Genomic DNA, 144,179 nt, shown 5'->3' with positions numbered 1-144,179 from the left:
CTTCCTTCTTCCTTGGATGAGACACTGCTCAAAAGAACTTCTGCCTTGAAATAGGTGATAGACATACTGGTCTGTATGGAACAGATCTGTACTGCCTGAAAAGCAAATGTATCAATTGCTTTCTGAGTCAGAAAAACCTCAGGTGTGGATATCTGAATGCTTCAGTTATGGAGGTTGAGATTTTCACATTTTTGTATAACAGTCAATGTGTTTTTCCCAAAAGCCAGAGGAGAGGGAAATTCTTACTTTCTCTCTTCCCATCCTCCCTTATTCTTCTGAGTTACAGCTCCAACTTCTGCTCTTTGCTTATTGCTTATTGCTTAGGATATAGCTATGTGTTCGGGAGTGCTTCATCCCAGAGGCACGCCCTGTTTGGCATCCCGAGCGGGCGATGTTCAGCCCCGCAGCAAGCTCACACTGAAAGCCTGCCTGGCAATTTTAATAGTGCTCTACTGAGGGCTGTAGTATTCAGCATTCAAGCCTGTGTGAGTCTTGTGTTGGTCTCGTGCATTAGGGTAAATTTCCCCTGAGAAAAGTAAGAAAGCCAAGTACAAGAAAATTCAGTTACCTGGTAATATTAGCTGATAGTTGGTGTATGAATTTTTTCCCCCTTGGAATTTTGTTCCTGAGCACTTATATGAATCTTCCTTCTAGGATTATAGCAGTAATTCAGTGAAATGAGGTGATAGCTCTCTAATCATATTGACTTAACTAAATATTGTCACCCTGGAGTATTCCAGAGTGGTTTCTAAACGTGTGCAGGAAATTGCTTCACCCACTGCAACATGGCACTCGTGAGAGCCAGCACAGCCCAGAGAGCTTCAGTGAGGAAATGCATCGCATCGCATTCCCTCAGGAGAGAGTCAACATCTTGTTTGATTTAATTCCAAAATATAGTGGCAGAGCCCCCACTACTTTTAAATGCATTTCTGCCAGTACTGGTCCCAGTTACATTTAAGCCAAATACCTCCTAGGGATTGCAGCCTGGCACCCACCTTTGCTGGGCTGCTTGTATTTGAGGCAGCTCTGTGTGACAGACAAGGCTGTTGGCTCAACATCCACCTTGGGGCTGCCTCAAGATATTTAGGTACTTAAACAAGTAGACCTACAGTCTTGTAAATAGGCCATGATAGGTATGCATAATTTACTCAAAGTATTAACAGCTTGAATTTCTTAAAACTGCAAAACATTTTGTTCTAGATTTTATATATGGCTCAGAAAAACTCTCAGCCAAATCAGTTTGGTGTTTTTTCCCCCACAAGTTGCAGTGAGAGGCATTCCTGTAAAAATAAGATAGGCCAAACTAAAGGTTCTGGTGACAGCCATAAAATTTGTGAAATTGATGCCTGATCTTTAGAAGTGATGGTTTCATTTTTTCTCAGCTTGATTCTTTCTCAGAAAAGTTATTGTCTGCTGTGGTACTCTAAATTTGCACTTTGCAAATGTTTCCTCTGTATTTTTCATAAATATGGACTGCACCTGTCACACAAGATAGAAATTATGTTTATTCCTCAAAAAAAAATTTGATTTCTATATCTATGACTTCTCAGTAAATAAAGCCTGATGAGCTGACACACTCCTCTGCAGAATGCAGTGAAGTATTTTATCCCTTAGTGATTTTTATCATAAATTGATCTTCTTTTTGAAAAGATAAAGTCCAAACTAGTAAACACTAACTAATTAATGAGATACTAATAACCTAAAAAGTCATTCATTGAGCATCAAATAGCAATTTAGATAAGTGTGTAACACACCAGCTTTAGTGTTGGGTACCATGCAAGCTGGAAGCCAGGAAGTACCATTTCCCTCTCCAGTATTTCTGCATCTGCAGCAGATACTGAATATTCATTCTTAAGCCAGATGGTCTGTGCTTGTGATACAATTAAAATGCCTTAGAGCCAAACAAAAAGTTGACTCTCATTAATGTCCGATAACAGGGATTGTTATGCTTCATATAACTTCATTATGGCATCAAAGTAGAGACATTTGACAGATAGCAGTGTTGTAAAGTTCCCCAAAACCTTGTTTATGACAAGCTTGGTGAACGTGACATTATCAGCTATTGAGTATTTGGTCCTTTCAGCTGCCCCAGATTGGTGTTTAGGAAGGTATTGTGGAAAGAGGGCTTTGCATCAGATCCTGTCTCAGCTGTCATTTCCAAAGACATAGTGCCACATAAGTGATTATTGGCTGACAAACTGAAAATGAGTAGGATTAGTGACCCTGCCAGCCTGTAAAAAAGGAAGGGAAAGGCTTCAGGAACATGGGTTAGATAGACATCAGCCAATAAAAACTAATTCACTTCCTTCACCTTGTCAAAATAAGCTTCACTTTAGTGTAATTTTCCTATAACATTTTTTTAAAAATGCTTCCAGTCTGTAAGCACATCTAGAAAACAAGATCTAAAGGACTTGGATTCATCATTCATGCCAGAGGACAAAGTCATACAGGTCTTATTGCAGCATTTCTTATTCAAACTGTCCCTTTGGCACTGTGAATGTAGTAAATTTAATTCATCCTTCCCCCCAGGTGTCAGAAGACAAACACACCACCACACAATAACACCAGCTGTAGAGAATGAGAGTAATTAAATCCCACAGCTGAAAGCAGCAATTCATCTGCATCAACATCTTCTGTGCATAGGAGTGTGTGGTCCTCCCATAAAGCTAATCTGGGCCTTTCTCACAAAATGAAAACTTGCAGAAATGTGTAATTTGCAGTTAATTTTTACAAAAGGTTTTTCCGGTCAAAAACATAGAGAAGAAAACAGTCTACTTAAATCCAGTAGCACTGGTCTTTCAGCAGGTACCATTTTTGTACATATTGTACAGGGATTTAAGCTTTCCGAGCCATAGGTGTCTTTTTTTCCATCTATTAAATATTTTATTATTTGTACAGCCATAGAACAATTCTAGGGGAAAGAGGGGGACCAGCCTGAGAAGGCTAGTGATCAATCTACTATTAAGTCCCCAAATCCTGGTGATCTGGGTTTTTTTCTTGCATATGAACCCCTGGAATTGCTTCAGTATCTGGGTCCTGTTTGTTACTGGTTACATGGACGGAGGTTGGCTGCTTTATTTATTGTAACTGCTGAGCACAAAGCCTTTTGAACACAGAGCCCTTTGTTTCTGTTTGAAGTTGGGTCAGACCCCTCTAAAGTAGGCTGGCCCTCAGTGCACACATAATAGCACTGGACCCTGGTCTCCACTGAACCTGTGGCTCCCCTGCATCCCAAGATATCACTATTATTCTACATGTTTTCTAAAGCCTAGTGGTTAAAATATCTATTTTAAGAGACACGTTGAGAGTTGTCACAGGGTGTTTTGATGGCTGGAAAACGAAGGATTTGTGTTGCTTGCTTCATCTTATGGCACACAGAGGATTGTACAGTTGCTGTGCAGGACAGCACAAAATGGGTGGGATTATGTCACAGTGCATCACAGGGAGTCAACGATGTTAAAGTTCTTGTTTATAACTTATTTGGAGCAACTGCTGGTGTGATTTATCCCCCCCCAAATCACACCCAAGCTTCCTCTTGGAGGGTGCCAGCTGGAACAGGCTGAAACACAGCCATGGAGCAAGCAAAAAACGAGGCAGGGTGCACAGAGATCCATCTCATGTCCTGTCCTGCAGTTTTAGTTGTTTGATTAAAAGAAAAGAACCATCCCTTCTTTTTCCTTCTGACAGTATGAAATGGGAAGATTGTCTTCCATCTTTCAAAATTGTTCACAGGACAGGAAAACTGTCTCCATGTCTAATATTGCCTGTAGGATTCACTCTTTTTAGCCCAGGAAATGGTCTAAAGAAAAACAGATTAAAGCTACACTTTGAACTGTGTGAAAACCCATGTGAAATTGTTTTGGACTGTAAGCAACTGAAATGTCAGAAGCTGTGTGTCTTACTGTGTAAGAAAGGATTTATCCTTAACTCTGGTGTAGTAGAGGATTGCTGATTTAACCTGACAGCCCAGGAAGATTATTTCATTTTATGTGAAAGCATTTAAATTTGTATCCAAAACAGTGAGAAAAATAGTCCCTCCATTGCTGTAGCTGGGGAGAGAGTAAGTAAACAGTTAAGAAATTGTGAAAATACATGAGCCTAACCAGTGTTAGCACATCAGCACCTATCATCCTGTAATCTGTAACTGGTTTCATATTCAGAAACCACAGAGTTAGTTAGGAAAGACATTTTCCATCAATCAATCTATTCCGTGCAGTACTTTCCTAAGAATTTGATTAATACCTTTGTGTGGTAATCTATTCCCAGTCACACTTGCTGAAAATGGAGAAAACACAAAAAAGGAGGATAATTTTGCTGTGGATCAAACACATAGCAGGGACTCTGGACTGATTCCTCTCAGTTTAAAAGAAGGTCTCCTTGATGCCTTTAATGTAAAGGTCTCAAAAAAGAGCTGAAAGATTAGGGAATTAGAGAATCTTGAAATTTCAACTAGACCATCAGCACAATCTTTTAAATTATGGGTTATAGCCTCACACTATTTTAATTCTTCCTCATGCATCAGAGAAGTTCTAAGTCAATCACCATGTGCTTAAAATTCTGTTTTCTTATGGTCAGTAGTATAACACTACTTGGAAACTTGAACCCACTGGCAGCAGAATACAGAGCAGCCCCTAATCTTTCTCATCAGCATATCTCTTAGAGAAAGAACAAAAGAGAGAGGAAACAACCCCAGCCCCAGTGAAATTACCCATTCAGCAAGGGTAAGAACAGGAGATGCAGGCAGTTTCTGTCTTCCATGTGAATGAGTTGTAAAACAGAGTTAAGGAGAAAGACCACTGGCTTCTCTTGGAAAATCCTCCAATGATCTTATGGGTGAGCAGCAGTTTGGAATTCAAATAAGAAGATGCAGAGGAGTAGGTTGTGGGGAGTGCATATTCAGGTATATTTATATATATTAATGTATTTGCATAATCATATATATATATATGTTCTATCTAAATTCCTCATTGTTTTGCTATTTGTGAGTTATGTGTCCCTAACAAACAAAAGCTGATGAAATTTGTATTGCAGAGCCCCACCACCTAAAGACCCTACTCACTAAAGAAAAAAATAATTTTAGGAAATTTTGGAGATCTACAGGCTCTCCTTTCCTCCTCTCTGAATATGACAGTCTGTAACTTATAGTAGTTGAAGGAGACTTAAAACCTTTCAGTGTGAAGTAAGGAAATTCTTCCATGAACAACACAGACACAATTTTTGATGGTTATCCTGAGTTTTCAAAGGTTGACATAAAACATCAGGTTCTACCAAGAAACTGAAAACATCCCCTTTTCTAGAGGTCTGAGGCATCTATGCCTGGAAGGCACCTCTGACATGTCTCCTGGTTCATAAATGTCTGCAATATGAATGCCAGCATCAGACGTGTGATTTCCTCATGGTCACGGCTACTACTGGACCTGTCTTATCCTAAGATAAGTATCTGCAGTTGGACAGCTGAATTAAGTCCTTCAAGTGCCAGTTTATCCCTGTGAATGACAAAGAAGTCTTCTGGTGACTAGCTCAGCTGTAGATGCCTGCACTGTATAAAGGTGTAAAGTTTGTTAAGATGAATCCTTTCCAAAGGTACACAATGTTAATTTTCCAGGTTTCTAAAAAAAAATGAACTGAAGATGGTAGGATTTTGGATGTGCACAGGAGAGAATAGGAACTGTAAAGGTGTGTTCTTAGATCTGGGGCACAAGTAATCTGCTATCAAGCTGGTTTTGCAAATGGCAGCTCTAAGGTATTAGACCATTTCCCATATAAGTGGGAAATGTGCTCGTGGGCAGCTGCAGATGGGGAAATCCTAGTTACTTATGAAATGTATTTCTCATGTATGTTTATAATCCATTGTGTGCCTTCACCACAGCAGCCATGGGTGAGGAAATCCCAGTTACTTATGAAATGTATTTCTTGTATATGTTTACAATTCATGGTGTGTCTCCACAGTTTATCATGCAGATATCTCCATGCATTTACATGGGTAGTTGTGTGTACTCCCTGTATGTATTTATAATGGCCTAATGTTTGTAACTAGAGAGAACCATGGGAAGCAAGCCCCAGCCGCTTATTCGAGGATGAACTAGAAACAGTAAACACATTTTTAATATAACAGGATCATTCACCACCCAATTTGTGAGTTATGAAAAGTTTCAATTCAGAAGTCACGAGTGGCTCTGGCTTTAGTAATGACTATAATGATTATGATTGCAAGCGACAAACTTCTGTATTGCATTTTAGAAAGACTACTGAGATACTACAAGATGTAGTTCACATGGTTCTTTTTGTTCTCATTATGTTCTGAGCTAAACACTTGGGATTTGGTGGATTTTAATAGTTAAACACAAAAAGGGAATTTGGTTTAGTGCCTCTAGTCCTCATCTTTTCAAGAAGGAACCTGATCCTAGATGTGGCACAAACAGATTATATCATTAATACAATCTGTCAAGAACTAGTGGTTTGTGTACATTATTACATATTTAATCATTCTGTTTAAATTGTGTCTGTGAGTCTCTTCAGGGCAAATGACTACATCAGTGTGGTGCCATCTCAGTGCTGGGGAAAGGGGAAGTAACCACAGGGGTTACATTACCACAGACCAGGCACGCTGTGGGAAATATAGAGCATATGCAGAAGAGGATTTGGATGAAACCAGAGCAATGTGCAATAAAACAAGAATGAACTTGGACAGCTTATCAGAGATGGGATTTATAGTGGTATTTATTTGGCCCCATGATGCTGACCTACTTTTCTGTCACTGGAATAGGAAGGAGGTGCTGCTGCTGGTCCTAGGCTCAGGCATGGTTTGAAAAAAATGAGTTGCTTCCCATGTCTCTTAATTGCTCATCAAAGTCTTGGAGCTAGCCACCACCAACTTACAAGCTTAACTTTCTGTCTTATCTTACCCAAGTATATCTGTTACTTTTTGAATGAATAGCAGGGGCCAGAGTTGGTTCCCTGTGCCTGGCAGGCCTGTTTTCCCAGGACTTTGCTGTGGGAGGCCCTGTGTACCAGAGCCATGTCACATCCCTGCAACCAGCAGCAGTATGCTGAAGCTGACTGTCTCAGGAAGAGATTTATTCAATGTTGTTTCCTGCCAAGCTGAAGATGCAAAATTCAGTCTTCCACAGTCTGCCACTTGTCATATATGATCCTAAGATGATTGAAAATGTAGAAAGAGAAAAGCTGTCTTGTTGTTTTTAGAGCTAGGAGTGTTGAAAATAAACTTATACAGACTGTGAGTATATTTGGGTGCCGCCCACCTGGAGTGCTGCATCCAGCTCCAGGCTCCCCAGCACAGGAAGCGCATTGAGCTGTTGGAGCGAGTTCAGAGGAGGGACACGGAGATGATTAAATGTCTCCTACAAGGAAAGGCAAAGAGAATTAGGATAGTTCAGCCTGGAAAAGAGAAGACTTCGTGATGACCTAATTGTGGCCTTCCAGTATCTGAAGGGAGCCTACAAGAAAGACAGAGACGTTTTTTTTACAAGGACACGTAGTGACAGGACAAGGAGAAATGGCTTCAAACTGAATGAATACATTTAGATCAGACATTTGGAAAAAATTCTTTACTTTGAGGGTGGTGAAGTGCTGGAACAGGCTGCCCAGAGAATCTGTGGATGTCCCATCCCTGGAAGTGTTCAAGGCCAGGCTGAACTGGGCTCTGAGCAGCCTAGTCTAGTGGAAGGTATCCCTGCCCATGAAATTTGTGTTGGAACTAGGTGATCTTTAAGATCCCTTCCAACCCAAACTGTTCTGTGATGCTAAAAAATATGTAGGAAGGACACTATGAGGCAGCATACTTGTTTTTTTCTGTCAGGACTGTACACTGTCTAGTTTTTATGACTGCCCAAGCTCTGAATGTACCTCAGTGATTTTTCAGAGCGGAGTTCAGTTATCACAACTCTCATGCATCACAGCCAATAACAGCTTAGGTCCCTATTTTCCTTTGCACATGAAATGATGACTTCCATCATCATGAAGTTTGTGGTACTTCATCAGTGGCTTTATACAAGTGTAGCTGATCGGAACTTGCTAAAGAAGTAAATATGATATGAACATAAAAGCATCCAGGTCCAAATCTTACTGCATCTTCTTCTACCAAGGATTATCTGATTTGATTTCATATCCTCTGTGTGGAGTACTGTTCTTTTGTAAGGCATGTAAAACATGTCTGATCCTGCTCCTTAGAGGTTCTCCTTGATCTGGGGCTGGCCTTTTATTTTTCTTGCCTGGTTTAGGTTTGTGGCACATGTGTCCTATTTTATATGCCTGTTATCTCGGGAAGTGGATTAAGGCTGGCACAGATACACTGAACCCTAATCGCTTTAGAGGGCCTGCAAATCTCCAGAGGTAGTAAGTACTTCAAATGTTTATAATACTAGGTTCAGCTGATGTTGCTTGAAATCCATTCAAGAAGATCTGGGAGACAGGAAGCAGAGCATTTTGCATACGGTTTTTCTTTTAAAATATAATTACCCTGTTAATATTATTTTATATACACTTGGTGCTCAGTTTTCATTTTGGTGGGGTTTTTTCTCCTCATTGTGAGGCAAGCTTCAGGCACTATTTTTGGTGCAAAATATATCCATCACCCAATATCTTGGCTGTGCAAGTTCTCCCATGAGAGTTTCAACCCACTTGTTGTAGTTCTAGGTTAAAGGCAGATTGCTGGCGTCATTATTTCCAGCTTTTTGAAAAGTGATAAAATATGAAATATATTTGAGCTTGGGTACCTGGATCTGTCATCTCCAGGTCACTACACAGTGGTTTGCTCAGAGGAGCCAAGGGGATTATAAAGTACCTCCAGTGCTCAGAAGCAGCACTTGTACATTTGATGTACAATCTGTCACATGCTCTCCTGGCTGGAAAGAAAGAATTTGCAGTGTTAGAGTCATTAGGCTTTGCAGATGTGAGCAGGTACCATCCTGCTCAAGGTTGGAACCAGTGCTGTCACTGTTACCATAAAGACAATACACATTTCGTGAGCTGGTTTCAGTTTGACCCTGTAGAAGCTCTTGACAATTTTTTTTCTTTTTATTGTCAATTTATATCATGATATCTAGCAATAGTCTCTAATCAAACAGGAGTGAGAATGCTTTTAGGGAAACAATTTACTCAAGACAAGAATAAATTAAAGTGAAGTGACTGGAAATGTATTTACTTTGAGAAACTGAGAAAGACATAAGAAAAAAGAATAAGCTTGTTTCTAATCTTTGGAATCCTACTCTGGGAAAGGCTTCCACAGAGCAGTAGCTATAAAAAAGTGTTGTTTTTATGATGGAATTTAAATGGGTTTTGGAGAAGAAGATCAGCTGATAGGCTATCTACAAAATTAGATCAGAGATGTCCCAAGAGGGAGTGTTGCTTCTGAATTCTTTTTGTATTTAGATTCCTTTTTTTATGCCTCAGGTTTACCTGGTTTTCTCCCATGCTGAAAAGAGCAAAGAAATGCAGTATAAGGGTGCAAAAGTGAGATTTTCCAAGAAATGTCCATTTTGATTTTGAACTTGTGGAGTACCTAGCAAATCCTTCTTTAGGAAAACCTGAAGATGTGCTGTTTCTTGCAGTTGCTTCCATCCCTGCCTTTCTTGACAGTAGTTCTTCCAGTGTGCTGATGACCTGTGTTGAACTGTCCAATAGTCTAGTCCTTGCTTTTGGTTAAAGGAGAAAAAGCAAAGATAACAGCTATGGATCAGCCTGAAGAGCCTTCAAAGAAAATGAGATCCCCTGGTCAAGAAATCTGTGCATGCTCTTGAAAAATTAAGTAGCCAAGATAAATTGCAAATGGAGCTGTAGAGATAATTGACATAGCCATGCAGTTGGTCTCTAACCTGGGTTGCAGCAGTGCTCTTCACAATTTGGTAAATGCTCTAGAGACCCCTCCCAGCAGAGAGGCTGGACAGCCACGGGCCTCAGTGTGACCCTTGAACGAGAGACCACGGCCTCCCCCGTTTCCACAGACAGCTCAAGGCCGTTGTCTGAGGTCTTCCCAAATGCCTGGTTTGCACCCAAAGTACCTTCAAGATGACTAGTGCTGGGGAGCCTTGTAGTCCTGCTGGAAGTCAGCTAAGTAGCTGAATCCAACTGAGTGTCCAGTGTAGACTAGCAGGGGTTAGAAAGGCAAAGATTTCCATTTCTAAAATGTCAAGAACAGAGTTTGGTTCAGGATTTTTTCTAAGGGAAGGAAAGTTATTCTGACATTCCTGTTTGCCAGCTCTCCTTGACCTGAATTGGTGTTTTCACTGCTACTTGCCATGTTCTTCTTGTGAAGAAATTATAATACATGTTTTAAAATTAAAAAAAAATTCCTTTTTTTTTAGTTTGTTTTCTGATTTTGTGGTCTTTTTAATTTAAACCATGGTGTGATATTATAGGGAGGTCAAAACTGAGTGCTTGATCTTTCTTGGGTGGGTCTTTCAAATCAGAGCAATAGACTTGCTGCAAACTACTGGTCATGGATCTATTATGAGAGCAAAAATGTGTCAGTGCTCCAAATGACTGAGAATAAGTTTGCCCCCTGATATGAATGACTGTCTAGATTTCAAAATAAATCCTTTGGATTGTACAGAAAATTTGAAGTGTCAAGAAATAAATGGTGTGGTGAACTGAAACATAAGTCTCAAGATGCCCTCAATTTAGCTCTATTTCAGTAATCTCTCATTCACATTTCATTGCTGTCAGCAACCTGTAGGTTTCTCTTATATTTATGATGGAAATACCTGTCAATGAATCATGTTGCTGAGATGCATGTGGTTTTGCCACTTCGAGGAATTATTAAACACTGCATAGTTCCTGTGGTAAACACCACATTGCTGGGTCATTTGTAGTACCATGTATTTCTTCATGTAAACATCTTTCTTGCATAAAAAATTATTGATTTTTATGTGTGGTAGGTGGAAGGTATTTTTGTTAAGCAAGTGCATATAATTTTATTTCATGTTTTTCCATGTTTTCACTATCAACTTGTATTCTGTAAAACTTTGAATGACAGTAGGTGTTTATTAACAGAATTTTGCAAGTATTACTACGGTTATTTAGTGCCTTTATCACAGAAAAATAGATGTACCTAAAATTCAGGAGTCTGACATACCTCTCATGTTTTGGAGTCCCTTTCCTTAAATTTGTGAAGACTAGATAATTTTCATGTTAAAATGTTACTTACTTTCAAGTACAGAACTTTTTAATATACAAAATTATATTAATAAAATGCAATTTCCTTTTTAATAATATACTAACCAAAAAAGTAAACTCTTTAGGTTTACAAGTTAAACAGATATTACTAAGTAGTTTTCACTAATATTCTTCTACTCTTAACTTTACTCATCTGCAATACCTAATAACTTTTAGGAAGGATAGATAAATAACCCTAGCAAAATGCAAAGCGCTGAATATTTTGGAAGACTGCAAGATCCTTTCAATTTGATCTGCTGTTTGTTATTGTCACTGTAGATTATGGATGAGAACATCTGCAATTGTCCTCCAGTTAATATACTTTTGAATTAGAAGAAAGGGCAGAGCTACAGAGCAGCTGGCAAGTGGTCAGTTAACCTCCATTCCAAGTGTTTAAAACACCTCTTCAGTGGGGCTTCTTAATGATGAAATACATAGGGCTGGCTTTTCTGACAACTCATGGAATGAGATCAATGATTGTAACCTTTTCTCTAAATTAAACTGGAAAACCAGGAGCCAGCAGGGCTGTATGCTCAGAGCTTTGGAAGAGCAGCTCCTTTCCTGCTCATCACCCCATACATACATTTTTAATATTTATTTTTAAATTATGTGAATATATTCTGGGCTATGCTCTCATCTCCCTTTCATTGAGCCTACTTCATCATTTATAGTTTTGAAATACTTATATTTGTACTTATTTAATGTAGCAGCAGTTAACTCCAGCCAGAGTACTGTCTAGATTTTATTTCCTCTTCAACACAAAAGTAAGCTTTACAAGATTGAGCAGCTCTCTACTACTTGCAAATGAGCTGTATGCAGAGAAAATTTTCAATCTTATTTTATAATTTCTCATACTTGCCTAAAGAAAAGGAAAAAAATACCCTGAGTGAGTTCTTTGGAAATGAGTTTATATTTTCAGAGAAGGAGTTAAAGAGCATACTTGGCTCGGGTATCTATTTTCACTTAGAGAAACATGTTGTGTAACGACATGCAACTTAGTGCTATTTTCTCTTCAGATTTCTCTTTGTGGTTATGTTTGTTGTTTGGCGTTCTTTTTCTCTGCTGTGGTCATCTGGAAAAAATTTAGTTGAGAAGAGGAATCTCTCTGATTTTTCAAGAGCCAAACCACTTTCCCTCATTTTATTACATTAGTAATTTAAAAATACTGCTGTTTTCTTATGCAGAACTGTAGCAAGATACCCATATATGTTTCTAGTCACAGATGGTAATTTATTCTTCTGAAAATCTGTCCTTCCTATCAGGTGCTGCTGGTAACTGTTGTCAGATGTTCGAGTAGCTGTGCTCTTATGGCAGGCACGATGTTGTTTCAATTCACTTTCTAAGCAAGGACCAGATGTTTGTTCTGGGCTAAGCAGAACTGATTTGCAGTTAAAACCTCAAGTAAAGGAGTATCATATGAGGCTGTAAACCAGCCATGTCTCAAGCCACATGTGATCCAAAAGAAAAATGTGAGAGCCGCTGGTAATCATCTTCTTCACTGCCCTGTACGTCTTGGATATTTGTTTAGGCAAGTGAAGAACAGATGGGTTGTTCTGTCCCCTGTGTTAACAGATGAGAGTTCAGATTTGTACCTTGGACTGTTTCATGCTTTTCCCTTGCTCTACACAGAGATAACAATAAAAACAAGGCAAAGGGCTATATTTAGAGAATTAGGCTGATAGGAATTCATTGGTTCCCTGGAGGAGCCAGTGATAAATCTGTCTCCTTGGGACATTTCACTGAGCCCTGAGGCACACCACCTCCAGCTCTGGCCACCTCATGTACTTCCAGCTGCTCTCAGCAGTAAACTGTTGCAGGCAGAAAAAGCAACTGGGAAGACTTAAAAAATTTGAAGTCCAGCAGAGTTACAGCGGACCTTTAAAAGGTGAGGTCTTAATCATTTTGTGACAAAAAATCTCTTACGCAAGAAAAAGCTTTGCATGGAATCCCATGGCTCCAGCTCTCCGGTAATAGTCATGCCTCTGCTATTAGCTAGACTTATCCATCAGAAGTCTAGCTTTTACATTTTATTCTAGTTGTCATCAATATATTCACATTAACATTTAATATATTCACAGTATAACAGGCAGGAAAAATTACACTGGGGCTAAGGAACAAAGACAAATATTGCTGAAGAAATTTTAAATAACGTGCAGATCTCTAGTGGGCATTGATTCATGTGCTTCATGGTGTCAATAATTGTTTGTGAATTGCAGTAATTTTTTTTCCTCTGAACAGAGCATTACTCCTGAAATACAGTCATTACATATTGATTAGCTCTGTAGTTATTTTCATGCATCAGTAGTGCCAGTAAAAAAATGGGTAACACTTGTTTTACACCAATGTGTAAGAGCTGTACATTGTTCATCAACAAGTGAAAGGAGTCTTTAAAATATATATTTTTTTTTTATTGCAGAGACCATATTGACATTCTCAGTAGTCATAAGTTTCAGGATAAATGGGAAAAGGTGAAAGAGCTCATTTGGGATTTTAAGTTTTTTTTGGTTAGGGCATTGTAAATGTTCTGCTGTGTCAGGACAAGAGTGCAATAAGAAGGATATATTTGTCACTGTTTAGTGCTAATGTGATTTCCTATTTTCCCTACTGTATGACCCTCCATTTAATCTCAATTGTTGGTAATGTGCTACTTTTTGATTAAACGATGAGAGCTGAAATTCACCAAGGAGAAAATAAATAAAACTATTTGTTTCACAGACTGTCAGCAGCTATTAGGGAAATTAAGTGTATTTTTCCCTGAACCATGTTACAGACTTTGCAAAGTTCACAGTCAGTTAAAATCCTCTTTTATTGAACACAGATTTAAAAGCAAAATTCAGTTATATTTTGGACACTAAGGAGTTTATGCAATTGATAAAACTCAAACATTTAGATTATTTTTATATAAAAACTGCACTGCCTGGAAACTCTTGCTTTTTGACTGTGGCACCCTTATAGCCACAGCTCAGAAGATTTGCAGAGTAAAGGGGGATTTGCAGCTTTTCCCCCCAGCTGCAGGAGTGTCTCATGCCCTGGCAAGGGCCAAGCAGCAGTAGGGATTGTGGCGGATGCTGGTGGCTGGGGACCAGCCTCACTCGCAATCCTTTATTGCAGCCCCACATGTCCAGAAATGGAGCATCCTGTCACACCACTCTCTTGCTTCAAAGAGGAGCCTTGTTGTCTGACCTGCTCTAGGGGCTTGTGGACCCACCATTTCTCCTGAATTGTCAGATTTGGCTGGGTCAATGTATTGGCAAGGTTTCACCTAGTATTTTCCTCTCCTTTTTCTACCATGATAAGGCTTGGGCTCACTCCTTTGTTTGCACCACAGATTGTAAATAGCATCTACCCCAAGAGATCATGCTGTGAAGTCTGTTTTTTACCCCTTTTGGTTTCTGAAGGGGCTCGATGACATGGATGGGTGATCTGAGGAGGGGGAGTGCTGGTGCTGCACTGGGAAACCCTCCTACCCTGAGCCCCTTCCTCCTCCACGTGGTATATAGGCTGCAGAAAGGGATCTGAGCCAGTGGGGCAAGTAGCACACTGATGTAGCAGCCACACTCAGTGAGGTTGCAGTGAGAGCCTGGCAAGAGGCATTTAGGAATTCATTAAGAAAAGGGAAGGAAAAAGCACTGGGACTATCAGTGGGATTGTTGTGGGGCACGATGAAAAGGCAGGTGGAGAAATGGATGAAAGTTTTGTCTGTGGACATGCTTTGCATACCACGTAGAGAAACAGAACCTAATCTTGATTGGAACAATTCAATTCCATTGTGAAGTACATGTTAAATAACAATGGGCGGCTGCAGAGCTGTGCAGACTTGCAGGTGAAGAGCAGAATTTCAAGCAAGTGGCTGTGCAGGCAGGAGAGGCAGAGGGGAGGGCTGGGATAGCAGCTGGCACTGGTGTTTGAGCTCTGCTCAGACCTCAGCCTGTGCTTTTACCAGTTAAAAGCAGTTGCTTAAACCTTAGCACAGTTTGCACTAATTCAGCTGGAATTTTTCCTGGGAAGCAGAAGTTTAATCATCTGGGGCTTTGCTGCCTGCAGTGTGTCACCTAGAGTGAGCAAGCATGTGGGGGGGGCTCATTGGTTGAACTCTCAAGGCCAAAGGACATGTGTAGCAAAATGACACTACCAAAGAGCATAGTTCAATATTGAGCTTCCTAAAGTGAATTATTTCAGCACCAGATAAATCAGTAAAATGTATTCATCAAACCACAAAACCTCACAGTATTTGTTTTCCGTTCTAAACAATTTCTCTAACCTTTATATCAAAAAGCTCTATGAGTTCCAGTGCAACAGGAATTCTCCTGGGGAGCTTCAGGAAAAGAAAAGGTTAATTTTCACTGTTTTATTTTGTCTATCAATAGTTCTGCAAGAGCAGGTCTCTGGGCCACGGCTACTTAAGTCCTGAATTAATCCAGTATCAAAACCCCCAGTCAGAAACTCTGCAGAGACAGAAGCTACCTGAGAATCAAATAAAAGGAATAAGAAAACTTGCAGGAAGATTGTTGGGATTTTTAACATTCGAGACCCACACCTCCTTTTTTTGTTGTTTTGTTGTTTGGTTTTTTTTTAAACAGCTTATTGGGGAAAGACTTTGGGTGTGAAAGGGATTAAAGGTTTTCTCCTTTGCAGTTCTGTATTGTCGTGTTTCAGTTAATGAGATTTGACCATTCACTATGGGTCTCATTTTTGGAATTTGAACCAACTCTTCCTTCAACAAAAGCCAGGCCAGTGAGTGTAGTCATTCACACAGGAATGGGGTACACTGTGTCACCTGTACAGCAGTGTGACCCCTCTGCTGCGACTTCTGTCATCTGGAAAGGAAACAAGAACATGGCAAGGACCACATCTGTCACCAAATCCAATCCTGGCCTTTGCAATGAATGCACAAATTTTTTTGACTCCATCTGTTACCTTAATGAAGGTTTACAAAACCCCCTTAGAAATAAGCCTAGATATTAAATTTAACAACTTCAGTGAATAGTAGATCTGGGTCTTTCTACTTAGCAGCAGTTAACAATTTTAACTACATGCCATTTCATGGTTTCCTTTATCTGTTCCACTGGGAAGAACTGACACTTGTTTTTCCTTTAGTGCCCCTGCAAATGAATGGCTTTATTACCCCTCCCTCCCCCCCCATTATGAGTACCAGCCTGCCCTTCTTTCAGACCATTTAGCTGATTAAATGTGATAAGCTTAAACTCTTGAGTAATTGTTTTCAAGACGGAAGTTTTTTGCTTCCATTTCAAATCTTGGGAAACATTTGTGTGGCTGAGGGTCTGCGTGTTTTCTGTCTCTATAATGAGCTCTGCAGTTAAAGATATGATGGCTCAAATCTTGTCTGACATAGTTTTAGAGACTAGTCTCATTGAAATCAATGGTACTCTTTGCCTGTCTAAAGTTATACATGTTCTTTGGGTCTCTTCTGAATTTAAGCCATCAATAGATTCCTTTGCAGATGGTAAAGAGCCCTGGGGTTGATTGATTTAAACAAAAGGATTTAGGTTACAGAGCTTAAATTCTCTTTCAGTCTACACAACAAAAAAACTTGATTTGAATAATCAGATTCATTCCTCCTTTGCATTTGCATTTTTAGTTATTTTGTTAAAAACAAGTTGATTCTGGTGGGTTAATAAGCATTCAGATATGTCAATTTGCAACTGAATGTAGCCTTTGCCTTTAAATTTAGAACTTTTCTTGGGTAACAGAGGACAAGCTATATAGACAGCTCCATAATTGTATGGTTTCAGAATCTATCTGTTATTTCATGACTCTAGCAATCTGATAGCATTGTGATAGAAAATGGGAAATGGTAGTTCTCTTTACAAGATGACTTTTTTTTTTACTTGTTTTTACAAGTTGCTTCCTGATAAAATAGAGTTTAATTAAAATGAAGAGAACTGTAATTTTTCAAGGGTTTTATTACCAAAACAGAAAAGCCCTGAACTTATTGGGCAAAACTGAGGATGTAAAATTTGTAATTAATTACTTGAACTACCTATCTGTTAAAAAGATATGATTAAAAAATCTGAGCCACCCTCATGTAATTCTAGTCTTCCACTTAAATGACTATAGTAAATAAGTCTAGCCTTCTCATTTTCCATCTTTATGGTATGTTATTAGGGACAGATGTAAATTAACCCTTTCATTTATATCTTTTTGGTTTATCATTCAAGATTAAATGATGAAATTTCCAGCAACTGGAATTATGTGAAACAAATTTCCAGAATAAGATTCCTTCCCTCCCCACCACTTTTATCTGTCTTCCAGTTTGGGCTTTCTCCTCTTAGTCTGGGGAATATTGTGAAACTATAATTTAAGCACAATAGCTCTGTAAAAACCAGAAACTCAGAGCAGCTCGGACATGGACAGTGCTAAATGGTTGTTCTGGTTTGGGCTGAGATAGAATTAATTTTCTTCTTAGCAGCTGGTACAGTTTTGGATTCACTATGAGAATAATGTTGATGACACACTGATGTAGCTGTCATTAAGTGGTGCTTACGCTAAGCCAAGGACCTTTATCAGTTTCCTATGCTCTGCCAGTGAGAAGATGCAAAAGGAGCTGTGAGGCAGCATGACCAGGGCAGCTGACCCAAAGTGGCCTAAGAGATATTCCATACCACAGAACATCATGCTCAGTGTATAAACTGAGGAGAGTGTGCCAGGAGCCATTGGTTGCTGCTCAGGGGGCCTCAGTCAGTGGGTAGTGAGCAATTGTGGATTTTATCTCTTTCTGACTCTCTTCCCCATCCCACTGGGGAGTGGGAGGGGAGTAAGTGGCTTACTTGCCAGCTGGGATTGAACTGCAATGATGGTATTTGGTGACCTGCTTTAAACGCCTTTCTTCCAGGCAGCTCAGGGACAAGGAGACAAAGGCTGAGGATAAGCACTGTAAGGTGAAGGTATTTTCCCATGCAGGAGCTTTGTGTGGGGCAGACCCATCAGCAGGATGTATTACAGCCCAGCTAGCATGCCACCGCAACAGAGACCTAAGAAATTTGGAGAAAAGTGTACTTTTGCTTTCATCTCTCCCATATTCCCAGACATATTTTCATCTCGCATGCTATTAATGAATACATGTAGCACCCTGTAGTCACTTTGAGTTAGTTTGTGCACTTCACAGGTTCTGGTCCTCATCTTTGGCAGTGCAGGCATATGGCCTGCCTGAGTCCTGGGGAAGTGTTCTCTGCTGACTTTACCTGGTGATCCAGGAAAGGATTTGCACTTTCACACCTTCGCCGTCTGTTTTCAGCAGGTGCCTCCAGCAGGAAAGGTGTGAAACCAAGACTAGCAGCCACCCTCTCCCAGCCCTCCTCCACCTAGCTGAGCCCACAGATGGAATAATCCTGCTGCTGTTTGGGGTGCAAAACGGGGGTTGTAGCAATTTAAAACAGAAGAAGCTGTGAAATAGCTGCTGGCTTATGTAATTTTGGGTTATTTAATTTTGTCTGTGTTCTGTACAGTCTTTATGCTTTTTGATCTCATCATAGTTCATAAAGGCTTTCTATATTGTGGTTTCCTTTTAAATATTTAGGAGTTCCATGTCCATCCTGAGTTCTTACAATAATTTAAAAAAATAAGTAACAGTCATTATAAGAAAGTTGTGAAGTGGCAGATGTGTCAGTTTCTATTTTCTATCAAGGGAAAACAAGATACATGACTTGGCAAATATTAAACAGTAAGTAAAAAAGTAGAGATGATGGTAGGGGGCTACCAGTCAGAAGTTGCCATATATCTTATTCTTGAAGTCTTGGGTTTTCACCAAAAGCCAGCAAAGATATTTTACTTTGCATGAGCAGGCAGGTAGTAAATTGTTCAGAGATGTATGCACTCAGGAGCATCGTCTTCAGCACCTCAAGCATTGCTATGTCTCTTTTTCTCTGGGGCTGCTAAAAATGCCGCTACCACTTCAAACACAAATACTTCTGTGTGATTTGCTGTGTTGCTTTGATTGCCAAAATCTATCTTTTTTGAAAGAATTCAAGAAACTAAAGATGACCCATGTACTGTTGTAAGATAATGCATTGAAAATTTAAGCTGGAAGTAAACAAACGAGTTGTGTATTTTCCTTTACAAACACAAGAAAAGGAGTTACAGCCTAGTGTGCGAGGCATCAGAATTAGGATTTAGGAGACTCATTCTTTCCTTGTCTTTTCTGACCTGCACATTTGCTTCAATAAATATCTCGTGGGTCTCTGAATAGAGGAGTTTTAGAAAATTCCAGATTGTGGGAGGATGTCCAGGAAAATTCTCAGTGATTTAACTCAGGCATCCTCAGCAATAGGTACATGCAGGACATCAACTGGTTTCTAGAGAGCTCATTAACCAGACAGAGTGTCACGCTCCCAGAAGAGGCTTCAGTATTTTCTGAAATACATGTACTTTCTCAGCTCTCTCTGCCTGTTGTTGCCTGTCTTATTTCCTAGAGACTGGATGTTCCAGCAACTGAGCATCTCTCTGGTTGGATGTTTATGCAATGTCTGGGGCAGCAGGCTCTTATCTGTCAAGTTTTGCATGCTGTTATGGAGCTGAGCGAGGTAACAAGTGTAATGTGATTTCAGTGGCTGCAGCGATATCTCAGCTCTGACTTTGAAGACATTGTTGTCTACTGCAGAACAAGCTTAGGGATCAACCTCCAGGCAAAGTAATATTCCTCAATGCACTTGACAAAATGAATAAAGGACTCAGTTATGATTAATGACTTTGACCCAAAGTTTCAAGTCCCTGCTCATATTCAGTCATGTAAAATTGGGTTCTTATTTAAGCTATTTCAAAATTGCTTAAAAGTGAACATAGTTCTTTTAGTTTTCTATTCAATATCTTAGAAAATGCAAAGTGTGGATCCACAAACACTCCTGCTCACATCACCAACGTTATATCGCACCTCTAACCTGAGAGAGATTCAGTTTGAAATTGACACACAAATATAATTTTATTATTTTTATGAATATTATTATTATTTATAATATTAATACATATTATAATAATTTATAATACCTACAGTTGAGTTCACTGTTGGGAGTTTCTCCTTGAAATCAATGGAGTTTTCTTCAGTGTAGCCCAGGAAGCTGGCCAAACAAGGAATTGATTCTCTGCTTCCATGGGCAGGCAGGTGTTCAGCCATCTCCAGGAGAGCATGGCCCCATCACACATGACCGTGACTTGGGAAGACAAACACCTTCACTGCAAATATCTGCCCTTCTTTTTCCCCCCACTTTATATACTGAGCATGATGTCATATGGTCTGGAATATCCCTTTGGTCACCTGTCCCACCTGTGACTCCTCCCAACCTCCCATGCACCCCCAAGTTCCTTGTCAGCATGGCAGTAAAAAAGGCAGAAAAGTCCCCAGCTCTTTGTAAGCCTTGCTCAGCAATAACAGAAACATCTCTATATTATCAATCCTGTGTTCAGCACAAATCCAAAACACAGCCCCATACCAGCCCCTGTGAAGAAAGTTAACTCTACCCCAGCCAAAAGCATCTGCTTAGCCTGAAGTAGCTGCTTTAGAAGAGGGTTCTGAGTCATGGCTGCTGCCTTCCTCAGTAAACTTTGCTCATGTTTTGAATCTGCAACAAGACTCATCCAATGGTTTCAGAGTAGAGCTGCTTGGCAATTTTTCAGCAAAACAGATTTCTCAGAAGGCATTACTCTGACACAAAACCAATTCAAACCTTTGACCACCAACTCCATCAAAAGATTCATCAGAAATGAGGTGTTCAGACCTGGGTACATGCCTGCTTCCTGGATCCCCTGGGCAACAGGCAACCCCGACAATCTTTTGAGGACAGTTCTTTTCTTCCATAGTGTACCTTATCTACAGGCATTCCAGCCACCTACGCAGGGGATGATGTTAAGATAAGATGGGACTTCCCAGCCGTTCTGTGTACCTGAATATTTTTTAGGATCTTTCCAAAAAATTTGCTTTCAAAAGAAAAGGAGATTCAGGATTTGATACTCTCTGTGTCTGTTTGCCAGCTATCTTGGCTTCTGTTCTTTCAGTATCTTGTGCTCAGGGAAAACTTCTCTTTTTCCCCAAACAGTCATGAATTATTCAGATTATAAAAGCTCCTGTCCTTCCAAATTTTGATACATTTTTAGTGTGAAAATTGCTTTGTGTTCTTAATCATCAAAATTTCATGTTTTATTATATATTTATATCTTTGATTAAGAAGTTATTTCTCTGTGGCCACAACATTCTCAGGAGAAAGGCTTCACTTTTTAACTGAGCCATTTCTACAATTTCTTTCAAAGACAAAATATGAAGAATTTTATTATGGAGTGAATTTATTAAAGAATTCTTACTGCCACAAGTTGGGGATTGAAGAGAAATTAATTTGATGGTGCTGACTGGGTACCTAGGGAGAACTATATTCAATAAAATACCTCTTTCTAGTCTATTATCAAGGCAGAAATTGGATAGAAATAGAATAATAGCAAGCTACATATGAAAGAATAGAAGGAAAGAGAGAATGCAGATAGCAACCAAGGCTTTTGAGTGAAGGCAGAGATTGCTGAAAAGATGTGCTGCCACACTTCTCTGGCAGCTTTGGCTTCCTGGGGACCTGCCAGTTGGTCCTGGCCACTGGTCTCACCAGGACATAAAGTCAGTGCTACAGCCTTATTGATCAAAGGTTGCTGAACACGTCCATACACCTGCGTCATGGTTTCCTTTCTAGCCTTTGTCTTCATACTCAGTATTTCAATGGATTACTTTTTGTCTGGAATTTCCAAAGCAACAATCACGTTAGGAGGTCTAGACAGTGCAAGTTACACAACACACATAGTCCCTGTCTTCACCTGGAGGCTGTGACACTACAGCAGCTGTTATTTCAACTTGGACTCCTGCACTAGAAAGTAACCTGGTGTCTTCTCAAGACACCTGGCTTTGAAATGATTCAGTGGTTCACAGATCATAGTAATCAGTGCACCCTACAACACAGGTAATTGGTTTCTCACAAGCTTGTTTGCTTTAATATTCATGGGAACACTATCCCAGCTACTCTGTTTCTGAAATTTTTTCAAACTATTCCATGTTCTGTGTTTTCCTTTGTTCTTGAGAGTAAGGCAGTGCATTGAGGGTGACTGGGTGTCACCCCTCCACTAGCTGCCACCAAGTAGATGAAAGACTTTGCTGTACTGAGTAACAGTAATTTCATGTTCCCTTTGTTGTTGCTAATCCCTACAGTGTATATGCATAGTACTCTTCAGGGATCCCAGATGATCGTTGTCTTTCCTGAAGGAAGACACAAAAGGAAAAAAACTCTGCCTATACAGAATTTTTCAGTACAGAAGCAAGTCAGTAATATACCAGCATTTAAAAAATATTACCAGAATAATTATCACTGAGAAAAGTGAAGGAACACAGGCAAAAGTACCTGAGTACGGAAGCCCAGAAGATGGCCCGTTCAGTGCTTTCTGCGTCTTCCTATCTGGAACCAGGGAATTTGTTACTCGCTCCACGAACGGCCTGATGGAAACTCTCTCATTTAAAAAAGTGAAGCCACAGAACAAACACCATGAACACCTGTGGCAAAAAGAAAACCAAACCAAAACACATCTGCAAGCTCCTTTAACTCCTCAGCTCATGAGTAGATTTCCGACATGAACTGAAAAGTGCGTGATATAATGGATGGTACGTGAGGTAGGACCAGTTGTATACGCCCACTTTTGATGAGAGTTCCTACAGCAGTCTACCTATGTTGGCGATGAGGGTTATTCCACCCATACTTGATGTATTCTGCAGCACAAATTATAGGGATAAAGGTGTTTTAACATGTTTTTCCTCAGCATTAAGTGATCTTAATCACAGGCAGTTCTGTGTGCACATCTCTCTGTTTGACCCCTTGTTCATGTCCCTCAAAACTCAACAGTGATTCTCTCAGCTGCTTCCTGCTCTCCGTCCTCTGTGCCCAACCTTCTCTCCTATAATCTCTCCAGATGGCAGAATCCTGAAGTCATTAAATACAAATCAAGTACAATTTTCTGATTGAGTGGGATGAGGGGAAGCTATTCCAAAGTTGTAAGTCCCCTGGCCTTAACAGGCTAATTTCACTGCTGCTCTTTCAATTATATGGCCAACTCTGTTAGGCAGTACAATCTGAAGTATATGTATCCTGTCCACTCCAGCTGTTTGTCACAATGTTTAAGACACATAGAACAGTTGTCACTGTTGGCTGGTAGTTGCTGCAATTGGTACTGAGAAAATGGATGGATTACAGAGGAGGAGTTATAGACGCTTATTAAATTTTTTTCCTGTGCAGTTTTCTGTGGTTTCTGATAAACATAACACACTGTCTAACCCAGGACTCTGAGCTATGAATTCAGGTGAAGGTGGAAGTGGACGAGTACGTGGATTATCATGGAAAGCGCCACAAAGCCATCATGTCTAACTGATGCAGACACATGATTTCTAAAGAGTTAAGCTGTTGCTCCTGTTTTAGACAAATGAAAAGGATGTAACATTGCATGGCAACATGGCTGTAGGAACTGGCTGTTGTCAGCTAACACATTTTCCCAGCATTAGCACCCAGAATGGACAAAATTATATGTCCCTTAAAATTGCCTTAATCAAAATGCATGAACTAGCAAGTCCTAAAAAATCAATATTAAAATACAAACCCTCCTAGCACTTGTCCCAGTTTCCCTAGAACAGAATATTCCATTTCATACTGAGGGAAAATTATTCTTTGTCGATGAGTTATAATTGATGAATATTAAAAACCAAAGAAATAGCAGAGCTTCCATAAAAAGGAAAGAGTTTTTACTCTGGGAATAGATGGTGCCAAAATAATGTAATTTTTTGTATGTAGGCTACATTTTGCTTAAATGAGCTGATCACATGCTATCTTTTCTCTCCTTCTTCCACAGCCTCCACAGGTAAAAAGATGTGTAATTTCAATCAGACCTTTATCTACTGTTGAAGGCAAACATATAGTTAATTGAAAAAGAAAGTAAAAGATGTGATCAATACTATAACAAGCAAAAGGAATAACAGGTTCAGAATTTCATTAGGAAGGAGTTAAGCAGAAATCGTTTTTGCTTGGATTTTACAAAGGCATTAATTACAGTTCCTTGGATACTAATAATATAACAGTTTGTAAACAAAAATCCAATTTAAAAAAAAAGTTCAGCACCAATAAGTTGGTAACTGAAGAGTGAAGAAGTATTGTGCAATTTATAGGCAGCCGTTTTCTCTTTAGGACAAGTCCAGCCAATTAATGAACAAGATGTTACTGATTCTATATATACAAATATGATTCTTTTACTGGTTTTTAAGGCTTTTTTACACTGGCAACGTGTAGAGAATTCTTCCCTGTGATTTGAATAATACTGGGGTGCCAATTTGGACAAATTAGGAGGAAAATATCCTCTGAGAGAAGGCAGGTCACAACCACCCCTCCCCCACCAGGTTCGGGAAAAAAAGAAATTTTCCTTGGAGGAAAGTGAAAGAGATAAAAACTATTTATTTAATAAACACACAGGAAAAGGATAATAATGCTAAATTATAAAACCTCTCACTGTGGAGAGAAACCTGGGAAGATTTCAAAGTCCCTCTGTAGGTGTAGTCTCTCTCCTCCTCCTCGGAGCTGAGTCAGTGTGGGCCCACCTCCAGGGCCTCGGTGGAAAATTCTCCCGATATGTTCTGATGTTGAAACAGTCCAGAAGAGAAGAAGGGAAAAACCGAAGTCCCAGGAAAACAAAGTTCAATTCTCCGTCTCCCTCTGTAGAAAAGGAGCCGAAAGCTGGCTGAAAAGCAAGCAGGGTGCTTCCTCTGCTCTTGCTGGCACAGGAGCAGAGGAGTATCTGTGTCCTTGAACAACTGCTTTGAGAAATTTGCTCGGTTTTTTTCCTCTCCCCCCTCTCAAGCTCAGTTTAAGGGCACAGAAAGGCACAAATTAATTTCTGGGCATAGAGCAGCGATAGGGGATACACATCATAAAGTCACCCCAAGACAACTGGTTATTGCTTCCTGTCTATCTGGAACTCTTGATATAATTCTTCAGGGTCCCAAAGATGGAAGAGACTTTAAAGACCATCTAGTTCCAACCCCCTTGCCATGGAAAGAGACATCTTCCACTAGACCAGGTTGCTCAAAACCTCATCCAACCTGGCCTTGAACACTCCAAGTGATGGTTAATTCCTTAATGTAGTATGGTTGGTTTTTTTCCTTGTAAGTTTAGATAATTGCTTCTAGCAACAGGAGATAGAAACTAAACAGGAATTTTGCACAGAACTTTTAGCGTAGCATATTAGATATGGTGGATGGGAGGAGCAAAGTAAATCTTAGGAAAAGTTACACAAGCTGACTTTAATGGATGGTCACAGTGTTACTGTGCTTATAAATCACAGTGTGGGCATGTAAGCACTTTCAACTAGTACATAACCCTATTTAAAATATTTGATATTATTTTGAATAGAAGAGAGTAGAATAGACTGTTTCAGTTGGAAGGGACTTACAACAAAAGTGACCAGTTCATGACTGACCAAATGATAAAGCAAATTTTTAAAGGCATTGCTCAAATGCCTGTTAAACACTGACAGGCTTGGGACATCAAACACTTCTCTAGAAAGGCAGCTCCAGTGTTTGACCATCCTCTTGATACAAGTCTCCACTGGTGGGGAACTTATCTGACATACCATCAAAAGTAAAAATCTTGGTAAATCCTGTATATCCTGGGAGAACCTTACCACTGAATCAGCAGAGACAACGTGGTATTTCTGATGCTGTAACAATATCCATACAGACCAGGCTCTGAGGCTGCAGAGAGCCCTGCTCATAAGAACATAATCACATGAATTCCACCCACAGACAATTTTTTGAAAGCATTTTAATGTTGAGCTGTTGTCATTAAGATTTGGGCATCATGATATTGACATTTATGCCTGTTTGTGCTGGAGAGCTGTTAAACTCAGGAACATAACGTCCAGTGAACCATCACATGAAGTAATGGTTTATCCATGTCAGTAATTTTTTTAAGTAGAGCACAAGAGTATGTAAGAAAACTTTTGGTTTTTCTCTGTCATCCAGAATAAGTTGTATAAAATATGAATGCTCATATTCATCATTGTTCTGCTACTTTAAAATATCAAGATACTTCATATTGCTGATCACAGCTGATCATTATGTTAGCCACTCTGTGAGCAAAGAATTTACATAACGTACTGGGTACGAACAGCACTATTTTCCTTAGGATAAAGAAGGGTGAAGTAGTAGTAGTAGAGTACTAAACCAAGGTAAATGAGCATTTTTAAAGTGATTTTAGACAGAATCTCGTAGTACAGTCACTTTCTAAAAAAAACCAAACATAACAAAAAGCTTCCAATTACTTAGATTTATTAGTTTTTATAAGGCACCGTGTAACCGATTCACTACTGTCTCATTCATCAGGTGAGTTCTTCAGGAAAAGACATCCTGTCAGGTGCTGCAGACAAAGCTCTGAGCAGCATCAGTACTGTTAATGCCTCAGATAATGACTGCAAGGATTGAAAAATGATACATTATTATCTAGCAGGCATTGATCATAATTATATCACTGATAAAGGCAAAGCATATAGAATGTTGTGTTTTAAATATGTCCTTCAGTTAGAATAAAAATGCCATGGAAATAATTTCAGTGGTAGCTGTGTGATCCTTCCAAATGCAAAATGTAAATGTTTTGCATATACTGAGGATGAAAGGAATTATCACTCTAAGCTATTCACTTATTAATTTTCATTTAATACTCATGATATATCAAACATTATAGATCATTCACCATTTTGCTTTACGACAGAGCAGAACCCTGATAACTATGCTCTGTTTAAAATGTAAATCCCTCATTTACCTGCCTGCTTGGACTGAACTGCAGAGTCATAATTTGCTGTCACCATTTCCATGTTCCTTTGCTCATGTCACATTGTTGTTAAAATGAACACATTGCATGTACAGCATAGCCTTCTTCTTCCTAAGGCAGAGCACAGACCCTTTCATCCTTGCAAAATGAATAATTAAACTAGGATTTTAATATTTGTGCTTGCTTTTGGGTTTATTAGCTCTAACTGTGAAAACTAAATCAATTATTTTGTATGCTCCATCTGACTAACTCTTGAAAAAATGGACTGCGGTTTTCCATATATCTGCTCTGGCTTTAAGCTATCTTAAAATAGCACTGTTGAAGAAATGGACTCTGCCAATTGAATAAGTGGCTTTCTTATTATAACAAGACCACAAGTGTAAAGCAAAATTAGGGAAGATGTTTGTCACTGATAAGGTCCTATGGTGGTAATGTCATTCTTCTGCTGTACCTGCCTCACTTGAATTTGGGTTTTTCTGTTTCTACAGACCCCAGAGGAAGGAGCCTCTACAACCATCTATGCAGCGGTTTCACCCGAGATGGAAGGAGCTGGTGGCTGCTACCTTTACAATGAGGAAAGGACAAAATCGGCTGACGTAGCATATGATGAGGAGCTGCAGAGAAGGCTCTGGACAGAAAGCTGCAAGATGGTTGGGATTTCTGATGAAGCCAGCAGGCTTCCCTAGAAGAAGCCACTTTCAGCTGGGTAAACGAAATGCATTGAAAAGCATCTTAGGTGAATTCTTGCACCATCAGTCATCATCCTGGAAATCACTGTTCAGTCCCAAAGGCAAATGTGAACAGCTGCTCTTCACTTGAATCCCTAATCTGCTAGGGTGTGGGGGGAATATTCCCACAGAAAGGTGTAGTGGTTGGTTTTAAATCTAACCATCAGTTTTGTAAATCATGATGTTTCAGTCCGTGATTAAAATACAATCTTTAAACATGTGCAGAGATGAGTTTTCATTGCTTTGTTCAACAAAAATAACACTTGAGCATGTTGTGCTGGGAGGTTTTGAACTTAAACCACCTTTGTACATATAAGTTACTCTTATAAATCAGTTTTAAAAGTTGCAGCTTTATTTCCTTAAGCTTCATTAATCTTCAAGACACTTTCATCAGCTCATTCTAATGCAGAAATTTGGCATTCATGATCATGATGTTGTTTCTGTCTTAAGGTTAGTTTTATTTGTCAGCTTTTATCCAGAGGTGTTAACTGAAGGTCAGAACAACAACAAAAAAGTAAATAAATAGTTTCTTCTTCAAAAAGGATATTGAATTCACTTGTTTCCAGTTTAAGTTCATCTCTCCTATAAAGGTGAGGAAGGGGCCAAGCATCATAATGGCAAAACTGGCTTTGGCAGAGGATGCAGTCAGCCTATTGTTTTGACAGTGGGCTAAGATAACTTGTCCCCTTTTCTCCTGAACCCCTGTAATGTTGCACCCACAGCTTCTTTCATTTTCTCTGACAAGGAGAGTCACACGTACTGTTGCATGAAGAATCATCTCCTTTTACTGGTTTTGATCCTAGTTCATATTTGTTTCAGAGCTAGAGTTCATGGTTTGGAAGAGACAGCAATCAATACCAGCCCACTTTTTCCTTTTTCTGGAGATGTACAATGCATCCTCCCTAAACTGTGTCTTTGCCATTTTTCAGAGTAGCCCCTGCCTACTCAGACAACTTACATAGGAGCAAGAGGGTATTTTCCTTTTAGTTGTGTATGTCTTTCCTTAAATTTCCTAGCAGCTGTTTTATTTGACTGTCTCAGAGTGTGGAGCTGATATTTTTTTATGAAGTTATTTTCAACAAACACTAGGATTTCTCCCCTCAGTGGGATACAGTTGGTTCAGATGCTATCAGTTTTGAACACACTTCAGTTGTGTACAGTTTGGGGAACTCTACCTATGTCTAGCAAAGTGAATCTTTAGGCATGATGTTCACATTGGAGTAAAAGGCAAAAAACACATGGGGCAATATAAAGATAGCCTGAATTTATACAAGTGCAAATATCTAGAAGAAAAAAACTGTATTGAAGATAGAAATATTTTAAAGGGAATGGTGGAACACCATGAGAATAATTTGCAGAGAAACTTCCCCGGATTTAAAGATTATAAATCTCATAAAAACACCTGGAAGTGTCTGGGAAGACCTCACAGCAGCTTTAGTGTGGGTACTAATAGGGGCCTACGGGAAAGATGGGGAGGTGCTTGTGCAGTGTAGTGATAGAATGAGGGGTAATGGTTCTAAACTGAAGAAGAAAGATTTAGATTAGACATTAGGAAGAAATACTTCACTGTCAGGGTGCTGAAGTGGAACAGATTGTCCACACTAACTTTGGATGTCCCATCCCTGGAAGGGTTGAAGGTCAGGTTGGACAGGGCTTAGTCTAGTGGAAGGTGTCCCTCCTTGCCCATGGCAGGGGAGTTGGAAACAGATGGTCTTTAAGGTCCATTCTGATCCAAACCATTCTGTCATTCTTTGATCTCTTCTCAGTGAGTCTTTCCAAGCATGGAGTCTGCATCTAGGGAGCCTGAGATCTTATTGTTGATGGAGTAAGGTCTACCCTACTCCCATCTTGGTGATTTTAGGTGCCATCTAAAAAAGCCACATAATCCTATAAATGTCCTTGAGTTTCCTTTTTTAAGATATACACAGGGAAAGAGACTAATAGGTGGGCATAAAGCTTGTATTCATGTTGATGAGCTGGAAATCACTGCATGGCAGAACCAAGTGCAAACAGAGTGTTGTGCTCTCCTTTGCAGCAGACTAGAAACAATCCGAACGTGTTCCTATGCTCTGAACCCTGGACTAATATCCCTTTTGGGCTTTTTAGCTCAAACTTGGTACTTCATTCCAAGTGACCTTATCTCCAGCCTTTGGTTCAGAGGAAGATAACATCTTAGTGAAAGTAAGCATACTCGCATGTCCAGAGACTAGGAAGGAGATGCACAGAAAAAAAAAAAAAAGTATGAAAAAAGAAAATCATCTGGGAACAAAAATAATAAACAAATGGGGGGAGAGCATATTTCCTCTCTGAATTAAGCCATGCATGATCTACTCCTAGCTCTTCGTATATACAACGGCTGGCAGCAGGAAATTTATCACTCAGTCACTATAGCACTTTTTCTGACTGGCTGACTTTTTTTTGGTAAGTGAATGTAGTGCTTGTGAAATGTGCCAGACTGACACTATGGGAACTAAAATCCTCTGTTTATTCACGGATCATGCACAGGATGCAGTAAGCCTGCTAGACAGCCAACATTTTGATGTTGCCATAGCATTCCCATGGAACATCACTGCTGCTAAAAGTGTGTCCAGGATTACTCAAACTAGATGGGATGAGATTGCCATCAGTTTTAACTCTCTCGAAGCTCCACAATATTTGCACAACCAGTTTCAAGTGGCATAGGGATTAGTGAATTAGCAAACAGTAAAGAGAGCTAGTCACACTTTCAGTGTAATCTGAACCAATTTATTAACAGTCTCAGTCCAATGAAATCTGTTTTAAACACTGAAAACATGGTTTGTGAGAACCAAGAACACAGATGTGCCTGAGTGAGGGGAAAAAATAAGCGTCCTAAAGCCTGGGATTTCTAGAGTGTTGCAGTTCATGAAGATACGGTTGAGCTAGTTGCAAAACTGTTATCTAAAAGCAGAAAACTGTGTCAGCTTTGCAATGTCACATAAGCAGGTGAGTTTATCTGGAGCAAAACCCAGTATTGTTATAAAGTGCTCCCAGTGTGAATGAGAACAATCACTTTTGATACTGCTGCAAAAATCCAAAATAATTCTTAACATATCTATCTGGGGGAAAAAAAATGAAACAGGTAAAAAGATGACCATGATTTTACTTTTGCACAGATAAATGATTAGAGTTGATTTAATTTCACATTTTAAGGTCATGGGATTTCCAGAGATCTGAGAAAGGTTGCATTTCACTTCACTGAATACGTGGCTGAGAGGTAGCTTTGTAGTAGGTGCATAGGTATAGAAAAAATACCTGGAAGTTCTTTAACCTTGCAAAGAAAGGCTAAACAAGCCCCAATAATGGTAAATTGAAGGTAAACAAATTAACCTTGCAACAAGAAAACAGATCCTCTCTGAGAGTAATTTCGTATTGGAACACACAGATCTGATATCTGAAGACAATTAAAAGATGCCTCTGAAATGACACCTGGCAAAGAAGCCAGGTAGGCTCCTAAGAAAAGTGGGTCAGTCACAGTGAAGTCATGCTTAGATCCTCCCTCATGTACACAATGACAGCGCTTATTTTGATTAGTATGAGAGCACTTAATTTGATTATTGCTCACAACTTCTAAAATGGATATTTCCCTACCAGTACTCCACCAAGGCTAATGTTTAGTTCAGAAATCTAACTGTCTCTACCTTGTCACAAAAAGGCACACAAAATCTATAGTCCAGTTCAAGGCTGAGATAAACAGAAGCATTCACTAAGTACCAAAGTGATCTGAGCCTATTGCCTTTGGCAGCAGAGCGAAACCCTGTACAACCATTTTTTTTTCCTTAAAAAGGGATTACAAATTTAAAAGTAAAACAAAAAAGGAAAAGGAAAAAAAATATTCTCTAAAAAAGGACCAAAAAATATGTGTCCTCTTATGAAGGATGGTTCAAATAAATATAGATCTTATGGGAATAAAGGAAATTATCTAGGAATTTGATAAGGCAATGTTATTTAAACAATGAACTTGTACAGGAAATAAATAACTTGCTGACAAAAGAGCTCTAAGGTTCTTAGGAAAAAAAAAAGATAATTTCCTCAATAATTAACTTCTTTATTTGTAAACTGCAGGGAAATTATTTATAAACTGAAAAAATAAGTGCTGTAATTTGTGTGTGAATACATTGTTATTTGCACATCATGAAGTAGCTGCATTCTTGCTTCCAGTTCAATACTGATTTTAAGCGCTAGATGTGGAGCTGCTGGCCATACTTCCACAATGATATTTTATAAGTATTTAGACTCCATAGTTCACTTTTTGCACATCAATTACTTTAGTACACAGTGCGAAGTGATATTGTAGAGACAAAGGACTTTGTTATTTTACATCAGGCTTGCTACCGCCTCCTCCAAATGCACAGTAGTGTTAACTCTAAATATGTCAATACATGGCAGATATTTAAATGTTCATCCTAAATAAATTTTCTACGTACAGGCTCTTGTTCAGTTTCGGTGTTAGGCTGACCTTGCCTGTTTTTTGACATGGTTTCTGCTTCAGCTGCCTCCATGGAAAGACAAAAATCAGATTCCAGTGAAGTTAACATGAAACCTGTCACAGATAAGACAAAATTCCCATGATTTTAAGAGGGTGAAGGCTGAGGATACTGACCCATCTGCAGTAACTGAGGAAGTCAGTGCAAAACGTATATTGTACAACATCAGACCAGGCAAGGTGGATAAACCACAAACAATTCCTTGAAGGTAATTTTATTCCTTTTTAAAACAAATCTATTGTGCTTTGGCAATCTTCTGTGGCAACACTGAAGGATGGCAACATTGAAGGAAGGTAACAGGAAGAAAACAGACCAGTGGCCAAGAGTGCTGTTTCCAAATACATATAGTTATTGGCTTCCATACTGTACCCATCAACACTTGGCTTCTCTCCCTCTGGAAATGGACCTTAGCCAAGAATCCCTTTCACACGGGCAATCCAGAAGAGTCAAAATGTAGCACTGACTCATTTATTTAGACAAACTGTCTAGATTAAACCAATCACTTTAAAGTACAAGACTTTCTAATCTCAGAAAAGAAAAAGAAAAAACAAAATTTATTTCAGCTTGCCCACATATATGGAACTGATTATTTAGTCCACATTCATCTGCACATACTGACGATGTGTGCTGTATCTCAGGCTTTTTTAACAATACAGAAGGAAAACAATAAATTCCATTTAAGATGCACGGGATAGCTAAGGGGCAAATCCTGCACTTTTTTTCTCAGGGAAAGACATTGAAGACAATGTCAGTTCTTTACAAGGAAAGTAAGACCATGCTCAAGAAAGTTAATGTAAAACATCTGCACAGAACTTTTCTCTTAACTACATGGCACAGCTCTGCTGAAGTTAATGAGACATCCCAGAATCACTGTACAAAGACACGTAACTTAATAGCAGAGGAAGCTATAAAAACCTTGTATCATTTAAATTTGATAATGCCTCAGAACATTATCTCTGGAGTGAAAGAGACTTCATGCTTCTCCTGATATATTAGAACCCTCTCTTTGTCTCAAAGAAATTAGTCTAAAAAAAAGTGCAACCTAAAAATTCCACTGATATGGTATATTGAGGAGAGAGAGTAACATTTACCTCACTTAAAATCATCTAAAACCAGGATAGATGGTCTAAGCCTATGAGTTAGGCCCCATCTGTGGTCAGTGAGTATAACGCTACTATGGGACAATTCCTCTCACCGCTATTTGAGTGGGAAATGAGTCATGACACCATCTCTGGCTGTCCAGAGAGGGAAAACGGAGTAGTAGCCTAAGGTAAATGTCAAGTACCTGTACATTGTTGAATCACAGAATTACAGAATCAATTAGGTTGGAAAAGACCTTTGAGATCATCAAATGCAACCTATGACCTAGCATCACCATGTCGGGTAGACCATGACAGTGAGCGCCACATCTGGTCTTTTCTTAAACACCTCCAGGGATGGTGATTCCACCCCTTCCCTAGGCAGCCCATTCCAATAGCTAATCTCCCTTTCTGTGGAGAATTTCTTCCTAATGTCCAACCTAAACCTCCCCTGGCACGGCTTAGGACTATGCCCTCTTGTCGTGTCTCTGGTTGCCAACTCCCCTCTGGCTACAGCCTCCTTTCAGGTGGTTGTAGAGAGCTATGGAGTCTCCTGTGAGTAACTTTTTTTCCAGGTTAAACACCCGCAGCTCCCTCAGCCGCTTCTCATAGGACTTGTATGAGCTCTTGTTGACTCAGCGGGCTCTCCCTGTACTTAAACTGCCTGAGGACAAAGATTTTCTTTTCTGGTCTTTTTTTTTTGTTTGTCTCCCCCCCCCCCCCCCCCCCCCCCCCAACAGTTTCTTAGCTCAAAAGGCACAATAGCTAATTTACAGTAATTTTGATGTTCTGCACAACAAAGATCATCTAACCCTGATTTGAACTGGCTGGATCATCTCTTCTAGATGGTTGTCAGCCCTAGTTTAAAATTTTCCAGTGAAACAGAGCACCTTAAATACAATCTTTCCAGCCACAAATTGTTTTCAGCTTTAAAAAATGAACTTTATTTCCCTTTTGAATTAGAGTAGCTTTTCAGCTCCCAGCTATTTGATGTAGTTACACTTTCATCTGCTGGGCTGAAGAACCCATGTTCTGATCCCGGTGGAGATGGACAGGCAAGGAAGAAGGCATCTCTTGGCATATTTTTGATAAACAAGCTTGATCAAGCTCTTTGAGTCGTTCATTGGAAGTCATGTTTTACATCTTGCAACTGTCTTCTTATGTCTTTGTGAATATCATCTGATTTTTCAACTTGCCTTCCTGCTCTTGAGATTTTAAGAGCTCATTTTGATATCCACAGGTAATAGAGCCTCACTAGTCAGCTTATTTTGTCTGTTCCTACACCCCAAGGCCATATGGACCTTCCTCCCTGAAGCATCATAGAGGAACTCAGATTTGGAGATTCTATAATCCTTTTTTCAGACACACAAAGTTTTATCCTGTAAATACAGCCCACCTGATTTGTTTCAAGATGTATGATCTAATAGAACTCTAAATACTTCTTTTACTGTGATTTATTTCCACCATTAAAGCCCTAAATCTCAAGCTAAAGAGTGCTTGAGAAAATTCTGGAGCTGTTGAGTCAGGAGATGCAATAGGGACTGAGAGTCAGAGCACTGACATCATGAAAACATGCCCTGGTTCAGCAGCTGAAGTCATAGATAAAATAGTGTGCAGTGACTTGCTTTATCTGGAACATAACAAATTTCACCAAATCAGTAATTTCCTTTGTTTTAGAAATTATTTCTCTTATTTATCACTCTGACAGAATCTCCCAGAAGACGTTTCTCTCTCAACCCAGACAGGACTAGCAGGATAAATGCACTTTGCTCTGCACCTCTGAAGCAAAGAGATCCCCCAGCAATTACACAGTACTTCAGCACAGTGCTGGAGCTTCGGCAGCCTGGCTACAAACCTTGGCTCTAACAGTGATTTAGAAAAGCAGATTAGGCTCTCAGAGATTTTTTTTTTATTTCATATTAATCTTTTTTTCCCAACCTCTGTTTTCCTCTCATATGTGACTTCTCTTTATAGCCCTCTGTACAGGTGGGGGGCTTCTCCCGAGGCGGATGGAAACAAGGTTTTTTCTACGCACTCACTTGGCAGAACAGTTGTGATTGCAGTATTGTAACTCCCTCTTGCCCTGCTGGGTCTTATTCCTGGACACTGAATTCAAGCTGAAAATTCACAGCTTCTCTGCTTATTATGACGAGAAGCATTACCATCTGTTTTACAGAACTCTAAACCACATTTCATACCACATTTACTTGATACACAATTGCTGCTGCATTTATTACCTGTCTTCTTGTAGAGCAGAAACCATTTTCACCACCAGCTCATTCTCTGAAATACTGAAAAGTACAATTCTCATCCTGGGCCTGAACAAAAACCCAAGATGCAGGTATTTCCTGCAGAACACAGGTTCTGAATGATTTCTTTTGGCAAACTGAAAGGCAGTGGTATTATTAAAATCTTAAAATACTCCATCTTCCAAATTTTACTCAAGTTTGAAGTGATCTGGATCAATATGACTGTGTTCCTCATGTTTTGTTTTGGTGGTGCAGCATTTTGCAATGAAGTTGTTTTTTAAACAAGCTCAGGGAAGAGGCCTTTAGTGAAAGGCATGTCTTTCATTCGGCTCTGAAAGTTAAATTCTGTGTCTTTAGCAATTTTATTTTGAAGAGATCTTCCTTTTGACAATGACGACTTGATGACTTAAACTATAGGAGAGGATTCGCTGCATAGAAATTTTCCTCCCAAATCACACTGCTGGGGTCCATGAAGATCCAGAAAGGAAGATACAATACATAAGCTGGATTTTTCATCTCCTTTCCCTCTGCTTGTTTCATGTCTGAAGGCTGCATGAAAACAGGAGAAGGAAATTAGTAGCAATTTGCCTCCATTGGAAAACAGCAAAAATAAAAGAGCAGTTATCCAAATCTTAATCAGACTAAGTACTTCATATATCTGATGTGTTCACTGGGATTTTTCTAGGTTGGATATTAGAAAAAACTTCCTCATGGAAAGGATTGTCAAGCATTGGAACAGACTGCCCAGGCTGTGTTGTCATCCCTGGAGATATTTAAAAGACTCATAGATGTGGCACACATGAACATGGTTTAGTGGTGGACTTGGAAGTGTTAGGTTTGTGGTTGGACTTGATAAACTTGGAGGTCTTATCCAACCTAAATGATTCTGTGATTCTGTATCTCAGTTTTGATTATGTTCTTGAAGAGTAGCTCTCAGGGTCACAGGACTTGGGAAATTTGGTCCCATCTGTTAAGGGTATGACTTATCTTCTCTTAAAATGAAAGAGTTTTAGCTTCTGTGCTTTTTCACCTTTGTTTCAACATAGCTGGTAATGGGAAGTGGCTGCTGTTTTCAGTACAGCTGAAAAGGTCAAATGCTGGGTGTTGCTCTTTTTGAAATATCAACCTCTTAATTCAGTGACAAATTCATGTGGAATCATTCAATTTTTTTTTCAAAGGCTTTGAGATCTGGACACAGCACCACAGTTATCTGAACAACAACATTTGAACTTGAATATCTGCAAAGTACTTTTATGAGTGTTTTGATCCTACAAATACCTTTCTATCCTGCATTCTTCTAAAGCCAATGAAAAGATCTGGGGAATAGGTTAGACTGAATTTGTAATTTTTTTCCTTTCTGTGAAGTTCCATAAACCTATATGAACTAATTGCCCTGAGAGTAGATGTTTTGGGACACTGCACTTAGTCTATTCTTCACATCCATTCAGTAAAGCACATAAGTATAAAAGCATGTGCTTGTTCATATTCTAATAAGTAAATTCCTTTAAAGCATATGCTCAAATTTCAGCATGTGCTTTACTGACTTGGTGCTACATTGTGTTGAGCTATGGATGTGGGACAGGTGACAAAAAGGGTTTGAAATCTCACCTCAGTAGGTATAATACACAGTATGAGTTGGAGGGCTAATTTTTCTCTGGAACAAAGACCAAAACAAATGGTCTCCATGTTTGAAAGTTTTTCATAAACACCAATGCTAACCTAAAGATAAGTTTAAATTTTCAGCCTTATAGTTCAACCCATTTCAATCAGAAAATCATGGTCTGCATAATCTCCAGAGAAAAATAACACAGACATTAAAGTACATTTTAAAAATGGAAAACCAAAACTAGTGCTCTATTGCTGAACAAGTAGGCACATACCATAAGTTCAAACCATACATCAAAGCTCACTAAAGACAAGAAGCATAGAGTTTTTATGTACAGTACTACAAAACAACTCAAACCCCTGCATTTCTTAACAGGGACTTAAACTGGAGTGGTAACTGTGTGCCAGTGTGAAATGGTTTATTTCATGAATGGAAAATAAAGAAATTCAGAACCACTTGGATTTCATATGTTCAAAAGCAGTTGATTTGCTGAATGCAGATGAATACTTGTACTTCCTCCTATTTTTCTTGTGTCCTCTTTCATTTTTTAATGTCTTTTGTTAGTCAGATGTGATACAAAGCTTTAGATCAAATCTCATGAGGTAAAATCCAAAACTCTGGAAAAAACTAAGCAAGATTGATTTGTTTGGTTTCTAAAGACATAACCACATTGCCAAAAGCCTCCAGCTGGCAGGATAGAAAAAATGTCTCTCCCGATTGCAAATTGCCAATTCTAAAATGGCACAGCAGCAGCTTTCCACCCTGACTACCTGCAGCTGGCCTGCTTTCCACCTTCTCTCTGCCAGGCAAAATAATAGCTGCCTCTTGCCATCTCTTCCATCCACCTCCCCAAAAATGCACATCAAGTTATGAAACAGAGTTAAAAATTGTGTATTTGAGATGAGCCTGTATTATAGCTGTTGGGCTCACAAACAGGAGTGAGATGAAGTACACATCTTTCGCAGACCAGCTGGTATGGCTGTGGGGAGAAACAGCAAGGCTTGCAGCTCATAAAGCCTTCCATGGGTTTAAAAAAACACAAGTACTGATCTTGAGACTAACTGTTCTCAGTTTAACATCATTATGTTAATCAATTAGGTAGAACAAGAGAAAGCTTTACTGACAGCTATGGGCCTGAAGAAATCTTCTTGGCAAAAGGAAACAAGAGCTTTCAATCCCAGGGAATGGAGATAGCTGTGCAGAGGAAACCAAGGAGCAGGGTAAGTTTTTATGGGATTTAAGAGGCCTGGATGTTGCTCGAGATGAAACAAAAACTAAGTAAGCTGCTTTGTAGATGTTAGAAAAAAATTGGTGAGTTTGGTGGGGTGAGATGTGGGTGATGTAGTGTGCGAGTTCTCTTAGTAACAATGAAAATAAACACAATTTTAAAATAAATTTGGGCTGAGATGATGATCCAGACAAGAGGAAGCAGCAGGGCTGGCACCTCCCTGCTGCAGGTGAGTTCAGGAGGCTGCAGAGCTTCAGACTTACTGCTTTGCTTTTCTCCTGTATTTGTGTCATTCTGCAGCCTGGCAGAACTTCATCACTAGCTGTGAAAAAAAAGCCTGCCTGCCCAGAGCAGCTAATCCCTTGCTGTTTGTGCTATGCTCCTGGAAAGAGGAGATTAATGGGAAGAAGAATGATAGAGGGGGAACTCAATCCCCTAGCACTGAAGAGGATCTTGGTAATTTATGAGCAACACTGTCCCAGTGCCTGTTGTGGGGCTCCAAACCTTAAAAGAGAAACTTAGGAGAGCTCAGAATATAGTTCAGACCATAGAAGATTTAAGCATGGATTTGTCTAATTCCTGGGTAGAAGAGTTCATATAGGTGCATCAGCTCTCAAGATGGAGAAGGTCCTTGTCATGCACATTAGCAAATTTCTGGGTGCCTGAGGGAATCCCAGGTGAGACAGGGAGGCTTCTAATGAGTTGGAGTGCTCCTAAATTTAGGCAAGTCCTGAGCAGGAATATTTGTGGTGGGATATTTTGGTATTATGGTGTTCATTCCTTTCTTATTTTAGAGGTTTTGGTTGTTTGGTTGGTTGGTTTGTTTTCACTGGAGCATAGTGCTAGAGCAGCAGATCTGAGACATTTTGCTTACTGATGGGAAAGCAGCACAGGACAGTGACTGGTAGAGGGCTGAAGGGTATCTGCCTGCCCTGGGCATCCAAAATCCTCCGTGTTCAGAACATGAAAAGGAACTGCAGGAGACACAAGGAGCTATCAAACCCATCAGAAACATCCCTGGTGAAAAATATGAAATTAATACAAAAGCCAAACTGTGGCAAGGGATGGCCATTACACTCTTTCTGTGTGTGTTCTCCTTCCCTCTTTCCTCCAAAAGAACACAGATAATTACAAACAGCACCTGTGTTAGGTGAGACCCAGATGGTAGGTGTCTAAACACATCCCAAATGCAGTGGCTACAGGAGTGTCTCTTTGAAACAGCCCAGTGCCTGTTTCTCTAGAGTTGAGAAACTCTAGCTCTCATCTGTAAACACCATGGGGGAAAGGAATATTTAAGCTGAAAGACAGGGGTGGTGGCACAAAGAGCAATAATTTAGTGATGGATAAATTAGGCCAAACAGCAATAGAAATTTTCTTATGATCTGGGGTTTTGTCCCAGGAATAATCTTAACAGGATTAGGGGAATTAAAGAAATGTAAGTATTTTTGAAACTGGAGTCTGATTAGAGCAGGGGTGGCTAAATACACAGCTTTGGACCTGAGCTTGATGACATGAGTGGCTTCTTGAAAACCTAAATTCCTTGACATATTTAAAATCACACCTTCTGGAGTGCAGTTTGCATTCTGGGGAATGCTGGTTACTTGTGAAAACTGTTGAATGATTTTTAGGAATGACAGCCCTGGGCAAGCCTTCTACTAGCAAAGATTGCTTTCACTGACTAGAATTACAACAGAAAAGAGAAATTAATGAGGCTCCTATTAAAAGTGTAATTCAGAAAGCAATAAAGACTCTGGCTTTAAACCATGTTAGAGCCTTGTGCTGTAGCTCAGCATCCAAGTATAATGAGGGAACAGAGGAATCCCCTACTTCTACTTTGGAGATTCCTTTCTTTCCAAGGGAACTTGGTCTCTAGCATGTTACAAGGCTACTCTTGACCAGAGTGTCTAGTCTTCCTCTGTGGTGATTTTTCAGTCCTCATAGCTGTGAACAACCCATAAACAGTTAAGTTGTTAAGTGTCTGAATTAGCCTTCTCAGGGCAGGAGAAGAGGGAGGGAATGGGGGTGGGGAGTAGGGTCTGGTAAGAATTGAGATTAGCAGCTCTTGAATTCACATCCTGGTTTTGAGTGCTTTATATCCATGTCTACGTAATAGAGCTTTTGACACATTCTGACCACATCATAGGTGATTCTTTTGGGACTAGCAGGTCCCCAGAAGCCCTATGTGATGTTGTGAAAGCCTGGTGCTCTCTTTTCCTAGAAATGGGAAAACCTCCTGTGGTTAAACTCCTTCAGCTTTCCTACTGACTTCAGTCATGCAGTTCTGAGAATTTTTTGTTGGCTAATTTTATATAAAAATGCCTCTTCCCCTCCCACATTTCCTGAGCAGATTATTTTCTTGATATTGTGTTCTCAGATATGACTGTTGAGGTGCAGATAGCATTGAGCACACTGTGCTGCCAGCAGGGACTCTGGAAAGCTGGGGCTGGCAGGCCACTCCTGGTGTCCCTGCTCAACTTCTGCAGGTTTGTGGGCAAGGATGAGGGTAGTGAGTAATGGCTATTTGTCAGCATAAGTCATATGAGTTCAGATGAGATTATAATTTTTGGTACAGCCCTTGCCTCTTTAACTTTTGCTATGAGTGGAAGGACAAAATACATGTCTGTAGGCATAAATGGTAGAGACTAGCAGCTCAAAAACAGAATAACACATGGGAGTTTGGGTCATTCATAACACTAGGCAAAATAAATTGCATTTGAGAGAGGGAAAAATAGAGCAACATTTTTACTTTAAGGCTTCACTTATGTATCTGAATTATACTTGAGTGCAGAAAGACCGGGAGATGCTCTTACTGCCTCTAAGTTACTTTCCCAATGAGGGAAGTATAGCAGAGTTCAGAGACTTTGCTCTCCTGCAGTGTCCCAGTATTGCTGCAGGGCCAGAGAAGAAGCTCTGAAACAGAAATGCTTCAAATAAAGAAGGTATTATATTCAGACCTGAGGTGTTTAAACCAATCCAGGTTTGAGAGGGGCTTTGCTGTCTGTGCAGGTACAGTCAAACGGGATGTAGGAACTGTTCGAGAAAAAAAATCTAGAGAAAGCCAGAGGATACAACTGAAAAAGAGTAGAATGAAGAGATTAAACTTCAAAAGGTCTGTATGACAAGCAATATTAGTTCCCCTCACCCAGCTTGCTTCTAAATTCCAGGGTCTTAGTGAAACCAGCCTCTGAACTCCAGTAACTCCACTGTTCACCACAGAGTCAGTGGAGAATGGGAGGAGTCTTTGCAGACTCCCAGAGGAAGATCTTGTCGGGCTGTGTTAGGTAACAGGAGCTCACCAAGGGTAAATTGCAATAGGAAAGGGGCAAAAACAGAGCAGAAAACAAAAGCAGAAAATAAGTACGTTGGCTAAGGAGCAAAACAAGAGGCTGGACAGCAATTTTTAAGAAAGGGTGGGATAAAGAAATATGAATGATGCAAGCTGTGAAGGAAAAAGGAAATTTTCAGGGGTAAGACAAACTGTAAAGAAGGCAGCTGAAGAAGAAAAGAGAATATAATCCCAGCTAAGCACTTTGAAGAAAACAGAGCAAACAAGTAGAAACCTCTGTTTGTCTTGAAAGGCTGCTTCAGACATTGCTGCATGGAGAGCAACACCTTGTGCTTATCACTATTTTGTTGTAAAAGATGAGAAGTTCTAGTTATTCCTGATGTCCTGTTTGTTTTGGAAGTAAATTCCTCACATGTTCTGTTTGTTTGATGCACTTTTAAATTACTGCCCTGATCTTAGCATAAAATCTGAAAGAGGGAAGCAAAGCAAACATTCTCTTTGGATCTGTGCTTCTGAAACTGAAAGAAAAAGTGAAGCTTCAGTTACTAACAGACATTTAAATAAAAATGGTAAAACGAACTACAGCAGTGCTGGGTTAGTTGGGTCTTTTTCTCAAGTTTCAATTCTAGTTCAAAATGGTAATCCTGAGATCCTCTCCTCCAATTTGCTGCCACATTACTCCACCAAAATAGCTTAAATGCTCCTCAGCTAGCTTTAATTATGTCTCTGCCTGCATTCTGCTCTCAAGCAAGCTGAAGTACTTGGTGTTTTCTTCTCATTTGGCTCAGGCTGGAACCCCTCAACTGAGGAGAGGAGCTTTTCTCTGAGGAGTTAAATAGGCTGCAACCTCTATAATAAGAGGAGAAAAGTGGCACACAATTCACTTTTAAAAGCACCTATTTCTTTGTCACAGACTGAAGCCTTCTGAGGTCCTGGTCAGACATCCAGCTTTTAGGCTGGCTGAATTTCCTTCTGGGTGTTCCTGCCAAGGAGGCAGGCAGGCAGTCTCAGAGCAGAACTAGTGTATCTCAATAGGGCCAAGAAGTATGTGGCTTTCTAGAGGTACCAGACTGCTCAGAGAGGCTTGGAGATACCTTAGCCTGTGTTGGACAAAGCCAAGCAAGCTTTCCTTGAGCCAGAATTCAGTCTTCTTTGAGCAGAGAGTTGGATCAGGTGGCCCGTAGAGATCTGTCCCACTTGGGAGGGCTCACTGAGATTATGAAGTCCACATGTCTCTGCAGAGTACCCTGATGGCAAACTTTGTTCTTTTTGAAGAAAAAGAGGGGAGGGGAGGGGAGGGGAGGGGAGGGGAGGGGAGGGGAGGGGAGGGGAGGGGAGGGGAGGGGAGGGGAGGGGAGGGGAGGGGAGGGGAGGGGAGGGGAGGGGAGGGGAGGGGAGGGGAGGGGAGGGGAGGGGAGGGGAGGGGAGGGGAGGGGAGGGAACTTCCGTGGGTCAGGAAAAACATAAGCATGGTTTGGGGTCCAGTCGTCTTCAATTGGCCATTAAGTCTGGAGCAAGGAGAGGAAAAGTATGCTAAAACCAGTCAAAATGCAGCCCATGGTTCTTAAACTTTGTGTTAATTGTATGACAGGAGATCCATCCTACCTAACCTGGAGTCTAGGTGAGACATTAGTGTCCAGGATCTAAGGATTCCAGGATTTAAGAAAACAGATTAGCCTTGCACTTCATCCACCACAGAAATCTAGCAGTGTGCCTTTTTCGTCCTTTTCAAGTGAAGAGTAACAGCATTAAACATTTATGACAGTCTTCTGGGCTGCGTATCTGTAATAGAGACATCTCAATGTGGAGCTGAATAAAGCATCTGGAAAATGAGGCTCAAAGTTTCATTAATGCAAACTTTTAGAAAGCTCCTGACTCAAACTAACTTTCCCTTTTAGTTCCCTTTGTAAGAGACCCAATTTTGACCATAACAGAGACTTATTCAGAGACTTGGGTTCAGCTTTGGAGGACCAAGGGCCTCAAAATTGGTCATGAGGAACCATGATTGATCAGACCCAGGCCTGGGAGTCTGACTTCCATGTTTTCCATCCAAAACCAGAGATCTACCTAAGAGATTTCTGATAATTTTTTCCTCATGAAAGATGCTTCAGTGCCAATCACTCCCATCCTGCTCCTTGCTTCCATATGTGACCTTTCCACACTATTGCAATGCAATCCATAGCGTGTGTGTATGTCTGACCATAAGCAAGTTCATATTTGAATCTTATGCTGCAGGATGGAAAAATTGTAAGAAAAAGGAAAATAAATTAATGACATAGAGTCTTATAAATTTTATGAGCAGAATCAGATCCTTCCTCTTCTGCAACAAGGGCAAAAACCAATTTCTTCGGAAAGAATCTCTGATGATTAAAAGGTTGTTGGCAATAGAGCCACAGAGGTTAACTATGAGTTCTCTCTTGCAGTTTTCACTGCTGTCTTGGATACTTGGCAGGCATCAAGGAAAAACTGTTTCATTCTAGATGAGGGAGCAAGGAAAAAGGGTTTTAAGGCTAGAGTCAGACTTGTCTTATCAATTTATAACAGTAAATCCTATCATGGAAGTAGATGGAAGTGGATGAAGCTATACCAGTACATAATCTGTTACCGTGATACTATTTTCTGTTTTTATGGTATGTAAAAGATGGGGAATATACATACAAAAGAACAGAAATCACATAATGGTTCTTTAATAGTAAATGTCTGTGATTGCCACACGGGGGCTTCTAGATATCTGCAGGCTTATCCTTTTTTTTCCCTTCTCAAAGCCATGAAAAGTGTTTGTATATGTAAATGACATAAAAATATGCAGTTATCTTCCCTACAGACATACTGATTTTGCAGGAAGATAAGTATGGCATGTTCCAGTCTATATATTAACTGTTCTTTGCCTAGAAGACAATGGTTCCTTCTTTCTGCACAGCGAGCTCAACGCTCAAAAAGGCTTTTTGATCTATTACAGCCATGGGTGGCAGTAAGACATTCTATTCTGAAGGTCTTTAAAAAGGTGTATTGCTATATTGCCTCTCAATTATGAACTCGTAGCACAGACATGAGGGATGAGGAGACTGGATAAAATATATGTCCACAATAAGAGCATTCTGGCTTAGCAACAATAGGTTTGTGAAAGAGCTGAGCTGTCTTAAAGGTCTGATCTCATGAGAATAGCAACCTTCAGCCTTTGAGAAACAGTGGTCTATTCAGGGTTTATTTTCTAAACTTTTTTCCCCTCTTTATGCATGTTCCCAAACACACTGATTTTGCCTCTGAAATAAAATGCATGGAGGGCACAGGGGGTTCTTTCACTGTTGGATGAAAAGGCTGAACACCTATCTCTGTGTGGATGACAAACAAGGACAGCCATGTCTGTATTCCAGTCATGTTTCCTTATTGTTTGTGCTGTCCTGCCCATTTTCAGAGAATGGGAAACTGCTTAGGGGGATGTAATTCTGTTTAAAAGTCTGTCACTATGAATTACCAAGGGGAAAAGGCAAATCACAGGGTAGCATAGCAGTACTTTGGTGCCAAAAAAATCCGAGACCTTTGCAGTGGCAGGAGATAATACACAGTGAATACTCAAGTTCCTCTTTATGATTTTCTTGAGGCTAGAAACATGCTAATATCTTCTATTTAGAGAATGCTGCATATTAAAGGCAGATTTGAAAAGAGAAGATGGCACTTCCAATTTCTACCACTGACAAATTTTAGTCCTTATAACATGCATGTAAATAAGTGCCTTGCACTTGACATGATCAGGTCTACCTGTTCTGTGTAAGGTTTCCTCCAGTGACATAAGAGCTGTATTTGTACTTTGTTTGCCTCAAGCTTTTTTTTCATCCTTGTTCAAAAGTTGCATAACTACATTGTCTTCAAGAAACAGGATGTTTGTCATAAAAGCAGATGAGCCTGGGGTACTTTGGGATACTGTAGGTCACATTTAAAATAACTTTTATATAAAATTATTCAGCAGAAAGTGGTAGCCTGGAGTGAGTCAGTGGTTCAGATACTCCCTAGCGCAGTTAAGCAACCTAGAAGAATTGGTTATTGATCTTTTTAGAATTGTCATTAATCCCTGAAATGAAACCAATTCTGCTTGTATTTTCAAAATTTTTATTCAGGAAGGTTTTCCCTATGGAAAAGATCAGCAGAAAGCCAACACATCAATGAAATTTTATGTTAATCTTCAGAAGAAGGTAGGAGAGTCATGGAGGTAAAGAATACAAAGTAAGGAATATACCTTAAGCAGATTTCATTTCTACAGAAGCCTTAGAAGGGGAAAAAGACCTCCCTCTTTCATTAACTGAATAATGATTGGAACTAAAATTCAATTCAAGCCAGTAGATGGAATGTCCAGAAAATGCCAATGCCAACAGTCTATTCAGAGAGACAGACTTGGCTAAGAGCCACACATTCCTTATGTCCATTAGAGTCCTTAAACTTGTAAAATAAGATGCAAACTGATTACAGAGAAGTTTTGTTTTGGTTTTTTTTTTTTTTTTGTAAATTAGGTCAGTAATGGTGACAGAGCCACCACCCATTTGCAAGTGTCACAATATCACCTAAAACCAGAATCTCCAATTTCAAGTAAACTGATGCAACATCATGTGAATGAAATTTTAGAAACAGACAGGATGGACAATAATTTACTTGTCATTTTTAAGTGTAAATGTTTAATATGGAGGAAGCTCTTTGTCTCCACATGATGTGACTGCTTGCTCCTAATATTCAACAGAACCTAATTGGATTGATGTTAAATGATTAGATTTGCCAGTGAAAGGCTTGCCCTTGAATTGCCTACCAGGAGTCTGTCAAAAGACTCGTATTTTGTCCTTCTCATGTCCTTTCTGTCCAACCTGAAAAAACCCAAATTATTTTACTGTCAGATTTACAAATTAAGCAACTTTGTCCCAATGAATGCAGCGCCTGACTGAATAGGGCTCTGATTAGCTGGCTGTGCCAGGGCTTACCATTACAGCACAAAGTAATGAAAATAGTTTAAAAAAATCTGCTTCTTATGCTATTTGAATAGGAAAAGAGAAAATAAAATTTAAAAATTGTTTTCCTAAAATTTAAAAAAAAAAATTAAAAATCCCTGAAATGAACATTTTTAGCTCCCTTATTTTTTTTTAAACCATTTCATTTTTTTTCCATCCAAAAAGAGATTTTTTTCTCCATTCTTAATTCAGTGAAAGAAGGTGGGGATTTGGTGTGTGACTGTCTTTTTTTAATAGTTTTTTAAAATTACCCTTCTTGTGATTTTTCCTGCTTTTACATGTTTCAGACTTTGATTTTTGCATTCTTGAAGAATCATAGTATATCCTGAGCTGGAAGGAATCCACAAGGATCATCAAAGTCCTATTCCTGTTCTCTTCAAAGAGAGTAAAGAATGAATGAAGAAAGAAGGAAAAACTTGAAGACAAATATGTTTTAAAGCTTAAGTTTTTAAAAACAGAAACAAAAAGAAATTAAATGTTATTAAAAAAACCCAACAAACCAGGGATCTTTTTAAAGTAAGCTGTTTTTCAAATGCACTTACAGGAGTGAAATATCCTTTGGCAATCCCTCTGAATTAACATTTGGTATACCTGACATGATCTGGGAATGTTCTTTTGCTCTTCAGGTGTTTACAGCAATCACTTGATTCCATAACTGTGACTTTTCTATGGAATTTCAGCTTTGCATTTTAGTTGCTCTACTAATTTTATATAAATCAGTAACTTCACATTTTCAGTAAAATCAGTACTATGCACAACAGCTAAACATCTCTATCAGCTTTTTGATGGGCACTTCCAATAGTGTTTTATGTTTTAATATGCTCTGACCAATATCCAAAATGCTTTTGCAGGGCTGGTTCAAACTAAGAAGCTTTATAAATTACTTTATAAGAACGCTGCATAAAATTGAAAAACATTAGACAGAAGAAAGGCTGAAAGAGAAAATTATTTTGATTTGTGTCTTGAAAAATAATTTCAGGCCTCTGAAAGCAGAAATTATTCAGCATCTCAGAAACAGGCTGCAGCACTTGGAGAAAAGCACAAGATTGCAGTCTAATTATAAAGTACTGTTGTACTGTTTTCTGCATTTGTTGCCATCAAAAATCATTAAAATAAATTAATTTAGCATTAGTCAAGAGAATAAGCTAGAAAATGAAGTAAATTGCTCCCATACCTTATAGAGGTGCTGCTATGGCATTTCATATGATTCAGAAGTCTCTGGCTGACCAGTGAGAGACTGAAGCGTTCTGGGTGGTTGCAAACTGCAGAGGGCCCTTTGACTTCTAGGATCTGTTCTATGGGGCAAGGAAGTGTTTCGGGTCTATATTGCATCACATGGTCAGGAAAAGAAAGTGCCTCTGTCCAGGTGAGCAAGGAAGATCATCCTTGTGGATCTGCTGCTGGACATCCCTCTGGGGGCTGGTTTGGTGCTCTCAACAAAGCAGGGAGGGCACAGAACAGTGGCTGCATTCCCATGGGGAAGGTGCCACGTACACTCCCCATGAAAGATGAAAGCAAGCTGAAATGTCTAACAGGAATATTGGGGGGAAAGTGTGTAACACGGGATGATGGAAACTGAAGGCAATGGAATATTTCACTTCTGCACCTTTCTCCCATCTCTTAAGTCTGTACAGTCCCATGGCTGCCCAAAAATATAGAAAAGAAGCTGCCTTGCCCCTCAGGGATACCCTCCAATTCAGGGGTGTGGGAAGCTGGAGAACCGTGTGTCCTGGTCAGACGCTGCCACTGCTAGACTCCTGAGTGAGAGGCAACCATTGTCATTGTCCTTATCCAGCCTTTCACAGGGTCAGCTGGATGTCAACCAGTGCCTTTTCTTCTCTTGACACCTCTCTCCAAAACCCCCAGTATTGAAAGAGACTGATGAGCAGAAGAGGTCATAAACAAACAGTTCCTCAAAGGTGCCCACCTCAGCCTGGCAGGAAAGCACAAATGTCCAGGACAGAAGCATGTCCCTTCCCTCTACCCCTGGTGAGCAATTACAAATCTGCTTCTTCAGACACTGTTGGAAGCTGTGACATTATCAGAGGCAGGCAAGGGCTTCTAGGCCTCCTTCTTGGCCCAGCACAAGGGGCATTTGTTGCTTGTTTCCCTGCTGGGCACAAAGGCTAAATCACCTTTTCTATTTACCCTATTCCCTGGTCTGACATTCAGTTGCCTGTGCAATCCTGGGTTGCCTGTACAATCCCATGCTGCCTGTTCAAACCTCCCTCACTGGTCTGCACAACCAGCTACAGCTACAGTTAAGGAAGCAGCCTGGCTCCTCTGGAAGTTTTACAAGACTAAATATGTCCACCGAGACAGACTCTTAAACTACAGTCATTTTACATTTAATCATCATGTTTAAATATCTTCAAGCCACCCATGCACACAGATTTTCATTACATTTTCAATGGGCTAATAACCACTCTGAGCCTGTGCCCTACTTGTGCACATTTTGCCAACCTAAAATGCCAACTGGCACTATTTGGTCATTTTCAAATGCAAAGGCAGATGTCTGCTCTTGTAGGCAACATGGCCCAGAAGGTTTTTTTGTTGTTCTTGCCTTTTTTTTTTTTTTCCCCAGGGTTTGTGTGCATAATCATCCTTTTCACTGATATAGGAGTATTTTTCTGAAATGAAGTTTGGCTTCCTGGCTATCATGAGCTCTCTTTCATAAGAGAGCAAAGGGATTCCTCATTAAAGAAACAAGCCTGTGCAGCTATAGAAGAAAGATACTGGTATTTAGTTTTTACTTTTTCATTAGTTTTGCGAGAAGGAATATTTTTTGTTCATTTTTCAGTCACCAAAGAAGATTGTACTGAGTGCTCCATGTGTGACTTGACCATTATTATATTATTTTATTGATAGATGTAAAACATATTTATTCTTTCTGTCTGAAAGAACCTGTAACAGTTGCTCCAAGAGATCCTTTTCTGTAAAGCACCTTGGCACATCTGAGCTCAGCATCACCAGTTTGTTGTTCTGTCAACATTAGATGGCTCTGGGTTCTTGGGGAGCATGAGGAATATGAGACAACTGCCCACAACAGCAGGAAGGGGACCATCACTGGGGAAGTTACATGTCTGCTGGCGCTGCCCGTAGATCTTGCTCCAGCTAAATTCATGGCAGGGATGAGGCTTCCCTGTCCTGTGATAGCAGTTCCTGGGATGCATTCCTGTTCCCACCTACTCCTCTTCCTCCTCCCCATCAACTCTGTGCTTTTTGTCCACTGGCTTTTCACTGCCACTCCTTCGTGGCTTCTCCCCTCTGACTGTGCGTCCTTTGCCCACAAACAGAGGGTGCATCTTCTCACAGCTTTAGTCAGACCATACCTAGGATTTCATGCTGTGTATACTTCATACAACATACACACAGATGTATCTTTGCTTGTCATATTACCTTGACATGCAAAATAAACCAAAGGGCCCACAGGGACCTTTTTCTATAGCCATTATTCTTCTATTTTACTTATCCCTCTCCCATGCATTATATGCAAACAGGAATTATAAACTTTTTGGGACAGAGTGCTTCATTTTATTTGACTATTGGCAACAACAATCTTCCGCATGAGGAATGAATAAATAATAATTACATTTTTTTATATAGGAGTGAGCAATGGAGGGTTTTTATTTTTATTTTTCTTCAGAATACAAATAATCAGGTAAAAAAACCTGTCCTTTGCCTCTTGTAATGGCTCTGGAGAACTCCTTCAGGGCTAATTTCAATTTGTGGGAACCTCTATTAGAGGGTGTTTTTCCTTACCACTTCAAGGTAAAGGATTATTGTCATAAAAGGATCACTCCTCTGCAATTAGAAAAACATATTTTAAAGAATAAACACATGTTTTAAAAAATCCCGTTGTTAGTGAAATTGAAGATAAGTTAATCATCTTGTATTTTCTGTCTTTCCTGCCCTGTTCTAAGAACTTCATCTCCCTCTAGATTAATAACAAGACAAGAGTAAGACATGAGATAATTTACCACATCATTTATTTACACATTTTAATGAAGGAAAGATCATAGAAGCATAGCAGGGCTGAAGTTTGTTGTCAGTTGGGTTGGGAAATGTATATAAATTCCAGGAACGACTTAGTCAGTACTGACACGATTTTAATTTTAAATGGAAATTATGCATCTAACAAGTCATATCCTGTGTTCTCACTGCTGTTGATTTGCAAAGCAAGAATCCTAGAGGGCATACTGGAGATCTCACAAAAAGTTCTTCTCAGACCTCAAATCTGATTTGTTATTCTCCTTTAGTTTTAACTGCACTGCTGCATTAGTGGAAAAAAAATATTAAAATTTTATTTTAACACGATATTTGATATTTGATTTTATTATTTTGCAATCAAATAGCATAGACCATTATCTTGATTCATATCAAATCATTGGAAGCATCATCAATGTCATGATTTAACCCCAGTGGCAACTAAACACTATGCAACTCCTCGCCCAGACCCATGTTCTGCCATGCCCCCACGGTGGGATGGAAAGAAGCATTGGAGAAAAAGGTAAACACATGGGTTGACATAAGAACAGTTTAATCATTGAGATAAAATGAAAATTTTACTTCTACTACTAGTAGCAATATAATTGTAACAAAAGCAGACAACGAAAAGAGAGAGGAATGAAACCTGAGAAAAACACGTGCTCACTACCCCCTGAGCAATGACCAGACTGTCCTTGAGCAGTGCTGGGCAGCTCCCAGCCAACTCCCCCCAGTTTATATTCTGAGCATGACATTCTGTGGTGTGGAATATCCCTTTGGCCAGTTCGGGTCAGCCGTTCTGGCCATGCTCCCTCCCAACTTTTTGTGTACCTGCTCTGACCATGGCTGACCATGGGAGACTGAGAAGTCCTTGACTTATGATAAACACCTCTTAGAAATAACCAAAACATCAGTGTGTTATCAACATTATTTTTGTGCTAAATCAAAGCCACAGGACTGTACCAGTTACTTGGGAGAAAATTAACTCTATCCTAACCAAAACCAGGACAAATCATTCAAGTATTTGATTATGCACTTGACAACAGAAAAATCAGTTTAGAGTAAAGTCACACTGACCCTGAACTGCCTTTGCAATGTCTGTGGAAAAGGATGGTGTCTTTTTTAAATAGAGATATTTATTCTAAAAAATCAGAGAGAGAAAGCTGCAGGAGACAGGTATTGATGAGCAGACAAAAGATGCAGATCTTGGAAATGTTTTGCACAGTCCAGCCATGGAGAGGTAAAAGAGAAAGTGCAGATATCCTGCCACCTCTTTCAAGCATTACTTCTCTGTTTTGCAATAAACAGTCTGCAAAAGAAAAAAAAAAGGGGGAAAAAGGAAAAAAAAATCTGTTGGAGGGTTTGGAGTAAAGAGTGAACATCCAAAGTTCTAGGCTGGGAGCCATAGCTTCCTTGTGTTACTGGAGGAGTCTTGGTTCCTTCTCTGTGGATGAAGAAGCCCAGAAGAGCACACAGCCTTTTGATATAGGTGTTCTCCTGGGAGAAGGTTGCTATGGCCTGGAAACCACTCAGGATGGGCATTTGTAGGACCTCTGTTACAACACAGAACAGATGGGACATGAGTCACCTTCTTTTGCTTTGCACTAAAAAGCACACCTGTATCTGTAATAGATGCAGACCAGCTGCAGGAATGTGTTCTGTGAACACTTATGGGACCAATCCTTTCAGGATTAGGGATAGAGGAACACCTCCTTTCTGTATAACAATTAAGGTTAGGCATGAACATGATGTTGGGATTCCTAGTCCCATCAAAACTGGGTCACTTCTGGACTTGTAACAAAGCATAATTCTGAAACACACAAGGTCCCTCCAGGGCTACCTGGTGCTTTTCAAGATCAGAAGTCTGGAAGACACTGTGCATCTGTCTTCACATTCCTGTGTTCAGGGTGATGCTCTGGAGTGAGCCAAGTGCAGACATACCCTCGTGTATCTGGGCAATGAAAAACCTGCAGATAGGAGCAGGTGAGAAAGCAGGTGAGAGAGTTTATATCTGGGTGGCTTGGTGCTTCTGCTCTCTTGTGCATAGGGTTAGAAAAATGTGTGTTTAATGAGGGCCATGTTTTAAGTCCCTGGTGCAAAGTTGCTTCTGTTAGGCTTTTGTCCCATCCTTTTGATTCCCCCAGAGACCTGCTTCTGGGACAAGTTACTGCTCATGGTGAGATAAGACATAAATGAAACTTTAGTATTATTCTATACTTACAAATCAGATGTCAGGTAATTCTATCTATTCTGTTTCCCCTATAAGGAGACAAGGATTAATTAATCTTCTTTTTCATTTTCTATATTCTTATTAGCAGCCAAATAAAAATTTCAGCATTTTATAGATATTCACTTGGGAAAGGAAGCTATGAAGATAAGAAAAACATGTGTTATAGTCTAGCTAGTTAAGTAAACTTCTATGAAACCAGCAGAAATACTGAGCCTTGCTCTTTCATTTTTACAGTGGCAAAGTTCAAGTTTAAAAAGAACAAGTGTAGGTCTGCCATGATACTTTTGATTTATCGTTTCATATTTGCCCTGAAGTTATCTGTCTGAATCTTCACCGCCTTGCTAATAAATCCTTTCCATGACCTGGGTTTACTTTCCCATATTCATCATCTTCATTTCATTACATTATTTCTTTGTTAAACCTCTTGAAAATTCTCATCATTCCCTTGCGCCATTTATCACAGCAACATTTAGAGCCCAAATCATGTGGGTTCTGAAATCATTATCCATTGTGTCAAATATTTTTCCAAAACTGAGGACATACTACCCAAAATTGCATCTTGGGAAATGTGTCACAGGGGATTTGGGGATTTTTTTTTTTTCATGTTGCTCCCTTTGCATGGCAGAAAACTCTGCAAAATGACTTCATTTTCCATATAAGTTTCCTCTCAAAACTTACCTCAGTTGCAATACCAAAAGTCTGACTGTCAGGCAGCTGGCATGTTGTAACTGCTGCTTTTCATTACCTACCAGACTGAATCTTATCATAGAATCATAAAATGGTGTGGGTTGGAAGGGTCCTTAAAGTTCATTTGGTTCCAAGGCCCCTGCCATGGGCAGGGACACCTTTCACTAGCCCAGGTTGCTCAAAGCTGCATCCAGCCTGGTTTTGGACACTTCCAGGAATGCAGCATCTGCAGTTCCTCTGGGCAACGTATTTCTGTGGCCTCACTGCCCTCATTGTAAAGAATTTCTTCCTAATATCTCATCTAAATCTAACAAGGATGTTCTAAATTCTCCCCAAAGCCTTCTCTTACCCAGTCTACAATACCAATGCCCTCAAACTGTCTTCATATAAGAGCTGCTCCAGCCCTCTGATCATCTTTGTGATCTTCCTCTGGACTCACTCCAACAGGTCCATGTCCCTTTTATGTGGGGGCCCCAGAACTGAATCCAGGTGGCATTTCATGAGAGAAGAGTGAAAGGGGAGAACCCCCTTCCCCGCCCTGCTGGCCACACTGCGTTTGATGCAGCCCAGGACACGATTGGCTCAGCGGTATCCCATCCTGGTAGAAATATCTGACTTCAAAGCAAACTGCAACAGGATAAGAGAAATGCTTGGAGCCCTTAAAACTTTGCTTCTTATATGAAGTTATTTACCCATGATCCCCTTTTATGAACATCTGATAAGCTGATTGTCAGAGAAGAGAAGAGAAGAGAAGAGAAGAGAAGAGAAGAGAAGAGAAGAGAAGAGAAGAGAAGAGAAGAGAAGAGAAGAGAAGAGAAGAGAAGAGAAGAGAAGAGAAGAGAGCCTAGAAGCCCTCTGTTGAAGCAGGTGACATTCAACGCTCTATCAAACCATTGTTCAATCTCTAAAATGCTGGTATTAATAAATCTAGCACCATCATCTGAAAGATCCTATACAATACTAAAATATTGTAATCTTTTCATTATTGCAGATAATGTAGTTTCCTTTTAATAATCTACAACTTCCTCATGAGGAGAGGAGGAGGGGCAGGCACTGATCTCTTTTCTGTGGTGGCCAGGGACACAACTTGAAGGAATGGCCTGAAGTTGTGCCAGGGGAGGTTTAGGCTGGATATTAGAAAAAGGTTCTTCACCCAGAGGGTGTTTGGGCATTGGAACAGGCTCCCCAGGGATGTGGACACAGCACCAGCCTGACAGAGCTCAAGAAGCATTTGGACAATGCTCTCAGGTACATGGTGTGACTCTTAGGATGGTGCTGTGCAGGACCAGGAGCTGGACTCAATGATCCTTGTGGGTCCCTTCCAACTCAGCATTCTGTGATTCTGTGTTTATTTCTTCTGTGAGCATCAGACATTTCAACAGTGAAGCATCATTTGACATCACATCCCTTATTGGTGTTGCAAGCAGATCACGATTAATGCAGAAGGAAAATTCTATGGTTACAGACATAGGCAATGCACAGGTTTTATGAGGTTTAGTGGACTATTAAGATGTGACAGTTTTAAAGGCTGAGAAATAAATTAAGCAGATGGAAGTACAGCCTGAAAGCACAGCTATAGCCGGGGGCCTTCATAAGGGTAGCTATCACAAATATACATGGCTGTGAAAAGCAGCTACCATTAATGGTCAGAAATTATGTTAAAGAATCAATTAGTATTTTTTATTTCAGTTATTGTAAGCGTAATATAAGATTATTCAGGACAAATCTAATGAACAAGACAAAACATGTTCATCTTCTTCCTGTAGAAATTAAACAAATTCGGGTAAAGAAATAATTGTAGTAGGAGCTGATGAAAAAAACAACCTCACCATTTGAAGTTAGTGTCCTGAGCAGAAGCAGAAATTCCTTCATAGCAAATAAGCATTTCTGTGCATCTTGTTCCCAAACCTTCAGCTGTCACTCTCCTCAGCCTTCTCCAAGGCTGGCTCTGAGATGTTTTCCGGCTCTGTCCTCACAACAGCTCTTGTCAGGCAGCTCTCCTCGAGCTGCCAGCTAAAACTCTGCCATTTCAGTAATTTGTCAGAAAATTCTTTCCTGCCTTAGTTCAACTTGTCTAAAGAAACAACAAATGTGGGTGACATACCCCTGGGCAAAAAAGTACAGTCAGTTCCTGGACACATGCCCTGTGTTTCTTTGCTTTTACAGGTGGGCTCCCCTGCCTCTTCACAATCCCTGACCACACCACAGCCTGCTATTAGCCTTGCTTTGAGTAGGAACAACTCAAAGCAGCTTTGGCCAGAGTATCAGTACCTGCAATTGGTGTTGAGGCAATTGAGGTTTAATTGCAGATGAGCAATACCCTCCTTTAGTTGTCTCTACAGCCCCTTCTGATAGATCTGGTAATTAGAGCTGGGTGATAAAGCTTTGGTGACAACCTAAGGAAATGCTGACTTGTTCAAGCTTCTGATGGGAACATATGGTTGTAATTAAATGTTTTCAGAAGAATTCCTCAGGGCAGAATGGACTTCTGGTAACTGTGACAAATGGTTAGGGTGCTTACTTGAGGTAAGGAAACTGGTGGGTGCAAGGTGCTGATGGTACCATATGTAGAGCAGCAGAATCACTCTCTGTCCAAGGCTCCCAGAACTTTTAAGGGTACAGTAATTTGTCAGCGATTTCTCTCAATGCCTTTCTAATGCATGAACTGGTTTCTAGAGCTCTATTTTTCTGTCAGTTTGCCAGAGTTTTTTATACTATTAAGAGTTATTTTGTCTTTGATCTTTCCTAATTTCTCAGAAGAGACCATTTTAAGCATGCCCCTTTGAGTTTCCACCTCTCTAATACATTGTGCAGAGTAGCTTTTATTTCAGCAGCTCGGAAATGTTCCTCTCTGCATAATCACTCCTATGCTAAATAATCTCCACCAAACCAGGAGGCAGAGAATTATGTGGAATAACTAGCTTCTAAGCAGCTTCTTCCCCACTGGAGTGCCAGCCGCTGCATCCAAATTAAAACAAACGCTGCAAATATTCGCAGCAAAGGGAAAGGAGACAATAACAGGCAGTGGGAAGAGAGGGGTAGGAAACTCTGCCATTAAACAGGCACAATTTCCAACTCCAAAATCATCATCTCTTTACCAGGTCAGCATCAATGAACAGAAATTAATGAGCGCCATGCCCATGAACCCTTGCCCATTTTACTTGTGACTTTGATCCCTAATGTGTGTGCAAACTTGATTGTGCTGACCTTAACCATCACCAAAGGCAGGATGAGCACAACAGGTAGCAGAACAATAGCCTCAAAAAGTGTGCAGCTGCCTTTTTCTGCACTGTAATATCAGTATGCATGTTTGAACGGTGGTACCTTATTTCCAAGATGTCCACCACTAGCAGAGCCAGAACAGATGATTAATCAGAAACAGAAATGGGAGCTAATTCCGCAAATTCTAGAAAACATTTCAAGAGGTTATAAATAGATTGATGTTTCTGGGTGTCTGAGCCTTTCATTTACAATCATTTCTTCACCACATACACTTTTTGCCTGTTGAACAAGGACTTTTGAGGTCACAGAGTAACACAGTCTTACTTTATAACTGTATTTTACTTGTCCCAGTATCAGTGTTTTCATAGCCCTGCTCTGTCACAGTCCTTTGATGTGTAATGCCCCATTGAAGTACATATTCTGTAGCTATGCCTTGAGCTATTGTGCTTAATAGGCTTTCTGGTGGCTTTTCAGAAACATTAAACATATATAAGGTTTAAGACGATTCAAAGGCCAGAAAGACACTATGCACATCCAGCCCCTACAAGGCTCAGCATGAGAGCATGAGACAACTTCAAAGCTTCCAAATACAAAATTCAAAAGGCTCAAGAAGCTTTTGCCCAAAACCAAACTTGTGATCAAGCATTTTTCCTGAATTTTCCAATGTAGGGTGACATCCACCAGTGACATTATTGTGATGTTTTTACTCAGTCATATTTCTCTGGAATTTGTTTGGGGGGTTTTATGCCTGACTGCATGTACATTAGTGCTCCTTTGCACTTGAAAGCTAAATCACATTTAAGCAAATTATGAATTCAAAGCACAGCTATTGCATCTGAATTATGCCATAGGTGGATGCTGCTATTCCAGAATGGCTGAGTTGCTCCTGCTCAGCTGGAATCTGGACCAAGCCCAGATTAGAGTAAGGCACTCTGGAGGATATTAATATTTTCATGGGAGCCACAATTCCCATTTTTGCATAGAAATAAACTCTAATGTGAACTCTCAGGCAAAGAGAAGTTGTATTCTTTTCTATTAGAGAAACCAACAGAACAGTGACAGCACTTATTTTCTCTTTAAGATGAGCTATGAAAAAATCAGCGAATGGGAGAGAATTCTGCCCCATTGTTTAGGTCCCTAACTGAGATCCCTTATCAATCACAGTCACACAATAAATGAGGTGTAGAAGACACCTTTGCATTTCTCCAAAGACAACTCAAGTCTGTGTCATTTAGTGTTCCTCTACTGCATAGAGAACTCAGTCACCTCCAGAGGTTGTTCTGGTCTATTGGACTTGAGTGATGTCCCCAGAGAGTTTCTAAGAACCTGTTGAAAATATTGACTGCATCTATATACCAGCATTTGTTCAGCCATGGTCTGAGACATAGGAGAAAAAGAAATGGGAAACAAGAATAAGAGTGAGTGTGTCTGTGTGTGTCTGTGTGTGTGTTGGTGTTTCTTTTCTTCTTTGCTTGTGGAGTTCTTCTTTAACAATCCATGGGTGTCACAGCACATCTCCTGAGGTGATACTGAACAGTACTGCTGTGACACAGGCAGTTTGGGTGCTCTGCTCCTTCTTCTGAGAGCTGCTAGTAGTCAATCCTTTATGGTCAAGCATATGCACCTTCAAATGTGTTGGGTCTGGAAGCACAGCCTGTGTCCAGCCTTAACCACTCAGCAAGGATCTCTAATTTATTTGTTTGTTTTTCCTCTGGAACTCCAGAAATATTTTGTGAAGGTGAAACACCATGTTCACTGTGGATTGGCTTCTGCTGGTCTGAACAGTTCATGGCATAAAAAGGGAAGTATTAATTGAATTAAGCTTTTCTAGCACTTGGCAATCCTCAAAAGATTGACTTTTTTAAAACTCACACAGGAACGCAGATGTGTAAGTTCTACAGAGGCACCATGGAGTTTGACAGGCTCCTACTGGAGTTACTGCAATATACAATCAGAAATTAACTGTCAAAAATCAGGAAGTGCAAGGAAGATTAGATTTTATCTACTACATTTCTGTCAAAAATATAATTTCTTGATATTTTCCTAATTTCTCCAGTTATGGCAGGTGGTACTTGATCAAAGAAGATATTTTTGTGATTTTCAAGTTTTGGGTGTCATAACTACTCTTATAATAAATTGCAGATATCCCAACTAGGAATAACAAAAACAGTGTAGATAGAGAGGAACAGAAGTTTGGATGGAAATCACACAAAAATTGGTTATGAATTATTTCATCCTTGAAGTACTTTTGTGCTATTTGATTCCATGGTGATTTTCCATTTGGTTTGTTTCGGGGTTATGTTGTTTGGTTGTTTGGCTGGTTTTTTGCCAATAAAGGCCAAAAATCTGGGTGACACAAAGTCCAGCTAAATAGTGTTTGCAAATTTATAGGTATGAAAATAATCTGCAGTCAAGAGGAACACATCTGTAACTGGTGGCTGAGCATTTCAATTTACATTTCTGTGCTTTCCTCAAACTATTTCCGCTGAGTAATCAAGACCATCTCAGTGTTATTGATCTCTAACTTAAAAAAAAAACCCAATAACAAAACACAAACCCCAGCAGACCCTTATGTCACTTTTCAGTTTTCTTTTCTTTTTGTTTCTGTTGCCATCCAATTTCTCATCTACCATCCTGCATTCTGCTAATGCTGCTGAGTTTAAACACTGAAGGACCCGAGTCTCTTGAGAAGACATTTTCTCACAGAAACTCAGGTGTTTGTGAAAGGGGCTGATGTGTCAAAACAAATGTACTTGTAGAAGAGTGTTGGTTGTGATGTGTTTTGAGTAGAGCAGAGGTACAGGTTTGATGGGCAGGCCTTCTTTCTCAAAATGCAGAGCACTGGAGAGGCCAAGATTTTGCTGTGATACTGGGGAAGGCTTGCCTACAGGTCACAGCCAGTTGGCAGCAGCTGGAGCTTGCAAGCTTTCCAAAGCTTCCATCTGCTGAAGGCCATGAATTTTTTTTTCTCTTTCTAAATTAGGAAAGATTTCTTTCAGATTATTTTTTTCCAAAATAAGAGTGCAACTCTTAAAGTCAACTCCATTTCAGACACTGCAATCTTCTTTGCCTCCACCTTTCATATACATATGTTACCATGCTAAAACTGATACTTGTTTTACTGATTAAGCTGAAAAAAAAAAAAAAAAAAGTTGAGGAAATGCTGATTGCTAATACATTTTCCATGTTTAGAAATCATACTTGTATGTGAAGACAATAACTCTTAAATGCTTGTATAAAGAAGCATAAGGAAAAAAGAAAAAAAATACAACTTTATTCTAATGTTCCCTAAGACTCTCAAAATAAATTGCAACAGTTATTACTAAGACTTTTAAAAACCTGTTGAGCATGTAATTTAGAATTAAAAGGAGATTCAGTTACCTTGAATAGAAAGTCTACTCCTCTCCTACCATACACTAAAGCAAAATTAAATGAAAAAAACCAGTGAGAAAATTTCAGACCATCTCTTTTGAAGATAACATTAAGTCACTTTTTTATCTTTATTCCAAGGCACCATTTAGTCCTAGAAAGTATTTGTTCATGACTTTTTGTCTTAATGTGATGACCATGTTTTGTTCACATCTACCCCCCATCTCTTGAATAAATTGTGAGTGAAAGAGTAATGAAATAACTGGGTAAGTAATGTCCAAAATAAGGGGTTTTTATCAAATTATGACTTTATTAGTTGACTGGATATTTTATGCATTAATAAACAATGCATTGGTCCTGATTCTAGTCCCAGAATTTGTGCTGCTATGCCTTGAAAAGTAATATTTTTTTTTTTCCAAACTGATTTAGAAAAAAGCCCAAAATAATGTTTAGCCTCCAGAGCCCTAAGAAATATTGCTGTGGTTAGGAAGAAAATAGCAACAGTATACAGATTTTTTTTTCATAATTGTCTGCTCTGAAAAACAAAACAACCTTTGATTTCAAATGTCCACAGGAATCTGGGCTGCACACTGCTCTCCTACTGGGTAGGCCTTCCATATCTTTCAGAATCATAGACTATCCTGAGCTGGAAGGGACCCATAAAGATCATTGAATCCGGCTCCTGTCCCTGCACAGGACAGCCCCAAGAATCACACCATGTGCCCAAGAGCACTCTCCAAACACTTCTTGAGCTCTGTCAAGCTGGTGCTGTGATCACTGCCCTGGGGAGCTGTTCCAGTGCCCAACCACCCTCTGGGGGAAGAACCTTTTTCTAATATCCAATGTAAACCTCCCCTGGCACAATTTCTGTAGAAATGCACCTACCCTCCCTAGACACAGCTGAGTCACCACGGGGGTGGAAACCATCCTCAGTTTAGAGAACATCACACAGATCCCTCAAGTGCTTGCAAGCCCATTCAGAATCTTTTCTAACCACCTGGGGCTTCACTAATAAAAATGTTTTGCAAATCTGTGTGATAAGGGAGACAGAGAGGGGGCAAAGCATTTACTCCAATCCCTTCCTGCAGTCAAACATAACCTGTTGATGGCAAAAGCAGAGATGCCCTGCTGTGCTGCTCTCTCCTCCATGGGCAGAAGCAGGGAGAGAAGTGCCATCAGCCAGTAAAAAATAAAAGCTGCCCACAGAAACAACCAAGCGTCAGGTTCACTCAGCATCATCTGATAACCCCGTGGAACAGGTGATCAATATTCATCAGCATCACAGTTCTCCTGCTAGTGATAGTTAATAGGCTGATAATGCCATCCTCCTTGTAGCCAAATCCCATCAGGGACCAGACAGTTGGAGCTAAAGCAGAAAACTTATCAGATCTGGCAGGAGACAGTTTAGGAGGCTAAAATTAACCTTGTAACATTCACAGAAAGAACTAATTGTTTGTGACTGCTAGATTCCTGCCAGTGGCAAAGGTTTATTGCTGCACAGATCTTAACCTGGTACTGGGTTTTCTGCAGCATAAAAAAAAAAAAAAAGAAAGAAAATGAAGCAGGGAGAAAAAATTATATTTACCAGGGTTCTTTTTAACCCCTCTCCCACAAAGAAATATAAATTACCCTACATATACTAGAAATTAAAGCTAAAGACTTATGTATTTGTGCTATAATGATAAAGTTGTTTCAAGACTCCAGAACAAAATGCGAATTCATGAGCTTGACAAAGCCTTTGTCATGAATAAAAAGCCTCTCAGTAAAGACCAAGTCTGCTGAATTACTCTTACTTTATTAAAACCTTTAGTGATATAATTTCCTCCCCTTTTCCTGCCAGCAGTATACAAGTGCACATAATGGTTTTGGCTGTAGAGTTATCAGCTGGAACTCAGTAGAAAGAAGAGAAATAAGTGGCATAACCAAATGTGGTGACAGACTTCAGGACTCTGAAGATGTCCAAGAGAGGGAAGATGTAGTAATTGACAATATGCTTGAGTTGTAGATCTCTTGAATTTTTGGCATATTTATGCTCAGGAAATGTGCTGCATAGTAGAACTACAGGGCAAACTCCAGAACAAGAAAGAGAATCTGAACACACAGGAAAAGAGAGAACTCAGAGCTGGAGAAGAGGTTTGCATCATAGAAGAAGAAAAAAAAAAACTGGTGGGAGCACAGGATAAGATGGAAAAAGAGAAGACAGCACATTTAGTGCACAAAAGAAAGAGGAATGGAGAGCCAAGGAGCCCTTGGCAGCCGGCGTAGAGAAAACCAGAACCTGTACCAGGAAAAGGCCCTAATTATGAAAAGTAAAATTAAAATCCTATCAGAGGAGCCGATGTAAAGAAACAAGAACTGAAAAGCAGGTTTGGGTTAGGGTTCTTGAAAATATCAGGGAAGACTCTACTGACTGTTCTTGGCATCAGGACAAGAACTTACACTGGAGTGGGTCAAGACTAGGCTAGAATGTGCAAAGAAGAGAAAGTTTAAGTTTTATCTCTGGAATTCATCCATTCCCAAGAGAGGAATCTAAGTGCATAGCAACAAGAATTAAAAACAAACAACAAGGGTTGCTTCTGATGGAAAAGATCTGACTCCCAGTAACAGGTATGCAATCAGGTAAAAACAGTTTGTCTTGAGGGATTGACAGCATGCAGGTGTCTGGGATACTGGGCTGTGATGTGGAAGACTTAAAAATGAGTAATGGAAGAGAGGACAAGTGAAGTGACACTTCTGAATCACTGTAGTATTTAAACCTGGCTGAAAGGAGCTCAGATGACTGAGGGTTCAGTAGCAGATTAGAAGTTGGAGGGTTTGTAGGAAAGGATGTTTAAAAAATTTCTTCTGAGATGATTTGATGAATCACTGAAAAACCTTGAGGGTTAAATATATATATATGGATCAAGGATCTCTATGATATAACTGTAGGTATGTCTAAATGCTGAAAGTTATGCCCTCAATGACAGATTTTAATTACTAGAAGACTATCACCTGAGATTGAGAAAGGTGAGAACTGACAGAAGTCAGCTGAATTACACATCTGAAAGATATTCACAAAAGTAAGTTCTTCACCCATAAGAAGCAGGGAAGATGAAGGAAATTAGTGTCATTTGTTTCAACATACCAGAGTAGTTTAAGAGAACAAGGAAACTTAAGTTTCCTTAAGTGTCTTTCCTGGTCTTGTCCAGAGAGGCATGTATGATACCTGATTTCTTTGATGTTTTTACTCAGAAACATCAGTTAGCTGTAAAAAGAATAAACTTATGACAAAGTCAGTTAGCAGTCTAACTTTCAGTGTTAAGCTAAACCACTTGTAAGAGCAGTGTTACCTCCCCCTCAGAAGCAGCTTGGGCAGACATACAACAAGTCAAGTTTTCCAACAAGTGTCTAAATCTGAGTTTGAATGGCAGAGTCTGTGTAAGGCAGGTGGACATCTATTTCATCTGTATCTCTCACATGGAAAGCACACTGAAAATAAGAAGAGCTAAATACCTGGATTCTAGTTCTTGGGATAAGTATGTATTTGAGGTTACTCCATTTAAGTTTCTTTCAGTTGAGATGTTTATGCATGGCAGAGGAGCAATTTTTTCTATGTCCCACTCAGCACCAGCAAGATTACCTGATAAAGAAAGGTAACCATGAATTTATTTTCCTTGGCATGCATCCAAGAACCAAGCATTTTGGCCCTTGCCTGCACTGTTATTACTTCTTTCCACTACAAGCCAAGATCATACCAGAAAGTGTTGCAGTAATATCAACAATTCTCTGTCCAGAAAAAAATATTGCTGCCATTAATATTACGTAATGATAGTAGTAGATGTATTAGATAATTGTTAGGGAAACTTAAATAGCTATATTATGGAAACACTTCAAGCTAACTCTTTAGTGTGCAAAACAAAGAGATAACAAAAGTAAGATGTGGAGCTAATTAATGTATTGATAACTCAGAAGTGGACATAGTATAAATACCATCTTATATTCAGGCTATGGGTATGAAATATTTCATTTATGGATAATAAGAAATGGTGCTTTTTTTAGTAAAAGAGAAGAGAGAGACCAAGCCATAGAGAAACACTTTCTTCAGTATTTGCATGCAAATGAGATGCAGACAATTAAAAAGGTCCAAAATACCTCAGACAAACATTGAGAAGGCAGACAGAAAACACAGCAGGAAGGCATGGACATCAGTCAGACTTTGATGACAAACATGAATAGACACAAAAGTAAATTGAAGGCCCTCTACTAACCCTCTAAGGTAATGAACCAATATTTTCACCTGAAGAAATGACAGTCAATTAACCACTCCTCCCCAAAAACACATCATGCAATTAATGCAAAGTTCATTGAAAATATTTTTTGTCTAAAATTTTTTAAATAAAATTATTTCAAATTCATATGATTCTGATGATAAACATTAATTCTGATGAATTAATAATTTTGAATTGTTATGAGGAGAAAAGCCCAAGACCACATGACGAAGTCCAATGTTAATAAAACCAACCTCACACACCCATACCCACGGCTACACTTAAAAGCAGTGTAATAAAGGAGTGAATCCATTCTAGTGCTGTTCATGTGAGAATGAAACATTTAGTTTATGTATAATAATGTATGATAGATCCCCTGGTTTTATTTACATGCTCAAGAACTTGCAGAAAACCAAAGAAATAAACTTTTCATTGGTTCTGGTAAACAGATTTATTTAGATGGCACACACTTGGTTTCTTCTAACAGTTAGCTCTGCTTCTTTCTTGGTAGGAGCAAAGAGAATTCCTTCCATGTTAAGAATATTTGACACTTACAGTTATAGGTATGACCATGATTGGCTTTTGGTTGGCACTCAAAAAGAATTTAAAAATATTTTTTCCCAAATTGACTTCAAACAATTTTGTCAATAAAGTTAGCAAATCAAAACAGCATGGATAGGCAAAATATGTAACTAAGAACACTTTTAAACACCAAAAGAACTAGTTTTATAATGTATCCATCATTGAACACCCTCATTGCTGGACTATATGAGATTCTGTGTTAAAGCTTTTTCATTCTCTTCTGCTGCAGCTTTAAAATTTCTCATTGAACATTTAATATCAAAGGAAGCATGAACTGAAATGCAACCTTCTCATGCAAGAATTTTAATGTTTTAGATGACTTTTCAGTTCCTTCTTTGATCAATAATTATTTATTATTTCTTCTTCCATTTTGCCTCCAGGTTTATTGAAATAGCATTGAATTTTTTTTTTAGATACTTTTTTCAGAACATATCAGGATGGTGTCTTCCCAAGTTTCTGGTATATAATTTTATTTGTTCAAAACGATTTTGTTAATCTGACTAGAATTTTAAAATAACTTGGAATAAACCTAAACAGAATTTTTTTATCAAACTTTAAAATCACTAGGTTCTGCTCATGACAACTCACTTTTGTTAGCTATGTTATTTTCCATACTGCATCCAAAAATATCACAGCTGTTCCTGAAGGGGAACAGAACAAAAATAACCCTGACAAGTTCATTTTGAAGTGCTCCTCCCACAAGTCTATATACTTAAATAGTCAAAACAGACAATTTAGCTAAATAACATTATCAGGAAAAAAATCTGCAAAACCAGTGTAGAACAGTTTTCAATGTAATGCCTTGCATATTGAAACAACTTTCTTCACTTTTACTGCTGATTTCTGCTGGCTGTGCTATACCTGTGCTAAATGTCAGAACTAATAATAAGCAACTTCAGATGTTCAAAGGCCAAAGTGCTAAGAACAGATTGCCTTCATGTTCTTTATCATTCATTATTCAAGTGGCTGCTTGTAATATTTAACCTCAACCAAGTCATAACATTCACTGCAGAAACTCATTAGTGCTCATTATCTTATGACCACTAACCTGCCAGGCAGGGCAAGGGGCAGGGGCAGTGTACCAAGGAGAATGGGTTAAGTGACAGAGACAGCTAGACAGAAGAAGAAGCTTTTTACCACTCAGAGAAAATTACTCCTTTCATCCTACCAACAGCTTCACAGTTGCCTGTAGGTCTTTTGGTACTAGAATCATCTAGGGCTCTTTCTAGGAAATAAATACTTACACAATTTTGGAATTTCCCCTGTTTTGACAACCCTGAGCTGAAAAAAAAAGGTTTTGGCCAGCAGTAGTTGTGTCCAGATGTTTTCATACTGACATTGCAGATCTCAGGGATGTTCACTTTGTGATATGAGTTCACATTTCAACTCCAGTTCTTCTTAAATTGTAGAATACAAATAGATAGCATTCCAGAAATACCTAAACAGATTACCTCAGTGGCATTTGTTTTTCTTTTACTGTGCATTCACTCACATTTTTCCTGTGAGTTACCATAAAGCTGCCGAGCAATATTGGCAATTCAGACCTTCATTACACCAGCCCAACACTTTGTGAGATTTTGGTCACTCAACAACATTTTCCTCTCCTTGCCCCATGTCCCCCATCTTTTTGAGAAAGCACAGACTGGCAGCTGATAGCCATGGCTGGGCACAGGGCTCACATCACAGCCACCATGTGCCACCTGACTCCTGGCCTTTAGCCTGATTGCAGTTTGGCACCTGAACTTGCAAATATTGATTGGTGAAACATTTATGATAATTGTGTTCAAACGTTTAGCTGATCTCTCATTAATTATATTACTGGAAACATTCTGTAGCTCATTTGGCCCTCCCTTTATTTTGGCACTTAGAGGCTTCACCTTCATGTGAAGAAGGCCACACTCCACAGAGGATTTCACACCTAGGCTGACAGATACAGCCATTTACACAAATGTCTGCTGTTCTGCATAGAGCTCATTTTGTTCCAGCAAACAGAATGATTTAACAATGTAGAAAGATAACTATATGCTTAAACACATATATACTTATAACTAGGCTCCTAACTGGGCACAAACAATAGAACAAGGATTATGACTACAAAGAGGAGGAAATGACAGCAAAATCTAAAACTGAAAAATAAGGACATTACAATTTTATTATACTGTCACTTAAAATCACACTTGCTTTTTTTTTTTTTTTTTAATCACTAAGGTTAACTATTCAAAAGTGTTCATCATATTGAAAACATTAACATTCTTCGGTACAATTACCTCTACAGTAGTCTCATGCATGTTGGTTTGAAATCCTTCTGGGATTTTTGGAATCCCACAACAACATACTGCAGAATTAACAGCATTTCTTTGAGATTGATAAGAGCAAGGGAACAGAACAAGAAAGGTCCTATTGTACTGGGAGCCCTAGCAACAGGATCCCATTCTCAAAAAGGTTAATCCCCTGTTTCATCACATCCTGATGCTTTGCTGATAGTCCTCACTGAAACTGTTCACTTATAGCCTTCTGCAAATTCCTAAAGACAGAATGTGTCTGGTTTCACAGACAGGGAATGTTTCCTTATTTCAAATGAAATAAAATAAAACTAAAGTTGTTTCAGTAAAAAGTTAAAAGAATTCTGCAGGGAAAATCCCCTTTTCTTATATGTATGAGATGGATTTCACTGGAACAATACACAGAGCCATACAGCAAGCTGCTGAAGACAAATGGAATTAAAGAAAGGTTTGAAGCTGTTTACATGAAACGACCTAAGCAAAGACTATTGAATAGTGCTTTTGAATTATATAGTAAAGAAGTAGATAAGCTCTGAGACAGATGCTTTGTTTCTGAACTTTTATAATGTGTCTTCATTTTCTCTGCTCTATATCATATTACCAATAAAAATGAGTGGGGGGGTTTTTAATTGCACATAAGCTGAGAGCATCAGGAAAATATGCCTTGTGTTCCATGTGACTCAAACATGATATATGAGTTTTCTTTGCAGTTTTGCTTTAGTGGTAAGCACTTAGAGAAAATTTCTTGAATGTTAAGAACCAGGGTCACAGATGGAAAATGGCTGTGAAGAACTGAATGGATCTTCACTGATCGGGGATGGAAGCCATGTCGATCTTTCTGCTTGATATTTTTATAGCTAGAAGGCATACCTAGTTTCTTATTGTAGGCATCTAAACTGCCCTCCCTTCTTAGCTACAGAGAGCAGCTGTGTGGAGATTCAGGCCATCCAACTATAATGGCTGAAGGAAAGTTTTGAAGAAGCCTCTTTATCTCACTGTCTAGAGAGGGAAACATATCCTAACATTGGATGTTTGCATTATGATGTGTAAGCTGTTGCCATTGTATACTTCATCAAATCAGTCCAGATTCTAGTGATTCTGCATGCAAAGTCTCAAGGACTATACCTAAGGGGTACATTTTCATATAGTTGATATCTACCAAGACTACAGAGAAATTCAGGAGAGGAGTCAGTGACCAACATCCACTTTCCTAGGATGTGAGCTTCAAAACCTTGTCCTGAGAGTCTTGCTCTGCTGCTGGGAGTTTTGCCAGTGAAGCCTGGCAACCCATGCTTTTTGTGTCCTTACAGTTAGACAGTTCACAGCTGAATGATAAAACAGGCAGCTCAGAAAAGTCACCAACCACAGGCGCGCGCGCACACACACACACACACACACACACACACATTTGTTTGGTGCAGTGGAAAGCAGAGGATTTTTTCTGTGGGCACTGCCTGCACAATTAGCAAACAACAGGCTCTCGCAGCTGCTGCTCTCCCTGTGCTGTCTTGGATGGCCTTGGAGGAGAAGAAAGGCAAAGAATGCCAGGGTAGGCTGGAGATTCTTACCTGTGCAAATTTACTCCCTTGAGTTTCACAACAATTTCAGCATCATTGACACAGAAAGCTGTACAAACTTCCTGCTAAGGTATGCTTTGATTGGCCTTTCAGCTTTACAAATCCTAAACAGCTCTCATAAAGTTATCTATGGACAGCAAATATTTAGCATAGTATATATACAAATTGCTACTTGCATGTCCAAAGAAATTGTGTGTCAATGTTTAGATGACTGTTCAGATTCTTTTCTGGATAGCATGGAGAAAGGGAGCCTGATTTGTAGAGCACGACCATAATGGAGCTGGTTTTTTGTCATAGTTTGTGCCACCAGTATCCTTTGAATTCTCAGTGAATTAGAGCAGTTTGGTTTTTTCCAAGCAAATCTGCTGTCGTAAGAAAAACAAAGTTCTGTGAAACTTGCAGTATATAGAACTATTTACTTCATTGTCTATAAATCAAAATATGTTTTAAAATTTAGATGTGAGGCATGCCAGAATTGAAGACATTGCTGTTAGTTCCAAAAGGAGCTGACAAGAAACAAAACAGATTTGAAAGATACCCTCATTAGAACACCTCTTGTAACAAGAAATGCAGAAAAAAATGTCCGTAAGCAGAAGGAAAAAAAAGAACACAAGAGAACAAGAGGTTCTTTATTTATTATGATTTTATTTTCCATTTAATGGTGAAATTTCCGTGGTTTTGTTTCAGGTATCTGAAGTCCAGTTCTCCCTCAGAAACATCTAAGATGCTGTATACTGCTTGGCCCGAGATCCCTGTTAGCCAAGACTCAGGTCATTGAAGCAAATTTTATGTCACTGATGTACTGTGGTGCGCCTGGGAAAAGCAGTGTCTTTGATGTGATTTGTTATGTTGCAGACTAATGTTAATGTGAATGTGACACACAGCAAAGACCTCTAGCCTATTGCATGTAGTCCAAATTAACACATGGACTCCCCGTTGATTCTACTGGATGTATCTGGAGGCATGTGCCAGCTCTGGGGATGCCTGCCAGGTCCACTGATAACAGAAGGAGCCTGATCGACTCTTCTGGAGCAGATGTCCAAGTGTTTCAGCAACATAGGCTAGTGGAAACTAAAATGGCCCTAGGACAACTGACATGGAAGCTCAAAGTCAGTGAACTGAGATGTGAATAGCAAGAGAGAAGCTCAAAAGTTTCAGTGTGTTGGTCAGGTCCAACCAATAAGATACCGTTCAATTTCTTTTTACAAGACATAGGGGAAAAAATATTCACTCATTTGCATGAATAACTTTTCTTCAACTGTAGAATGGTACATCTACGTGATACAACAAGTAGAATGATACATCTGGATGTGGATCTGTGCAGGTCTTATGGCAGTCACTCCCCAATGGTTTGGAAGGCAGGACAAATCCACACATCAGTATGAAGTAAGTGACTCCAGACGCTGTACACTCATGATAGCAGAAGCTTCTGGCCACTGTTTTTACCACTGAACCATGGGGAGTTATATTTCTTTCTTTTATCTCCTGAAAGAAACTTCAAGATAATGAGCAGAAGTATCAACAAGAGGATCTGATCTTAGTTGTTTAATTTGATGTTAGCCCATTTTTTGGAGGCAGGAGCCAAATCCTAGTTCTGGTCTCCTGTCTCAGCATCTGCCTAGTGCCTATCAGCTGTATTTCTCCATCAGGTACAACAGGTTACAACATTTACTGGAGGCCTGAACTTCCAGCTTGACATTTCTGTGCCTGCAAATCTGAGGTACCCTTCCTCCAAGGTGCAGCTGTTCTGTTTTGATAGAGAACTGTGAGAAATGTAACCAAGTGAAATATAGCACATTTTATACTAATAGCACCCCTTGCCCCAAAACAAGCCTTAACCAGAAAAGGTGTCCTTAGCAGCTGAATTTGTAGTAGCAGTAGAATATAGTGGGTACCCCTTAGAATAAAACATGCAATGAGTGTGAGGGTTTCCTGTGCCACTGATGGCTGTTCCAGCACATATGCTCTGGATTTAAAGTCTTTTAGCGAACTCAACAAAATGAAATTATTCTCATTGTAATAAACTAATGCTGCACCTGTTCTGTTTGGGAAACTTCTCAGAAATAATTACTGAAAAAACTGGAAAGTTAATTGGGTTCTCTGAACCTTTGATATTGGATTTCACAACAGGCTCTATTGTAAGCACATTCTTTTATATGTAAAACCACACCTTTATGTATCCTACCATTCCTGTTCTGTTTGGTTTCAAGATTTTGGAGACATCCACTGAGTACAGCATCTTGAAAATGTCTTCTTAGATCCTCTATGCAACTGGATTTTTCCTAGATAAAGCTCCAAACACCTTGATTATCTATATACCTCAGATAAGATTTTCTCCAGTCATGTAGAATTTATTTCTGTTACATCTGCCCACCATTTCAGACTCCCATGCAGAAGAGCTATGACAGGGCATCAACTAGAATGGCTTTTTTATTTTCTATGGTAAAAAAAAAATACCACATTTAAATATTTTCAGTTGTAAAGATACCTGAGTTAGTTTGATACAGACTGCATAAATATTTATTTTGGGATCTCGATATATCCTGTAGTCTGTCCTTAGCCTCCTGGTATCTTGGCTTCACTGTTGTCAAGACCCAAGTTGGCAAGTTCCAGAGTCTCTGTGAGGTGCAATTTATCTTCTAAGTTCTGTCATAGACATAACCTTAAAAATAAGATGGCTGTCTGTGCCTCTTTACAGAGGAGGCTCAGTTTCTAGCTGCTGCAGTTGTGACCTATGTGATGCACCTGACAACGAGAAGGGAAGAGAGAACATGAAAAGCAATCTTCTGTTATTAGAAAAACACATATAACACCATGTGGTGAAAAAGAAAGTCAAGTGTAGGTAAACAACAAGTAGCACAGGAGCTTAACTAGTCAATACAAGTGGAGGCAATCAAACACACTAAACCCATTTTCACTCTACACTACCATCTGACTTTATACTTGTTTTGAATGCTTTAACATGTGAAAGGGAAACAGTGGCTGAAAACTTAAAGAAATACAGGTGTGACTCAGGTGTTAATTTAGATAAGTGGCTGGGAGGGAGCTAACTTTCTTCTCGTTAGCTCTTATAGGACTCTTCTGAATTTGGGACCAAGACAGTGTTGATAACACAGGGATGTTTTAGTTGTTTCTGATCAATGCTTGCTCACTCTCAAGGCTTTCTCTGTTTCTCACTCTGTCCTGCCAGTGAGCAGGCTGGGCTTTGGCAAGAATCTGGAGTGGGGCACGGCCAGGACACATGGCCCAAACTGACCAAAGGTGTGGTCCATACCAGGTGGGATGTGTAAAAGATGGGGTAAACTCAGTAAAAACTGGGGAGGGAGACTAGATTTTCCAAGGTAGCTGCTTCTCAGAGCCTGTCTGAGCATTGGTCTGGTATGCACATCAGGAGGCAGTGAGTGATGGTCTTTGCACCACCTGTTGTTTTTTTCCCCTGTTTGCATCACTTCAACTGTCTTCATCTCAGGCTTCAAGGGTTTTTTGCTTTTCTAATTGTGTCCCCAGTCCCTCTAGGGGAGAGTGAGTGTGTTGCTGGTCAGTGCTTTGTTGGCCAGCATTAACCTCAACCCTCTACAGCCTGTCAGTTCTTTTGTTTTAGAGAAGTATAAAAAAGGACACAACAGCCTAATTATAAATCCAATCTTTTCTCATGGTTGTTGTGGAATCATGTCACCCTGATTGCCAAGTGTAAATGTCAAATATATTTAAAAATAAAGGGGTTTCAGTTTTCTCCCAAACCAAAATGGTAGAACTGTTTAGCTATAGTGGCAACCAGTATTATCTTGCATAAAAAAAAGGTCATTTTATGAGAGGATAAGGTATGTGAAGACCATGTGTGTGCATAAAATTTATTCACAGTTTCAGTTTATATTCCATATAGTATATTACCAAAATAATGAACCCTGTGCACTCAATTTAACACCTTTGACACCTTCTACTTCCTTGGCATTTTGCAAATTGGAAATCTTTTTATAGAGAGCCCTTCCCTTAAATTGCAAAAAGTTGACAATCCCGTGTCAATGAAACCAAGACTTTCTGCCAAAGGCAGAGACCAAGGGCAGCAGCAAACCCTGTTTCAGAGTACATCTCTTCCCCTTATTTCAGGGATGGACAAAATTATCAAGGGAGTGAAAAAACCCCATCAATGCATGAATGTGTCTTCAAAATTCTTTCTGTTTTCAGATTTCCCTCTCTTAACTTCAGCTTCTTCGGTTCCCACAGCCTTCACAATACAAAGGGCAACCTGCAGAATAATCTGGTAAGTACTTACATATTTGTAGATGGATTCTTACCCAGGTGAGGACTCCCCACCACATGAAGGTCTAAAAATACGCTTCCCACAGAATTATACAACCTGAAGAAAATTCACAGAACTAAAAAAATCGATCTAAAATCAAAGACTCTTTTTCCTTAAATTTCTGAATTAGGCAATCTGAAATATAATGAATTTTTTTGGCATATTTTTATTTTATCCAAACAGTTGGGCATCCCTAATTTATATGACAGAGGCTGAAGCTGATGGGGAAAGGACAGCTGGGTTGATTACTTTGCTTCATTCATAATGCAGTTCTCTTCTCCTCCCAACATGTGAAACATCTCAGTGGTTTTATGTTCTCCCTCCCTTTCTCAAAAATCACCAATGAAAATAACTTCTCCCTGACTGAGCAGATAGTTAATTTTAAATTAAACAGCTGTGTCCAGGCACAATGAGCATATATCTCTGCTGCATAGCAAATGACTTGTAACTGGAATTACCAACGTTTTGGGGTTTGACCTCCAAACAGTTAATTAACATTTGTCTTAGGTGAGTAGTATGAGACTGATCCTATTGGAGGTAATGCAAAAAGGTTTTGCAGTTTAAATCCAGTTCTCAGCATGCAAGGATGGCAATACTGGTGGCTGTGTAAATGAGCTGAGAACCTACTGGAGGTTACAGCAGAGACATCTTGGGAAGTATGGAGTACTTGAGTACTTTGACACTGGATGAAAAGACTTTTGGGAAGCGAGAGTCATTGCTTTCCTGGATGAGTAATTGCAGACAAATTTCCAAAAAATGAAAGTTAAAAAGCTATTTTGTAAGACAGAATAGTAATCTGAATATGGGATCCATTCCATGGTGATAAAACATCATATAAAACTTTATGTCACTTAGGCACACAGCAGGGACAGAAATTTTGAATTCAGATGGAAGGAACCCCCTGAAATGCTTCAGTTCCTTTGGCACAAGGGAGAAATAAGCATCTCTGAAGGTCTCATCTCCTCAGCAGAGGCAACTATATCAGCCCACTTATCCCTCTGGAAGCCCCAGCCACCTCTTCACATGAAGATAAAAAAGGTCTGGAAGAAACTGCAGCACCAGACTGGAAAATACTAGGTGCAAGTTAGATACCTGAGGTGGGCAGGCTGGTTCCTTGGCCATTTTTTATACTGCTAGCCTGTTGTATTTATTCGTGTAATTATTTTCTGTAAATTGTTCCAGAAGTCAGTTGATCAAGTATGTCATCAACATTTCTTCTTGCTATGTGTGAGTTAAGTTTACCCTTAATTTACCTGTATAGTATAAAGTAGTTTCACAATGACTGGCCACTAAACAGTATTTAATTCAGCCGTGCAGAACTGCAAGTCACAAAACAATGAATCATTGTTTATGTAAACCAGAAAATCTAGCTCTGTGCTAAGAATAATTCAATCTATAAAAAGGACTGTCCACAAATAGCTTCTACCCTCTAAAATGCTTCACATTTGTTGGAGTTTTCCAAGGACTGGTTCTTTCCTTTCATCTTCTGAAAGTTCAGATACGAGAGAAAGGTCAGAATTGCTAATAGCAGACCAATTGAAAAAAGCTTGTGGCTCCCCTCACCCCTCCATTTGTATATGTTCTCTTTTTCAAACAAGTCTCAAAAAAAAAGTATTTCTCTGAAAGGAATCATAGGAACATGCTTAAGCATTTGGTTAGTCTCTGATCTCATTCCTATGTTTTCAAAGTCTAACTTTAGGGTTAATTTAAATCAACATTAAGTGTAGCCAAGCACCTGAAACCACGCAGTGCATTCTTCTGTGTGTGGCATGTCTCTGGGTCTCTACACATGTGCTAATTCCTTTAATACCTTTGTGGCTCTTCATTCTACTCACTCCAGTATGTCCATATCTCCCCTCTACTGCTGTACTGGGCAGCCCAGAACTGAGCCTTCCAGGTGTGGCTCTCCAGTGATGAGACCTGTTGGCAACACTCCTCCTAAAGAAGATCAGAAGGCTGTTGGCCTTTCTTGCCTTGAGGGGGCATTACTGGCACAGGTTGTCTTGCTGTCTGCCAGAATCCTCAGGGCCTTTTCTGCAAAGCTTCTTTCCAGCTGCTGGATCCCCAGCCTGTGCTGGTATGTGAGGTTATTCCTCTCTATTTGAAGGGCTTTGCTTTTCCCTTTGTTGGACACCATGAGATTCTGGTTGACCCATTTCTCCCCCTTCTCAAGGTCACTATCAACTTGAACCCAGGTCTATAATTTGCATTTCTTGTAAGGTATAGTGAAGCCTGCTTATGAACTCAGAATAAAAACCCAATTCACATCCATCATGAGGACCAAAACTTAATTTTTGTTTGAACTAGAGATGCCCTTTTAGGGAAGCCTTCAAATGTAATTGCCGTTTTCCAGTAATAAGTGAAAACTAACAAAACTCTTTGTCTCCCCCAGGCCATGACCCTTGACACCTGTATGAAAAATCCCATTTCAGTTTTTGCTAAGAATGCATCTATCTTTAAGAGGCAGTCAGCAGAATTTCATCTTTTAGATTGGAAACCTTTGTATTCTCAGGCTTAATTTCCCCATATGGAAACTCCAGCCTATGGTCAATTGCATTTTTCTTTAAATCTCACAATATTTGCTGAGTTTCCTGTAGCCATCACGATAAGATGTTGAAAGTAGAGCACGATACCATGTCCAGGTCACTGATACTAAAATTTAGTAGTAACAGACATAGGGTTTGTTAGCCTAATTGTATGTGTCCAGTGAAAATTTAGATGGTCTCTTGCTTAACTTCTATTTGCCAACCCAGATGGGTATTTATCTCTGGTAGGTCCTTTGCCATATCTTTGCACCCCGGCCTTGTGTTTTGGGTACTGAACAGCCCTTCATACAGCTCTAGACACCTGTTCAGGCAGCTGAGTCCTGCTCACAGTGTCCCTAAACAGTTCATCAGTTCATGCATACATTCACTTTATCGTGTCATATCTCTTGATCATAAAATTCCATGAGAAATTATGTTCATCTAAATATTTACCTCTGGGTTTTTTCAGAGGAATTTTTTCCCAGGCTAGCACCTGTTATTCTGCTTGTCCTGCAGTCTTATTAATTTTCTTGGCTTTGGTAGTACACTTCAGCTGGTGCTGAAATTTCCACTTTGCTGAGTAAATCAGAATACCCCCTAACCATGTTCCCTTTATGGTTCCAATTTTCTCAATATTTGAATATCAGAAAGTTGTATAATAATATAAGAAAATTATTTTAAAGGCTAGAAGGATCTAATTTTTTAAAATGTCCCTTTACAGTGATTTACTCCTTATAATTATAGGTAGAGACATACCAATCATCCTTTGAACGGAAGGCATACTTCTTTTATATCATTCATTCTCCTAAATGATTTGGTGTAGTCTAACATTTTAGGTGCCTTATAGAATCTAAAAATGTCAATCTAAATATGTCAACACCTTGTGTAATCTCAGCCTGTTTCATTTTCTTTTCAAGCAGTTAGAAGAATTATAGAGTTCTCTGTTTACTGGACATTTTGTCCTTTGGCTTTGATTTGGTACGTACTTAAAGAAAGGTACATCAGCATTAAGACTGTCAGACTGATGCAGTCATACCGATGCAAGAGATTTATTTAAATGAAAGGAAAAGTGTATTTTATTCTTGCTGATGCTAATGCGCCAGTACACCTTCATGAATCATAAAAGAACAAAGTACCCTCATCTATACAAATATTTAGCTAAAGTCTCAAAGGGTGGCACCCCGAGGGTACCTTGAGGACAAGGAGAAAATAGAAACTGAAGAAGAAAGACCAGCAAAATGCAATTTGAGCTGCACCATCCCACTGCTTATTGGTAGGAACTTGAAGAGGGTTCCAAAATCATATGAACCTCCTGAAAAGGTATCCATGTTTGAGATCAATATCTCAGATTCCTGTTAGGAGGAGGCAGGGGAGAACTACCTCTTTCTGCTTAGTGGGACTGACTTTTGGATCCTGTAGGCTCAGCAGAAGATGCAGAATAGTTCTGAGATGAGGGAATATTTATCCATCTGTCCCTTGTGTACTCTTTGTGTTTCAGTGGGAACGTGTCAGTGAAGGAAACTCGGGAATATTGTCAAGTGGGACTTAGTGCTCCACTCATGTGGAAGATGACTCATTACTGTTTGATTCACCCATCTCCCAAATATTTCTTTCCTGGCAAAATTTAAATGTTAAACTCCCAAATTTGTTTTAGAATTGCTATGTCATCATTGATATTCCTCAAAGGTGTTGTTTCCCTGTTAATGAAATTCTTTACCTGTAAGAAAAACCAAAACCAACCAACCAGAAAAAAAACCAAAAAACCGAAACCAACCAACCAAAAAAACCCAAATCAAATGAAACCACAAAACAAAAAAAAAAAACACCAAAAGCAAACTCCAAAACCAATACAAGCATAAAGAATATGTGCTGTACATAAAATATTTACTACAGACTTCATTTTCAAAAGCATTGTCATGTTTGGTTATCTTTGCATAACTAAAGATCCCATCTAGATGCCCCATAGCAGGCACTTAAAACTGAAGAGAAACAGAAATATTTCCATTAGAACTATAAGCATTTAAGTGACAACTAATTCTATTTTAAATTTTATAGGAAAATTTGATAGTAAAATAAAATGTGACAGTAATTCCACATAAAAATATGTGTTCAGTTTTTTACACATATCCATTCAAATCAAATCTATTTCTATGAACTTAAGGTAGAATCATTTACTATATTTCTCCCGTTCATTTAAGTTGTACAGAAATGGAACAATAGTGCTATTTTACCCTACTATCTAGGTACAAATATCTGGTGGGAGTGTGGACAAGATAGAGATAACTTAAGCTACAGTACTGTTGGATGGTGGAAGCATGAACAGGACAGATGCACAGCCCCTCCAACAGCTGTTCTTTTCCTCTCAGTGCTAAAAGTGTGGTAGCCCTTCTAGCCAGTTTACTACTTTAAAAATGTTTCCAGAATATCTTATTCAGCTAAGTAGGTGTTTTTCTTTAGTCCTACTGTACAATCAAGCTGCATGAATAACTGTCTAAGAATGTTTACAGGACATTTAATCAGCAGGAGATATTTACATTTATGAAGGTAATAGGAAATCCCCTGTGGATTTGTATCTAATTTAGTAATCCTTAAAGCTCGGTGTATTTACTGTTGCAGCTGGGGATTAGTACTGTCAAAAGATTCTCAGCAGAGAAAGAAAATTCAGCACTTCATCTGTCTAAAACAAAATTTCCCAGGTTTCAGGAAGGTCTAACTCATCTGCTAGATCAGGGAATTATAGTCATTGTGCCCTGAAAAATTTGAAGATGATTTTTCTTTATGGATAGAGAATAATGAAAGGGTTGGCCTTCCGTACTCGATATTGAAAATGGAACCTATTTTCTCAGCATAGAAAGAAATTGTCCCAAAATTTAAGAAACAAACATCAACACTGTAAAAAGACTGAAGAGGACTCCTTGCTATATCCTTCAAATCATACCAGATCTGAGCTGGCAAGGCTAGCTGCCAACCATTAGTACCACATACTATGTTTAGCCCCTGGATCTTTTATCTCAATTCTCAATATATCTCAATTTACCTCAAATTCCACTTATTTCACCCTTACAGAGATGAGAAACATGTATCTGAAAACATTAACAAATTGAAAAAAAAAATATATCTCTGGGATTAGCCAGAATATTTTGCCTACTCATTTTTTCCAGCTCATTTTGGAAAATGGGAACTAAAATCTTATTCTAACCTTTTGACTAAAATGTGAAATATCATATGAGGGTTTGTGCTGAATTAAGTTAGATGCTGTAGCATTACATAATACAATAGGAACTGATACAGTGTTCTAAAGCACAATCTGAACTGTACTGTTCCTTAAAGGTAAGAAGACCTTGTCTTATTGTTCTTTTTATTTTTGCAATACTAAGCCTAGATGCTTTGGACTGAGCCTTTCCCTTGATGCTCTGGGCTGTAGCTTTCATTGCTATTTTTGCTTGCAGGCAGATTCCATCTCTGGTATTACACCACATTTTGTTTGACAGAATGAGGAATAGACCAGATTGCTTTGTAAAACTAAGAAATGGAGAAAATTTGGCTTGTAGTACCTATTTTACCAATTTTTAAACAATCAGCTAGGTACTTAAGCACATGCTCAAGGACTACTGGTGTCATTAGTGCTTCTGAGAAACTTGATTGCAAACACTTAATTCTCTGTTAAGTAAAACCTCCTGTATCATCAGTAGTAGCAAAAGGGGGGAAAGGGAGGCAATAACAGTGCAGCTGTTCACAACCTAAAGCACAAATTGCAGAATCATCTGGGGGAGTGAGGAATGGTCAGGTAGTATTTTTTTGTATTAAAATCCAGATTGCAGCCCTAAAAGCAGATATATCTGTGCAGTTCTCTTGCCTTGATTTTATATCTGAGAAAAGAAATATTGGTGACCAAGACCGGTTTTCATTAAATACCAATATAGGGCTCAGTCCCTGAATGTAGTTTAACTAAATTTCAGTTCATCACAAAAAAAAATCCCAACAAATGGGAAGCAGAAACTTTGAAAAAGTCAGCCAAAGCAGAAACTTATCAGAAAATCAGCTCTGACATATGATGCCTCCATTTCCAAAAACAACTAGAAAGTTATCCAGTATAAATTATCTCTCTCACAGATGTCTCAAAGGGAAAAGCTATAATGATCATGATGCTTAAAAATAATTAATTCTATTTTCAAGCTCCTGGCTTCTGGATGTAAGCATTCCTTCCCATTCCCTGGCCCTCAGGCTGGCATCAAAATGTGTTCTGGCCAAAATTCAGAGCGTCTTAATAGGTGGTTTAAAAGATGCCAGTGCAGAGGGCAGGACTGTTTGACATAACTTTACATCTACAGTGTAGATACCTTTCCTGTAAGTTAGTGAAGCGCTGGACCCTGAGATCCAAATGGATTATCCACCCCTAGCCAGCTGCTACGTTGTACGTACCTGGTGTTTTCCATGAACACTTGCACTTTGCAGTCGTCGTCCCAGACTGCAGACATGTAGATCACAAAAGCTGCTGAAGGGGGCACTAGCTGGTGTCCTCCTCCTTGTGACCAGTCCCTGCACAGCATTGTTGGGACCACACTGTCCTGGTTATTCTTCTCCAGCTGCAGGGCTTCCTAATGTAGCATCCACTCGGGCAGGAGATGCTCAAATCTGCTGGCAAAGCACGCTGTGCATTCTCTCCCTGACTCTAAAAAGGCTGCCTAAGCTCAGCCATGGTACAAACTGCAACAGAGAGCCAAGGATATTCTTTACTTACATAGGGGAAGCAATAAAGGATTAGATTGTTCTCCTTTAAACAGCTGAATATCATTCCTTATAAAGCATATACAGTCCTGTTTCCTGAGATGCACAGAAAGAGTGGAGCAGAGCACAGACAGGGAACACTAAAAGTCACCCTACAGCCAGCTTTTCATTACGCAATGCTGCAGTGCCTGTGCTGTAAGGGTGACTGAGCAATCTCCTAGATGAAAATCAGCTGTGAAGAACAAAATGCCAGCACAATTTTCTGATGGTTGGTTTTCACTGCTTCCTCTGTTCTTATTTTTGCCTTTATAAATATTTTATGCTTAATTAGTATATTACTGGGCTTATTGTTAGAGGTGAACATGAGGCCAGAGAGGCAGGGAAGAAGTTAACTGATGACCTGCTACTTGGTTGCAGGTTTCCTAGCCAAGGGTTTTCTTGCATTGATTTAACTGATGTGATAAGACACACCTGTCAAACCTTTGAAAGGTGACTGGTGACTTTGTGTACTGCCCTGAAAAGGCAGCAATTAAGAGTGATGAGGAGAAACAAAATTCTTTCAAGGTCTCCAACTGTGCATGCAAAAAGACCCATTTGAATTTCTTTGAAAATAAATATACATAACATTAGAGCTAGGATTTAATCATGGCATGGCTGATTTCTAGGCACTGCTCAGATCTGCTTACCTCTGAACCACTGTTTTTCTCTTTTCAGGATGTGCCTCTGTGTAATAAAGGTTGTCTGACTTCCCTTTCCTTGGTCTGTGCTATATTATCCTGCCTGAATGCACTTAGAACCAGAATGTGCAAACTCTTGGTGATGCCATGATGATTTTTTGCCTTTTCTTTTATACCCCTGTTATACCTTTTTACAACTTCTGTATTCCTAGTGCTTTTTGCCTACATTCTTGGACTTGTTTGTCAAGCTCTAACCGTGTATGACTCTTGATTTTAAGACCAGGAAAAGGCATCATTGGGGTAAAAAATAGCAGCAGAGGCAAGATCCCAGAGCAAGTGTCCTACAAAGAATTGCTGAAACTATGGCTGAAACCAAGTGGATTCCTCTTACCTGGAACTATGAAGGCTGGGCTGGATAAGTGACTTTTTCTAGGGCTGAGATTAGGGTGGAGAAAAACAAGACCAAGGCAGGTTCTCCATGGGATCTTATGGGCATGATCCTCTGAACAGCTTGGCAGTGTTACTAGGGGGTAGTGGATGCATACAACTGGATGCCTGTTCATATTAAGGTTTCTTCAATCAAATGTTTTGCAGGCAATTTCCTGGAAAAGGCCAAATCTAGATGCTTGGAGTCAAAAAGACTGGATTTTCCTCCCTCATAATGTCAAAAATAGAGTTACATTTCTAGTTCAGTATCCCTGCATTTGTTGGAATAGTCAGTGGGCAAGCGCCCAGCAGTTTTTAGAGGATCTGTGATCCAGCAATCCTTTCTCAGTGCTGTGGAACCACATGGTCCTTCCCTGCCTCCCCCTCACCTGTTTAGCAGCCAGATGTGCCATGGGCATAGCCACAGTTCTCCCTGAAATGTTTTCAGGAGGAGAATGTGGCCCTTCCCATCTTCCAGCACGAGGTAACAAGGGAGGGTCTGTTCTGAGATTTTCAGAGGCTGTGGTTTATTCAGTGCTTTAGTGGGGCTCTGGTTCTGTTGTGGCCATTGGTTTCAGTTTTGTTTTGGGTTTTTTTAAGACTAAATTATAAAAATCTGATGTGCTTTGATGAAAAATCAACTCTGGTAAAAGATTAAAGAATCACCTTTTGAAAGTATTTTTGTTTTTTGTTTGTATTAAAATAACACCATTTTTAAACATATACCAGCTGTAAAGAATGGAGCAGTGCAGGCAGTATGTTTGCCTTATGTTAATATCTGCTTGGCATTAGATGTGATTCCTGTCTTCTCTGGGCCAGGAGAGTGAAAATTCCATGCTGACCCGAGTGCACTCATACCCATCTAGATATGCCTGCCTGGAAACAGACAGGACATGGTGGTCTCTTGTAGATAACACTGAAGTCCACAGCTGGAAATTGACTCCTTAGTGACTGCCAGCCAAGGGGAGCAGAGTGCAGGCAAACGTTGTGACTAGAGCTTCAAACCAAAGACTGAGGTCTCTGGATGCTTTACTAGGAGGGTGATAGCTGGTGCAGGGAGTGAAGGAATCTTGGGGGTGGTGAGACAGAGAAGTGAGAAACTCTGCCAGCTTGGATGTGTGTACATATTTTGTTTTCTGCATTTAAAGCAGAAAAGACTCTTAATCACTAATGCTTTATTTTTAAAGGCTGTTATAGACTAGACTACTGTCCTGGTTGCACAAGATGTCAGGCTGTACTGCAGTTGATGAAGGAGCTGCTCTGAGACCTACAGGAGCCAGCAGTAGGAGTCTTATTTGGAAGAGGAGCCAGGGCTGAGCAACAAAGAGACACATCCTGGAAAAAGCCAGAGCTGATTTTGCTCCCTGGACCAGGGGAGAAACTGAAACATCTTGTTTTCACTTCTCAAAATGACGTGTTGCTTATCGGCTCACGAATAATTGTAGAATTTACAGGGAATTTCTGGAAGCTTTTTTTTTTTCCATTCTGGAGTGGATGAAATTTTGAAATAATCGGAATGAATCAATTCTACCCCATCCTTCATCAATGAAAGTTTCATTCTGCATCAGTACCTTGGGTGACCATCTTTCAGGTTCTGAAAGAGTGCCTCACAATCACGGCCCCGAGGAGGCTCGCAGCCTAGAGAAGATACGATCTGTTAATCACTGTTGCCTGGTTCCATTCTTGTGCCTTCTTGTGCCGTGTTAGATCCAAACAGTGAAATGTCAGGAGGTTAAGAATCAATTTTAAGCAGTAAAATACATCAAACTGTGTAGTCTGCTAAAATGTTCTGATACAGATGAATGCCTTATTTTTTAAGGAGCTATCAAGTGCACAGCTTGAAGGATAAATCGTCTTGTTTTCTGTGTGTTTTGATGAACATGTCTGCAAGACTAACATCTGCTATTTCATTCTTGTACTTGCATGATGTTTTGCAGACAGGACACAGGAATATTTTTGAACAAAAAATCATAATTCAAAATACACAATAATAGAGAAAAATTAGGTACACATTAAATTAAAAAAAAATTCTTTTCCTTATTTTGCTTTTTTTCCTTTGTTTTCAAAAGCGAAAAGGGAGAAGAAATCTTGTGTTTATATATTATAAGCTTCTTTACCTACTCCTAAGACCAGGCATTTAGGCCTCTGAGAGCTCCATGTGCCTTTTCATTTTTTCTTGTTAAGAATATCCTAATTAAGCAGAATAATTTAGGAGTTGGCTGGAATACAATGGTCATGCAATGACAGTAAAAAGAAATGTGAAAATGGATGTTTGCTGAGTAAAACTACTGAAGACACAGGAAGGAAGAAAAAATGCACGAAGTCATAGGTGGTCCCTTCCATTAGAGCATGCATCCAGCTCTGACTGTTGCAGTGGTGCATGGCTGTAAACACAGCCAGAGGGATTGCACCTCCACCTTACCAAGCCTGTCAGTCATCAAGTCAAAGTTAGTTTCTAGGCTCCCTCTACAGTCGATGGAGAAAAATAGTTACCTCTGCAGGGCAGGTTCCCCTATTTCCTCTGGACATGTCTTTTACAGGCTTCAAGGTGACTTGGCACAGAATTAAGTGAATTGTCTGAAAACTTGAGCACCTTAACAGTACAGGTTGGAGCGTGGAAATGGCCATCTCAGCTTACACATTTTCATTCCTTCCTTAACTATTACATATATTCATTGAATAGGAAAAAGATACTCCAGTATTTTTCAGTATCTTCAAAGATGCCTTCTATCCTCTTTGACCAGTTTCAGCAATGTGTAATAGGTAATATTTCTTCTTTTACATTGATTCCAAAGCTTAATAAAAACTCATATATAACTTTTGAATTATTTCACTTGAAGTCATTAAGTGAAGCTAAGCTCCTTCTCATCCACAGGAGATCTGCCATTTGAGGATTTGTTATTAGCTGCCATTAACATGGGACAGCCTACATCCTTTATGGTGCTGTTTTCTGCACTGCACTAGTCACCATATTTGGAAAATACATCAGGATTCCACGAGTTTTTTTATCATAACCCTCAGCAGATTTAGCAAGGCTGGTTCAGTCTCTTTCTTAAGCTATTCCTGGCTGTGACCTCATCTCTGTTGAACGATAAGCATTTGTTCTTTTTTTTTTTCTTTGGTGTGTGTGATTATTTTTTTTTGAAGGAACATTACTGAAATCATTATTTTTTGTTGTTAAGGACTATGTTGTAGAAGGAGATCTTCAAGGAGATCTGAGTGCTATATTCATACAATAGACAAGAACAAGTTGTTCCAGTGATAAATACAAAAGATGAATGTTAGGATAACCTTTGTGATAAAGACTCTGTGTGAATTTAAATAAGAACTAAAATAAAAGCGGGGTCAGACAAAAGGCAATGAGATAAATTTTCTCTTGTCAAAACATGCAAAATTGATTCTCCTTTGGAGGTCTAAATTAATATGGATCTTGCAAATGTAGTAGCTAACTGCAAAAAGAGGGAGGGAGAAAAAGGCTGTTTCTGCCCTCTGAAAGGGGCACTGTCAAAGTCAAGGTGCAAACAGCTGTAAGTAGCTCCTGAGTTAGTATTCACTGCTCCTAACTCCAAGTGCTAAGCTCTGCCAACAAACACTGACAGACAGTGACAGAAAATGAACCTTATTAACACAGCCAGCCTCAAAATCGTAGTTAGACACAGCACTCCAGAATTTTTTTTTCCAAATATCAGAGAACAACTACTCTTGCAACATACTTGTTCTCAGTACTACATACTGAACAAAAGACAATAAGTAGCTGTGAAACAGAGCTTTGTTTTCACAGGTTGCATGATTAATTCTCCGTTGCAATGTCCCACCACAGCTGCTATGGTTCATGTAATAGCGTCATGCTACAGTGATATTGAAAACATACAGGCTTAAGCTGCTATGGTTTGTTCCATACTTTGTCTTTAAATTAAACAAACAATAAAACCCCTCCATTATCAGGCTGGAACGACTCATATTTCTGAACTCAGCTTTGAAAAGGCGATTTTTCTTAACATTGTGCACACTAGATCCCAGTTTAATTGTTGGTGTCAAATGTTCTAACAGAGCCAAGGCAAGAGAGGAGCTCATGCATCAAGAACACTTCAGTTCCCTGGTAAGATCCCCAAACTGTGACACATACAAGAAAGCAGTAATTCCTTTTTTTCCTCCCTCCCATTTAAGTTTTGGTTTTACCTTGTAGAAGATATAAATGCTGAATGAAAAAATTCTTCAAATATGGTAGAGAGTAAAGTTTAAAGACAGATTTTTTTTTTTTTTAATGCCTCATAAGGTAGGAATAACTATGTCAGGAATAATTTGGGGATAACAATGAAATTATTACAGAAAATGCATGGTATTCATCAATAAAGACATACTGTCAAGTGGTCCAGTACCATCAAAAAAAAAAAACCATAGGAGCACTTAGGATTGTGGAAACCAAACTGACACTTCAAGTGCCTGTGTGAAAACTCTAGGATGCATAGTAGAAAGGAGCTTGAATTTTACTCAGGACCACCAGCAGCCATGCTCAGATTTTACACTACTATGCAGACATGTCTTATAAGTGCAAGAAAATGAGTGTTGAGCTCTACAGCTGCCTTACACATCCAGAGAGGCAGGCTTACTCTTCTTCTCTCCCACATGCCCTGGAGCCAGTACAAAATCCTGCTGGGGGAAACCTGAAATGAGGCCAAAACAGTCGTCAAATCCAACCCTAGCCAGTCTTCTCAGTCCTCTGGCATAACCTGGGAACCCCAAGCTGCTTTAATAACTAAGCACATTATTTTCTGAGAAGGTGACTGGTGTCAGTGCTGTTTACATTGCAGCTTTATCAGGGGCACATGCAGGTGTAACATACCACAGACAATCTGTCTATAATGTTGCAAAAGTAGTAAGCTCTTTCCACTTAGAACAGAAATGTACAAAAACATCGAAAGATATATAGATAATATATTAATCTCTCTTTCCCCAAAGCTACCGGGGTGCTTTGGATACTTTTCTCTGCTACTGAATAATTTTCCACACTCTTTTCCCTCATATTTCTAAGGTGAAAAAGCTTTTTTGTCTGCAAAGTAGCCCTCTCCACTGAGGCAGTTGAATAAATAGTGATATCCCCTGCCTGGCTGATGAACAGCACAGCACTGCAGACAGAGTTCAAACTGTATAATTATTGAGGACTCGTACAACAGTTCAGATTTCTAATAAATTAGGTGTGCATACACTTTACTTATAGATTCCCTCAGATCCCTTTGCCTTCACTCCGTGTCTTTGACACACTGGAGAAAAGTCTAGTACAGGGTGAATGCAAATGTATATGTAATGTCTCCAAATTCCATTCCTACTTACACAGGAACAGCTTTAGCTTTATAAAAATGTGATCCATTTAGATTGTCTATCTGCTTTTAACATTATTATTTTCAGTATAAATCTTTGGAAAGGTCACCAGGTGCCCCAATTTCCTAAGTGTTCCATTTTCATAATGACAGTCATGGAGAAATTAAGGTGCTCTGGTTTTTAAAACTGTTGGAAAGTCTTCTGCTGCCTTGGGTGGATCATTATTAAGCCTTTATGAAAGAGAAAAAGGATTGTCACAGGGAAGAGAGGCATTCTAAGGTGACAGCAAAGTAAAACAGTAATTTTGGTTTCCTGTTGAAAGTGCATCAAACTCTCCCTGATCATTTACTGTTATGTTTTCCTGCCATGTCAGGTTGCTCATATTCATATACATTTCAACAAAAATTCAGATTTAAATGAACAGTAATTTTATTCACTGTCAAGATAGATAGTTACAGCTGTCAAGAAAGCTATCAGATTTTATTCCACCTAATTTTTCCCTAAAGCTACTGTAGAAACTAAAACCAGAACACTGATCCAAAGCATCTTTTGATTTCCAGTGAAAATACTTTTGCTGGTTTTTTTTTTCCAAATTAGTGCTTAATTTATATCACACACACTGAGCCAAACTCTTGCTAGTTCTTCCCTGGCTTCATCTAAAAGGTGAGTGAATCTGAAGCAGAGAGCGAATGGTGCCAAGTGACGGATGGCGTCAGCCCTATTTTCCATAGCTAGTTCTGGCTCTGACTTCTGAAATTCCCACCACCAGGTGGGGACTTTCAGTACCTTCCTGCCCATGGTCAAATTCATAAAAATTAAAGCCAAAGGCATGTAAAGAAGAAAAAATGAGTTAGGAATATTAGGAATATTAAAAGCCTGAAAAGGATTACCTGTTTTGGAAACAGCAACAAGCTTTACTTCGCCATGGCTGATTTACATAACTTTTTGGATCACTACCATGCTTCTGTTTAGATGTCTTCATCAGAGCACTGAAGAAAAGCATCTGAGCCAAGCATAAACCCTAACATCTGGCATCCCAAAAATTAAAGTATTGTTGAAACTGTATACAACATCAAACCTCATTCTTCTCTTTGCCCTTTTTTTTTCTTTTGTATTTGTTTAACACTTTCCCTGGCAGTCAAGGACAATAATTATTACTTTTGTAGATTCCTCATTGAACCCCTTAAGTCAGTTCTTTCAGGTTGGTATGCTCTCAGTCCCCTTCTGCCAAACCCATGCTTTCATATCACTCTTGCTCAAGTCAAAGCCCAATGCAAAAGCAAAACAGACCAAAATGTGCCATTTCTTTTTTTTATTTTTTAGTTAGAGAACACAGCAATGATAATGTGTTAAATAGCAACGATGATTTTGAAATGCATAATAAACTATAAGGCCATGATTAAATAAAACAACATAGCTCCACTATGTTTCATTTGTGCACCTCATTTCTTAATTTCAGCTCTCGATTGGTCCTGCATGTCTGTTCTTCAGAGCTTTAAATGCTTTCTAAAGGGAATTTGATTAGATCCTCAAATTTCCAGACAGCTACTTTTTCATGTCCAGGAGTCCTGCAAGCAGATTATAAACTCTATAAACATGTTTCCTCAACTGAAAAAGAAAAAAACCCAAACAAGCAGATTGCCTCATAGCTCTTGCCCTGAAAGGGAGCAGTAGCATGCTGCTAGCTGCCAGTGCTATCTGCACAGGCTGCTTCATTAAAACCTTTCACCCTTCTGAGGGAGGGGGGGGGTAGGGGGTGGAACTGAACCTAAGAGATAAAAAGTCCCCAAGGACTGCACACAATTTAGTTCCCTAATGGGCTTTAATATGATTAAAATAATAAGCATCACACTGTGCTCAACAGTACTTCAACTAGTATAACTAGGGTATAGATCATTAAATATGTCTCCAATGCAAAATGTTTACATTTAAAACTGCAACAGCAAGTCTGGGACAGCACTACCATGTGGGTTAGACTTCTGTCAGTCGAAGTGTGCTAGTAAAGATGGGGACAGTTTACTGACATGGCCAAAGTCTGTCCAAAAATACAGCCCATGCCTTCCTCTGGAGAAAACCATGTGATGGAAAGGTTGGTCCCACCACTAAACATGAGTTTTCAACCAAGTTCTAAATCCTGAGTTTTTCATAATGCCACTCCCTAGATCCTTGCCCAACTACCAACAGGGCCATAGCCTCTGGCTCCTCTAAGGCAACAGCTGTCCCCTAGGCCAGAAGTCCAGGGCTGCTGGGAGAGTCTCACAGGTCAGCAGGGAGCAGTTTTCAGAAGGTACACCAAGTATTGGGAAGTATTACGAATGGAGAAGCAGCAAAACAGCAGCAGTCCCATGGCTCAGTGTAACTCTATAAGGCATTTGCATCTTGAACACTTAACAGAGATCTTAGGTTTCCATCCAGTAAAGTAGAAGTGCGAAATACCCTCTGAAGGCAATGACAATGGCCAGAGGAGAGAAATGGTGTTATAAATGAAGAATGACCAGATGTAAGATCTCACCAGGTGGGATATTGAGAGGAACACAGCACAAGTAATACACTGGCTGACATAATTGTCAACAGTTAATGGATTTTCCCTGTCTTTTTCAGTGCAAGAGGGATCTAGTAAAAGTAGTAAATCGCGTATTTAAAACAAACAGAAAAAGAGACTATTTCTTACATCTTGCACAATGAATATTACAACTGGATATGGTGGAGTTAAAAGTTTGCATGATGTCAAGAGACAGCTGGACAAATCAAGGAGGCAAAAACTGTATTAGTGACTCCCAAAGGCAAAGACTCTATCCCTGCCCAGGAGATCTCCAAGCCACAGCTTGTAGAGACTGGAAGAGCATTATGAGGGAGTATTTCTGAGCATGGTAATATTGTTAAATAATTATTAATGATAATTTTTTATACTGTTAATATGTTTCTAGCCCTTGCAGGCACTGCTGGAGGACACAGGGCTGGATAGACTTGATGACTGGCCTAACCCTTCTTCATATTTTATTTTGAGTACATTAGAAATTGAAACATGTAAAAGGTAAACTTGCAGATTAAAATATGGGGAAGATACAAGGGAGTATTTTGTTGTTGTTTAAAATACAGCCCATGATGGCTCTTCTGAAACTGATTTTCCATGGTTTCAATCATCTTGAGGTCAGCAAAATACACAACTCTTTTATAAGCAGTAAGTACTGTACATAATTTTCCCTAGATGACTGTGGCGGTGCAGGTGGCTCCAGCCACTCTTTCTCCTGAGAAGAACTCAGACAACTATGGCTGTGGGGGTCAGCAACCCAAGTTTAGCATGTAGCTTCAGTCATGGTGAGAACCCATGACTCGCTTGTTCTGCCTTTTGCATGTTTTCTCCCAATTGGTTAATGTTTTCCCCTCCCTGTTTCATGTATGAAGTTATGTATATTCATTTCCCTTCTTTAATATGTATCAGTTCTAGAAAGTTCTTTGTTCCTCGACGCCCCATTGGATCCTTCCCTGAGTCTCTCCTATGTGTTGTTCCCATTGGTTCTGTTCCTGTCAATCCCACCTCTTGTCCCTATCCCATTGGCTGAGATCCCTTTCCCCGCCTATTCTGTTCCCAGTATAAGATCCCTGGACCCTCCCACCAATTGGTCACTTCATCTCTGTCCTGGCAGTGGAATAAACCTGCGTGGAGCACAAAGGGAGAGTCCCCTGTCTTTACTCTTTGCCTTCACCTGCGTTCCTGCTAAACAGCAACAGAAGGGTACAGCCCCTTTTGGGTGAGGAGCTCTGCCCCTTTTTCATTGTGTGCTGGGCACTGAGTGCCGCCTTCCCGAGGGGTTTCAGCGTTGACCTCCGGGCTTCTTTGTGTCGGCATGCGAGGGGTAAAACCCCCTTCTGCCAGCCCCCAGTGGCTGAAAACCCCTCCAGATGACTGGCTCTCTGGAACATCCATGATTGCTTTTGACAATTCAGTGGTCTCTTTGGGAACAGAAACAATTTCTGACATACTAAGCTGTGTCTAACAAAAGGGCTCCCACGATTTTCTATCGTATGTCAATTCTTGACTTCTCTGGCAAACAGAGTTTGTCGATTAACAGCAAAATCATCCATAATACATGGAATGCACTGTGGTACATAGCATGAAATACTTGTTCTATAAAGTCACCATGAACAATACCATTTCATCAGATTACTTTGGTATCTCTGGTTACAGAAAAGTAATACGTGTCATGTTAAAAAAGCAAATGTGCGCACTGTTGTCAGGATATCACTGTGTTATGGAGACAGTAGGGTTTGCAGCCCACACATCAGACCTGTACTGACAATTAAATTCCAACTATCTTCTGTTTGTCATTTTGAGAATGGAGGCATAGATTTTAAATGTCTGAGTGTTACTTGAACTTAAGCAGAAGTCTATTTTCTGTACCAGAATTTGTTCCCCTGATTTATGGCATCGATTCAGGCCTCTGAGCCTTTCAAAACACCGGAATGTACTCTACGTTACACTTCAGATTATATAACTACATTGCCTGTAGCTGCATAAGCTTGGGGTTGATTTTTATAAATTTTCTTTCTTTCTATAATAGGAATGGGAAGGTTAATGGCATCTGAAACAGTTCAAGTTACTGCATTTCTGAGCTGAAATAATCTATACCTGGCCAGAACATGGTCTTTACACAGTCAATAACTTTTATGACAGCAGCTGTCTGTTGAGTCTGGAAGAAAGGAGCAGAGTATACTTGTCTGTAATTATCATTGAGCAGTACATTAAATAGAATGGGATGATTTTTCTGATTCCTATTGTTCCACTCTCATTCAGGAACATCTGAGTCTCCATTCTTACGTCAAAACGTTGCTGTAGGAATGATATGCACCACTGTCCCCTTGATGTGATGTGAATTGACTTTCTTCCATTTAAGAAAAATGAAGTCTAATGTAGGAAAGGGAACTAAACCAATTTCATCCATTGATGAACCTTTTAGGGTGTTTTATTCTTGGAAAAATTATGCTCATTTCTACAGAAGGCAAGAGATATGCAGAAAGCAATTGATAGTCCAAAAACAAAAGCTTTTTAAATTTTTTTCAGAGACTAGTTCTGTATCTTTGTTGGTGGTTTTTGTTTTTTTTTTTTACTACTCTTATAAACTTTCTGGAGAAGAAGCAATAGCTAACTTATTTGTGCCTACGTTAAAGAAAACACTAGTGTGAAAAAATAAATGGAACTTACAGTTTCTCCTTGAGTTGCAAAGTGCATTTTGCTTTTGCTGATCATACTTCAGGAAAACACATTTTCACTGGCTGTAGCAAACTCCCTCATTTCTAAAGGTGTGTGTTCAGTACTTTTTGTTTTAATCATTAACTGTATTGAGAAGTAGAGAAGAAGAGGAAGAGATATTATGATATTATTTTTACAGTAATTTTTCAGATTTGAGGTGAAAGCTGCTGACTTCTGAAACATTGTAAGCACTTCAAAAATTTTTTTTTCTCTCTAAAGATATACTTGAGAACAACTACCTAGAGTAAAGATTGACTGAGCTTCTGCTGAAGCATAAACAAAATAGCCGTCTTCAAAAATTAAATCAACTTTTGCTTTGGTGGATTGGAATTCACTGTTAATCTCAGTGGGATCTGGACTGCAAACATAACCTTTGTGAATCTGATATTGCACTCCTTGAAGACAGGGATGTTTGTCATACTTGGTAATTTTTCTGACATGCACCTATTTGTCTGTTTTTGTTTATCTTGCTCTTGATGTCTGTTCCCATTCTTCTTGCTCGTGATTCTTCGGTATGTGGTGTTACCTGTACTTGACAACTCCTAGAAAATTGTAATGTCTCACGTATTAATGATGTACAACATTTATAGAAAGAGATGGACAGAGCCACAAGGAAAAAGAAGGCTGTGTGGAGAGCAGACTGGCTGGTGTGACTGTGCAACTGTCATAAACCAATCAAGGCACACTGGAGCAGACAACCTTTGGAGCTCAGATGATGAGTGGCATTGTGCTGGATGCGGACCTCGGCAGCGAGTGACAAGGAATGGCATTCAGCAATTCATCAGCCACCAGACAGCAGAGACAGAGGCTGTGTGGCAAGTCTGTATGATCCACCATCTTTCATTGCTAAGAAAGAAAGGTGTTTCATGGTCTTGTTTTAAACTGTCATCAAAAAAGTGAGGTTTTCCCCATGTACACCTTTGAAAAGCTGAGGTATCTGCCCTGGCTCTCACGGCAGCTGTTTGCTGCTTCAAACAGAATCCTTGGGAGTGTCTCACTTCTGCAGCAGAATCACAACATTCGTACTACAGTGGTGGTCAGCAGAAGATTCTCACACCAAGATCATGCCTTAAAACCCTGGAGAGAAGCGCTGTTTGGGCTCTGAGTACAAAATGCTTAAAATTCATGACCCACTGGTGTGAGTCTCAGAGTGAGGGAAGAGCTATTTCAGTGCTTCAAATACACCACAAATATTCTAAAGCTATTTAAACCCCTCCAAAATGTTATATTTTTCTAAGGAAAGATCCATGTTTCCTGCTTGAAGTTTGGCTGGAAGAAACTGCCCTTCTAACAGCTTTCAGGACACGCCATCTCAATGTTCTCCACCACGGCTTCAGATGGGTTGCAAAAGCACTGGGGCAGGTCTCCCAAGATAGAAGGTCTTGGGTCTAAAGGAAATGACCCTGTAAGAGATCCCCAAGTTTTCTATACCCTGTAAGAAAAGCATAACCTGAATTTTAACCTTAATGTTGGATTTTATATATGTAAACTTTGAATTAAATATGTTAGACAATGTAACTCTTCATGGGATTCATTATTTAAAGAAAATTACACTAAATAAAACAGAGATATGAAGAAATAAATATTAAAATAAATTCCCACTCAAATGTATATTTACCTAGAGAGAGAAAGAAAGATGGCTTTCACATATGTGCATAACAAACCTGTACAATCTCTACCTGTGAGTATGTGTACGTGGATACACATACATATACATGTATGTGTCTATATATCTGAAACAGTTTGTTTCTAGTTCTTTTCAAGCAGAAGGTTTAACTTAAGTACATTGTCCTAGTATCAGCTAAGGCAAACTGGCAGCAGCTTCCACTTTCCTGGAAGTTGAGAGATGCCTGATGAACCTTTGTGGCCTCCGATGGGACAAGGCATTAGCAGCTCTTTGTGTTGCCAGCTTTCCTCTGATGGCTGAAAGTGGTTCTGGTTCTTATTAAGCAAATTCTGTGCAGCAGCTGTGGCAGGGATGTAATGAGGAAGTTTTGTTTATTATTGCACAGACACCTGAAGACAGAGGGCTGAACTCCTTCCATAAAGGAGCTCATTCTCACCATCTGGCCATCTCAGAGGTAAAGACACATGGATTACTGAGGAGTACTACAGGTATACTGTATTTAAAGTGCATCTTACCATTAAATGGAGTTTTGGTGCATGATTTGAGTTACAACTCACTGCAGTGAGACTTTTTAGACATGTTACTTGTTTTCATTTGAAGTATGTAAAGTGAGTAGGTAGCTGTTGGAATTTACACATAACAGATTGTTTTGTGCCTTCTTTGATGTTGATACCCTGTATAGACCTCTAACTAGCTATCAAAAATTTGCCTATTTGCCCAGTGGATTCTGCACAAAACTAAATATTTCTTAATTATGCACTTGTCTACCTTTTTATCATATTTCTAAAGCCTGTGTCATTCTCATGAGGTATGGTTTTCAAGATTTGGGTTAAAGAACAAGAGAACTGAAAATAAGTGGGTGGCAAGGCTGTCTTCCTGACATGCTTCACTGCCAGCAATGGACCATCTTAGGGAAAATAGTATTAGGATGCTACGGTCAACAGAAATACCTGGAAAGCAATAGCATATCAGAGTGCCCATTCCTTTTAGACACGTTTCATCACAGATGTTGCTAGTTATTGCTTTCAGCAGCAAAGCCACAGACATTTTGTAATAGAGTATATTTTTAACACTCCATGCTGCAGATAAACCTATAGAGCCTGCAATCTGCTAATGGAGTTTATATCCTGATTTTCAGTGATGTTGTGGCTCAGTGAGAACAGAACTTGTTGTTATTCTTTTAATTTTTTTCTCTGCATTTCTACTATAGTAGCAAAACAAATGCAACAGCTGGAAGAATAACTATATTTCAAATAAAATAGTGCATTTAATAAAGGCAAAGAGGTGAAATTAGTTTCTGGAGAAGACATACTTAAATCATGGCAATATCAGGAACCAAAGTATTTTTCATCTCGATCTCTGACAATCTCAGATATGAATCAGGTGGTGAACTGAGATACTGACCTGTAAACCACTGCCCCAGTTAAAAGTAGTAAAGCAGAATGTTTAGGATCCAACTACACTAGACATCTCCTGAGGCCCCTTCCAGCCTGAATTATCCCACGGGGAGAGGAAGGCCATGTCACTGCCTTGCTGGCACACAAACAAACACGGGTGATGTGCATGTGCAGGAAGGACAGGGATGACTCATGGGGCACAGCTCTGCACTGCAGTGTGACTAGAAACTACTTTGACTCGAGAAGAAAAACATAATAATCAAAGATTTATTGAGTAGCTCTTACCTTTGTTTTAAGATCATATTACAATGTCATTCACTATTGTAATTATGATTACCTTGACATTCCCTAGACCCAAATCTCAGTATTTCGAAATGAAAACAGCTTCCCAAATAATGCTTGCAAATATCATTCCTACAGGAGTTTTTAAAGTGTCTGAATGAAAAAAAAAAAACAGAAAAATAGTAATTCCAAGAGTCTATCTTCAGTGTCTTGGTAATGTTCCTTAAAATATCTCTACACCCTCTGTGTAAGTGGAAATGGCACTCTTGGCATTAAAGTTTCTTCTTTATTTCAGAGTAGTGAAGGGAAAGAGAGACCAATAAGCCTTGAAAAGACTTTTGCAATTGTTTGTAACAAATGCAGGAAATGTGAGGGGAATGGAAGTCGTTCTGCTATGTGCCTTAATAGCAAAGTCCTCTTTATCCATAACCTTTTCCACGCAGTTAGTAATTAGCAGTTTATTATGCTGAGAACAAATTTCTTCTTTCTGACTTTCAACCAGCCTAATTAAACCCAGTCATTAATGTAAAGACTCTGTATGAAAGAGACACTTCATACCTGATCAAATAATCATTTTGGAAGGTGCTGATCCTCTTATAACTATTCAGTATATTTTTCAGTTGACTGGAGATGTGGCAATGGCACAGCATATTAACAAAATAATGGAGATGAATGGCTATGAAATTTAAAATTATATTTCTGCTCTGTTGCTTCAATGAAAACTATGTAAAAACTGTCTTGCAGTGATGACAGGAAATATTTGTAAAATTAGCATGCAACTTTCATTGCTTGCAATGGAGGTCTTAAGTTTTTGATGGAAAAAAAGTTCTTTTGAAATTTCCCAGTACACCAGTAAACACTGCAATGGGTGTTATCACTGTATATGCTAAATCACTCATGACTGCACAACTGCAGCCATTATGCTCATTTTTCTGAAAAGATTATGACTAATAGATCCTTTTGTTTTCTGCATGTCCCTATGGATAGATTTAACTAGATTGTTCATTGCAGTGTTTTCTATGTATCCAAACTGGTTTGCTGCCAGGAGAGAGGACTGGGCAGTGAGGAGATTCTCCATGTCAGTTACCCTGTCAGAAATGGGACCCCAGGATGGCTACAGCAGGCTGAAAGGGGGCAAGAATTAACACTGAGTTTTTTCTGGGGCTTCAGCTTGGTCAGGTCACATAATTGAGACTCTGACTGAAATAGAAAGACTTAACATCTGGTGAAATTAGATGGAAATATGATTGTCCAAGGAGGGTGACACTGGCCAAGGTCTGTGTATAGGAAAGGACTACCACTCCTTTCAGAGCTTCTGCACAAACAGGGGTGGCCGCAAGCCTGACCCTCCGTACAGCCACAGGGATTTCTCCAGGCATCTCCTGGGGTGCACACTATCCAGAAAGGGAGGAAAATAGGAGAAAAAAGGTAGGATCTGTATATTCAGAGAGAAGTGTCCTATGAAGAACTACTCTGAAATACCTTTTAAGTATTATACTTAGTATATCCCTGCAGCAGATTGTCATGTTTTATGGCTCCCAGCTTCCAGACATGAAAGGTTGTGCTGTTTGCATACATCCTGCCTTTAGAATAAGATTCTGGTAGCTAAGGTATTGCCATACTCTTTTATAAGTAGGTTTTTTGATCTTTCAAACTAATGAAAAAACTCACACAAGCAAAGAGAATGATACATAGGTTGAGACACTGTGTGTATCTTTGATAGGGAAAAAAGCTGAATGCTCAAGCATATTGAAAACCAACCAAAAACCTAAAGAAGAATGTTATCTTTATGCTTCAGACATTAACAAATACCAGTCAGTAGGAACTGCGAAAGTATTTTCCTTCTGAGCAAATAAAATACCCATTTTGTGAACTTTATTATTAGACTATCACATGAAACATCTGTTACTGATCACTGTCACACCTGATGGTACTAGATGCAAAGGCCGTGGGGTTAGATCCTGAATGGTTACACCTAGTTTCATACTTTTTGGTAAAAGAAAAACAACTGCATTGCATGAAACAATGTAAGAAAAACAATCCCTTGACTTTATTTTTGACAAATGATTGGGTTTTTTTTTATTCAGTAAAGTAACAGGGAGCAAACTCATGAGGGATTTTTTAGGCTTTCTGCCCATTGTCTGCTCATATCAAGGGCAACACAAGTCCCAACCAGCAATATGTTGTCAGCTCTGCATGTGTCCAGTCTAGAATAATCCTTTGTATTGGGATGTAGAAGTAGTGTAGATGTAGTGGGAAAGGATCCGAGTAAGCATTGCTTAGGGAAGGCAAACGGAATATACAAAAGGTGAGCACTCACCAAAAGTAAAGATGACAAATCTCTATTTTGTTTGAAGCATCCCCAGCACCACTGAAATTAAGGAAGGGGTGACTGGAAGAGCATAAAAGAGCAGGCTATAACCTGCTCAGTGTTCCTGAAAACACAGGACCTTAGGACATCCACTTCTTATACGAGGAGTCCAGATTTGCATGTGCCCCATGGCACCACGCTGGTTTCACATTCATGCCAACTCAGGGACCATTTGCTACTTTGTGATTAGATCTGTGCCTCTGCAAAAGTTTCTGTTCTGCACATGAAAAATATTAACTTTTTTGGTTTTTTTGGTAGGGGAGGATGAAGACAACATGATATTTAAAAATAAAATCAGAAAAATTCATAGAATGATAGAATATTTAAGGTTGGAAAAGACCTCTAAGGTCATTGCTTTTGACCCTTAACCAGTACCACTGTGTTCTCCACTAAACTGTGTCCCCAGATGTCACATCCACATGTTTTTTGTACACTTCCAAGGATGGTGACACCATGACTTCCCTGGGAAGCTTTTTCCAATGCCTGGCCACTGTTCAGTGAAGAAATTTTTTCTATATCCAATCTAAATCTCCCCTGGAACAACTTAAGGCCATTTCTTCTCACCCTGTCACTTACTACCTAGGAGAAAAGACGTCCCCCACCATGTTTCAACCTTCTTTCAGGTATTTGTAGAGAGCAATATGGTCCCCCTGAGCCTTCTTTTCTTCAGGCTAACCAGCTGCAGCCTTCTCATAAGACTTGCTCTCTAACTCTATTCTATTCTATTCTATTCTATTCTATTCTATTCTATTCTATTCTATTCTATTTTATTCTTCACAAAACTTCGTTTGGATAGCATTTTCATAGAATTTATTTTGATAGAATGAATGATCTGTTAGAAAATTCCATATATGAGTGGGTATTTATGCCACAAATCATGAAAATTTGATGGCAAAAGTAGTTAAAATCCTGTTGAAGATTCATGCTGAAACGATGTGTGGCCAAGGATATCAGTGTGAATGGCTTGTAGCAGCGTTGCCATGTACTACATTGTTTACAGATCAAACACTGCTAGAAAAGAGCACCTAATCTTGGGTTCATACAAGTAAATGTTAAGTTTCTGCTCATTTAAATAGCAAATGTTCCCAAAGAAACATCTTAAAAAGCATTGTGCCTTCACATTGCCCCAGTTCATTCTACTTAGAATCCAATAACAGTTGATAGTTCCCACCAAGGTTATGATGTGAAACAAGCAGTGAAAAATGAGATTTTGAATGATAATGAGCAGTTTTGCAGTCTTATCTTCATGAGCTACACCCTACCTGGGTTTCTACACTTTAAGATAGTAATGCACCTTCTTTGTAGAATGAGTACCTTCACCCTTCCTGTGGTTCATGTGAATAAAGGGTATTATTTAAACAATTTGTGATGCTATTCCCATTGTTCAGGCTCTCGAGTGCCTTATAATTTTATCATAATCTTCTCTGGCTCTTGTATTGCACTTTCTGTTATCTGTGGATGAGATCAGATCCCCTGTTGGAGCTGTAGCTTGCTGGCTTTCATCATCAGCAGATTACAGCTTTCAGGACTTGTGGGTGTGCGCTGCTGGAAGTTATCCACTGGTCACACCTTCAGTTTTTAAAACTTCTGAATGTGAAATAGTCACTGCAGCCTCTGTCTAGAAAGCTCACCATCTTCTTCTCATAAGGGTGTCAGCAGCAGTGGGGAGGAGTTGCCCTCTAGAGCTGTTACTCCTCCATACTGACTATTGCAACCAAAGAGAGCCCTTTTGATCTGATTACATATCTGCATTTTCAGTGGTCACAGACAAGTGAGATGAACTTTGCCCCAAAGGCTATTTGATTTGAAATATGCTGTTTGGCTCCATTGATCATGGCTCATATTTATGTTCATAATTAAATACACCTCACAGACTTGGATTTCTAGAGTGAATAGCCTGCCTTAAAATATGATAGTAAATTTCTTCCATATTTTACTATTTATTTTCAATCTACTCTTTCTTTTTTCCCCTCCCTAACACTTCTACCATCCTGGGTTTTGGAATATTCATACACAAAACACAAAAGTAGAGTAAAACTGTCAAGGCTAATTAATTGGAAAATTAAGAGAAGAATTTCCTGGATCACCCATGAAATACTATTTTCTCATTTCTAGTCACACTTCCTCTTAGATAATACTGCCTAGAGACAGTCGAGTGCATAGATATTATGAGGAAACAGCTTCATGAGATAGTTCTAGCAGTGCAGATCCTATTCAAAGTCCACTACTTATGTCACAAGGCTGAAGTAGAAACTAAGAATGTGTCCCAGAAGACATCCTCAGCAAAATGAAACCAGGGAAAAGTGACTAGAAAGTGAAGCTTCTGATGAGCTCAATTAAAAGACTACTTCAAATTTGCAAAACTTATCTCCCTGGCCAGTATAGCTAATGGAGAGAAACAGCTTCAGCCAGAGGGCAATTCAGAGCATGAGAATCCAGATTCTCACTCAGCAGAGGTTTCTCAGGCTAAAAGACAGCCAGTAATTTTTAGTAACAAAAATCATCTGGAACACCTCTTCTCATGAGAGAGAAAAAAGTTTCAGCACTTGTTCCTGCTGTGCCTCCTAAACTGAGTGGGACTTGCTCCGAAGAGTAAGGTCTCAGGAGTGTGCAGTGTCACAGTGGTTAAAAGTTGCAGAGCTGAGTACAATCATTCACATCCCTCATGGCTCTTAATCTCTTTCTCATTTCCAACTCTGCTGAGTAACGCAGTGCACATTTCCAACTTCATGTTTCTGCTGAAGCTTTCCAGTCTCCAGCAGACCAGCTAAGATTGTTTGGATTCTGCCATTTATAAAACTAATTGGAGGGAGATATTTGCATGATTTATGTAATTTTAAATGTTGTTTTAGGCTTAGATTTTGGAACATTAGACTGCTGATGCAGATAGCATGTTTTATACCTGTTTGTCATGAGAGAAGTGCCACGAACAACTTAGTCTTCAAATATGCTGAAAACCTAGTAGGCATTTTCACCTGTTCATGTGAGAATACATTTATAAAAGACAACAACATTTTTTTACGTGGGATAATTACAGCAACATTGATGTGTCTGTTCTGGCAATGCTCCTTAGCCTCCATTATTAAAGGAAAGATTGCCTTCAAAGACCATGCTTTCTAATTTGCTGAAGGGCTGTTAGATGAAGATTTTACCACGGGGAGATTAAGAAACAGTTGTTTTGCAGGGAGAGCCAAATGAAAGGACATGATGCATCTTTGCATCTGCATGCCTGATTGAACATCCCAAATCCTCTTTCTTGTCCTGCTCAAGATCTGAAAATTTGTGTGGCTTCAGTCCAGGCATAAAAACCCTTTTTTTTTTTTTTTTTTTCTGTTCTAATAATTCAATCCCTACTAAATTGGTTGCCTATAAATAATCCATAAAGAGGGAAAAAAAGCAATATTGGTAGGTGCATATGATCCTGGTAGAAATAGATTACACACCCAACCAATACTCCAGAAAAATAAAAAATTAGATGCAGATCACTTATTTTTAATGACAATTTTAAAATAAACTGTGAATTTATGTAGGATGGAGGTATAAATCAGCATGCCATAATGCAGTATATTTCAGCATTCTCAAGCCAATTTGATCAATATTGCAAAATTTTAGAAGAAAATTAATCAATGGTGTAAAAGCAGTACATCAAAATTCATTGTACATGTACATTCCTTATTAAGGAACAAAACAGCTTTATGAAGTATGTTTCTGTGAGTAAATTTTACTGAGATATAGTACACCATTTGCAGACATTTCTCAAAAGCATGTTCTGAAATATTGAACTTGGCTGCATATAATGCATTTGAAAATGTGTACTGAATTTGGAGAAGAAAGTATGCAAAATGTGCATTCTAGTTAAAATTCAACATTTCTTACTTCATTGGCACAACATCCTTGGGTTTTACTGTCACTTTTCAGACAGATGCAGGGGGACATTTCCCTGCTCAGAGCACTGGTAGAAAGCCCATGGCCATGATCCTGCCACTGATAGCACACAGGCGGAAAGTTGCCTCTAAGTGGAGTGTCCTTGAAGACAAAGGGTAGTTTGAGGATGAATCAATCAGTTCACGAGCTATGATTTGAAGTGCTGTAAGCCTTAGACCTTAGCTTTGCTCCTGCTGATCTCTCACTGTTACCTTCAAAGGCTTCAGGATGAACCTACATTCATAAAGAGTGCAGATAAAGAAATAGAGGTGAGATATAGATAAAACACAGAGGAAGGATTCAGCACACTCTGTAAGCTCTCACCAGAGCCAGCCATAATAAAGCATTATTGGTAAGGAAGCCTAGAGATGGACTGGGAAGGCAATTTTCTTCTCATGGGAAATCTGTTCTGAACTCTGTTTCCTTTCTAAATTTAAGCAAAAGTTGAAATTCTAAATTTTTCATGGACCCACAGGAAATTCCATAGGATCTCAGTTCAGAAAACTGAAATTTCCTTCTCTCAAAAGGATAAAAATCATTATATAGAACAAAATCTACAAGTAAATGCCTTTTGATGTATATTAATATGCATTAATATAATCTAAATAATATTAAATAAACTTAATTAATGCAATTCTTATTTTCAATTTTAATAAGGAAACATTGTAAATCAGGATATTGATCCTGGTTCAGTGAACAGCTGTTTCTTCTCATCAGTAGAGCTGCAATAGTCCTAAGTCTTGTTTCAGTCCCTGGAAGCCTTCTGAGTGCATAAGGAGAAGAAAGTACGACATCTTCATCTCCTTCACTGGTTCCATATTTGAGCATAAGATCTGAATCCTTAGAGCCAGGCCAAAAGTGGGCTTGACTTTGAGTGGAGGGGGTGCCTCCTGTGAGCCCAACAGAAACCAGGATGTGCAGTGCTCTTTCATGCAGCACCTGGCTTTGAAAAATCCTTTCTTAGCAGCTATGATAATGTAACCAAAACTGATCCAGCAAAACAGCCAAATGCTGATTTATTTTTAACTCTGCTGTTACTCCTGTATGTCTCAATGGCAGTTCCATGCTCTCCCTGCAGTCACTGCTCCTACAGAGGAGGCACTGCTACTGGTACAGCCAGAATTAATGCTCAAGGGCACTTCTAACTTCCAGTTAACTCAATTTTTTGTAGAAGGAGTTTGGGGAGACCTGCTGCTAGCTTTAGTGTATAGTGCTTACTGCGTGTTCCATGCTTTAGTGTTTCCATTTTGGCTGGAATTGAGGTTTGGAAGCCGATCTTATAATTTCCCTGCCTATTGCACCTTGGTTCTTGTCCAGAAACTATTCCTAGTACTTAGGCTCTTATTGTCGGGTGAAACTAAAACAAAACAGGACCCCAAAGAACACTTCAGTCAGTATTCAGACACCAGGACCAAACTGGTCCTAATTAGACTTAATCCATAGAAAAGAGCTCTTGAAATGCATGTAGTTTGGATGTCAGGCAGAAGCAACTAATGCCCTGGAAATTGGTTCCTATTATACCACAATACTTTCTGCTGGATGCAGGGCTCTCCTAGCCGATCTAGCCTGGCAGGGGATACTCACTTTACAGATCTACCACAAGGTTTGTGATGGAAATATGCACCAAATAATTCCTGTAATTGTTATGATCCGATTAGTGAAAGATGCCTATGTCCAAATTAAGGTTCAAGCAAATCAATAATACAGATTTTATTTAACAATTAATGTGAGGTAGAGACATAGAAAGAAATAGATAAGAGAAAGAATTAGACAAGAAATAGACAAGAGAGGAGAGACAGAGAGAGGGAACAAGAAGATAGTCACCACACATGCATCCAGAGGCATCCCCTTGCTCCTTCTTTATGTTGGGCTTCTCAGTCGGGGGGGTTGCATTGTTGTTCAAAACTTTTCACTGTTTATACATCTTAGCAAACAAAGCAATTAAGGCTCATTGAATACACAGTTCTCCTATTCTATTGGTTAAAGGATTCCCTCACTTCTAATGCTCATTAGTCCATATGTTCAGTCTTGCTCTTCTTTTGAGTCTGTGGGTTTCTTGGGCTGATGGGCTGTGAGTCAGTCACCACAACCTCACCCTGACAGAACTACCTTTTACACACTGGAGCTGATTCCAGCACAGTTTCAGAGTTGGATTTGCTTGTGCCCCATAAAGTTCTACATTCTTTTAGTCAATTATCAGTGGCAGATTTTTCTCCCCAAGCTTTGTTAACCTCCCCCAAGGTCTGAGACAACACCTGGACCATAGTACCACCTATTCTTATCTCAAGTTCCCACAGTGGTGGCTTCTCTTACAGGCCAGGTTCCAGGTATCTACAGAGGCATATTCAGGGGGGCTTTGGTGGTCATTGGTGGTCACAGATGCCATCTGTCCCGTAACTTGGGGTGATCTTTGTTTGACCAATGATAAGCATATAAGCAATTGCTTCTTTACACTGTTTGCCACAGTGGGAATTTCTGTCCAGATGCATTAAACCAGGATGAGCTAAGCAGCTCTTGCCTCCACCAAGCCTTGAGTTAGCACCACCCTGGCACTCCATTCTGTGCTTATCTCATGGCAAAGTTCTTCTGTGGCCTTAATAGTGTTTGAGACGGGCAACTGTGCTCTTTAAATCCTTACAGTAGCAGAATTTGGTATGCCAGTTTGCTAACAGTGATTCTCCTCAGCAGTGTTCTCTGCATATTAATTCTAAAACCAGGACACTTGGGAAACAGGGCACAAGAACAGACTCCATGACAACAATGTGGCTCTTTGGAATGACAATTACAAACTTATTACGGGAAATTTGCAAAAGTATTACATTGTTTCTTTGTTCTCAATGTCTGGCACTTTTTTCCTAGTGGATAAAAGCTTTTCCAAATGGCTTTCTTTTGTGCTAAAATTAGGTATTAAGTTAATATCTTTGTCATTGGTTTTATCCTAATTGTAAGATTTATGCCATTTCCTGGTACTAATAGAGTGTTCAACACACGCCTGGGAGGTTCAGTAATAGGTATGTCCTTGACAGATCTCAAGTCAGTATACCGTATACCTCTTTTGTAAGAAACCTGAGAAAAAAACCCCTATTTCTATATTTCTTACTGGAAAAAAAAAAAAGGTCTAGTTAATGTTAAATATGTGTGGAAATAACTTCTAAATATTTGTGTTTGAAAGTAGAATCATAAGCAAAACTCTTAAGTCTTGGACATGATATTTTCTCCCTCTCTAGGTTTTACCTTGTTCTTCTGACTAATTTCCTTGTCATCTCATGCATACTCTGTAAATTAAAACAGATCTTATTATACCTGTGTAACTGTTATCTTGCCATTGTTTTTAAGGATTCCATTTGTAATCCCATTTGCTGTCTAAGAACTTTCAGAGGTGCTGGTGCATGAACTGGAAAAAACACTGCAGAGCTGTTGAAATCTGAGATGAGTTTGAGGGGAGAGATGATAAAATTTTTTCTTATTGGTGCACACAGAAAGTGGGATATGGAAATTGGTAACACCTTGAAGGTAGAAAGCCACTATCTCGTTTAACAGAGCCCAATTTTACGGTAGAAATGTAATTCCGTTGCTGCAATTGTGGAAGCAAATGTGTCCTTGATAATGATTCCAATATAATTGCCAAAATAGATATAATCCCAGGTAATTTTATCTGAACAACCTTGAAATTACAAGGCACAGCCATAGAGATGTGAGGTGAGGTTCCTGAGACACTCACCTGGAGTCACCTGTATTTTACCGCTATTCAAGGTAGGAATGGATGCACTTACAGAAGAGGATATGCAGATAGATAGGTAAATTGCTCTCTAGAAATACTTAGGGGTGACCAAATAGGTCATATGTGTGTGCATAGGCTGCAAAAGAAAGCAGTGAGATGAGACAAGTGCCATCTCTAAAATCATGATCCTAACTTGTATTGCATTGTGCAAGCAATCCTGCTTGTGTGAGAAGAGGCTGTAGAATTGACGGTTTAACTTTTGACCTTAGCATACTGTTAGGGAACAGTGTTTTGTAGGCCTATGTTAAGTTTATTTAAAACAAAGGTGGTTTCTTCCGATTTGTTTGGTTTTTTTGTTTGTTATTACTATTTTTTTAAAGGGCCTTTTATCAATTTGTGATTGTAAGTTTCATATATAACTCGAACATTCAATTTGAAATAAATTACTACTAGGACTGGAAAAAAATGTGTGATGCATGAAGAAGCTCCAGAACAGAAAAAACACGCTGTTTACACTAAATGACTTTTGGTCAGGTTCTGAGACAGGTTTGTGTGCTGACAGAAACCAACTTTACTAGGTCATCTAGTACAGGCATGAAATGAGAAACCAAGGAAACAAGTACTCCTCTCTCCCAAAAAATAAGGTGTATTTGAAAGAAAAACGGTAATTTTCCATGTGCAATGGAACTGATTAATGAATTGCTTCATCTGACAAAGCAAGCCAGCTATAGGTGGGACAAAGGGCAAAACACTTCTAAGCCATAGGTAGATACTGAGAAACCTCAGAGCAAGAGGATCAGGAAAATGAGTGATCAAACTCCAAAGAATATTTAGTTATGAATAAGAGACCGAGTTCAATTTACAGATGATGATGATGACCATGATGATTATTATTATTATTTTGTCTGTTCCCTGTTTGCACAACACATTTTGTATTAAAAATCTCTCCCTAGTGCTAAAATCAATTTATATGCACTGTTGTGTCTCCCAGAACAAGCAACCTCCAAACCAGCCCAGCCTGAGGAGAAAGACACAGAAAGCAGGATTGCTAAGCCACTGGTCTATTTGTGAGGTGTGGGTGTACAACTTTGGGAGAAGCCCAAGGAAAACACAGCCTTGACAGAAGACTTTGTAAACACAGCAAACCAAAGTTGAAGTTTTGGTGTATGCATCATCTGTAGGGAGCTTAAAGACCCATATGGAGCTTAAAAGGCCCATAGGGCTACAACAAGAGTTTGTTCAGCTTTGTGATGCCAAGAGAGATTTCAACAACAAATAAAGAAGTGTGGGTGCAAGAGACAGAAAACACACTTGACAAATATCACCTTACATAATGCCTGCCTACAGGTTTCCACAGGTATAGAAAGTAATGAACACACACAGAATGGAATAAAATATATGTTGACAGTTGACACTTCACTTTGAGACCTGCATAGAGCCACAGAAAATAAATATATATAATGACAAATCATACTCTGAAGAACATATATTACTCCAGGAAATGATTGTAACCTGCTGCAAGAATTTTTCACTTTGTCAGTGCTCTGTACTGGTCTCTGCAGAGAGTGAGGGCACCACAGGAATGAGGGCTGTGGTGGAGCAGAAAAATAGATCCCTGTTGGCCACCCTTCCAGTTTCAGACTGAAAAATGCACAGCAAAGCAAGAAAGGAAGAAACAGTAAACAAAGAAACAAAACCCCAACAACCTTCTCTTTTCCATACAACCCCCTGCTAGGTACTTTTTCAAAACATGTATACACTGCTTTATTTAGTACTATATTATTCATGCAAAAGCTCCATTTCTTCATCAGGTCAATACACAGCTGCTTTGTGCCTGGCAAGGCAAGCCATTTATTAATTAGAGCTGCCCTGCAGTCTGTCACTCCTGTTCCAGTACACTTTGTCTGTGCCATTCTCCAGCTGGTACAGCCATGATGTCACTTACTTTCAAAGATGATTTTAAAATGTGAGGAGAAAATGTGAAAAACAACAGAGTTAATCATGTTTTAAGCAAACTTCTGAAGCATTGCCCAGTGTTACATCTTCTGCAAGAAAGGGACAGCTCTGTACATGTCTCTTGGGAGGGTTTTTTCTATTTAAAAGTTTGGAGCGAACACTCTAAATTTCAGTTTGAAATGTTGTAATACATTTGTTTCACAAATAGTACTGATAACAATACTATGCTTCACATTTGGCTTTAATCTGCTAGTCCAAAAACACTTTGCAAAAGAAGTCTGCACTACTACCTTCATTTGTATATTTCTGTTTCCTCTCGATCACTTTTTCATAAGATGCTCAGTAGAAGGTGTGCGGATAGGAGCGGCAGTGCTGTACAATTCTCTGCCTCAGTGACTGTTTCAGCCCTTGTATTTCATCACTCAAGGGAAGCAACCTAGTGCCTACAGCACACCACACAGCCCCATCTGCCTTCACTGGCGGGGAATCAGATGTGTGAGGTCGTCCTGTGGCACCGTCATCTTTCAGCAGAACTGCTCTGTGCAATCTGTTTTCTAAAGAGTGTTCGTTTCACTATCTCCCAAGCTACTGATAGCATCTTGTGACTGAAATCTGTCATTTTTATGTGCATGCTATATCTCACTGAAGCCTCATCTTACCAGACCTCTGATACAGTCTGTAATACATGTGAAAGGAGCATTTTCAAGACATCCCAAAACTGAGATCACAGTGAGAAGGCTATAGGCCATTGATGGGCCTGTACTGTATTTCTTAACTAAAAGGAAGTTAAATGATATGTTTTTGCTCTTTATCCATTTCTGTTGTTGTCACTGTCTGTGACAACAGATATCTGTGGTGCTCTCCAGAAGGAGAAAACCTTAATAAGACAGAAAATGCTGAGGAGAGCAGAGGCCCTTCCCTGTGTTCCTGTCAACTTTTACCAAACCCTGCGTTCTTAGACCCACAATAAAAAAAAAAGGCCAGCCTTTGTCCTGTGTATAGAGACACAGATCTTCCAATTAAGTTTGCCTTCCTCTTTCATAGCTTTCCTCTTGGATAGGAACGTGCATATGAGTGCATAGGGAACGGTGATCTAGGGCTACTACTTAGGGTAAGAAGTACAGACTTAAAACGTCAGGCAGTTTTCTGATACTTGGACCCACATTTCACCCCACAGAACAGAGCCAGGGTGTCTCTGCAACATGGGCCAGGCCTGCAGTGGCCAGCCAGAAGGAAAGACAGTAGACATGCTCATAGTAAGAAGGTTGAAAGGCTCCAATGTCTCTGTTTGTCAAAACAGGACTCAGAGGAAATCCTTCCTAAATCTATTTCTCTCTATTTGGCAAATCAATGGGTTGACAGTCTGTATTGGGCTTATGTGGCCAGGTTTTGGTAGTGGGAGAGGCTACAGGAGTGGCTTCTGTGAGAAGCTGCCAGAAGCTTCCCCCATGTCCAGCAGAGCCAATGCCAGCTGGCTCCAGGATGGACCTGCCCCTGCCCCTGGCCAATGCCAATCCCATCAGGAATGATAATAATGCCTCTGTCATAACATATTTAAGAAGGAAAAAAAAGTTATTGATAAGATGTAATTGCTCTCAGAGAAGAGAGGAGTGAGAATGTGTGAGGAACAGCTATGCAGACACAAAGGTCAGTGGAGAAGGCAGGGGACTTGGTTCCAGGGAGCAGAGGTTCCCCTGAAACCTCTGGTGCAGCCCATGGTGAAGCAGCTGTGCCCCTGCAGCCCATGGAGGACCACAGGGATGCAGAGATCCAACTGCAGGTCATGGAGGAGACCCTCACCACAGCAGGTGGACTTCTGAAAGAGGGCTGTGGGCCCATGGGAAAGCTGTGCTGGAGAAGACTCCTGGCAGTGACCTGTGGCCTTGTGGAGAGAGGAGCCCATGCTGGAGCAGGTTTCCTGGTAGGACTTGTGACCCTGAGAGGTACCCACTCTGGAGCAGGCTGCTCCTGAAGGACTGGACCCCCTGAAGAAGTGACCCATGTTGCAGCAATTCATGAAGGACTGCTGCCCGTGGGAGGGACTCATGTCGCAGAAGACCATGGAGGCCTGTCTACCATGGGCAGGACCCCATGGTGCAGCAGGGGAAGGACTCCTCTCCTTTCAGTGTCTGGAAATATCCCCTGCACTATTTAAACTGCTAGTTCATGCTTTCTCTGTGTATCCTCTCTGTCATATTGTTTTTTTACCTGCTTATTATATTACATAATAATTCATAGTATTTGTGTGAAAACCTTATTTCTCTGAGAACGAACACTCTTTTGCACCTCTGTGAAGGGACTGGCATTGCTCTGAACTTGCAAAATTACTCTTTTCTAAAAACTAACCTATATGACATTAAAATTGTAGCACCCAGTCAGCAGACTGTGTACCATCAGATTTAAAGTAGATGAAAAGAGAAGTCAAGGTGGAAATTTGAGATGGTCAGTTGTCATAGCTAGAGCCTAGTTGCATATAGCTCCAGTCTGATTTTTGTAAATGGTTCTGGAAGTAGAGAGTGGATGACAAAGATCAGGACAAGCAGTGTCCTTCTGTTATGTCAAGATTTTGAGAGACTAATGGGAGCTGCAAGAAGAGTGGCAAGAAGCAGCTCTATTCTTACTCAGTGCTCCTGTCAAGATGATCACTGCAGCTAATAAATGGGGCTTTTTTTTTTTTTAAATAAGATGGGATCAGAATTACTTGCAAGGATTTGCTTCCCAGGGAACAGCACATGGGAGGAAAATGTGACATTATTCCTTAAGAAATGAAGAGGAAAAAAACGTAACTATCTTTCCTTAATGTGCTTCCCGAAGAAGAAATTTTTCAGTGGAGGTAGCATTCCTCTCTGGACACTTACAAGCCTATACTGTGCCAGGTGCAGATATTTTTTGAGGGAGCAAAACAGAAGCTGTACTTAAAATATTTAGAGTGCTTTCTCTTTAAGTTTGCTGAACAAAGATGTAATTTCATCAGTTATCACTGTGTAAAATCAGATATGAGAGGGTGTTGGAACCCAAAGTGCAGGGAGTGTTTCTCTGCCTGTCCTGAAAGTCCCATCCCCCCAGGAAAACACTGTTTTTAACCTTCGTCCATGGAGAAAGCTGCCAAGGCTTTGGGATGAATTAGAATCTACAAGGGTGTGAGTTAGGTGGTAGTATGATACATAGTTTGTTACAGAGTGAAAAATTTAGGGTTTTTAGGTTTATTAGTATGGTAAGTAGATGAAGGCAAGATGGAGGATCCCTGTGGTTTTTCAGGTCTCTTCCTTCTTCTTCACCTACTCCATTTTCTGCAGTGTTGGTATCAAAGGGTGATTGGTTAGGAAATGCCGCAGTACAGGCTGCGTGAATGGATAGTTCATTAGGCATTGGTAGAAAAGTAAAAATAATATATGTACTTAGTAACTATTGGGTAATTTACCTTTAAAAGGCTTTGAACTTTCCTGCATTTGTCTTTTGGTATTTGCTCTGCTTCATGCTATGTTGCCAGCATGTAAATTACTGATAAGATATAATAAACAACCTGAAGACCGAGAAGATCCAAAAGTCATGTTTGTCTCTTATTCCTGGGCAAGGACTTACTCCCCCATCTGGGGAGGACATGTGGGGGTCGAAAACCTGCACAAGAGGTCATTCCCTGGCACTAGCAGCTCTGGGCACACTTGCTCAATGACCTCTGTTTTCCTCATGGATGAATTCATTATGTTATTGTCTCTGCTTCAAAATAACAGAGTTCTACCATTTTCCACATGAAGAGATCAAACAGTCCCATGTGACTTGCAAATTAGTTGTCTAAATGAAGGTCCCCACACAAACAATTAGGTTCCTTTAGTATGAGATGGTAACATTACCTATTTTGAGTACAAATGTCTGGAAAGTTCTCTTCCATTCCTCCTTTTTAAACTGAGCTTTCATTAAGCTTAATGCCACAAAGTATTTCTGACACTACAGGCTTATCAAAACAACTTAATGAAGAAATAGAAGGCGTAGTTTCAGTGTCAATTACAAACCTTAAAAATCCAGTGGTTTGAATGTTGCATGTTGCTTGTGAATCTCAAATATGTGTAAGGATCTCACATATCCTGAGTGTGTATGCAGGTGTCTGTGTGGGTGCCACCCCCAGCCTGGAGTGACCAGCAGGGCCACAGCCTCTGCCTTGATGACCCCAGAAGCAGCTTGTGCTTTAACCAAGGTTAATCCTGCCTGGCTCATTGTGGGAATACCCTGCATTGCAGGGAAAAAGCCAGGAGGAGCCAGTGGAGCATTGCTTTAGCTTGTCCCTCTGAAAGGGAGGAAGGAATACACCAAGGGACGAGGCTAATGGGAAAGGCAAAGTTCAAGCAGAAAGGACCACCCAAGGCAGAGGCAGTCTGAAGCCTGTTTATATAAAATGCAAATGCATGGATAGAAAACAATCAAAACATTAACATTAAATGATATCCTCTGTTGTTGTTATTACATCTTTTTCAGTTGTTTTTCTTCTTTGTTTATCTAGTTGCCATTCTGTGGATCAAATTAGTAGCCTGAAGTGACATCTTATGTGAGAACTGTTTTTTTACTAGGTATATACATTAACTGGTCTCAGATGTAAAGAATATGACCCAGAGAAGTGATTATTCCTTATCTTTCATGGGTTACATTTTGGTGAAGACATGTAATTTAAACCTTAATTGAGTAGGTGATAATAAAATAATAATTGTTTCAGTTGACCAGATTGTTCCGTCCCTCAAGATTATGAGAAATGGAAAAAAAAAAAAATCTTAGATTGTCTGCAGATACATGATTTCTTTCAGTTGTAGTATTCAATCCATAGAGCCATGTGAATCCCAGGATGCCTCTCTGCAACCTCACTCTGCAACCTCACTCTCTGCGACCTCACTCGTCTCTGGCTACCCGACAGCATCACCACCACACTTTTTCCTTCCTTTTACCTCTATAAAAGAGACTTCCAAAAACACTAAAGCAGAAACAGAAAGGGAAACGTGGGTCAAAGAGGCAAACAAGGCCTATGCCTTCAGATTTTAATCTCAATTATCAGGTATTAAGAGAAAACTCAGATGATCACTCTCTGCTGTTAGAATAATGAAGCAGAATCTTTTCAGGTCAAAATTATCATAAACACATTGAAATGTTTGTGTTTATGACAGCAAACAAAACTGAACTTCTGTTTCAGTTAGTGTAAATGGTTTAGTCATTGTTCCCTTGCACAAAATCGAATGCATTCACATTTCTTCTATTTTCTGAATGACAGGTACAACACTCACTTTAACAGTACCTATTCTGTTCTAAATAGCATAGTCCAGAACATTTTGTAAAGAAGGAAGTCTAGTAAAGACTGAGCCTTCTAATGGTATTCTGCAAATCAATATATTTTTCTATTTAATAACTACATTACAGGGAATCACTTTTTTCTTTGCTGTGTTCTTGTAACCTGTAATTATCTTCTGATTTTGCCTTTCAGACCTTTAAATGTTTGACACTAACTGAATATTTAGCCACTTGATGTTAATTTACTTGCAGAAATGCACATGCCTGTGTAGATCGGAAGATGAAGTACAGGAGAGAATGTTGGATTTCCTGCACACACAAAAAAAATCTAGTATTAAACAGATAAAGAGCACAAACTCTAATAAATACAATAATAAAACTCACTGAAATGGTGCAAATACACTTTTAACAATAAATATGAGTGCAATAACATTTTGGTTTTTATAAAATCAGTCAGTGTTGAAGCCTGTTAAGCAACATGAAAGAAACATAAAGAATTTTCCACCTCTTCTTTTGGATTTAGTAAGGAGATGGAAGTGACTGCTTAGAGAATAAATGCAGACATACATTGCTTCTGCCCTAAGTAAAGTAGATTTCCACTTTATAACTGTGTAGATCCATGGAGTGAGCTTCTCTCCAAAAATGGAAAAGAGCTTATCATACTGAAGAAAATCTTGTACACGTTTCAAAGCCTTAGCATAACTTATCTCTAAGCTGACAAGGCATCCTGACCCTGTGAGTATCCCAGTGGCTGCCCTGGTGCCAACATATGACTGCCTGTGGGACCACCAGTGGAGCCAGACAGCGGCACTGGGAGAGGGACCACGCTTGGGGTGACAGGCCTCAGACAGAGAACTAGCTATGGCTGGGTTTTGCCCTAGGAACACTGCTGGCACTGCTGCCAAGGGAGGAAAGATGAGAAGGCAGGGAAAAGCATGCTGTTTATTGTTTCCTGGGTCCAGAATGAGATTTTTACATTCACACAAAGTGCTGAAGCCACTGGCAGCCAATCTGAAAAACAGCAGGAAGCCCTAAGGTCGTGCTGTACTCCTTTTTGGGAGTGTCTTAAAGGAGCAGTGCACACAACTGAGCCAAATGCCAGGCAGAAGTCTCTATATGTTTATAAACACACATCTGAGTAAGATTTTGAACCACATCTGGCTCATCCTAAACCGTCTCAAACTTGTGAAAGTGGCTGTGGGGAATCAGTGCGCTATCATACAATGGACCCTTTTTCTACCCAGCTGTTTTAACCTAAAGAACTGCAACAAGGGTGTTCTTAAATAATCCATATCTTGTGCAGGCAAGACCTGACAGTCAAATTAAGGAAATGGCACAGTTCAGTACCACTGAATTCTTCTGTCATGGCATTGCTCCACAACATGCTGCACAGAGGGCAGCTACATGGACATCTCTTGAGAGCTCCTGCCTCTGACATTGCAGAGACAATGTTAATCTCAACATCTTCTACCTCCTGCATGTTCCCTTGGCTTACTTTACTATACTTTGGGCACTACTTTCCTCAGTCAAATACAGCTGTGACACTGTATTTAGGAGTATTGAAGGACATTGTGGTAAACTCACCTGCTCAGGAAATGCAGCAAGTGAACAAGATTTGTCTCGTGCCCCTGCAGCTGCCCCGAGTTGCAAGAGTGGGGTATTCTGTTCATAGGCTGTGCAAGGGACCCGGCTCATTTTTAAACAGGAAGATTGTTTTTGTACAACTGTCCCTGAGAAAAAATTTGTCCCCACAGTGGACACAGGTGTGTTGGTTTAGCTGCCTATAACAAGGAAAACAGCCTTGACTAAAACAGAGGTACAATGGAAAATGGAGAAGAATGTCACCAATCCAGGGTAACTGCCAAAACAAAATTGTAAATATGTCAGTATTTCAGTACATTAGCAGTTAGAAAGACTGTCTCCATGTCCCAATGCTGGTAATTACTGCTTATCTTCCAAGCCTGATACTGAATGTATTTTGAAGCCTTCACTAGGATACTGTACACTCAGAGCTTGACTGAGTTCTATGCTGTGCTGAGCAGCATTTAGACAAAGTGCCTGCTGAGTAGGGAGGGTGCATTTGCACAGAACAGGTTTGGCTCTGCCTGGCCAAATGCCAGCGAGAGCCTAAGCACAACATCATTCTCTTACGGCTGGACTGGAGGTGCCCTGTTTTTCATCAGCTTGGGCCAGTACAGGGAAAGTTGTTTCAGTCATCCATGTAGATACAACAATGGTGTACCTACACTGGTGAATTTTGTTGGGCCTGATCAGTGATGGCTTTCATGCTCAGAGAAGCATTACAGCTGCGTGTGCCCAGGTGTGTGCTCTGAATATGGCAGGAGGGTGTCTACTGGGCTCCCCTCCTGCCAGTCACTTCTTTCCATTAATTTTTGTACTATCCTAAGGTATGAAATGATCTTTACTATCAGCTCAGGCAGATGATTTCTTATCTCAGCTCTGCAGTGGTTTTTGTTGTTCTGTGTTGGTCCTTCACAACATCTGGGAGCGCACAAGTGGCTTGAAATTCCTTTGCAGCCTTTGAACCACCAAAGCCATGTAAGGGCCAGTGGCATGGCTGCAATCGGAATTATCAGCTTACTATGTTAATGACTATGTTATCAGCTCTAATGTTAATGACGAGTGGGTCCTTGTATGTTGCAGAACTGATCTGACTGAGGAAGACAAACAGAAATGGTTTTCTCTCCTTTTTGTACTGGAATATTCTCTACTCCTGTAGATAATTTATTCTTGAAGATTTTAGGGAGAATAAGCTTGTCATGTCATCTGATAGCAACAAGAAAAGCTGCAGGAGCAGCAAAAGCAATAGATCTAAACAATGTTTTGGCTGGCCAAGACATAGCCGTAATGGTGACTGCTGAGGAGGCAGTTTTCCTCAGATGTGTACATTTTATCTCCTGTCTCCCAGGCAACTTCCCAAAGTCTCTTTGAAATTGCTAAAGACCAACTAATGTATTCTAATACTGTGGCAAGCCTTATCAAGCCAGTACACTGCCACGCCATTTTCCATTTCGAGTCATGTACAGTGAACCAAGCCCAGTTACTAAATACTGATAGCTGTAAGTATTCATTCCCATATCAACATGTAAATAAAGCTACATTGTTTTCACATTTGGTATGAACAATAGGTTGAATCTGTACACTGAATTTCTACACGAGCTTATATGTAATTCTATTGTATACAATACAAAATTCCTTGGAAATAATTTTCTCAATGTTCCTTATGGTTTAGAAAATATATTTGTATTAAACCAACAAACTTTCATTTCTCAATACCAAAATTCTAGCTTTGTATGTTGCAACTTTCCCAGTGATCAATATTTTAAAACATATAATCAGTAGCATCAAAAATACAGAAATATTTTTTCTGCACCTGAAAGTACTTGAAAAATAAATGAAGATATAAATAAATAAATAAATAAATAAATAAATAAACGCAGTACATCTTGACACAGCAGTTCATGGATATCATAAAACATAAAGGCTGAGTTGGGATGTAGACTGTCAGCTCCCATGGCATAACTCGACACAGTACAGCGCACTTTTCAAACATTATTAAAGATTGAAAATGATCTTATGATATTCTTACAGTTGATGCAGAGATAGAGAATAGGATAGCTTATAATTTTTAATTTGAGTCTGGAAAATATTTCTGTAACCTATACTCCTATGCATAAATAAAAACATTCTCTATCTACAGGGGAAAATATTAAAAAAAATATTACCAAGAAAGGTATAGTTAAAAACTCAACAGATCCACGAATGCAGAAAGAAATCTGTTTTGAGAAATATTACTGCTTCAAATAATAATCTACAAAGAAAAACTAGTATTAAAAATAACAAAAGTAATACCCTTTTTAAAAGAACAGTAGTCTTGCCCACTAAGCAGTCAGAAGACAGGAATTCCCATTTTTAAGAATGATATTTTCAGTGTACATGATAATGACTGTGCTTGGCATCAGAGATAAACTCAGTATTAAGAGAAAGTATTCAATCCTTTTAAAATCCTATTCCAGACTGCTGAAAACAAGAATACATCTCTTTCCTGCAATCTCTTTATCAAATTTGCTGTCCCTATTTTGTGGTGAATAGAGAATACTTCTGGATCAATGGTTTCTTTTAGTTTTACTAAAACTTGCATCTTATAAAGTAGTCACAAACAGGATTTGCTGAAACAGAATTGCATAAGCTTTGTATTTCTGAAAAAGCATGCTAATAGTTTAATAAATATTGCAACATACTTTACTACATGTAGAAAGTTAGAAAGAATAATAAAAATCAGGGTTAAATCTTAAGGCTGTTCAATCCGTATACACCATATGAGTTGAGAGAATGGTTTGTAACGGAAACAATTTTTAGTGATGTATCAGGCTGAGAAGGTGTTGCAATTTAATTTTTAAAGAGCTTGAATTTGTAGTGGAATGGCAATAACCATCAGTCACTGGAGGGGCAGGCTGGCTAGAACAAATGCAGAGCACGGATGAGGGTGAAGGACCAGCACAGGTTCATTCTCAAAGACTGAAGTTTTATCTTCATTTGAACAAAACAGAATGAAGTGTTAGGTGTGAGTTGCTTGTTCTTTTTCATGTTGCTATATTTCTGCCTACTATAAAACCTTTGTTGATGCAGTCAAAGACAAGAGGATTGAGTGCACCCTCAGTCAGTTTGCAGATGACACTAAGCTGGGCAGGAGTGTTGGTCTGCTGGAGGTTAGGGAGTTTGTGTAGAGGGATTGGACAGGCTGCATCAATGGGCTGAGGATAATGGTATGAGGTTTATTAAGGTGAAGAGGTCCTGCACTTGGGTCACAACTGCCCCATGCAGCACTACAGGCTGGAGGCAACATGGCTAGAAATCTGCCCAGTGGAAATAAACCTAGGGGTGATGGTTGACAGGGGCTGAACATGAGCCAGCATGTGCCCAGGTGGCCAAGAAGGGCCAGTATCAGTAACACTGTGTCCAGCAGGACCAGGGCAGTGATTGTCCCTGTGTACTCGGCACTGGTGAGGCTGCATGTCAAGTCTTGTGTTCAGTTCTGGGCCCCTCAGTTCAAGAAAGATGCTGAGGTGCTGGAGCGAGTCCAGAGAAGGGCAGTGGAGCTGGTGGAGGGTCTGGAGCACAAGTCCTGTGAGAGAGCTGGGGTTCTTTAGCCTGGAATAAAAGAAACTCAGTGGAAACCTTATTGCTCTGTACAACTACATGAAAGGAGATCGTAGCAAGTTGGGTGTCAGCTTCTTCTCCCACACAACCAGGGACGGGACTAGAAGAAATGGCCTCAGGTTGCACCAAAGGAGGTTCAGTTTGGACATCAGGAAGAATTTTTCACTGAAAAACTGGTTAGGCATTGGAATGAACTGCCTAGAGAGGATGTGGAGTCACCATCCCTGGAAGTGTTCAAGAAATGACTGGACATGGCACTTAGTGCCATGGTTTTGTGGATGTGGTGTTGGATCAAAGGTTGGACCCAATGATCTTGGAGGTCTTTTCCAACCTTAATGTTTCTAAGGTTCTATGTCCAGAATGTGGTTAAATGCACACTGCTAACCAGTACAGTTTGCTTTATTGGTAACAGCTTTAATTGTGCACAGCTAAGCTTGGGAAACTTGGGTTTCGCTGCTAGAAGTGCTCACATGCCTGCTGCCAGGTACCAGGCACCAGAAATAATTATCCAGAAATTTACATCTCCTCATAGTTCCTACCAAAACCAATACGACAAACAGACTACTTCCAAGCACCTAAAAGAAAACATAGAGTAGTAATAGTCAGAATGAATGTTATAAAAACACATCATAACAAATCAAATCAGTTTCCTTATACTCAGGGTAGCAGAGAGAAGAAGCAATACATGCCATATACCTTGGCTTATATAAGACTTTAACAGTATATTGCATAGAAATCCAGTAGGCAAGGTAAGGAATATTTAGGTAGGGAAAAAAATAAATTCTAAAGCCATGGGAAAATTCTGCTTGTGAATTCATTATCAGTGGCTCAAGTACACCTTGAAAAGGACTTAGTAATGTTCTACAAGGATCAGTCCTAAGGAAGTGGTATCATCAGATGTTATTTTCAATGATCCAGATGATCAAATGCAAAATGTTTTGATTACATTTGAAGACACCAATAAACTGATAGTGTAATTGCGAAATGGGAGTAGAGTTCAATGGAATCCTGATACACAGGGAAATGATATTAAAAAAAAAAAGGTGCTGTTTAACATGTGCAAATCTCAGACCATGAACTTGGGTAGGAGCAATTAACTGCACAAAAATAGGGAAGGGAACAAAGGGCTGAGTTAGAGCTCTCTAGAAGTATATTTAGAATTGTTGTGAATCATAGCTTCAAGGATTGTGTAAATGCATAGCCCACGTGATTAATCACTCACAATGATTAATAAACTGTCATAGCTAACAGGACATTTCAAATAATCCTTCTCCTTTCAGCGCTGCCTCTACTGAAGTGCAGCAACACTGGGTGTTGAGCAATGAAATCCAAGAAAGACAGAAGGTACCTGGACAGTTTTCAGAGATAAATTTTTCTCAGAAGAGAAGTGAGAAGGAAGAGAGGGCTGAAAGGAGAAGAGGAAAGTTTGGGTGAGATGGAGTTCTGTTGCTAGCTGCCTTATTAATTTCAGGATGACAATTAAGGCTTCAAGTTTCAAACTGCGAATGTTGAATCCTCACACAGGAAAATGAAATTACTCATATTCCCCACAAAGTACTGTCATGGCATTTAGTAGCTTTTATCACTTCCCAGAAACACTGCAAGTGACAACGAAATATCTCACAATGTGACCAGGTTTTCTTCAGTTCTCAACTAATTCCCTTTTTCCTCCTCAGCCAAAAATATCAGCAACATCCTTTACTTCACTTTCTACCTTTAGAGTTTAGGAAACTCTTATTTCACATCTTCAAGCCTTGCACATGAACCACAACACGTAGAAGTGTCTTTTATATGTTCTTTTGAATCCAGCACTTTGTGCCTCTGGGTCTTAGAAAATCTGACACACACTGAAACTCTTGCCAGCCATGATGGTGCTTGGCTTCTGACCCAGCACTTACTGAATGAGGTGTTCACTACTCAAAGTGCTTTTTTCAGTCTACACCTGAGCTCAAGCATTGTGTCTGGATTGCATTAATTTCACACAACAGCCAATGCTGACTTCTTTGTCTTAAAGGAAGAAAGCATAAGAGGTAGAGAACAATTAAAAACTTCAGCTTCAGTTCCTTCTTCATTCTAGTTGCTTTCATTTTGTTAGCTCTATTCAATGTTCTGTGAAACCCCCAGAAATGTGAGATAATTTTTTCAATCTGCAGAGCATATGTAGCATAAATCCCACTTGCCTGGTGGAAAAGAGAGGGGATGCATCCTGGTCCCTTGGTTGCAGTGCTACATTTTCTAACTAAATATGTGCTCCTCAGAAGAGGCTGTCACAGCAGGGGTGTTTTCTACAGCACAGTCACTGTGCTTACACCTGGCAAGCATGGTATTCATTTCCTGGCATGCAGAAGAGGCATTAGTAAACTGTGAAGTTTTCAATGCCTGGTGTTACCCAAACTACACCTGTTCTGGTGCCTTGATCTGATGGGAGGTGTTCCTGGCCCAGGTTTTCTTCCTCAATATAAGCAAGGTGTGGGCTGAGAAGGGATGGGGCTAGCTTGATCTTGCCCTTTCATAGCCTTGGCATCTAGCCTGTGCTTGCAATGGCTGGGAATGCTCCCAACATCCACCCTATAGAAACAACTCCTGAGACATGGGTTTGCCTATAAATAAATCATTAGCCTGACAAGAAAATCTCTTTGTGTAAGCATCACTCTGAGCCATCCAAGTTTCAGACACCTCTGAAATTCATGAAATTTCTATTCAGCTGCAATATGCTATGGAAAAAGTCTTAAGTGCCTCAAAAAATAAATGCCAATGAATACCATCTTTTACTGCTACCCTTCTATTTCTTGGGATGGATAAGGACTGATATCTCAGGGGCATGGAAGGGGAAGAGGGAATAAAAGGCGGGAAGTTTCCCACTGACAGTCACAGTGTGACACTCTCCTGGTTGCTTTCTAGGAGAAAAAGAATAGCCCTTTGTATGATTCATGTAACAGCAATCTCTGCTCCAGATGAATGCTAAGCAGCTGTGTCCCCTGATATTTTGTTTCCATGCCACTTCTAACTTCTCAATAATGGCAAAATAAGTGTGGCCCCTTCTACATAGCTTCTTTGACAGTGCTCCAATTATCCATCTCTCCATTTTCCAGGGCCATTTTACCATAGTGATTCATAACAGCCCAAATTTTCTCCCTTCAGTAATAATTACTCATCTAATACTAGGAAGTCACATCAAATTCTGTCACCAGTGACTAGCCACTATGTCCTAACTTGTGTTTTCCCATGACAACAGTCTTTCTACAGTGCTTGCTTTTCCATGTTGTTCAGAGTAATTCAAGCTGCATTCTAAAGCCTTGGGTTTTCCCATTTCCTGGTAGTTTCTTGGCCCAGGGATTTAAAGAAGCTCTCTTTTTGCCATGTGCAGCATATTCTACACTGTGAAAAAAGTGGAATAGATCCAGTACTTGGCATTTATTAAGCATCTGTATTCCAACTAACAATTAATTAGGATTAAGGGATGTTGAAAATATAGAAGAAGAAAATAATTACCAACTATTAATCACATATTATGATTATGTATTATTCTTTCAGGTACTTAAAAGATAATTGTATGCATTTTCCAGAGGATCTAAGGAAACTTGTGAAATATTTAAATTGCCTTATAACCCAGGATCAATTGAGAAATGTCCAAGTTTCTCACAGGCGAACTAACGCTTTACTGCAGCACTTCTGTCTATCTGCTCATGCTGTTATTTCAAACACAACCTGCACCTTGCAGCTCCCTAAATCACAGTTTACTGCTGCATAGCAAGGTAAACAAGCCCTATCTATAACACATTGTTGTAGATTGTAGAACTACATCCCATGTCAGTGAACCGAAAAGAGTACCGCTCTGGGATGCCATTGCTGGGGGAGGAGCTCCTGCATCCACTTGTCAGTGGAGGGGCTTGTCAGGTGTGGCTACAGACCCCTCAGTTTCTACTTAATGCCTCATAGATATGTACCTGATGCTGTAGTGGTGGAAAAGGATGTATCAGGAGAGCTCTTCTTCCCCATCATATACGTTGAGAGGAACTCTTCTGCACATTGGTCATTTATTCCTTTCAAGTGATCTAGACAGGCAGTACTCTCTGGTTTCACATCAAAAGATCAATCAAAATGTTCCTGGGAAATCAGTGATGAAGCTGAGTCTCTCTGGTTAGGCCTCCAGGTCTGGAAACATTATGTATTTCTAAATTCAATGTAATGAATCTAAGCATTAACTGTTTGTAACTCTTAGTAATCCATTCTTAATATGAAGGCTAATTAAACCAAACATAACAAACTTGCCTGCAACTAGAACTGGTTGTACGTCATTTGAATTAAAAAACAGCAAAAGATTATTTGCATATCCATAAAAGTTAACGCCCACAAAAATATTCAATAACAAAGTAAATCTTAGTTTTTGAGTACTAGATCTCACTCATTAGAATAAAAAAAATGCAAAAAATAATTATGCAAAATTCATTTTAATTCCAGAAGGAGCTATATCAAATATCAAATCTGAAATACTAGAAAATGAAAAAAATGCTTCTGGGTACAGTGTTTTTATTTTGTATGTTGTTGATATCAGAAATGCATATGGTAATACCCTTTCTGATTTTTAGGTATGTGTTGTACTCAGAACGATGATTCAACAGGTTTTTATTTTGTATTTTTTATCATATGTAAAACACTGTTTGTCCTTTCCCCAAAACAAATGTTTAATATATATATATATACAGATTTATTTTACTAGCCACTTAAATTGCTGACTCACTTATAAATGAGGATTAGTCCTCTAAGAGAATGACCATCTGTTTCGGCCCTTTCTTCTCCATAATGAAATTGGAGTGAAGTGATTTTAACAATGGAATTTTAACAGCCAAATGATTTCTACTCCTGGGGAAAAAAAAAAGTCTTGAGCCCTAAGCTATTCTTGAAGACAATACATTATAATTGATTTAATTTATATTCTTACTATTGTTAGGAATAAACATACTTCAGCCAAGGTCCAACTAGCAGGACATCATGACAGGTAAATACTGAATGGGACCACTGTGACCACTGCAGCTGAAAACAGGCCTGACCTTACAGAAAATTTCCATGTAGCAACATTTTGAGGACATGGAGCACCATTCAGGAATACTCTGCATTATTTGACACAGATGACACTATTCTTTAAACAGGCACAAACATTTGTGCTTAAGAAATGTTTGTAACACTTATTGACTGCTTATTATGTGCTGCTGTTGGGGAACTCTGACCAGGAGTTAGATATTGATACATAGATTTGAATATTGATCTTGAAAGTTAGGTATTGAGGGTCTGGGATAAGGGTCCTCATTCGCCTTTTTAAACACAGGCCTCTAAACCAAAACATTTCTAAGGACTTCATTGCTTCAGACAAATTTCATTTTTCTTTTTTAAAAGCTTTGTATCCCACAGAACAGCCTCACCAGAAAAAAAAAAGTCATCCCTGTGTTATCAACACTGTTTTGTTCTCAAATCCAAAATACAGCACATAATAGGCTGCTTGAAAGGAAATTTACTCCACCCGTGCCAGATCCTGTATGGAGTGATATTCAAACACAAACATGGAGAATAATTGAAACATATTATGAACTGTTCCTTCAAGCGTACATATATGTGTTAGATACATTTTGCACTAATACATTGTAAATGTGACAGGTATGGATGACAAACATAATTAAACCTGATATCTAAGCCATTAACTAATAAAAAACATAATTAATAAAGAAGGAGTAATCAAACTCAAATTATTCTGTATGGATTATAAACAGTTTAAGTCTGATTTAACTTTTCTGCATTTTCTTTTACCAGAAGATGAGACTTCTGTTAGATGTTCCAAAAATTTTTTTGCTAAGAAATAAAGGCTTGATCTAAATATTGAAATCTCCTTGAATATAAATGACAAAATGACTTAAATCTAATTTGTATGGAAATGCCTTTAATCCAACACAAAGTAGCTAAATTTTTCTTTATAATCAACATTTTAGAAAAGAATGTTCCAAAGGTCCATGAACACCTCACCAGATTTCAGACTACAGTCCAGTACTATCAGTGCTGTCAGTGGGGATGGACAGGACATCTCCATGGGCCTGGTGACCCAGATAGGGCCACCTCGGCACCGGCAGCTTGCCTTGGGGCTGTTGGGAGAGCAAGAACAAAAAGCAAGGCTGTGGTTGTGAGCAAGGGCAGGTCTATTCTACTCTTAAGGTGCCCAGAAAGGTGGTGTCAAAATGATGTCTTTTAACCACTGAGGTGACTTACTGAGGCCAACATACCTGTGGCTGTCTGTGCCAGTGACAGGAACCCCAGCACCCCAAACACTGGCAAAAAGACAAGTTAGAGTGGCTAAATTAGAAACTCAAATGCTTTATTCTCCATTTGAATTACAAGCCAGTATGTACTATATATCCCTGGATAGTATGGAATACCTGATGTCACAGCACCATCTTACTCTGTCTGTCGTTTTCTGTCAATTAGGGATGATAAAGTTACAAGACTAATACTGTCTTCTAATGAGACTGACAAGTGTTGGGGTCCCTCCCCTGCCATGTAGCCCTGAGGGAGGCACGGGGTTTCCCTGCCCCTGCTCAGCCTCGTTCCCCATGGGTTGGTTTGTGTTCCCCTGCGCGGGCAAAGCAGCTCGGGTGCTGTGACTGTGGCAGAGTCTCTCGGCAGAGCCCGGCCATGCAGCTGGGGAAATAAACATCTCTGAAACATCTAGCAAGAATCCGTCCGTATATATTTCTTTTCCACGGGACTCCTGGTTTGATATAGGCGTGTTGCAGTATCCCCACTGCAACATAATGGTAGAGAATTGAGGGCAGAACGATCCCCGATCCCTAAGCGACTTTGTGTGAGTAAACCCTGGAAACTTTGGATTCCTCTTCTTGGTTTTGTTTTGCTATTCCATATCTAAACTATGGAGGAGCCGTGGGAAGACTCTTGGCTCTCAGAGCCGCATATGGACATTTATCTTAAACTTAAAATGATTCTTGAACAACGATTTGTAAATTTTAGCTTGATTCAAGCTCAGAAAGAACTGAAACACTTCCTGGCATGGTTGTTTAAGAACTTTTTCTATGTTTCTTGGGATCTAATTCTTACCAAGAGCTTTTGGAAGACCGTTTGGACCCAGTTAATATTTGAGTCAAAATATATGCCGATGGAAGAATATTTTCGTGAATATTATTTAATAACCGAGACTGTTGAGCAATGCCAGCTGTGTCCTGGTGAAGGGAAGCCTGGCTCAGGGACCGTGCGACCCAGGCCATGTGCACCGAGCGCTCTGCGAGCAGCAGCGAGACGGTTCCCGTGCGCGGGCGGAGCCACGCGGGCCGCAGTGTCGGTGGCGGAGCGAGGCGCAGCAGGAGCGGCGGGACCCGGCAGTGCCCGCCCGGCCCCGCACAGCAGCGCGTGGTGGAGCGAGCCCCGTGAGCGCCCGAACGAGAGGGGCGGCACGTGGGCGGCGGCTGGGGGCGGCAGGGTGGAGCCGTGCCCAGCCGAAACGCGCGCTGGAGCAGGGCACGGGGGGGTCATCACTTGGGGGCCCGGCCGAGATGCAGCGCCTGGCAGTGGCAACGCAGCTGCGACCAGAGGAGGCGACGCACGGAGAACGGAGCGGCCCGGCCCGGCCCGGCCCGCGCGGCCCCAAACGCGACCCTGGGAAAAGCGCGCCGATAATTCCAACACGGGAGCGACTGAAAGAGAGAGCAAAGACACAGCGAGACAGAAAACAGCAGCCACTCGGAAAAAGGAAAAGACCATAGTAGCTAAGATCTTAGGGACAGTGAAATGGTATAATGTTAAACAAAATTATGGTTTTATAACAAGATGTGATAACCAGCAAGACATATTCGTGCATAGAACTGCTATTAAAAAGAATAACCCTGAAAAATGCATCCCAAGCTTGGGAGATGGAGAGGTGGTGGAATTCAAAATCATACAAGGTAGAAAAGGGTTACAAGCATTGCAGGTCACTGGGCCTGATGGTGTTCCTGTAAAAGGCAGTATATATGCAAAAAATCGTAGTCATGTTAGACAATATCTCCATTGTAAACCCCCCCTACAGTCTCCCTTTCCTAATCCCACCTTTCCCTTTTACCCTATGTCCTATTATCCCCAGTGTATTCCCAATCCGTTTTTTCATCCATGGTTTCCCTCACAAAACCCTGCCTTTGCCAATTGTTTCCCCAAAAATCCTTTTCCAATGCCGAGTGGGGGATGAAAAGGGGGAGGGAAGAAATTAAACCCTCTCCTGCCTCAGTTTCCCCACAGGCATGTCCAGAGAGTTCTGTCTCCCTTCTGTCAGCCCTGAGATGTTCCACAGAATCTGTTTGGACATTTAAAGACTCAGGAGGGTGGCTTGTTTTGTTTTGAAACTGTTCTTGTTATGTTTATCCAATTGTCTTCATTCTCCTTTTATTAAAATAAAACGGGTGAGATGTTGGGGTCCCTCCCCTGCCATGTAGCCCTGAGGGAGGCACGGGGTTTCCCTGCCCCTGCTCAGCCTCGTTCCCCATGGGTTGGTTTGTGTTCCCCTGCGCGGGCAAAGCAGCTCGGGTGCTGTGACTGTGGCAGAGTCCCTCGGCAGAGCCCGGCCATGCGGCTGGGGAAATAAACATCTCTGAAACATCTAGCAAGAATCCGTCCGTATATATTTCTTTTCCACGGGACTCCTGGTTTGATATAGGCGTGTTGCAGTATCCCCACTGCAACAGACAAGGAAGTCTGGTTATTGGGAGGAAAGAAGAAGAATTGCTTCGGTAATTAATCCATTGTTGCTCAGAGATTCCAGTAGCATTGCTTACAGTAACTCCTGCAGAGATACTCTGTTTGGTTGGTAAAACTAATAACAATTTCATTAAGCTAACAGCTCCTCATTCTAATAATAATTCTGTTAAATCTTAATTAATATACTTGTCCTTGCCTTACTTTTTCATTTACAATTTATTGCAGATACACTTCATGGTCTCTTGTGTCTCAGATTAGTGTTCTTTATTGCCACAAGACCATTGTCAAGTCTTACTGTGCCTTTTAGACTGTGAAATACCTGTCTCACATTGTCCTCAGGGAGTTCAGTAAGAGCAGGAGTAGTCTTTATCTCAGTTTGAAATCTATTAAATGTGTTTATTTAATTTTTTGCTTATGAAGGCATTTATCTTTAGATGTATTTAAAGAATTTTAAAATAAGTAGAAAATAGGAGCAAAACTGTGACAGGAATGTGACAAAAATTATTTGCCAAGATCTTCCCAAATGAAAACTCTGCATTCCTCATTCATCCTCTGGGGATGACTGCAAAAAGAGAGCTTTTATCCAAAATTCAGTACCTTTACAGTTTTAATCATCTTGTGGACTCTGCAAAACACTGTGAGCTGCAATGCAGCTAGTAACACCCTACTGGGTGCTATAGCAGCGTTTTATGTATGTGTTGTGTGAGATCTGGCAATTCAGATCTTAGAGGGACACTTGCTGAGAGCGACTCACACAAACCAGCCATGAAAAGGGAGACAGAGGGAGGTAGCCAAAGGTAGCAGCAGCCAGCTGGTGCCTATGTTCCTGTGATTCTAAGAGTGCCACATCAGGGAGGGAGGAGAGGCAGAGAGAACTAAATGTGATATGAGACAAAAAATATTCATTTTCATCAGAAGAGTAAATTAATAGCAACAGTATAACTTCTGCCACTTCTCAGGACTAAAATAAACCATGTGCATAAAATTGTTTTCCAGATAGTATGAGAGTGTTAACCATCTTCCCCTCAAAATTAATACTGGCTAAGTGAAGTTGTTAGTGAAAATGCAGACATCAAAAGAGTGCATCTTGGGTGGATGCTTTTCTAGGGTGAACTGGCAAGGAAAGAGAATTTTAAATTTTTAGAACTATCAGCCTGTGGGGAAATGAGGCAGGTCTCCAGTGAACTCTGCATGGCACCACTGAGGGTATGTAACAACCGAGTAATCGTTCCCCTAGATTTGTCCCGCTCCTTTTCTCACTGCTTGCACACATATCCAAGTACAGTCTGGCTCAGTAAGGCCTGGATTAAAAAGTTTTGCTGTGAGGCGTTCAGAAGCCTGTACAGAAAATTTTAGTGGGCTCTATCCGAACCCTAGTGAATAGATGATACCCACATTACTAGGACACTACAACATCAGGCATCTTCAGGGCTGGTTCACCAAGAAGGCTTAAATGCCAAGATGTCCCTTCACATCTTCGTGTGATTTCCCAGCCACAGTGTCAGGGAAGGATGTATTGCCATGGGAACAGTTTGCCTAATCTCTGGTTATGGGCATGGTTGAATATTTACAAACACTAAATGTACCCTTCCCAAAATATTATTGTATCTTTTTTCAAATCTGCATGAAGTTAATTTCTCCTTAATATCACAGTACCACCTGAGAACCTGAATTTTCTCTTAATTTACTTTGCTAGGTAAAGAGGAAACAGCCCGGGGCAATTACTTTTAGATTTGTTAATAAAAGTGTTAAATTGATCATGCATACTGGTAATGCAAAAAGCATCATCCTCCTTCTTGGGTGGACTCATTTAGATTCTCATCTGAGAGGCTGCAGTGGTTCAGCACTACACAGATTTCAATTAAAAATTTTAGGGAAAAAAGTTATTCTGTGTTATTTAATTATGTACTTGTTCACATGTTAGATTTAAAATAATAAGAATAGGTTTAAAATAATAAATTTCCGTTGCATTGGAATGTTTCTTTGTCTGAGCAATTTTACTGCAGATTAGATTTCACAGACATATACAGCATTTCTATTTGCTGGCTTTTTATCAGACTTGGCAAGAACTGCTGCTATGAAAAAAATTCTCAAGGCAAAACTGTGATTAAGAGATATAAAAGATCCATATCTGAGGATGGTGATAGAACTGCCAATGAGATCTGTAGTGGCTCAATGGAGCCATCCTTTGTAAGCATATTTAAATTATACATATATGAATATATTAATTTAATCAGTTTTTTTTTTTTGAAGGTACAATGTGCAAAATAAACCTAACAAGGAGGCCAGGTATGTTTATAATACATTTCTGGAAATAAATGTGGATAGACAAACAAAAGAAACTCATAGATTTATGGTTATGATTCCACTAAATTACATTATTTTTGTAGAAGAAAGCTTTAAAATTGACCACTCAGAAAAAGCAATGGTTTTGTGCAATATTTAGGGCTGAAAGTGCTGGCAGAAGTTTTGAGAAGAAGGTTTGAGGCAAAGTTCAGAAAATAAGCAAAGCTTCCCTTGGTTGGATCGTGAAGCAAAGACCTGAGGTAGATCTGGTATAGAAAGATAGACTGGAGCAAAAGGGGAGAGCCCTCATTTCATTAACAGCACTCTTTTGGTCAAGACATAGCCTAGAAATTAAAAAAAACCCACAAAGAAACTGTAAATTATTGCATTGCTGGAAGGAGCAAAAGGCAGATTATCATATATATCTACAAAATATTAAATGTAAATAAAAAACGCCGGAGCAGAGTGAAAACACACAGATACAAGATAAGGTAAGGTATATTAATGTCTTCTCGGGAAAAGGATAGCTTCAAATTAAACAAAAGCAGTTGACCAGTATTGTATTTGACAGACCAATGGAATTTTCAGTCAAAATAAAAAATAAATTATAGAAGTCCTAAACCAAATAAATACAAGGAAACTAATTTACATTGTTCTACATTATGCTTTTCCCAAAGGACTTTCACTAGAAAGAAATGGAAACAAATGCTGAACATTTCACTTAGTTGAAAAATTTAAATTCTTGAAAACTGGGAGTCTTGAAAGGGCCACTTTCTATCTACTCAGTTCCAATTAATCATTTAATTTTGGATTGTGTAGCTGGCATTTTATGGAGTATCTGTATAGATAAAACAATTATGTTACTTTGTTGAGCTGGATCAAGAATAAAAAGATATTTCTTTTCAGTTGGATTTTATTTTAATTAACTAAATATCAGTTGCATGTAAAATCCCATAAAAATAAAATACCAAGTACTTAATAAGTATTATTGCCAAAATAGCTACATTTTGCATAGTGTTGAGTCTTTGCAGTGAGCAACAGAAGTATTTTCTCTTTGCCTCAGTCTCTGGTTATCATTGCTTCTACTTCAGTATTGTTCTAATAAGGTGTTGAAATTCCTGAAAAGATGGATTCACAGCAAGGTGGTTAATACTCTCTGTTCCATGACTAATATTTAGTTGCAAATTAAATTAGTTATTTTCACACTATCTCCAGTTCTACCACCCCTAGTTTTCTACTGGAAATATGATTTCAGGAACATAATGTCTCCTACAACTCTGACTGTTTATGTTGGTATATGAACAAAACAACAGTGCCACAGATAAAATAAACCACTTTGAAGATAGTAATTATTTTGATCTTACAAAATAATTAATCTGATGTACTTTGATTCCAGCCCTCAGGATATGACTGATGTTGTCTTACCATGATAATGTGCTAGTCAAACACCACTACCCCCTAAATGTTTTTCTTGTAGCCAAAATGGCCAGGAGTTTTTGTCTCTTTCTGAGGTCAAGATGGTCAAGAAGACCTTGAAAACTTACCATTCTGCCAAAAGCATATCAATTACAAAATATGAAACTGGGATTTGTGCTGCCTTTCATCAGAACACCTGCTGGTGTCTGTCTTTATTAGGTAAAAAGCTGGAACTGAAGTATCCTGCCATAGAAATGATGAAGATCTGCTTGAGAAAATGTTTTTACATATGATGAATACAATAAAGTTATGAATTTTAGATTTAAAGACTCCTTTAAAAAGTTTTATAAAGGAGTGGAAGGCAATATAAACTGAATAGCTTATGCATGAACACAAAATAAATGAATGACATGAAAATGCATGCAAACTTGGTGCTCACAATTTCAGACTGGATGCCACTTTTCTCAGTGCCTAAATCCCCTAATAATTGGAGTTTACTTTTAACATGCTACAAGTACATTGAATTCATGTTAGTCTGTCACTTAGGGTCTTTCAAGAGAGGTTTGCTATTGTGACTTAAAAAATCAGTTTTTATCAGCACCTATTCAAACAAATTCATCTGATAACAGAAGAAAACTACTGGTTATAAAAAGAAACCCACAGAAGTACTCAATCATTTCTGGTTTTAGGCCTCTTCAAGAGACTGCTTGGCTGCTCTGCTTTCTCTCTATGCCAAAATGATATTTCAGCCTTGTTGAATATTTAGTGGGCCTATTTACTTACAGTGTACAGTATTCATCAACATTTTATTTCAGACCAGTTCAGATCCCTGTGGTATGTCTTTCTATTTTTATTAAATTCAGGCTAGCAATACAGACTGTGATTTGTTTTGCCATCAACTGGCAGTTAGTATTAATGATACCTGGAAAGATCAGTCATCATTACTTTGGATTATTCTATTATGCATGTAGAAAGGGAATAGGGCACCTAGCCAGTTACACTGGAGAAACCTGACAAGACAAACAGTAGATATAGACAGCAGTTTTTGGCTCTCCTATTTCCCAGTGGTACAATTACTCTTCCATTACCTCAAGTTTAATCAATAGAATTGGTACCAAACCGAACAGTTGCATTTGGACTACTGTTGGTCAATAGAAGAGATTGGTGATTAACTGACTTTAATGAATAGACAGAAAAACTGATACTGGCAATAGTTCTCTGCTGTTAAAAGGTTTGCTCAGTTTTGGTATTCTGGTAGGTAAATGTAGCAATTGAGGCACGGACCCAGACCAGCAGGGAATCTGAATCATTTTTTCAAAGAAGGGAGCTGGTTTTATACACTTTTCCAAGGCATAGTATTTCCTTACATGGTAATTCTCACTACGTGACCTATCCCATGTTGCCACATCAGCAACACACTTTCTCAGAGTCCTTCTATGGGATGATCACTCGCTGTTCACTCTCCGTCAGCTCTGGGCAGGCCCCTCTCCGTAGGGCTCTGCCCTGTGACACCTCCTCCCCCCAGGGCCTGGTGGAGACAAACCTCTGTGTGCTGCCATGGGCTCCTTTGTGCCACCATGTGCTCCTTTGTGCCACCATGTGCTCCTCTGTGCCACCATGTGCCTCTGCAGGCACGTCTCACCACCGGCAACCCAATTCTATCTTATCTCTCCCCACAGGTAAACTAACATGTTTTATTGGAGGGATCATGTTAGAGTCAAGATGTCAGGTAGTTGCCTGCTTTCTGACATTCCCAAAGTCTGAATTTTCAGTTTCTTTTAATTTCTAAACAATGTTATTTCAGACCACTTGTGCTAACAAGTGCTTAATAGACCTATCAAATATCATACGTGAGGTGATTTTTGCAGCAGCCATGGCAAATAAGAATCTCCCATATAGTAAGTGTCATTGCAGATGCTTATTAAGAAAGAAAAGAAAGGTCATCTGGTTTCAAGTTTAGAATACTGTCAACTCATTGCTCAGGAAAGATTGTGTTCAACTTGAAATGCCATCTGAAAGCCAGACATAGTTTCTGTAGCTTTTATCAAGCTCAATGAAATTTGTGTTAGGCAGAGTGGTAGGCTGTATAATCTACTGGATCAATGGAAAAATCCCTTTGAAGCAACTTATTCATACTATCATATTACCGCAGGCCTGAGCCCTAGGGTATATCACCGTGTCCCACAGCCACAGGGAGGAGGAGGAAAGATCCAGCAGGCAGGAATTGTGCAGCAAGATTGATTTTTTAATTATTTTACAAACTCTTTTATAGACTTTTTTCTTCATAGTCTAATTGGACAAAGGATCAGCCACCCCTTGGGGTGATTGGCTAAAATCCTAAAACATTATTGTCAAAATATTTTTCTACTATACTATAAACAAGACTTTTCAAGGTTGCAGGTGGCTTGGTTGTTTACATTCCCTGCTACCTCTTTGTGAGAGAGAAAAGTCTCTCACAGACTTAGAAAATAGCAAGAAAATCCTTGCTAGCAGCATTTTTGTATCTACACTATCATGCTTATGTGAGCAGGAAGCTTCCCCCAGCCAGAAAGAATGTGAGATTGCAGCCTGCACCCCTGTCTCCCTTCCCAAAACCTGGTAAGGTATCAGAGCTGATAAGATCACTGCTGGTGACAGGTGAGTTTTGCGGGGTTTCTGCAATGTTCTTATATTCAGTGGGTACTCTGTCTTCCAGAAGAACTCAAGAAAGGTTCTGCTGAAAAATGAGGTACAGGACTTGCACAGCATCTGCAGAAGCCTTATTATTTGATCAGCTACAGTGAGTGTCTTTGCTTTTGTATCCATGCCTCAGTTAGCAGCACACCTTGAGACAAAAATGGAAAATTTGGTGTGGATTTAGACCAGATGTTTTGTCTTCGACAAAGTTGCACTACAGATATTTTCTGAGGAAATAACTGGGTTTAATGAGACATACCCCATTCTTTTTATCTGTCTCTTGTTAAGCACTTGATTCAGCACATCATGCAATCCTAGAAGACCTGAGGAAGTGACTCAAAGCCCCAGTGAAGAAGTTACACTGATGAAAGAACTCCTTAAGGGAAGGGAAAGCTCAGTTTATGTGAATGACAGCTGAATGTCATTTTTCCTGAGTTTCCTTGGGTGCATGGCACAGCCAAGTCCTGCCTGTCCTGACTGTTCTCAGCTGATGGACACATTGGAAGAAACAGCTGTTTGTGATATTATGTTGTACACAATTTTGCTTAAAGAAGATCTTAGATACACTGAGGGCATTTGCCTTGTGCTCTCAGCATGGTGAATGCCTGCAGCTGACAGTCAGCCTAGTGAAGCAAAAAGCAATGTGTAGTGGAGGAGAAATTGTGCATCAGAGTGTTGACATGTTCTATTTATAAATTTCCTGTTAGAAGTACGTGCTCCATAAACAGAGATCACAAAGTAACAGAACCACAGAATCACAGAATTACACAATGGGTAGTGTTGGAAGGGACCACAGTAGGTCATCTGGCCCAATGTCATTGCTCAGAGATGGACAAATGTTATCTTCAAATCCTTTTGCAGTATGCTTGGTGGTCCCATTTCTGCATTCAAGTCCCTGGCTGAAGAATGAAGTGTTATCAGAGTGAACTGCTTCTTGTGCAGCTTCTTTTTAACAACTGTGGTCTCATACTTCCCGTATTGTCACTCACAAAACCAAAACAACTTCCATCCTGTCTTCCTAAGATTCAAGACTTGTTCTCAAAGATATCTTGGACACAAACAGGTAATATTATCATCTGGTTTTAACAGTACAGACAAAAATATTAAAGTTGTGATGTTGTTCAAGGGTGTTTAACCACTAATTTATCACAAACTAAATACAGTACATCAGTACTCAGAAATATTCCTGAAGTACTCTGATATTTTAGATAGATAAGCTGATAATACTGTTGGTTTGACAAAAAAAATAGTTCTTTGGGCAGAAATCAAATATCTTGTTGATACCCAATTTAGCATGGTCATGAATTAACATTTTATAAAAGCTTGTTTCTTCTCTTTGAAAGCAGTAAACAAGTATATGGAATAACAGACTTCCTTAATTATCTTGGATATTCTAATATGACATACTTTAAAACACTGGTAGCATCTTGACTTGTAGAAAATAATGGTGCTAAATAATGGTGAGAGCTAATTAAATAGAAAGGAAAAGTTTGATGTATATGACAGAAAGGAGGCAAAACATATGACATGGCATAAATCCCAATTCCTGTTCAAATTAGTAATTAATCCACTGGTTGTGAATCAGAGTATGGGTGGAAGAATGAAGTGGCAAAATTTTTTGCTTTGCTTTTACCAAAATAAAGGCTGTATGAAACAAGAAATTGTCACTGTATGGAAGCAGTTTTTGTTTTTAACCAGTGAATGCTGTCCTCCACTTACAGTATTTGAAACAGAGTTCAAAAGGTGTCTGCTGGTGAAACGATGGATGTGAAAACATGAACTATTTGAATTCCTATATTTAAATATTACATAATTGCTATTATCTTTTATATACCTTATTTGAAGGAAACACTAAAAATGGACAGAAAGCATTCAAGAAGGATGGATACTTTCTTTAGAGAAAGTAGGATTTTTAAATAGTCAGTGTAAAATTGCAATGAGCTTATCTACAAGTATTACTTCTTGAGCTGTTATCCAGTGTAAAGGTTGTGTAAATTTACAATTACATTGGAGAAACCCACAGATAAAATAGATTTCCATAGACAAAGCTTTTTTGTTGAGCTGGTGGATTATTCTATTTGCTTTGACTGAGCCCTGGTTCTACATCGTTTTTTTCCATTGCTGACAGATACCACTGATGGATGTTGGTAATGCTAGCAAGAGCCCATTCTCCAAGGGATATGAAGAAGCTCCAATGAAACCTTACATTTGGAACTAAATCTTCTTTAAATTAAGCTATAAATAACTGTTTATCTTCTGAAAGAATTTTCATGGAAAAACAAATAAAGCCAAGCTAAACTTCAGGCTGTTAGCTGGCCATCAGTATTTCTGAGGGAAAATTAAAACAAACTTGTGGGAAGCTACATCTCAGGATTTTCTGATGTCTTTCAGTGTGTCTAAGCTACAAGGACTGAGGCAGGTAAAGCCTGTTGTAAGACATGCCAGGACCCATGAACCTGCAGAGCCTTTGTATCCATACAATAAATCCCTGTTTCTGGCATCCCTTGAGCTAATGCAAGAGCAGCAAGTAATTTGCAGCCCTGGTTCTCTCGCTCACCGCTTGTCAGTTCTCCCCGTGGGTCCTGGCTTTGCATGTAGGCAACTGGCACTTGTTGGCAGTGGCAGCTGAGCCAGTACAAGGCTGAGCTAGGGCTTTCCCAGAAGGGAGTAATGGAAAGAGGACATCCATCGACTCAGTTTTGCACTTCCTGCCCTCGACATGGAAATGCCCTTGCAGAAGATCCCCTGGAAGTGTATTTAGGTCATTCTGCATGTGTGCAACACCAAGTCAGGTATCTGTATTGCTGCAGCCAAACAGGCCCTACACAAGGTGCCGTGAGAGGCATCAGCATCAGCCTCAGGGGCATACAGTACTTTCTGCACATTGTTACTTCCACTATATTAATTATCCTCTCTTCAAAACAACAAATATAACTTTCTGCTGCAGACAGAAGAATTCCAACAGAACTGTGGTGTATTCTGTAAAATCAATATTAATCATTTTCAAATTGTTTGCTTGTTGACTTTCTGAGGACAGAAAGAAATCCTTAGGGCAACTTAAGCACAGCACAAACAAAATGTTCAACAACAAGAAAATGTTTGGCTTTTTTTTTGCCTCTTGCATTTCACATTTGACCTTTAGAATACTCCTGTCATTTAATAGCATAAAGGGCCATAAAATGTGACGAATAACTAGTATCTTATCCATGGTCATGTTTGTATAGTAGAATTCTGAAACTATCTATGAATTGCATTAATGCTGGCTTAAACATTTTATTACATTATTTTGTGATTTCTTGACTTAGCTTATTTACTGTGAACCATACAAATACAAAGATAAAACCCTTCTTCATTTTTGTCCCCAATAGCAAGTCAGTAACAGAAAATAAACTCCAGATATGCAATTTGGGCTGAATTATTATGTTCTTTTCAATAGGTAAGCTGTTTTCATTTTACTGATCATCCTCAAAGTGTTCTTATTTTATCACGGTTCATCTCATGCTGCTTTTACAACGATGGTGTGTTCGTAACAGTGATTGTTCAGAGTAGTGATTGTAGGGAGAGAAGTATTTGCCCCTGCTCTTCAATGACTCTCCTTTTGGTGACTGTTTCAAAATGAATGCTACTGGAGTACTTAAAGAAAACTTAAGCAGTGTGAGATTTAATCAAATTATATGAACATTAAACTAATTAGACTTAAGAAATATAAAGCATGTTAAATATTGCTGCTAACTCTGTCCTTCTCTCTGGCGCTGGGATAAAACCTTGCACGTTGGCTACACTTTTTTTTGCAATATGCTACAGTAGCAGGAGCAGCTATTGCATCACTTAGCCATCAGAAAATAGAACTTCACCTACCTTCTGTGCATCCCTCTGAAGGCTGATATGGTCCTCAAGGACAGTTTGTCTGAACAACAATATCACTGAGATAAGAAGGTTTACTGGGAGTAAGAAAATTAATAGAGTAAGCCTAAGAGTGTTTTATTTAATACAGCTTCATTTATATTTTCTGCAAATGGAATGAGACTGGAAGATCTGAATAGTGTTACAGAAAGAGAATACTAATACATGTATTTTCCCCAGAGCACCATGTGGCTCTGATCCCAGAATCTGATTTCTAACCTACACATTGTACTCAAATATTAACAGGAACTACCTCTGCCCTTCTTTTAGTCGCCAGCTTTTGAAACATCAGGGCATCTAGTGCTTTTTGTTCAGTCATGCTCTCTTCATCCGTGCTGTGATATGTGAACAGACACATGAGCATGCACACATTATGCTCACACATAGGGCTTTGAATTAGAGATTATTTTGCAAGTCTATTTATCAGAAGTCACTAGTATTTTTAATGTATTTTGATGGTCTATTGAATGACTTAATAAGCCCAAAGAGCCTATATTTTCAGAGTGTCATTGTATAAATAGAGTGTCATTTATTATGCATTGATAAGGTATTTTTCTTCCACTGGGCAGTGTTTTTCAGAAGCTGTTTCTCACCAATTCACAGTTTTCTTGGATATGATTTCACTGGCAAGCCTGTCCTGTCTGGCACATCTGTGTAGAGGTGTTATCATGGGTAGAGATTAAAATGTTTCAACAAAGTAATTGAAGAATAATATAAATAGCTACTGGGCTCCTGTTTGTAATGTTTTGGCTGTATCCTGTCTTTCTGCTTTTTAATTATTTCAAAGAGCCTTTTACATATATTGAAACAGATATATTCTTTTCAAAGCATGGAATTACAGGCTGCAGTTTTATAGCTCACGGCAAGCAACCTAGAGGACTTATTAATACTTGATGAATCCCTCTCAATGTCTCAGCGGTGAAGAGAAGACAAACAACTTTCTGGATGATTGATGCTGTGCCTGCCAAGAAGGAACTTTAAAGCATGATTCTCTCTTACAAAATCTGTGGAAGAAATCCAGTCTGATCCAGTGTGATCCTGCAGTAGCAATAGCGTGAGCTGAGTGGAGATGCAATCTCTGCCCTATTGCACAATGGAAAGTGCATTAACAAGTGGTTTAGGTCCTTTAGCAAGGCTTTCAGCTTTCATCTCTGCCTCCTCCCTACCCACAAAGGCTCCCTAGATCTCCATGGCACACTGCTCTTTCGCAATGTGTGTTTGCATACCTACGCCAAGCTGCACACAAAAACTTACATTATCACTACTCTTATTTGCTCTCTGAACTTATAATTACAAAGACTCTCTTAATCCCCTTTTTCATTCTTTTTCTTCTCAGAATCATGGACTCTTTTTCTGTGCAGCTGTTTTCCTTTTGTTCTGTTTCTTCTTGCTCCCCTCACATGTCCTGACACACATAACCTTTGTCAGATGAGACACATGGCTGGACTTACTGAGTAATCTCCTGTGTGCCTGCTCAAGCCCTAAAAGTCAGCCTTGAGAGATCCTTACCTAAGCATTATGCCATATGGGCAGAAAAGCTTTCACCTTTCCTGCAGTTTGATGGTTCATAGGAAATTGCAGTGTTCTGCAGTCTTTTACTGGAGTAGGGCCATTAAATGGATGAAGTGAACAAACCTATATTTTCTTCCAAATGAAATTTTCAGTCACATGGACATCACAAAGAGTTCTTCATATCAAACAGAATCTGTAAACTGCACATGAACTCCTCAAACTACAGTAGCCAAATTGCAATTCTGCTGTGTGCCAAGTCTGCCTCAAATGGGATGATAGTAATATATATTTAAAATGTATGGCCATTTTAACTTCTACAGGAATATTCAACTTCAAATAGGAACAGTTTCAATAAAATACAATTTAATTTCAATAAATACATCTGGATCCATAAATTTGCCTTTTACTTATTTCATTTTGGTTTTGTATTGCAACATACTGAAGCCAAAGGGAAAAAAACTTCTACTCCAGGGCATAATGAATTATTGATTAAGGCAGCTAGATCAGTATGAATCTTTATAGGAAGCCAAAAGTAAATCAGTAAATGAAAGGGTTTTAAATATGCACTTAGAAAAAGGGATTTTTGGCAAATACTGAAATGAATATTGGACAGAAAAATCTCAAACCGTCTGAATCGCTACCCCTATCTGTCCAGTCAGTCCATGATTTAAATAAATTGCAGTTTAGAGTGAATTATGTGGGAAAATGAATCCAATAAAGAAAACAGCTTGTAGAAGAGCTAACACTGAAAATGTGGCAGCATTTAAATCCTGATCATGTGAAAACATTTGTTATACAGATCAGACAAAGGATTTGTGAAGAATGGAAAGACTGAAATGCTGTTCCTCAATAATAGCATAAAATGAATGTCCACTGAAATCAGTGCTTGTACATGGATAATTCACACCAAAAAATGAGAGGTTCTCTTTTATCAGGTCTCAAAGGCAATGTGTTGGGATAAAGGGAATTTTTTTTGCATGTACCACAGTGGCCATGCAGTACTACACTACTGTATACCATAGTGAATTCACAGATTTACAGAATTGTTAGGGTTGGAAAGGATCCCTGGAGATCATCTGGTCCAACCCCCTGCCAAGACAGGGTCACCTAGAGTGGGTGACACAGGAAAGAGTCTAGGTGGGTTCTGAATGTCTCCAGAGAGGGAGGGTCCACAGCCTCCCTGGGCAGCCTGTTCCACTGCTCTACCACCCTCAGTGTGAAGAAGTTCTTCCTCATGTTGAGGTGAAACTTCTTGTGCTTTAGTTTATGACCATTGCTCTTCGTCCTGTCACTGGGCACCACTGAAGACAGTCTGGCATCATCTTCTTGGCACCCACCTTTGAGACATTTATATGCATTAATGAGGTTCCCTCTTGGTGTTCTCCAGACTAAACAAGCCCAGCTCCTGCAGGCTCTCATAAGAGAGAAGTTCCAGATCCCTAATCAATGTTGTGGCCTCTTCTGGACCCTCCCCAGTAGCTCCTTGTCTGCTTGTAGTGAGGAGCCCAGAACTGGACACAGGATGTCACAGATGCGACTTCACTAGGGCCAAGTAGAGGGGCAGGATCACCTTACTTGGCCTGCTGGCCACACTCTTCCAATGCGCCCCAGGGTATCATTGGCCTTCCTGTCCGTAAGGACACTGACACCTCATGGGCAACTTATCATCTACCAAGACTCCCAAGTCCTTCTCTGCAGAGCTGCTTTCCAGCAGGTCAGCCCCAGCCTGTGCTGGCACTTGGGGTTATTCCTCCCCAGGTGCAGGACCCAGGACTTGCCCGTGTTGAACCGCATTAGGTTTCTCTCCCCCCAACTCTGCAGCCTATCAAGGTCCCACTGAATGGCAGCGTAGCCTTCAGGTGGACCAGCCTCTCCCAACAGTTTGTATCATCAGCAAACTTGCTCAGGGTGCATTCTACCCCTTCATCCAGGTTTTTCATAAACAAGTTGAGTAAGATTGGACCCAGAACTGATCCTTGGGAACACTGCTGACTACAGGCCTCCAATTGGATTCTGCTCGGCTGATCACAACCCTCTGAGCTGTTCCATTCAGCCAGTTCTTGATCCACCTCACTGTCTGTTCATCTCACCCACATTTCCTGAGCTTGCCTATGAGGATGTTATGGGAGACAGTGTCAAAAGCCTTGCTGAGGCTGAGATACACAACACCCACTGCTCTCCCCTCATCGACCCATCTTGCCATGCCAATTCATCCTTAAGCAAATGCAATTCCTGTTGCACTCAATACTGCTGCTCATGAACATATTATTTCTCTTGAGCCTTCCTTAAAAAAAAAAAAAAAAAAGGAAAAAAGGAAGTTATTTAATTTCAGAAATTGCCTAATATATTGGATGTTGTTCCATATTCCTCTGATTACAGTGACCTCTTCTGCTCTCTTGTATCTCCTGTTGTTTTCAAAATGTAAAAAACATAAAAATTGTGTAGGTCATAATGCTTGAAGTGATGGTAAATCAGAAAAAAAAAAAATCAAAGAAAAAACCTCAAAAATCCCCAACAATAAACCACTTAGTTCATCTGCCTTATGGCCAAACTCTAATGGAAATTTGTCTCAAGACAGTGTGAGGGACATAATTAAATTGTTTTCATTCTGCTCCCTTACAGCAGAAATTGTACACCAAGATCCTTCTGTTTGGAAAAAATGAAATCTGTGATTCTGTGCATAGAGAAATAGGAAAATACTGATATTCCAGCCAGTAATCATATTCAGAAAACATCAATATGATTTTTTTTAGGAAAATAGAGAACAAGAAACATATAAAAAACCACATAGATTTGTTAAATTTTCTGTAAATGGTCATTATAAAATTAGGCTTAACATAACTGTTTAGAATTTGTAAGGGTGATACTCCTGAGGCATTCAGATCAAATTCAGCTGTGAGGTCTTACTTCTTAGTATTTTAATAGCATTAGTGTATGGAGTCTTTCAGAAGAAATGTCTCCTCAGATAGACAGTATCCATGGATGAAACTGCTTCTCAATCACAATAGTTAAAACACTGTCAAAATCATACAGAGACCATTGAAAGTTAATGTCTACTCAGGAGTCTACATGAAGACTATTCAGACTACCAGGAATCTGTAAGCAAATTATTAATGTGTCATGATATCTTTTAAGATTAAATGTGCTTCCACTCTGAAAATGGATACTGTCAAAGAGCATTTTAGCATTATGTCCACTCTGGAATTCAACAGTTTTCTAGTTCTTTGATATATATATATACATTAGAAGGATATATGTTTCTTCTGACTTCAAGTGAAAATTCTTCAGTTGGATATGAAATTCAATTTAATTTCTTTCACCTTTTGAAAACTGCAATTGAGGAAGCCAGCGGAGGATGTTGTAATCATAGGGAAATTGGAAGAAAAGTAATCCAAATACGATGAAGTGCCAAAAAAAGAGAATCATATTGAAATGTTATGCTGGAAGAAAATGAAGATTTTCAGGACAGAATATTTTATCTTCAAGCCTGGGAGAATATTATCTTATTTTAGAAGGTGTTGGACCTGAATCTTAGTCCAAAATATAGTCAGCTGTTTTCTTCAGAAGTGGTGGCCCAAAAACTTAGCTTTTCACACCCTTACACATGTCCACATGTGAGGCTTTCTTGTTAGCTCCAATCTGCATTTTCCTAATATAATAAAATCAACATGCCATTTCCTCTTTATTCTGCTCAAAGTTTTTGTTTTTCAGAAAAGTGTTCTTTAAACATCCTATTTTTTCAGCAATGAGAGACCAACTTATGCATAGAGTTTGTAAGCTTTCAGTTTATCTTCTAAGCTTTAATTAAATAATTATGGCCTTTAGGAAAACACAACATAGTTAAATTTCCTTTGCATAGATGAGAGTGTAACAGGCATCCCTAGGGGTCATGAACAAATTAATAAAAGCAAAACAACAACTAAACATTGCTCTGTTTGTGAATGAAGGGAAATTCATTTAGCATAGATGAGCAATGAGCAGAAGGAAATGTAATGATGTAAAGGAACACTTATGTCCAAGAAGTTACGCAATTATAGCAATAAGGAAACAACATTTTAAAAATAAGTTAAAACTTGCTCCTGCCTTATGCCTTTATATATCAAGTGACAATGATAATTCCCAGCATTAAACCCAATGCTAGGATAGATAAGATACAATACATATAAGAGAAACACACGATAAATCCTCTCAGGCAAATTAAATTCTGAGAATGAGACCAATAAAAGGCAAGAAGATATTAACATAACCCTGTAATTTAAGGGAGAAAAAGCCATTCACCACATACATAAAAGAAATAATGTAAAGAATATCCCTTTAAGTCTGTGCTATGAACAGTCAAATACCTGAAACGATCTCCTGTTATTTTTGAGAGTTTCTAGGAGGAACTATCTGGAATATTTTGCCATTGAAATAGGGCTAATTAATAGATATTTTAATTTGAATAACACTTTATATTTTACCCAGGCAGCTTACCATTTTCTCTTTAAAAATGCTGTTTCTGCTGTTTCTTCTTGGTGTGTGGTAAGGATGTTAATATCCCAAATTCTGAGTGATGTGTTAAGGCCATAAAATTGAAGGATAGCTCTTTTTTAGCACTCCTATACACAAAACTGTTGTTTGGCTTACATATTATTTTCCATACTGCTGGACAATGCTTTCAAAGCTTCCTTTCTCCTTCCTGTTCCCTAACTTTAAGGAAGTATCTGCCTGTGTGCCAAGCAGCAGCAGCAATCACCGCTGGCACTCACCTGACCCCATGGAAAAGCTCTGCTGGCTGTGTTGGGGGCAGCTGTTGAGCTGGGGGTACCACCAGCCTGGGGTACCCCAGCCTCAAGGCAGTCCAGGAGCTGTGGGTGTTCTGGCTGTGTCCCACAGCAGATACCCAGGAGGGAGGCAAGGAGGGATCTGTTCCAGCAAGCTTTGGGTCATTTGGTTTCCATTCCTCCCCCCACAGAGCTTAAGGGCCGTTAGTTTCTCTAAGGTCATGAAGTGACAGTGACAGACCAAGGATGTAAGAAATGAAGAGATTCACATGGGAAAAAGGGCAGAATTCACAGAGAAAGTCACTATCCTCGTAAAATTTCTTCTGCCTCATGATGTTCAGCTGGTAAATCATGGCAGTCCTCTGCAGAGAGAGCTTTACTGATGAGGCAGTTCTTGAAATTTGTGGAGATTTCCAGCAAAAGTCTTCACACTTACCAGTAGGAATGGATTTTTGGGAGGTTATGTTGTTCACTCTCTACATTTATTCTGTATATTTTAGGATGTACCAATGCACACTATTTTTGAGAAGTTCTGCTGGCTAAATCTTTCTGTCATAGTAGACATAAACCCTGACAACTTTAAGCAATCATCCACATAACGTGTGTACGTGGATTTCCCAGGGAAGAGGATCTTCTTGGGAATGCACAGAGCATTCGATCATAGGAAGGACCCTCATTTTTTCAGATTGAGGCAGAAGTTCCTACTTGCACCTGCCTAGTCAGACTTCACTAATTAGAGCACTAAAGAAGGAGAGTGGTAGAATTTTATTAACAATTGCCTTCTACTTGATACTGTGGGCAAATGACTGGCAAACTCTCCTTGCCAGAAGCAATCTCTGTGCCCAGCAACTACACAGGCATGATTCAGGTCTGGGAGACAAAAGGCAACCTTTCCAGTGTCTTTCTTCCAAATAGTATCTTTAGTCTCCATGTGTAGAATCAAGTAGCCCATGTAAGGAAGATGTTCGTATTTATTTAGGAGCTGCCAGTAAAACCAGAGCTGTGCTTTCAATTCTCAATTTTCAATTTTTCTTTCCTGAAGAGGTTGCTTCTTCAGTTCCAAGTCAACAAGTCCCAGAA

At 39.5% G+C, this 144,179-nt stretch overlaps 1 protein-coding gene and 3 long non-coding RNA genes across 7 annotated transcripts in view; 2 read left to right on the top strand and 2 right to left on the bottom strand.

The window, feature by feature from the left end:
- DHRSX (dehydrogenase/reductase X-linked) overlaps positions 1 to 27,957 on the top strand; it is a 164,045-nt gene extending 136,088 nt beyond the window's left edge. For 3 of the 4 annotated variants that reach the window (XM_069007171.1, XM_069007188.1, XM_069007179.1), the window contains one exon: positions 27,500 to 27,957. In XM_069007171.1, coding sequence (XP_068863272.1) covers positions 27,500 to 27,697 — 198 coding nt within the window. In that variant the 3' untranslated portion in view covers positions 27,698 to 27,957. Of the gene's footprint in view, positions 1 to 12,855; positions 13,058 to 27,499 lie in introns of those variants that run through there. The other variant, XR_011149009.1, reaches the window with a different exon arrangement.
- A 22,834-nt stretch (positions 27,958 to 50,791) lies between these two features.
- LOC138118336 (uncharacterized) lies at positions 50,792 to 55,864 on the bottom strand. Its single transcript, XR_011155101.1, has 3 exons — positions 55,417 to 55,864; positions 52,511 to 52,637; positions 50,792 to 52,223 (listed from the first exon to the last, which is right to left on the bottom strand). It is a non-coding gene; the product is annotated as an uncharacterized lncRNA (long non-coding RNA).
- A 15,414-nt stretch (positions 55,865 to 71,278) lies between these two features.
- LOC138106467 (uncharacterized) lies at positions 71,279 to 80,813 on the bottom strand. Its single transcript, XR_011149004.1, has 2 exons — positions 80,114 to 80,813; positions 71,279 to 71,611 (listed from the first exon to the last, which is right to left on the bottom strand). It is a non-coding gene; the product is annotated as an uncharacterized lncRNA (long non-coding RNA).
- LOC138106464 (uncharacterized) lies at positions 71,913 to 77,749 on the top strand. Its single transcript, XR_011148997.1, has 3 exons — positions 71,913 to 72,143; positions 73,052 to 73,127; positions 74,022 to 77,749. It is a non-coding gene; the product is annotated as an uncharacterized lncRNA (long non-coding RNA).
- Positions 80,814 to 144,179: the final 63,366 nt, after the last annotated feature.

Source organism: Aphelocoma coerulescens, chromosome 1, assembly GCF_041296385.1.
Source record: "Aphelocoma coerulescens isolate FSJ_1873_10779 chromosome 1, UR_Acoe_1.0, whole genome shotgun sequence".
In the NCBI taxonomy this organism is placed as follows: Eukaryota; Metazoa; Chordata; class Aves; order Passeriformes; family Corvidae; genus Aphelocoma; species Aphelocoma coerulescens.
This window is presented reverse-complemented; position numbering and strand designations above follow the sequence as displayed.